The 144,179-nt window shown below is 39.7% G+C and overlaps 6 protein-coding genes and 1 long non-coding RNA gene across 8 annotated transcripts; 4 read left to right on the forward strand and 3 right to left on the reverse strand.

Annotated features, from left to right (window-relative positions):
• Positions 1-227: 227 nt before the first annotated feature.
• On the forward strand, positions 228-31,454 carry LOC143887989 (mediator of RNA polymerase II transcription subunit 15a-like). Its single transcript, XM_077392253.1, has 5 exons — positions 228-390; positions 1,423-1,534; positions 13,800-13,911; positions 29,993-30,116; positions 31,112-31,454. Exons 2-5 carry the CDS (start codon positions 1,434-1,436, stop codon positions 31,234-31,236), a joined length of 462 nt encoding a protein of 153 aa, XP_077248368.1. The 5' UTR covers positions 228-390; positions 1,423-1,433; the 3' UTR covers positions 31,237-31,454.
• A 12,367-nt stretch (positions 31,455-43,821) lies between these two features.
• LOC143887990 (mediator of RNA polymerase II transcription subunit 15a-like) lies at positions 43,822-81,629 on the forward strand. Its single transcript, XM_077392254.1, has 11 exons — positions 43,822-44,235; positions 50,572-50,683; positions 62,078-62,201; positions 63,086-64,192; positions 69,671-69,741; positions 73,235-73,309; positions 73,420-74,712; positions 76,437-76,781; positions 80,311-80,481; positions 80,700-80,788; positions 80,929-81,629. Exons 1-11 carry the CDS (start codon positions 44,108-44,110, stop codon positions 81,131-81,133), a joined length of 3,720 nt encoding a protein of 1,239 aa, XP_077248369.1. The 5' UTR covers positions 43,822-44,107; the 3' UTR covers positions 81,134-81,629.
• A 4,284-nt stretch (positions 81,630-85,913) lies between these two features.
• LOC143887993 (RING-H2 zinc finger protein) lies at positions 85,914-94,883 on the forward strand. Of its 2 annotated transcripts, none has more exons than XM_077392256.1 (2): positions 85,914-86,855; positions 94,614-94,883. In XM_077392256.1, exons 1-2 carry the CDS (start codon positions 86,051-86,053, stop codon positions 94,640-94,642), a joined length of 834 nt encoding a protein of 277 aa, XP_077248371.1. In that variant the 5' UTR covers positions 85,914-86,050; the 3' UTR covers positions 94,643-94,883. The 2 variants fall into 2 exon arrangements, with proteins under 2 accessions (XP_077248371.1, XP_077248372.1); XM_077392257.1 differs by lacking the exon at positions 94,614-94,883 and adding an exon at positions 92,128-92,578.
• Positions 94,884-98,334: 3,451 nt separating this feature from the next.
• On the reverse strand, positions 98,335-99,212 carry LOC143887259 (Late embryogenesis abundant (LEA) hydroxyproline-rich glycoprotein family). The gene has a single exon (XM_077391373.1). It carries the CDS (start codon positions 99,114-99,116, stop codon positions 98,487-98,489), a length of 630 nt encoding a protein of 209 aa, XP_077247488.1. The 5' UTR covers positions 99,117-99,212; the 3' UTR covers positions 98,335-98,486.
• A 7,086-nt stretch (positions 99,213-106,298) lies between these two features.
• Positions 106,299-106,873, forward strand: LOC143887260 (uncharacterized). The gene is made up of 2 exons (XR_013254112.1): positions 106,299-106,547; positions 106,648-106,873. It is a non-coding gene; the product is annotated as an uncharacterized LOC143887260 (long non-coding RNA).
• A 5,539-nt stretch (positions 106,874-112,412) lies between these two features.
• Positions 112,413-113,302, reverse strand: LOC143887995 (NDR1/HIN1-like protein 12). The gene has a single exon (XM_077392260.1). The coding sequence runs from the start codon at positions 113,211-113,213 to the stop codon at positions 112,563-112,565; it is 651 nt and encodes a 216-aa protein (XP_077248375.1). The 5' UTR covers positions 113,214-113,302; the 3' UTR covers positions 112,413-112,562.
• A 998-nt stretch (positions 113,303-114,300) lies between these two features.
• On the reverse strand, positions 114,301-120,455 carry PRR5 (two-component response regulator-like protein). Its single transcript, XM_077392258.1, has 8 exons — positions 120,114-120,455; positions 118,296-118,457; positions 118,065-118,195; positions 117,794-117,949; positions 117,396-117,570; positions 116,821-117,274; positions 114,907-115,630; positions 114,301-114,800 (listed from the first exon to the last, which is right to left on the reverse strand). The coding sequence occupies exons 1-8, from the start codon at positions 120,274-120,276 to the stop codon at positions 114,726-114,728; spliced, it is 2,040 nt and encodes a 679-aa protein (XP_077248373.1). The 5' UTR covers positions 120,277-120,455; the 3' UTR covers positions 114,301-114,725.
• Between the last annotated feature and the right edge of the window lie 23,724 nt (positions 120,456-144,179).

Below are 144,179 nucleotides of genomic sequence, written 5' to 3' on the forward strand. Positions count from 1 at the left end.
GAGATCATCCTATAAAAATGATTTTTTTGGGCTAACCGAGTTGGGAACCGAACAAATAGCGTTCTAACACGTTAGAAATCTTTTCCACTTTTTCCCATGAAAATTGCAAAACTACCCCTTCCATTGATCCATTCCATGGTAAACCGAGTTGGGACCGAGAGTGGAACCGAAGAAATTGCCTCTTAACCGAACATTAGAAATCTCTCACTTGATTTTGCCATGTGGCATGTAGGAATTTGTTAGGTTACAGTCTCGGTTCTACTCTCCGTCTCCATAGCAGCACTCGTTCATATAAATTGGAAACGAGAGACAGCGTGAAATCACTTTTTATCCTTGCACGCTTTCCTCTTGGATTTGGGTCCGAGCGATCTCCGATTCGATTCATCTCAGGTTTGTCCTCACATTTCCTTTTCATGCACAAACCCTAATTCCTCTCTTTCCTCCATTTTTTAATTGTTCATTTGTCTGGTTTTTCTTATGTTAATTGTTGATCGGTGTTGATGATTATTCCTTTGAGAAAAGGATAGAATGTGACGATGATAAAACAGAATTTTTAAACAGGTTTCTGGGATAATTGGGCTAGGGTTCATAAACCCTTTTTTGGGATTCACATATTACAAACTACTTTGAATACGGTTAGTCCCTAAATAGTGGTATCCAAAGAGACATGCAATAATTTTTTATGCAAATAATCTTATGACCAAGGTTTTAAATTTGGGAGGACCGAAACCAAAACGTTCCGAAACTGAAATTGCCGAAAATTTACCAAATTTCGGTCTCGGCGAAATTTTTGATAAAATATTAATTTTTTATTCCTTTACAGAATTTCTGCCGAAATTTCGGTAATTTCAGCCGAAATGCTGGCCCAAAAAAATTACATTTCAAGCGCCTTGACCAAAATTTTGGGATTTAGGCTGAAATTTCGGTTTAGGTGAGGAACGAAATTACCCCCGAAACCAAAATTTAAAACCTTGCTAATGACTATAAAAAGATGCGTGTGTATCGTGAATTACTTAATCTACAAATGATTATATTTAGCTTTAAAACCATTTTTTTAATGGTTTCACTCAATTTAATTTTAAGGCCCTGTTCGTTTGAGATTATGACAACCGATCGTGAGCCTACCAATTATTGGACTCAAATTACTTTAATTTTTGGTCCAATAACAGTTTTTGGCCTCACCATTGGTTATTATAATCTCAAATGAACAGGGCCTAAAAGTATTAGCATATAAGATTGTAGGAAAATAGTTTTTTGTGGTATCCATTGTCATAATCGCATCCATGCTGTGGTTTTTTTATGTCTTTCAAGTTCTTTCCTTCTTCCAGTTTGTATGGAAAAACCTTTTATTTTTATTGAATTTATGAAACCATAAAACAGCTCCCTCCTTTTTTGTACGCCTGATTTCCATGTTGTTTTCAGTATCTGAGGCAATGGGGCTAGTGTTCGATCAGGGTGTCTCTCAATCTTCTCAATCTGTTGACTGGAGAACCCAACTATCTGATGATTCCCGAGAAAGGATCATCAACAAAATGTCAGTTTATTTCAACTCGACAGTGTCAGATCATATTATATTGTAGAATGCTGTTTTCATGTTATTCTTACTTTCATTTCTGTAATTGCATGCGGTTAGCACAGTTATCCATGTCTAGAACTCTAGATGGATGGTACCCATAACTAGCTCCTGATACTAATTGATTTTGTATGTAGACTGCAGTCTAGATTATAAATAGGGACCCAATTCATAACCTCATATGGTTCTTGTTCATAGTGTCGTGCTTATATAGTCTACTGCCACAATTCTTTGGAAAGGCTTTAAGACAAGGTGACCATTGTCTTGAAAGGAAGTGTAGAAAATCCGAGAAATACTTCTCAACACGGATCAAACACGATGTGCAATAATATACCAAAAGAACGATGCAGAGAAACACAATCATACAATCACACAAGATTTTACATGGTTCGGCACTGCCTACCTCCATGGGGGGAATATTTTCACTATTTCGGTCTAGGGTTACAAAGTCTCTTCTTCTTGGCCAAGAAAACACAAAAGAATAAAACCTCATCCGGCAACCCTAACATGTGGCTTATATATCAACGTCACTACATGGAGAAATTTACCGAAATACCCTTAAGAGCAAACCCAAAACTTAAATTTCCCTTCCGGAGTGTAGCTCGACACGCATGTGCGACGTGCACATTAGTCCCTCAGGGTCCTGTATAATGCCAGAATACAAGACATCTGCACAACAGGAAGGATGGGCAGTGGGCATTAGACCTGTCTTAGATCGTCATGTCAATCCCTTCCTCTCTTTTTTTGAATGCCATTGTCAATCCCTTCCTTAGAGATAATTATTTCCAGTGGATTTACTAAGGCACTATTTACTTATTGAAAGATAATCTGTCAAGCAGAATGTTATGTATATCATTTGGAGCCATTAGATGCTTCGGCTGAGTTTAAGCATAAAGTACTCATAAGGTGATACCTTTAACTCCCTATGGTCCTGCCATTCTAAATAATTGTTCATCTTTCTTTCCTTTTTTTCAGAGGCACTCGGGGGTTAGGCGGACTCGACCATATTAATTAAGAAAAAAGAGGGAGGATTACACTCTGATATACATTTCTCCCTTACTATCCTCAAGGATCAAAAGAATTAAATCATTTGCAATAGAGGGGGAATGCCTTTCCCTTTACAGGGACAAGAGGAGGATTTGGAGAGAAATTCAGCTATGGAATTTGCTTCTCGGGCTCTTCCCCACTTCCATTTGACTATGTAGTTGGAAAAGGATCATTTGGGAAAAAAACATAAGCAATCAATTTCCTCCAAGTTGACTGCTCCTCCTCATAATGTAAACAAATTCAATTTTGATAGTAATTCCATAGGAGATCCCATTCCCAGCCCAGCTGGCATTGGAGGTATTCTCAGTAACTAGTTTGGAGTTGTTATCAAATGTTTCTCTGAACCATGTGGATCGGCGGATGCTAACAAGGCGGAAGCAAAGGCATTGTCCATCGGCCTACGGATATTTAAAGAAAACTTTGGTGGTACATGCATTATTGAAGGCAATTCTAGTAACATGATTCCATGGGCCCAACATTCTTCAGCAGGACCTTGTAGGCTTGCATAAACTATTCTAGAAATGAGATTGGAAAAGAGAGAGGTGGATGTATTGACAAAGGAAGGAATTGATCGTTATGTCCTAATTATTAGCGACTGCTTTTCAATCATTTAATCTACCTGCTTTTATGTGGTACTGTTTTTTCTGTTTTGTCTGGACATCTTGTCCATCTTATTGTATGTTTCTTTTATCTTTGAACCAATTTCCTTTTCTCAAAAAAAAAAAAAAAAGTGGGAGATTTATCAGCCAAGCAAAGAATTTGAGCCCTTAAAGGTCTAGCTTTCTAAGTACACAAACCGCTCCTGTTGATGATGTCTATCACTAGAAGGGAATCTGACTCAATTTACACATTGCTGAATTTGTTAGAAGCAGCAATATCAAGGCCTCTGCAGATACCCATGAGCTCAAGCATGGAAATTTCTTCCATGGGACAGTCAAGAGAGAAAGCCGAGCTGACTCTTCTCATGTGGTTCCGTATGGCTTCACCAATGCAACCCGTAACAACAGTAAAAGAGGGATCCACATTAAGTTTTATCTCACCAACGGATGGCTTGCTCTAAGAACAATACTGGGTAAACTTAAGTTTTTGGTATGAGCATGCAATTAAGGCTATACACAATATAAATCTGTTGAGGGGGCTGATCCAAAATTGGAACGGATCGAATCCAATTCGCGATGTGTGGATCTCCGACGGTTGCACCTCGTCCAACACAGCAGCAACTTTGCACAATAAAAAAAAACGTCATCTTTTACTTATATCCTAACTAGAAACTAGAAAACATAGAGCCAGCCATAAAAAAGGCCTAATGGGCATGGGAACTATTGCCCATCTTCCATCAAATTCTAAAAGGAAGAAAAATAGACTTATCTATATCTACATCCTAAACTCTTTCCAAACTCATCCCTTGGACGTCTCCCTGTGGAGTATCCCAAGGAGAAATGAACTACTTATTTCTATTGGCTGCAAACATGCCATTCATCTTGGACTCTTCTAATTGGACTGTTAGAAGTCCTAGCTACACGGTCTTCTATAGACAATTGTCCATCTCAATCCAGAAACTGTTTTGGTTGTCATCCAGCCATCTCCCAACAGTCCAAAGACCCAAACGTATGGAAATGCTATTCCTTCTGGTCAAGTAACCTGCTGAGTCACCCGTCATGTCACTAGCTGCTTAATCAACGTCCAGGGCCAAAACATGCAACATCAGCCGTGGCAAAAAAGACACTTGTCAGCTTTTCGTGGCTTTCCTGCTATGTTTATGCTTCTAATTGGGCCCACTCCTCCCTCGCGCGGCGCGCACGCGCCGCCTTTGAAGGATTTTGCTCCTTCCAAATCAACAATCGAGATTGAGGAAGGCTATCGACCCCTCACCTGTACAAGTCCACCTTGCTTGGCTCGACCTAGGCCCACCTTTCCAGTTGAACGATGTTCAGCCCCACCCACGTTGGATTCTATCACGGTTTGTTCACGGCTTTTGCCTCGTCTCTGTCAAGGAGCCTTCGGGGTACGTCTTCGTTCTCTCTTCTACTTATGACTTGCCGATTGGATGGGCCTGGTCTTTGGTACATCCGTCGTTTGCGAACCACAAATCTTTTGCCTTGTCATGAGCATCACGAATCTGCCTCTGGCGTTCACCAATCATTTAGCCTGAGTGGCGGAGATGAGTGAACATGCACCTTCTGTTGGTTGATTCGCCTTGATGATGTAATCCTTCCCATCTTTGACGAGCTGATACCTTCTCTCTTTATGGTAGAAGATGGCGTCACGGTCCCATAGATACTGACTATCAAGGATTACTTGGCAAACATCTAACGGTAATACCTCGCAAGTAACTTTGTCAATGTACTAGGATTATCTTTGCATGCATTTCGCACCACATCCGCATTTTTAAACATTGCCCTCGGCTTTTACGACATGAAAAGCAGCCTTAGATTCTTCTTCCTTGTCTGTGTTTTGGGCTCTCGTCGGTCGTAGCTTGGGGTGCAGTATCCAACACTCCTCGGTTGTGTGTCCGGGTCGTTTTAGTTGTCACACTACGCCTTACAAACTGTATTGGTGTACTTGCTCGGCTTTGGATCAGAATTGGATTTGTCTCTTATCCAATACTCCTAGGTTGGGTGCCCGGGTCGTTTTAGTTGTCACTCTGCGCCTTACAAACTGTATTGGTGTACTTGCTCGGCTTTGGATCAGACTTGGATTTGTCTCTTTTCCAATTATCTTTCTTCTTAAGCCGTCGATTTCGGTTCTTTTTTTCTTCTTTTTTTTGAAAATTGACATTTTTCATTGATATTGGAATAGCATTGGGGACCATGAGTCCCATCATGCATTACATAATATCAAAGGGAACTGGAACGGGCGTACCCAGAACTAGGAAAAAACCATTAAAGCAAAGCAAAAAACATTAACGTATCTTTTTTTCCCTACTTCATTCCATTAGCAATCTTCCTTTTAAGACTCTAAAAGATTCTTTCTACACCCTTGGACCTCCCTTCAAAGTAAACCCCATTAGATCTTCAACCGCCTCACCTATGCCGAGCACTTCCCCAACTCCTCCATGATATGTTGGATTTGGAAGTCCGGCATGTCAATGAGAAGATGCTTCATAATCCGATTCGAGAATTCAGGGTTTTTTCTGCTGGCGATCCTCTCTTCCACCAGCAGGATACCTACCACCTTGTTAGCTTTCCAATTCAGCCGCCTCTCGGCCATTTCTTTGCTTAACAATAATTGAAGAAGGGGTGTTTGTATAGCGGCGAATGGGTATCTTTGACCAAGTCCATCCCGTAGAGCCTGTACATAGTGAGGGGACGATCTTTAGCCTCTAGTTTGCATAATTTCCACTGCTTTCGGAGAAGATCCCCCGACATCTATGGGTTGGATCTTAGTTGTAAATTCCGTTCCGGTGACCATTCCGTTTTGGCCACCGAAACAGAATTCGGGTGGGATTTCGATCATTCCGGTGCTTTCCGGTCGAAACTTTTCGGTCACACAAATCCTCTTTCTCGAAATTTCGGTGGGATTTATGTCATTCCGGTGCATTCGAATGGCCGTAAAATGGTCATAAACGGTCATAAAATGAGGGTAAAAGGGTCAAAAAGCAATCCCAACGGCTATAATGGCATTGTCGTATTTTTTTCAAAAAATTTGTGCATTTTCAGTCGATTCTGGGCGAAACAGGGCATTCTGCCGGAATGACTGGCCGGAACGGAAAATATGCCCAAACTGTTCCAAATTCCGAGCCGGATCCGGAATTCAGGTCCATTCCGGCCAGAACGGAAAGGAATTGATAACTAAGGGTTGGATCGTTGATGGAAGATTTCGGTTCTTGATCACTATGGCTTTGATGTTGGCTTCCTCAATATTGTTGATGGGGAAGAGATTTAACTCTTCTCTGATATACTCGTGTGGCCCACCTAGGTACTTCATAAAAGTTCCTCGTTCCTTTAGGGAGATCCCAAGCACTATGGCTTGTTTGTGGAACTCTATGGTATACTCTTGCACCCATGGTTTTAAATTTCGACCGAAATCCGAAATTTCCGACCGAAATTTCGGTGAAGACTGAAACGAAATGGTACCGAAACCAAAATTTCCGAAACGTCGCTCGAAATTTCGGAAATTTGGTCGAAATTTATAATTAAATAATAATTTTTTATTCCGTTAACTAATTTCGAACGAAATTACCAAAATTTCGGTAATGTCGATCGAAATTTCGTCCCAAAAATCCGGGATTTCGTGGGCCAATACCAAATTTCGGGATTTCGGCTGAAATCTCGGTTTCGGATAACTCCGAAATTTTAGCCGAAACCGAAATTTTAAACCATGGTTGTACCGCTTGCTCGAATTGTTGTCGTAGATACTGCCCGCTTATCCATCGCTCTTTCTCGTATCCGAGGGGTTAGAATTGCTTCCGAATCATGGCTTGAAATTGCCTCCAGGTCACATTGGTCAATCTCTTGCTCCATGTGTACGAATTCCACCATGTGAGGGCATGACTAGAGAGCTTTAGTGTAGCGAAATTACCTTACGAGTGTGTGAACAGGTAGATTGAGAAGTAGGTTTCGAGTCTGTTGAGCCAATCGTCAAATAATTCTGTCTACTTTTCCATCATACATCAGCATGTCGATTCTTGCCTCCACCTTGAAGGGTTGAGTCACGATGCTCTCTAGTCTCGGATGTCTGCAGCGTTGGATCTCCTTTTTCCTCTTCTCGATCCCTCTCGACCTCCACCTCTTTTACGTGGGCGGCAGGCTATGGATTCATCTGCGATGTTGATGCCTCCTTTATAGACATTAGTTGCGACGTCATTGACATGAGTGTCTCCATTTGGCTATACATCTGTGAAAGTTGTTGATCGACTCCGTTGTTTTCCACCGTATCTCCTTGGTCAATGGGTACATGTACTAGGTCTTTTCTCTGTGTGAGCTTGTTGTCGCAAAACGCAAGCGTTCGCCATTGTTTATGGTCGCAGAGTGGTGGCAGAATCTTACGCCGATACCCACTTGATCTTAAATTTGAACGGATTGAATCCGATTCGCAATGTGTGGAACTCCCCACATCGCACTTTCAAACAAGTCTCGTCCAACACAAAGCAGTAACTTTGCACATAAAAAAACATCAACTAGCCACTAAGAGATTATATATTTGGTTCTCTATTGGAAAAATGGAGACCCCCCCCCCGCCTTTTATTTTTCATTTACTTTTATCCAAACTAGAAATATAAAGCCAATCATAAAAAGGCCTCATTGCAATGGGAGCTAATGCCCAGCTTCCATCAAATTCTAAAAGGAAGAAAAATAGACTTATCTATTTCACCTAAACTCCCTCAAAACTCATCACTTGGACATCTCCATGTGGAGTTTCCCAAGGAGAAATAAACTCCTTATTCTGCAAACATGCCATTCATCTTGGACTCTTCTGGTTAGAATGTTAGAAATCCGAGCTACTTGGTATTCTATGGACAGCTGTCCATCTCAATCCAGACATTGTTGTGCTTGTTATCCAGCCATCTCCCAACAGTCCAAACAAATGGAAATGCTATTTCTTCTGGGCAAGTAACATGCTTAGTCGCTTGCCATGTCATCAGCTGCTTAATCACCGTCCAGTGCCAAAACTCACCACATCAATCATGGGCAAAAAGACACATGTTGGCTTTGCGGTTTTGCCGCTATGTGTATGCTCTTGCAACATGCTATTCTTGGGCCAAACAGAAATGGCTAAGTTAGGAAAGCTTGATGTGAGCTTTCTTCTCTTATATATATGCCTTTGGTCCCTCTTCCTCTCTATTGCTTTCCGTCTCTTGTAAGAGTGTAATCACGTCCAAGGAAGGTTTCCCATTGAACCGAATAGAGAGGAGTAGAGAAGAGCAAAGGGCGTTTTTGGGTGGGTTTCGTGCTCGGGAAAGTGAAGATTCCGTCGGAATCAAAAATTTGGAAAGCGGCAATGGCGCAAGGTATATCTAATGCTTTTGTTTGAATTAAAAGTTTTTCTTTGATTTGAATGCCCAAGATCCAAGGGATCAATCTTAGTGATGTTAGTTTAACATTTGGTATCAGAGCATTAGGTTTTTTAGGCTTTCAAAGCCAAAGAAAAAAAGGTAAAAACCATTATCTTATGCAAAACATGTGTTTTTGGCGCAAGTCAACCGAAAATCTAATTGCCACCGACGACCGGAGCTTTTTACGGCGATCAGCCATCGCTTGAGTTCTCCTCTCATCAACAGATCACCTCATAAAGTTTGGGGGTGGCGGCATAAAGTTTGGGGGTGATCCGCCAGTTGAATCGAGAGATGTGACTGTTCAAAGAAGGTTGTATTTTTTGGAAACAAAAAAAAATTCTGGTTTAAAACCAGTTGGCCGGGCCAGGAAGATGACTGGGAAGTCCGGGTTGGACCCGGACTCCCGGCTCAACTGGGGATCCGCGGCCATAAAAAAAGGATAGTGCGGTGTCCCGGTGATACTGCCGCACATCACGGTGAATATTATTTCAGCCTACAGTCTCTTCTGCGTTGGAGTGTGATGCTCGGCCCTCTATTACACTTCTCCTTTCTCCTTTGATTTATTTCTTCTGCCTTAGTTCTTGAATTCCCAAACTTTAACCTTTGTTTATTGCTCAAGAAAACTTTCCACTACCCCTGCAACATAGCCAACCACAAGCCTTGCTTCCACCCTTCTTTTCCATTCTATTTTCCATCCTTTGCACAGCCTACAACACAACCTTTAATTCTTTTCGTGATTCACTCTATCTGATTACAAATTCAAGAGAACAGTCCTAAACACGTACCCACAACCCCAAGTCTAAATCAACAACCATAAACTTTTTACCGATTCCCAACTGTTCTACATATCCTTGAAGTTGAAACTCTTTCAGACTAGTCACTCTTCTTGGTCTGCCCATAGACTCAAGAACAGTCCTAACTCTGAGACCTACAGTCCCCATCAGTTCCAACAGTCCCATCAGTCGGCCATCGTCCCAATCGTCCCATCAGCCCCAGTTCCAACAATCCTCCATAACCCAGTCCAAATATAACAGTCCCAAAATCTATCATAACAATCCATCCTATCAACGGCATAGAGTCCATCTGATTAATTCCCAGCCCTACTAAAAACCTGTGTTTTATTTATTTTTATCATAACATTCCATTAAACCCCAAACCTTAGCCTTTTATCCATCAACCCTGCTGCCTTGCTGCTATGATTAAAATTTTCTTACTTGAATCAACTTCCCCTAACCAGTCATCATGGTATATGAGATGGGGGGTGAACCAGTGGATGCCGGGCTCTCTGTAAGAGAGACAATGTTAGACACAGTCTACCCCTCACAATGCTCCTGTCATGCCTCATCTCATCTTTCAACAATAAGTTCACTTCAGTTTCTCCTTTCCCTTATGGTCTATTTGGTTGCACCAAAAATAGGGAAAATAAAAGTAAAAAGGACATATTTTCCCTTTCCTAGCATTGTTTGGTTGCCATCTGCTATTGACATGATAACCCTTGTCTGCTGTAAAATTTCCAAATGCAAGCCATTTTATATTGTTTGACTTTCCTCCCAAATCATGAGGAAAAGGAAGTAAAGAAATGGGAATTTGTTTCCCTTTCCTTCTACTTTTATATTACGTACATCCAAACAGACCCTTATTGAATTTGTTTTCTCCTTCATTATCTCTCCTTTGAAATGTAAAGTTAGAGGCAAGAGCTGATTTCTCTAGTATTGGGGCATTATATTGCTGCAATGATGCCATCATACTCCTCACTCTGAACCTTTGTATAGACTTGGTTCAAGGTGGGTAACTCTTATCCAAGTATCTACACTCTAATCAGTTCAAACTAAGGATGAAGGCCTATATGAAATTCAATGATGTGGTTTCTCTCCTTTTTTCTGGCAGTGACAACATCTATAGTACACACTAGCTCATATGAATAATAGTAATCAAGTTCCTCCCAAATGTAGGAGGGTGAAGTAGTGAGCCAAGGACTTCACCCCCTTTCTAAGATGGGCAATGTCTTGTCACAACTGAATATACGAGCCCAATTCTTCACTTGTGAATAGGTTTGGGTGTCACTAGCTGCTTAATCACCGTCCAGGGCCAAAACATGCAACATCAGCCGTGGCAAACAAGACACTTGTCAGCTTTTCGTGGCTTTCCTGCTATGTTTATGCTTCTAATTGGGCCCACTCCTCCGTCTTCACGAACATAAAGCCATTGCTAACATCTGGCTCCATCGAATTAATAAAAATGGCATGATAGAGATTCTTTGCTTTTCACTTGTCATGAGCAGTATTAGTAGAGGTTGGTTCTTTAGTTTTTCCTTTTATATATCCAGGTTTGTCTCTTCCCCCAATAAATATCTTCATGGCCTACGACTATTGAATTCTACTTTCATCATGGACACACCTAGATCCCCCAGGGAAGGTCCCATGGTATTTAAACACCGTGAACCCCTGATATTAATAGTATTCACATTAGTAGTATTTCTATTTGACATTTGCAACAGTACAGAAGCACTTCCAAACAAAACCATCCTCCCACTAAAAAAAAGACTCTTTCGAACATTTCCTAAATTTAGGTTCTCACCAACCATACCCTAAATAATCTTCAAGACATTTTTTAGAGGCTGTTCTCTTCGCCACCAGTCTCAAACAATGTTTATACTCAACTCAACTCAACTAAGCCTTTGTCCCAAACTAGTTGGGGTCAGCTTATGAATCCCTTAGAAAATTTTCATGAAGAAGGTGAAAGGATCTACCCGGCTCAGACTGACCAAGTCTAATCCTTACACTAGTTGGGTTCGTCTCCATGGATCATTTTCTTCCATTCTACCTATCCAAGGTCATGTTCTCTATTATATACCTAGCCCTCAAGTCTTTCCTCACTGTTCCTACCCAAGTTTTTTTTGGTCTGCCCCTACCTCTTTTTATTCCATCAACTTGGCACGAGTCACTTCTTCTCACTGGAGCATCCAAAGGCCTAAGTTGGATATGCCCAAACCATTTTAAGCGGTGCTCTCTCATCTTCTCCTCAATTGGTGCCACCCCCACCCTTTTACGGATGTCTTCATTTTTAATTCGATCTAACCTTGTGTCGCCGCACATCCATCTAAGCATTCGCATCTCCGCTACACTCATCTTATGCATATGCTGCTTCTTGGTGACCCAACATTCTAAGCCTTACAGCATGGCTAGAACCCCACAACTATCTTAAAAAATTTCCCTTCAACTTGTTAGGTATTTTACGATCGCACAGTACTCCTGAAGCATGCTTCCACTTCAACTAACCTGCTCTTATTCTTTAAGAGCAGGTTAACATCCTCTTCAATCTCTCTTTCTTTATGTAGGATTGAACCAAGATAGCGAAAGATATCCCTCTTAGGTACCTTCTGTCCAGTCATATTTACTAGATCCTCGCCCTGCCCTGTAGCCATATAATTTGAAATTCTTTCTTTTTTGAATGAAAGAGAGGTCCAAGCCCTTCCGGAATGATTGAATTAGTCTTGGCTCCTTACGTTACTAAAGTTTCACTCAATATACTTTGTCTTAGTCCTGCTCAGTCTAAAACCTTTGAATTCCAAAGTAGTTCTCCATAACTCTAACTTAGCATTAACTTCTGCTTTGGTTTCGTCAATTAATACTATATCATCTGCAAATAGCATACGCCACGGATCCTCGTCCTGGATATCCTCTGTAAGTTCATCCATAACTAGAGTAAAATGATAAGGAAAAATACTTCATCAAAAAAATGTTAATGAATCATCAAAAAAATACTTCAACAACACTCCAGATTTACACATTTTTTTTTAATGGTACCCCAGATTTACACATTTGGTGCTAAAAATAACATGGAAAAAATACCTTTGGGCCAGCATACCGTGAGCCCTAACATGAGATGTCTATCAAATCCGGTCCAAACTTCATGAGATTATAGCCTATAGATCCCTAACCAAAAAAGGTCATACTAGGCCAATCTATGCAAGAAGTTGTCTATCAAATCCGATCCAAACTTCATGAGATTATAGCCGATAGATCCCTAACCAAAAAAGGTCATACTAGATCCAATCTATGCAAGAAAAACGTCATCAAATCATCCGGCACCTGATTTGTGTTTTGGACACCATAAATCACCTTAAATCAAGGCGAGATGAATGATATAAGCCTCGACCTAACCTGGTAACTTTGTCCTTAAGGTTGTTGATGTCAGCATTACGATTAGGATACGCCAGCAACACCCTGCAGAACTTCTAAGGTTTTCAATTAGTCTCCGGTGATACTCGATGTTGATTAGTGGCTTCGATACCCAGATGAAAACATGGTAGGATGAACCTGTGCATAGACTTGGTTTAAGGTGGGTAACTCTTATCCAAGTATCTACACTCTAATCAGTTCAAACGGAGGATTAAGGCCTACATGAAATTCAATGATGTGGTTTCTCTCTCTTTTTTCAAAGACATATGATGAAAATATTACATTAATGATCCCACGACGCTCCCAACCTTACACTCTTCTAGACCCCCACGCTTCCCCGTCCCCGCTTCGTGCTTCTATGGTTGAGACTCCACTTTTAATGATTTTTGTGACCTCATTTGTCTAAAAAATTACTAAAAATTCAAAAACTACTCCTTTTCTTCTACTACACTGTAGAGTGTAATACATTAAATTGGGGACATCATGCTCACATCCTTCCCCTTTATTTCTCTTTTAATAAAATTTATGCTGCTTCATTGGATAGGTCAGAGATTTTTTTATGTTTTATTAAGCTCATACATTTTTAGTGTATTGTTTCATTTTAATATTTTTGGTTCCTCCAGTTTGTCTCATTGCATCTGTGCAGCACGGCATTGAGTGCCTTCTAATCTATGCTGATATGTTAATGTAGGCCTGAACTGTACTCTCAATTTGATGTACGGGAATTTTGTTTGTAACCTTGTAAATATTCATCAAACGTGTGCTATAACCTTACTTTCTATTATTTAGATATTGATCTACATTGGTATTCAACAAATGCGTGCTTGGACCTTTCTTTCTATTATTTATCTATTTAACTACCGTGGCTGTAAAATTATATTGACATGTCAATTGGGTTTTTGTTTATCGCATGTTAAATGAGTTTATTTCTTTTCCTTATTGATGGTTTCAACGCAAGACCTTGGTCAATTTTCTATTAACAGATGTTGTTTTACATGCATAGAATGGAGACTTTAAAGAGGCACTTACCTATTTCTGGCCTGGAGGGATTAGTTGAACTTAGAAAAATTGCTGTAAGATTCGAGGAAAAGATTTATGCGGCTGCCACAAGCCAGGTACATCTATCACTCAAATGTCCTTATTTCTTGCTAATTTTTTCTTTTCCATTGCTAACTTTTCCTTTTCGTTTTCCTATCAACCTTTTCATACCCTTGATTCCTATAAAAAAAGGGCAGCCCACTGCACGAGGCTCCCCCCCATTGCGGGGTCTGGGGAGGGCTAGATGTACGCAGCCTTACCCCTGCTTTGCAGAGAGGCTGTTTTCGTGGCTCAAACCCCACCAGGTCACAATGGAGCAACCTTACCGTTTCAAATCATACCCTTGATTCTATAGAACACGAAATTGTCACGTACATTATATGTGAAAGTGAGAACCAGATGCCTCTAATTATCTTATGCTGCCAGTTACCATTTTTTATTTTACTGCCATAGACCGTGTTTGCTAGGGAGAAGATTTGAAACTTACAATAACTAGCAGTTTACATTTACTAGATTATGAGCAAAAAAGTTTAGCTATAAATAGCTGGCCACATCTGAAAAATAAGTTGGCAGGGGGTTCGTAAATCAGCAAACTTTTGGTCATTATTAGCATTTAGCACTTCTAGCCTTGCTGGTTTGGTCATTCTCTGGAAGGCACCTAGACATATACTTCAATCATTGGACATAAATAACAATAAAATAACCCAAAACCAAATGCATGGTCTTCACCAAATAGGACTCACTCAGGACCTAAATTTTTGCTGATTACTCCCAACATGGCAAAATAATTGCTTATTAGTCCCTAAGAAAAGCATATTAGCTGAACAGTCCTACTTTTAGAAAATATTTGCTAAAAGGTCCGTAAAACTCACAAACTTCATTTTTCTCCGTTAAAAATTTTAAAATGGCAAATTTAAACACCCCCCCCCCCCCCCCCCCAATTTAATCAATGTTAGCGCCTTTTGATTTCCCTTCCAATATTTTCGGAAAAAAACTAGGAAATAAGCAACAATATTGACTTTCCCTTTGACATTCTCCCTTCTTCTTCTCCTAAGATTAGAAGCCAAACCCTAGTTCTTATTCCCAAAACAAAACTAAAACCCTACTATATTACAAAATGCCTTCTACTTAGGCCCCGTTGGATTGTAGGAATTTTATTGGAAAAGTTTGGAAAGAAAAAAAAATCTAAAATTTCTTATTTCTTACACATAAAAAAAGAGAAGGTAAACCAACCCTACTCAATTTTTCAGTTAGGGACCTTCGGTTTATGATGTTATCCCTCTAAATTAATCAGACATAATTCCTCAATGCAAAAAAAATTTCCATAGAAATAATTTTCCATTAGAGATATTTTCTTGCAATCCAACCAAGATAGGAATTTCTTAGAAAAGTTAGAAACAAAAAATATTCGTATAATTTCTTACTTTATTTATCGATGAAGAAACGATATCTCAAACTGACCCTATTTAATTTATTTTAGAGGAATTTTCAATTTATTTAATTCCTAAAATGATTTTTTTTGTTGAAGTTTTTCTTTGACTAGAATATTGGAAGTGATAATATTGTTGCTTATTTCCTAGTTTTTCTCCAAAAATATTGGAAGGGAAATAAAAAAAATGCTAAAACTGATTAAATGGGTTGGTGGGTAAATTTGCCATTTAAAAATTTTTAACGGAGAAAAATAAAGTTCGTGAGTTGTAGGGGACCATTTAGCAAATATTTTCTAAAAGTAGAACTGTTCAGCTAATATGCTTTTCTTAGGGACTAATAAGCAATTATTTTTTCATGTAGGGACTAATCATCAAAAATCCCTTTAACATATTCTAGAAGAATTAAAAATCTTTATATTATTTTAGTTCAGAACTATCATATTTGGTCGTGCTTTTCATCCGAAACTAGCCTTTGTGTGACCAGTTGCTGATGCCAGCCTAAGTCATGATATCATTGTTTGTATGGTACTATGGCTTACTTGGGCCCCAACTTTCCACTCTTTTGTTGCTCTTCATTATTAGAGTTTGGAAGTAGTGGCCCAGGGAAATGGTATTCCCACTCCCTTGTTTCAATAATGACACTCTACTCATTTCTTTACATTTTTTAGATATTTTGTCAAGAGCATTTTGGGAATCGTAACAACCTTTAAAGTATAAGTAAAGGGTGTAGTGCCATTATTGAATCAAGGGTGTGAGAATATCATGTTCCGCCCTTAAATGCATTATTCCTCGTTCCTTCTTCCCATTTTGGCCATGATTTGTGTAGCCCATGTGTTGCCTTGCTTTTTCATTCTTATATCCAACTCAATAATGTAATCTTTTTGTTTTTTCATTCTAGGGCCTTTACTACGTTTGCTCTATGTTCTTGTTGTTGTGGTACTTGACTAGTACAAGTGATGTGGAAGTTGGATGGACTTGTTTATATTATATTAGCTCCCGTGTTTTCTGCGATACTGTTGAGCGTGGTGTGTTTGACAACTATCGACAAGTGATCTATCATGCGATTCTATTTTGTACTATGGCCAAGGTTTTAAAATTTGGTTTCAGTTTCAGTTTCGGTCACCATGGGAACAGAAATGTTTCGTTTTCTGATGGAAATTTTGAAATTTTGTAAAATCATGGAAATGTATGGAAACCTATGCAAATCATAGAATTTTATTATAAAACTTCAAGAAATGGTAGAATAAATACAAATACACACTTAGAAACCATCACGTAAGTGAGACAATCATCCATAATAGTTTAATGACATTGAACACTTTGTGTCGCTCATGTCCGATAGTTCATCACATACCACATTTCACATGTAATTCATATAAATATTTATACATAGTGCACACACCACATTTCACATGCAATTCATATAATTATAATTATGAAAAATGGACACATTTTTATTTCATCCTTAGGCTTAAGCTTTAGCTTGAGGTAGAGAGGGTATGATAGGTTCCGCCAGAAGAACCCCCTGGTATGATATTTTCCGCCGGAAGAACCCCTTGGTGGAATCAGTTTACGATAATCCATCGGGTAAGAGTACTTTTAGTTGTGGCATTATTCATGATCGATGGGCCGGACTTTTCCTAGAAGCAGTTGAGAGTGGATATTCCACAAAGGAGGCGTTTCAATTGCTCGGGATATCCAACTCCTGTTGTCGAAGGTCATTGATCTTATCGAGTCTAAGGAATTAGCCTTTTTGGATCTTACTGGTCTACTCCTGCCAGACCCCTTTGGAGCCTTGAGGAAAGGATTGCCTCTGTGAGAAGATTTGGAGCTGGAGCTAATCGTGCTCTTTGGTCTATTAATGGCACCAATTGGAGGTGTCCGTACTGTTGTTATAGAAACTTTTGCAAGCGAAATTCTTGCAGAAGATGCTCCGTTCTAAAAGAAAAAATTGCAGCGGCGAAGGTCTGGATCCCAAAGAGTTAGAAATTCCATCGTCCAGAGAATGATCCTCCGGTGATATCGGTGCCATCGAATCTGGTGGAGGACCGCAAGAGGTTCCTTTGTAGCTGTCCTGTCGGCACTTGGAAAACCAGCGTAAGATCATTGGAGGAGGTCTGGAACTGGGAAAATATTGTTGGGACATTCTGCAGTTAAAAAAACCGTACTCCATTAACCCATCGATTATTCTGTTCTGCTTTGAATTTGAATCTCAAGCTGCATCAATCTTGAAGGGTGGAGAAGCTGCCCTGGGTGAGCACCTTTTATCTCTTCACCCCTGGTACCCTGGTCTTATTGTGGGTGCCAGGGCTATAAGATTTAGGTTCTATGATATCCCACTTTATGCCTGGTCTTTTTCAACTGTGGAGGCCTTAGGTCAGCAATTTGGTCAGGTTCTGGAAGTTCAGCTTTCGGGTAACCATGACCAATGTTTGGCTTTTGCCTCCGCTAAGGTTCTTACAATGTCATGGTAGACTCACACATATCTCATGGGGGAGAAGGTGGAAGATGGGGAGTTGGGAATTAGTAGCATCTGCTCACCGGTGGGTTATCCCAAGGCCAAAGATAACCATTTCTCGCAGGAGGGTTCTCTATGTCCTGATCCTGGTGAAAAATCGCCGGAGGAAAGTATCTCCCAGGAGAGAGGAGGAATTCCTAAGGACACTTTCAGTGGTTAAAGGGTAAATAGCAGGTAGCTGTTAGAAGGGCCCTCAAAGATTTTTGAATTTGAAAAACTATCTTGGGGGGTTCTGAGCAAAAAGATTCCTTGAATGGAGAGATGGGTTGGCGTGGAAAAGGAACAAATCAAGCATTGAAGGGCAAGGTGATCGGCTTTAAGGGGAAGCCCTTTGCAAAAGATTTCGCTAACAACACTGAGCGGCAGCCGGTGGAAGTCAGAAGGATTCTCAGCTTAAAAAATTTGCTAGCTAATGGGAGCAAAAAGAATAAAGGAAAAGGGGGGAAACCGAAGAGTTTGATGGTATAAAATCGAGGAAATAGCTGTAATCTTCCTGGCAGAGAAAGCGTACATGTGATTTCTAAGAAAAAGAGGAATGTGGTTGGTGGACCACTGCCCTTTATGTTTGCAGGATGATGAATCCATTGACCATTTGTTTATGCATTGTAGGTTTGCCAGAGAGATATGGGGTTTGATCTTGTTGAGATTTGGAATCCAATGGGTCTTTCCAAGATCTATACCCCAGTTGCTTAATTGTTGGGACTTTGTCCCTTGGAAGAAGAAAGGGAAGGTTTTATGGAGGATATGTCTTTTGGCCACGTGGTGGTCGATTTGAAAGGAAAGAAATGGAAGAGTTTTTGAAGGGAAGGGTAAATCAGCTTATGGGGTTTATTTGAGAATATTTGCAATCTCCATCCATTGGACGAGGAGCATCCCTATGTTTCGCTGTGTCTCGGCCTTCGATCTGTGGGAGGGATGGCAAATAGTCTGTAATGAGGCAACAATAAAAACCAAGGTAATTCAAAAATGGAATCCCCCTCCGAATGGATACTTCAAACTTAACTTTGACGGAGCTAGTTTCAGGAATCCTGGCCCGTCGGGTATTGGTGGCCTTCTTAGGAGTGATGTCGGTGGCATGGCATGGGCTTTCTCTGGCCCATGTGGTATTTAGATTCGAATGAGGTAGAAGTAAGAGCGGCCTATTACAAAATTTTACACTTGGGCAAAGAACTTTTGGACAAAGTGATCGTTGAAGGAGATTCCTCCAATGTCGTGAGATGGATCTCAGGTTCAGCACCCCCTCCGTCGCGATTTCTTAGCTTGGTTGAGGAGATGTCAGATTGGTTGCTTGGATCGTCTGCTTCTCTTGTGCATATTAGGAGATCTGCTAATGGCGAAGCAGATTTTTTGGCCAAAGCTGGCATTAATAGATTGGGCTTGGAATGGTTTGATTATATGCCGCCATAATTGTATCTTTGTATTTTCTTTTAGTGGACCATCTCGGTTCCTTTTTAATATATTGCCATTTCAAAAAAAGAAAGAAAGCGTAAAGGTGACGGAAAGAAGGATCCTTTGAATCGAGTCTCGCAGCTCGAGGCAAAAGTTCTGGCCACCCGAGGCACTCTCTCCCTCTTTAAAAGAAAACTCCAACGTATCTTCTGTAAAGAAACTAGCAGGAAGAGAAATCCTGCTTCTCAGATATTCACCTCAAACGTAGACTTTGACATCCCACCTAGTCATGCCATGTCTGAGGAAGGAGGGTGCTCACATTCAAAATGGAAGGGTGAGCAGGACTTTTTGACCATAGAAGATGACCTAAAATTGTTGAAGGAATTGGAGTATGATGAGCGATTGGCGTCCGAAGAGTTCCTAACGCCGAGAGAGATTTCAATGGGCTTTTGGAAAAGACAATGGAAGCAATTTAAAAGGGATGCTAGTGAGAATGCAGAAGAGTTTTTTAGGAACACGGGGAAAAGAACTGCCAAAGAATTATTCTTTCCTCTCTATAAGCTCCCACATTTCAAGGAAGGTTTGGCTGAGGAAAGGGGGGCTCGGCGTTCCTGCTGGGAATAGGAGAAAGTGGCAGAGATTGAGAGGTTGGAGTAGTTGGTGATGAGTCGGAATAAGGGCTCTGGGAACCCTCTAGACTTGAAGGATCTGGAAAATAACTGTTTGATTGCGGATTTCTTTGGAAAGGAAGAAGGAAACAACGATAAATGCAAGGCGTGGAAGAATTTTCAGGGGTAACTTTGGAAGAAGGGACTGCCCTAAAGAGTCCGATGAACTGATGTCTGTTGGAGATGTTTTTGGGGTAGGCTTCGAGAATGGCAATGGGAACAAGAACTTGTTTGTAGTATTGGCAGAAAGAGACTTAAAGGAAAAAAGGGAGAAAGAGAAGGAAAAAGGTAAAGGGGGAGCAGGAGTTTCTGCTTTTTGAAAATTAGAGCGTAGTTTCTTAGTGTTATTAGTTGTAGTATAGGCTTTTGGCGTTTGACCCTGCTTTTGATTCTAGCCTTCCCCTATAGTAGCTGTGTTAGTAGTGGTTAATCCGCTCTTGCGGTGCTTGGATTTGGAAAAGTTTTTTGGGTAATTAGGAATCATCTTGGAGATGGGGAGTAGCCTTCTGAAGCTAGGTATTGGTTCAGTGCATTTATAAGGCCTGTTGTGGCTGGTGATTTTAATATTCTATTGTCTGCTCTCTTAAGGTTGGGCTTTGGTGGTTAGATTCAACATGGTATGCTATTGGGAGAACTCTAATGCTATATCCGAGCATGCTTGAGGAATTTCGTTCTTCGCTGCTTAGGGAACTTTCCCTGGATTCTTTCTCCTATGAGTTTGTAAAAAGAAAAGGTGTGCAAATGTTTCGACCTAGTCGCCTGATTAAATTCAGATCATCTTTATCCTTTTCCCAGCTGGTTTCTGCTGGGCAGTTGGTTGTCCTGTATTAAGCTGGTGGGTTGGCTGCAGTTTTCTCTCTAGCAGATTTGGCCTGGAAGAATTCTAAGTGCTTAGTGGGAGGAACTCTATCAATCAAATGCTGAGAGTGACAACTTTGGGTGTCTCATGGATGTTTTTGGGCTTTGAAGGGATTAGTCTTCTTTGGAAGGAGGATCATTGTAATGCTTAAAGGAAATTATCTCGGGTTGTAGTTCTTTTGACTGCCCTTTCAGTTTTATTTTCATTTCTTATGTCCTGTATTTGAAAGCTGGGATCCCTTGTTCCCAATGTATCTGGTTGATATGAATACAATTGTCATTTTTCAAAAAAAAAAAAATGTGCACACCATATTTCACATGCAATTCATATAAATAAAATTTTGAAAAATGTACTGATGTAGGGAAAACTAATGCACTCACGATTTTTGTTTTGATATGCAATTCGGTTTTGGTATCATTTCAGTGGGTATGGAAATGAAAACATTCGCTTGTTTCATGTTGGTTTCGATGAAAATTTTAAACCATGGCTGCTTCTAGCTGATAGGCATGCATGAATCTGTTACCATGGATCCATGCGGGGAACTCTTTACACTCACATCACATGTGGGGCTAATAAATGCCCGGTTTACAACTTGTGGTGATATGAGTTTTCTTGAAGTGCTTCTTGGAAATGTACAAGGTACAAATGTATTGTTATCCGTTTAGGAGGATATGTACGTTAGCTATAGTTTTATGACTCTAGGTAAGCGATATGATTTCTCTTGAAGTGCTTCATGGAATTGTACAAGGTACAAATGATCTTTATCTATTTAGGAGGATATGTGCATTTGCTATAGTTTTATGACACTAGGTCTCTGGGCCAGCCAAGATGGATGCATTACTCCTTTAATCCATAGTGGCACATGTGATGTAGATTGTCCCACAAGGCACTTGTTTTGGTTAGTTGAGGCTAGAGGGTATACTATGAGATTTATTGGATAGTGACTTGGGAAATTCACAATCCACTTGCTCAAAATAGATTTTCTATTTATTTTTTTAAAGGGGAAATTATATGGTGGACTGCCGTGCATGCACGGGCAGCCCCAAAAAAAGTTGGGCCCACATTTTTTGGGTGATCCAATTCATTCATTTGTTGGGCCCTGATGTAGATAGGGTGTGCCCATAAAATCTTCTCCATAGGATGATCCTAACACTCCGATCCGTGAAGGTTGATTAGAATTTCTCATTGGGGGTTTCATTAAATGGAGATAATTGAGGCGGTGGAGCCCACTATGTGGTTGTTAGGAATTTTGTTAAGGACAATAGTTTCAATTAGGATTGTTTTAAAGGCTGATCCCCACATATGTGGGCACTTGATTTTGATTGAATAAAGAATTTTTTTCGAAGTTTGTTTCTCTTGTTTTTTGCCTGCTTCCGGTGCAGGTTGCACGGGAAGGAGGGTGATTTATACAGCAGAAACCTCTAATCCCAAAGATTCCAAGGTTCTTTTGGTTGTTCCATTTTTTTTTAAAAAAAGATAACAGTTCCATTCCATAATCAGAAGCTTACAAGAGAAGGGGACAAGATGTCCCCATAAAGAGAAACTGACTATTGGAATACAACCCAAAACAACCCGGAGGGGGAATGCTCATGCTGCCCCCACCATAGGGTCATCAAAATGCACAAGTGTGGTAGCCAGTTGGGCCTCGTCTTTTGCCAACCCGTCCATCACCGCGTTAGCGGATCTCCTCATATGCACCAATTTGTGATGAATAGTACGGACCAAGTCCCTGATCTCGTCCAAGGTATAAGAGAGCCGCCAAGGTCCCAAACTTCAATTCAATGCCCATGCGATGGCTTTAGCTGAATCACCTTCGACGATGGGAGGACCCAAATTATGCTTTTCATACTCACTTCAATCCGAATAATAAAGCCCCGCCTTAGCTTTATTAGCATCACAGAATCCCGTCGGGCCCGCCCCAGTAGGACATGATCGTAACACCATATTTGCATCCCGGATTACACCACCTATTTCGGCCATGCTCGGATTGCCCAGGGAGCTGATGTCGAAGTTCAATTTAAACCACCCCTGCGGCGGGGGTTTCCACCTCGGAATAATTTCCACACTAGCTTTCTTCTCCGATATAACCGAGCTCCAATTTCACAAGATTTCTCCAACAAAGTAAGGGAGGCACACCTTAGCTTTGGACCAAGCAATTATAGTGAGTTTAATGTCAAGGGCGATGTGATTCCAACTCTTTTCCTTTTCATGGAAAATTCTATTGTTCCTCTCATTCCAGATATGCCAAATGATGGCATATGGAATCGACATCCACATCGTTTTTCCGAAGTATCCATGAAAAGCACCTCCCCAATAAATGAGAACCTTGGTAATACTGTTTTGTAGAACCGTCAACATGCCGAAAAACTTGATAATACACATCCACACGATATAAGAAAAAGGGCAAAGTAGAAGTAAGTGGTCAAGAGATTCCTCCTCCCTGCGACATAATACACACAAACTGGCAAGCTAAAACTTCTCTTCTTTAGGCGTTCGCTGGTATTAAATATTAATGCATCTATGAGATACCGTCCAAACAAAAGCCATGATACGAGGAGGGATAAATGGTCGCCAAAAACGAGCACGACATGAAGAGGGTGTGATACCATCGTTCAATGTGTGAAAAAAGGATTTGATGAAAAAATTGCTCTGTGGAGTCCAGATCTAGCGAACCGGTTCGTGTGGGGACAAGTAGGAAAATGATAGTATCACAGAAGAGAGGTGAAATTTGTTATTTCACCATCCTTTAGGTCCCTCCGAAGCCTTATATCCCAGAAATAGTTCTCAAAACCATCTCCCCTCATCAAATAGTCAGAAATAGTGGATAGAGGGTTTGTTTTAATTCGGTATAGATCCGGAAGAGAATTGCATAAACACGATTCCCCCACCCAGAGATCCACCCAGTAACACACATCTTCCCCCCTTCCTGCTTTAAATCTTACTAGGGGCTGGAATTGCTTGCGAGCATTGCAAACAGATCGCCATGCGCCCGAGCCCTTTCCAACCGGCGGGTTCCTGCATTCCCAATCCCCCTCATCTCCTCCCGTACTTATCTCCAATAATGTTGTGCCATAATGCTCCTTTTCGACACAAAATCTTCATAGCCACTTCCCAAGCAAGGCCTTATTGCGCAGACAAATCTTGCCGATGCCAAGTCCTCCATGCTTCTTAAATTTGCATACCTTGCTCCATTTTAACAAATACTTTAGTCTTTTTTCCCCCCCATCCACACACTCCCATAAAAAATCCATTTGAACCTTTTTCAGTGCGTTTGGCGACCTTTGCCGGTGCTTTATATAGCGACATAAAGTAGATCGGCATGTTGGATAGCGCAGCCTTGATTGGTATGATTCTACCAAGTAGCCGATTTCCTTTCGATTCTTTCGACAGCCGGGTCCAATTGAGCGGAATTGGGGATGTCGTACCCCAACAAAAGACCGAGGTAATTAATAGGTAAGTTAGCCTCCTTGCATCCCAGAATATCCGCATGTAATTTCACAACATGAGAGTGAAGATTAATTCCAGCAATTGCGCTTTTAGAGAAATTAATTTTCAATTTGGAAGCCATCTCAAACCACCAGAATACACGCTTCATATTGGCCATTTGCATAGCCCCTTCTTTCACAAAAACCAAGGTACATCCGCGAATTGGAGGTGGGAGACCGTCGTAGAGCTTTGGCTTGGCTTGAGACCGATGATGCAACCTTTCAGTTTGGCTTTAAATAAGAGAAGACTAAGGGCCTCTGCCACCATAATGAATAAATAGGGTGAGAGAGGGTCACCTTGCCTTAGACCTCTGGTACTACCGAAGAATCCTTCACGGGAACCATTTATCAGTATAGAAAAAGATGCGGAAGATATGCAAGACATTATCCACCTTCTCCATTTAACACCGGAGCCCATCCGTTCCAAGATGTAATCCAACACCTTCCAATCAACGTGATCGTAAGCCTTCTCCGAGTCCACTCTGGCAATAATACCGCAATCACCCTCCCTTTTTAAAGAGTCGAGTTCCTCTTAAGCAATGAGTACTCCGTCAAGTATTGCCATTCATTTACAAAAGCCCCTTGAAATTTGGAAATAATTTCACCCATGACGACGCTTAATCTTTGAGCCAATACTTTGGCAAGTAATTTGTATAGACTGTGCACAAGGCTTATTGGCCGAAAGTCCTTGAGTTCAATAGCACCCTCTTTCTTAGAAATCAATGTTATGAATGTTGTATTAGCCTCCTTGTTTATGATACCCCTTTCATGAAATTCATTCATAACAGCCACTTGATGGCCTCCCAATATCTGTGGTAGAAAGCCATAGGGAACCCATCGGGTCCGGGAGCCTTATCTTTCTTTTATGTGTTCAAAGCATTTTCAATCTCTTTTATAGAGAAATCTCTTTCAAGCCACTCCAATTTGTCATGGGAAATCTTTTTGAAGTCCAACCCCGCAAGTTTGGGTTGCCAATCACGTTGCCCGAATAAAGTTTGGTATAAAAGTTGACAATAGGGTTCTTGATGCATTCCTTATCCTCAACCAAACTCCCATCCTCCATTAAGCATTGCATTAATTCTTCTGCGAGCGTTTGCCATTTTGTGAAAGAACTTCGTGTTCTTATCACCTTCGTTAAGCCATATTGTCATGATTTTTGCCTCCAGCTAATTTCTTCTCGTAGAGTTATCTCTTCGTATTCCATTTTTAGTTCCATTCTTTTTTGTTGATCCTCCTCCAGTGGAATATCTTCTTATTTGTTCTCCAAAGAGACCCGTTCCCCCAATATTTCCACTTTCCGATGATCCTTCATGATATTATCCCGCTTCGCCATTCTTTAATCTTCAACTTTAGGCCTTTTAATTTTCGACAGAAAGCGTAACGCTTCCTTCCTTCACCATGTTGATCATTCCACCATTCCTTTATCTTCGTATCGAGTTCCTGTTTTTCACATAGAGCCATATCCAATTTAAAGGCCTAGGACCATTCGAGGACTCCGATAAATCTAGTAGAACCGGATTGTGGTCGGAGGTAGGCTTGGGTAGAGCCCGCTGACAAATGCTTTGAAAATACTCATCCCACTCCTTTGATACGAGTACCCGATCCAGTCTACATAGTACCAATCTTTCCCTATTGTTTGACCCATTCTTTTTGGTTGATCCTCCTCCTCCAGTGGAATATCTTCTTCTTTGTTCTCCAAAGAGACCCAGTTCCCCAATATTTCCACTTTCCGATGATCCTTCATGATATTATCCCGCTTCGCCATTCTTTAATCTTCAACATTAGGCCTTTTAATTTTCGACAAAAAGCGTAACGCTTCTATCCTTCACCATGTTGATCATTCCACCATTCCTTTATCTTCGTATCGAGCTCCTGTTTTTCACATAGAGCCATATCCAATTTAAAGGCCAAGTACCATTTGAGGATTCCGATAAATCTATTTGAACCGGATTGTGGTTGGAGGTAGGCTTGGGTAGAGCCCGCTGACGAATGCTTTGAAAATACTCATCCCACTCCTTTGATATGAATACCCGATCCAGTCTACATAGTGCCAATCTTTCCTATTGTTTGACCAAGTATATCTGGCGCACTCCAGTGTTAGATCGATTAACTCACAATCTTGAATAAGGCTGGAGATATTACGCATGCTTGTAGTGATCTTCCCATAACATTTTTCTCATGAGGGAATCGGATGGTGTTGAAGTCCCCATCGAGGATCCATGGTCCCTGCCACCCATCCCTTATTCCTTTAATTTCTGTCCATTGCGCAGACTGTTCACGAGCCCTCACCGGTCTGTATACGACTGTTAATAACCTTTGACGGTTGAGATTGCGAAACATGAATCGGATGGAAACAGTATGATCTCGAATGGCATACTCCATAGCGAATAGATTCTCCTTCTAGATTACGATTATACCGCCACCCGTGCCCCTGGCATCTTTCGCGACCTATTGCCGATTAGTGCCTCCCTATACTTCATTAATAGTGGCCTCCACGACACCCATAAGCTTTGTATTTGTCCATTCGCACAACGCATCACCCTCGCGTGACACGTCTCGTACTCTGGTAGACCTTCTCGAGTTTTCCGTCATGTCCCTCTTTTTGAAAAACTTTGAATATGTGGTGGTCATTTCAACACAGGGGCGAAACATGCAATTAACCATTGGATCTTTCCTTTCTTCTCTTTCTCCGCCACCAATGAGTGTCGTTGGATGTAGGACTGTTAGATGACTTCGAAAAATCCAATGGTGTCGGTATTGTCTTCTTTGCTGCACCCACCGCCGAGTTAGGGCATCGACTTTTTCCCCCTTTCGTCTTCCCCTTTTCATCCTCTTTAAGTTTCAACTCTTCTCCAAATTCCTTGCAACCCCGATTGCGTAAGTACTGTTTCCGACTTTAAGCCTCACCATAGATCTCAGAAAGGCCCATTTTGAGGTGAAGATTTTTGCCTTTGCGTATTCGAAGCTCTTTGGATTCTCTCCCTCCATTTTGACTTCCAGCACCGCCTTAAGCATGCTGCCCAAGGCTTCCGTCGTTGGGGTGGCCCACGCATGCAAGGGTATACTAAAAGAATGGATCCAGATTGCCTTAGCCCTCATCTTGAAGGAGGGGTGCCAAGGGCTCAGTGATAAAGGAATTCCCCAAATGCATTAGCACCTTTAGCAAAAATTCAGTTGGCTTGGTCTTCAGACTCGTACCCAAACAATATCTCATTCTTGCTAACAATGAAAGGCTCCGGCAGTTATGGTAAATCCCAAAACCAGTGAGCCCAACTCCAGATCTCGGCGAGCTTCCATTCAGGTTTTTTATTTTTTATGATCAAGCAAGTTCTCAGCAATTTGGTTCTAGCTTCAACTTGTTTTCCAGTGATTTCTACAGTCTTGGAATCACCATCTTCCACTACCTCTATGACTCCGTCCTCAGGCCAAACCTAGCGCACAGTTTCCTCAGGGCGAATGTTATGCTCGCCATTATTTGTCTTCGTTTCTTTTTTAGACCTAGGGAGGGGCGTTTTTTGCTTTTTGAAACATCTGCTTTCAATCCTTCTGTTGAAGTTGTGGTATTCGCATCTGTTGCAGATCCAGTCGCCCGGAAGGAAGCTTTCGCTTAGTTTCTCACCATTGTAGACCTCTCGAGTTCCGGAATCCTTCGCTCGCCATTCTCTGTCCATGGCCCAGGGTTTTATAATTTCTCTTTGTAAACAAACCAAAATAAAGTCATTCTACAGTATCAAATACAAGAAAAATTGACATTAGCATTTCACTTTCATGCACAAAAAAACAGTGAAAGTTGAACCTCCAACATTGAGTGGGTGGAAGTAGACTGACATCTCCTGTATGTGATTGGATTTTTCTTTCTATGTGATTTGTTTGTTCCATGATCGTAAGCAACTTGGAAAATTCTTTTTTGGGCTGCAATATATGATCGAAACTCTCCGTTGACAGCAAGCCACTATGGTTATCCATTGGAGTCCTAATCATGGGAGATTTGAGGACTTATCCTATTCTTCAAGACATTGTATTACATCAGTAGTTATGTGATCCAACCGTTGGATCTTTACTTTTCTAGTTGATATATTGTTTATATTTGATTACATTGATGACTTGTGGTTATTTTTACATCATTTTGAGCATAGATGTGCGGGATGTCCACATCATCATAGGATCCACGTGCAAACTTACTATTTATAGTAATCGTGAACGTACTATTTTTTTAAAGTACGAAACCCTAGGAGGGTGGTGGAGAAGAAATCCTAATTTTTGGTTGAAGAAAAGAAAACGTGAACTCCTAAAAGGAACTGCGCCCCCCCCCCCCCCCCCCCCTCTCTTCTTCTTCTCCCTTCTTCGCCTTCCTTTTGTCTTCTCATTCTCTCTCTCTCTCTCTCTCTCTCCCTCTCTCGGATTCCCTTCTCCCCCTTCTTCTTAGTTTCTCCTTCCTCATATTCTTCGTCTATTTCTCTATTTCTCCTTTTCCCTGCCTTATTTGTTCTTCTTCTTACCCTTCTTTTCTCCATATATCTCGCATATTCTCTTGGGGTTACTGTTGTCCGCATATGGATCGTGCCGACGTACGTCACCACACCCTTGGAGACTCTTTCTCTCATATTTGAGCTGTGGGGATGGTTGCGCTATCGAGTGAGATCGTTCCTGTAATTTTCAGCTGTATTTAATGTTTCTAGACTCCCATCTACCATAGGATTGATTCCCATATTTTCCCCAATTCTTTTGGAGTTATTTGACTATTTCCCTTAACATCAGTTTTAGGTTTTTGGGCCCTAGATTTTTTCTGTCATTGTGGACAGATTTATGCAGATTTTTATTTCATTATTTTGGGGAAAGTGATATATCCGCCCCTTTTGATTACTTGGGACACCCAGCAGCAATGTATCAATGACTGCAGAGGGGCTGATGTACTTCATGTCAGAAGGATTCAATGGGACTGATTGCCACGTAAACTGCTGCTGGGTGTCCCAAGTAATCAAAAGGGGTGGATATATCACTTCCCTATTTTGGACCTATTAGTTGCCTTCTTGTAATCTATTAGTGATGGATGCATGTGATAGTTTCTTTATATAGAATCGCTCATTGATGGTCTATCTTTAAAGCCTACACTCATAAATCTTCTATGCTGCAATTTATTTAAATCTGGTTTGTTTTCTGTTTTGGGGCATGGTTGGCTACTTTAATTGTAAGAATATTGCCCATTGAACTCCTAAAGTCTCCGTAGCTATCCGCAAGCCCCCGGTTTGCACCTAGTAACCCCACCACATGATGTTAGGCTAGTCCCATTGATTGTCCACTGAGAAGAATGAACAATGCCTTCCTGATGAGCATGGTTTTAAATTCCTACCAAAATTTCGGATTTTGGTCCAGACCGAAACCGAAATCCACTATACCCGAAAAGTTACAGGATTCCGCCGAAACTTAGGTAATTTCGCCCGAAATTTCGGATTTCAGCTGAAATGGGCGAAATCTCAAATTTTCAAACTCAAAAATCTAAATTTTTTTAATAATATAAAGTATCAGTCCGAAATTTCGATAATTTCGGCCGAAATTCTGTAATAAATAATATATTGTTTTTTAATAGTGAGAGTATTTCGGCCGAAATTTTGAAAGTTCAGTTTCGGTGAGGGCCGAAACGCTTACGGAAACCGAAATTTAAAACCATGCTGATGAGGACACTGCTTTGTCCCTTAAATGTCTTTTTTAATTATCATCAGTACTCGGTGTTTTCCTTGTAACTTCTGTATCTTTGACTGAATTTATTGATATTCACTTGATATAATGGCTTTAAATCTTCTTGTTTCAGACTGATTATCTGCGAAAAATATCTCTGAAGATGCTAACAATGGAGACAAAACCTCAGTCTAACAGAGGAAGTAATTCCTTACCATCAAACGCTGCTGGTGGGAACCAAAATCCCCCAGATCTAGGTAACAGCCTAATATAATAAATGAAAGGATAAGTATGAGCATTGCATTACTTTTTTCAGAATTTCAGCTTGATATGTCGAATAAACATGCATGTTAACAGTGCAATAAGAAAAATATTTCTACGTCTCAGATATTATTTGTTTATTTTTATTGTCTCAGTATAATCTGGATTCTTTTTTATTTTTGTTAAACCTTATAAATGTTTTATTAGAAATGTGAGGTGATTCTATTTGACCAGCCAAAATATGTTTGATCTGCCGAATTGGTAGGCAACATCCCCTCTCGTATGTCATATGTCCCATCAGTCACCAATATGAATGGTGCGTACTGGTACTCATTTATATGCTTTTATATGAGGAGCTGATATTATCAGCTACTTGTTTTTATATTTGCAACTGTTATCTTAATTATTTTTTCATTGGTATCCTCACCAATGAGACTAGTTTGAATTTTGTAATAAAGAGGGGTTCCAAATACTAAAATTCTAAAACACAGGATGCAATTATCACCTTTCTTATGGTGATTATTATTATATACATTGCCTCTTTACTGTAATACTTGGTACAATGGAATGTCTGCCCCTTTCCATTGGTAGAATGTTTGCCTCTTTACTGTAATACTTGGAAGGATGCTCTTTTGTATTTATTTTTGTGCATATTCCATTGTATAGACCTTCTCCGTCTTTTTATGGGAATGATATTCTCCGTCTTTTTATTGGAATGATATTTATTCTGACCATTAAAAAAATGTTCGCCCCTTTCCATTTCACAAGATTTCCATGTCTGACATCCATCCTTGCTTGTCATAGGCAAATGAATCTGTACAAGTTACATTAGCAAAAACTGAAATTCCTTATAGAAGAGCAAGTCTTTTTTACCTATCATTAAAAAAAAAAAGCGAGTCTTTTTTATACCTTTCCTATGACATGTTACAAAAGAATACATGTTTACTTATATTTTGTAGAGTTTCAGTGAACTGAAGTATGATCGGTGCAGAACAGAGAAAGAGAGCACGCACCTTACTTGAAGAAGAACTCAAGGCTGTGAAGAAGCAGGTGGTAGAACTGGAAGCGAAGGTGGTAGCACTGGAAGAGAAGATTCAAACGTTGGAAGACGCTTGACTGATACAACATGCTAAGATTAGTAGTTTGTGTTTTCTTTTGAAATTTCTTGTTCACTTTGCTTAATATCAGTAGTCTGTTATGATTGGTACTTTTTATGAACGGGGTCTGGCTCCAAATGTTGGAAATGTGGAAGTATTGCATCCGTTACTGTTTGTATACTTGATAAAGTTCTTCGTTCGGCTGAATAAAAAATACCAGAGGAATATGATGAACCATCTGAAACACATGTCCCCGTAAGTGACCCAGGAGGACTCCCCACATAAGCTGCGCACCTTCAGTGGATATTGTCATGCAATCAATATATGCTCAAGAATAATTTGTAGGATTAAAATGAATTGCATTCTTAAATAAATCGAAACCATCAATAGTCATGATCATATTCATGGTTTTAAATTTCGGCCGAAATTTACCGCCAAAACCACCAAAATCCGAAATTTTGGCCAATGCCAAATTTTGGCCTAAAATTTCAAGAAATGTAATTTTTAAAGTTTTTTTTCCAAAATTTTGGCCGAAATTACCGAAATCTCGGTACGTTAATGAAATTTGCTTTTTTTTACCGAATTTCGGACAAATTCGGCTATGTCCGAAACCAAAACCGGAATTTAAATCCTTGGTCATGATGCATTTTCATTATCCTAGTGAAAATATAGGCTCCTTTTGTAACTAAAGCATCAAAAGAGTTACTTTAGCCATGAAGCACGAATAGTCTCGTGAAAACCTTCCAGACTTAAAAACGGAAAGTGTCTTTTTCTTTAGGAAAAATATGTTAGTAAGTATGGTTTCTCAACCTGAGAAAATTTTGCAGAATCCTCCAGAAATCCTATGTTATGCTTCCCGGGTATGACCAACTGGGCTATTGGCACAGGTATGTGCCCCTTGGCCGTTTCTCAGAGTAGCTAAATGTCTGGTTTGATGAGCTCTAGACACCAAGGTGGTCAACCCGACAAACCAAGATTCGGCCTGGTCCTTGTCCTTGCATATCTAAACAAAAGAAAGCATGGATATCAAATTACAACAAATGCAATTCCTATCTGCACCGTGTCTATCCATTTTTGCCCTCCACTTTTGGATGGGTTATGATGATCCTATGGACCTGATTTTTGGTACACACCATATCCATGTAAGGGCCTTTCAAACGAATGCTTTGGATCACCCCCAAAATGTGGGCCCACATGAGTTTTTAACGCTCGAGCTCATAAACAATTCTCTCTCTCTCTCTCTCTCTCTCTCTCTCTCTCTCTCTCTCTCTATATATATATATATATATATATATATATATATATATATATATATATATGTGTGTGTGTGTGTGTGTGTGTGTTACAAAAAGGAAAATGATTGTGCGCTCGAGCGCATATAACTTATAAGCACTCGAGGGCACAAAACTCATGTGGGCCCACATTGTTAGGATGATCCAAAGCATTCCTATGAAAGGCCCTTACATAGATAGGGTGTGTACAAAAAATTAGCTCCACAGGATTATCCTAACCCATCCAAAAGTGGAGGGCAAAATGGACAAATATTGTTTGTCCACAAATCTGCCCATTTTGCCCTCCACTTTTGAATGAGTTAGGATGATCCTATGGAGCTGATTTTTTTGTACACACCCTATCTATGTAGGGGCCTTGCAAATGAATGGTTTGAATCACCACAAAAGATGTGGGAGCAATGTGTTTGGGCCCTCGAGCACATATAAGCTTATATGCGCTCAAGCGCACAATCATTTTCATATATATATATATATATATATAATCATTATGGTGAGCTAGCTTGCCCAATTACATGGGTCCCACATTTTGGGGAGTGATCCAAACCATTCATTTGCAAGGCCTTATCATAGATAGGGGGTGTACCAAAAATCAGCTCCATAGGATCATCATAACCCCTCCATTTGTGGAGGACACAAATGGGGCAGATTTGTGTCTGTCCATTTTTGTCCTCCACAAATGGAGGGGTTAGGATGATCCTATGGAGCTGATTTTTGGTACACCCCCCATCTATGTAAGGGACTTTCAAATGAATGGTCTGGATCATCCTAACAAAGTGGGCCCCCATGTGATTGGGCAAGCTAGCTCATCATAAGTTTGGTGAGCTTAAGCTCACCAACAGTTTCCTCTATATATATATATATATATATATATATATATATATATATATATATATATAGAGAGAGAGAGAGAGAGAGAGAGAGAGAGAGAACAGTGTTCCTACGCAGCTGCTCAGATAAGCCCTTCCATGGATAGGGTATGTACCAAAAATCAGCCCTATAGGATCATCCTAACCCAATCAAAGGTGGAGGGGAAAATGGACAGACATTGTTTTCTGACCATTTTGTCCCTCCACAAATTGCAGGGTTAGGATGATCCTAAATAACTCATTTTTGGTACACACCATATCCATGGAAGGGCCTTCCAAATGAACGCTTTGGATCACCCCAAAAATGTGGGGCCAAATGAGTTTTTGAAGCAGCTGCTCAGATAAGTTATCTGAGCAGCTGTGCAGGAACACTTTACTCGTATATATATATATATATATATATATATATATGATAAGTATAGTGTCTAGTGTATTCATTGTTATTTCTCATATGTTAAGTATACTTTTTAGCCAGTGTTAACATTTATCATAAGCACTGTTCCATGGATTCAGATTTGCGTGTAGAAATCCGACACGGATTCGAGCTGTCGGATTCAACAAACCCCCAAAAGCAGGATTCAGATTCGGTAATTTTTAAATAAAATAAATTTTCAAAATTTAAATTTAAATATGCGCTCGAGTGCAGATAACCTTATCTGCGCTCAAGTGCAAAATCATGGGTGGGGCCACATTGTTGGGGGAGATCCAAAGCATTCACTTGTGGGGCCCTTTCATGGATAGGATGTCCATTTGTGGGGTGAAAAAAATGGGCAGATTAGTGGACAAACAAAATCTGTCCATTTTCACCCCCACAAATGGACACCCTATGGTGATCCAATGAAGCTGATTTTTGGTACACACCCCATCCATGATGGGGGCTTTCAAATGAATGCTTAGGATCCCCCCAACAATGTGGTCCCACCCATATTTCCAGCACTCGAGCGCAGATAAGCTATCTGCGCTCAAGCGCAGGAGCCCTTTTCTCATCCAATCGCTTATCTGCGCTCGAGCGCAGGAGCCCTTTTCTCATCCAATTCACTACTAGAATCTAATTTCCAAACACTCCTGCCCATTGAGCATTCCCTTCCCTAGGTATGTTATGCCACTTAATCAAATGACAGTCGTAACTCTATTGAGTGTCCTCTATTTTTTATAGTGTCCATTCTACATAAGATGTCTACTGAGATGACTGAGATAAGTCACCCTTTCATATGGCAGCAAGATATGTGTCAGCTATAAATTAGAGAGATATGCAGTCATCATCGGGAGCCGAGAACTATTTTAGGAAGAGAGACTCCATATTTTCTGCTAATGATTCTCTAATAGCAGGCACAATGTCTCTACAATAATGTTACCTAAGAGACCTATGCCACTAACATATACGATAATTACCCATAAATAATCTTGATATTGCAAACTATATAATAAATTATCATTTATTCAAATAAAACATCCAAACAAAAATTTATTTTGATGGCATACACTAAAAATTCTATCGGACTGTAATTTGAGGGCATCACCAATGATAGGCCATAGCCCCAAATTTGCATTATTTAGACTTAAAACACATTGTCACGGGAGTGAATTAAGGTTGGTGAACTAGGACAAACCAAAGTAACAAATCAGACGACACTACCCTTGCAAACTGGGTTCATTTTATAATATTGAACCATGAACTATGAAACCATACATCTAGCAAGTGTACCAATCGACCAAGTAACTATGATCTTGTGGGTCTGGTCTTAGGGGAGTGAATTTCACTATTAACTTATGAATTAACTTTGGAGAGCATTACACTAGGTAGATACATGGATTCTCTTGTAGTTAGCTGCTTGGGTTATGATGAATTTTGGTTTCAAAATGAGATGGAAAACATAATTAGCATCCGGGGATGTGAATGTCTCATATATGGTCGTTTCCTAGTTAGAGGGTTGGACCTCCTGTGATCTTATTGGTTCTTTCTTTCTTTTTTTTCTTTTTTTCCGTCAAAAGCTTAAATGAAAACCTATGAATTACCAACATGCAGATCCACTCATGGCATCTTGGTGATGACTTTCTGTATAAGCTTGTGTTAAGGTGATGGGTTCAAGTTTTCTCGCCAAGCGTCATGGATTTCCGGTACTGTGTTATTTATAATGCTAGGATGCAAGCCGACTACTGGAAAATTGTAAAGGTAATCAAAGTATGTCGTAAGGGCTTCATGCTAATTTTAGTTCTTTCTTTAGAAAAATTGAAAATTGTAAGATTTCATCTTTCTTGTTCTTGTACAATCGGGATGATGTTAAATAACCTTATGATTGGGGTTCCACACATAAGCAAAGATCCCACATCGAAAAAGTGAATAGATGTGGATGGGCTTATAACAAATTAGGCATCCTCCCGTTAATAGCTATAGCTTTTAAGGGTGAGTTATACCAGGGTCCCAACAAGTAGTATCAGAGCCGGGGGCGTGGTAACCCTGGTATACCTTTGAGGATGGTGACATTCTCTCGGAGAAGATCTCTTAGTTCTCACATTGCTCCCATGTGGAGGGGCAACATTGTCCACGTTACTTCTGCATGGAAGAGGAGATTGATGCGGGGTTCCACGTAAAAGCAAAGATCAAACATCGGAAAAGTGCATAGATGTGAAGGGCTTATAAGGAATTGGGCACCCTCCCCTTAACAGCTAGCTTTTAAGGGTGAGTTCTACCCAAGTCCCATCAACTTAATTAAACCCACCATTGTGGTGTCTGTGTTGTGGGCATGGATACGAGTTTTGGAATCTAACACGGGTATCGAGTGTAGGATCCGGCTAACCTCAGGGGAAAAAAAAGATCCATGGATTCGGCTAATTTTTACTCTTTAACATGATAATATGGGTACAGATTGGAAATTTTGGTAGGTTGAGTAAATGTAATATATTTCTATATAAAAAAAGGGCACCCGGCATATGCATTCGCACCTCTTTTAACGTGATTTGACGTCAAAAAGCATTAAAGTCGCCCATTGTTCACTCTATAAAGGGGCGAATGCATACCGCACATCTCCCAAAAAATATTATTAGGACAGACAAATTCAAAACATGTAATAATTGTAAATCTGTTGTTGTATAGATTGAAGAGGCCTTGAAGTACTGTAGTGAAACCTCAAAAGAATCCATGTAACATAGTGTGGCGTCAATGTATCTGCAAACTGCAGACGCTGCCAAGTCCCATGCCTCTTATTTCCTTAAGCTACTAATCTAGCCTGATATCCTTCCTTATGTGTAGCACATGTTGTGAACGTGAGGTGTAAGGATAGTAAATGGCAAAATAGAGCTTCTAATTATTTTCTGTATTTATAAACGGGACAGCATTGCAAATTTGTAATCTAATGAATAGAACATTTTTGGAGTTGAAATGCTAAAAAGAAAGAGATTATCATACTCATTCCCATGGTTTAGTCGGGCGAACATGAAGGTCTTGCTGACTCGATTCTTGGGGATTTGCAATTCAAAAGCATGGGTACCTAGGACTCGGCATGGATTTTTTGGGGACTTCGGGGGACTTTAAAGTGATGCAGGTGTTGAAGACGCTTGTTGTTGACGCATGTTAGTCATCAACAACATGTGACTCTGAAGTCTTCTCTTTTTTTATACAATTTTCCTATTAAGGGAGGTAAATGTGAAATTAAGCAAAAACTAAGCTACTATGAGTTGGCATATTCACTAGTGACTAATTAAGCAAAGATAGGCGGACTTTGAAAATGGCAGAGTCAAGCAGAATTACTTCTGATTCATGAAAAATAAGATATTAAACAAAATCAAGTTGTTATAATGAAAATATCGCTGTTATAATGAACTCTTTAGTCCCATAACTAAACAAACACATGAAAAAGAAAAAAAGATTATAAAGTTTAATTTAATAGCACTAAAAATGTAATGCAAGGCCCATATGGTAGGGCCACCATTTTATATTTATTTTGATAGGGTGGTTAATTTGAGCCGGGTAGACTTGATGGCTAGGAACATAACAGAGAACATGACCTTGGATAGGAGAGAATGGAAGAAAATGATCCATATAGATGAACCCAACTAGTGTCGGGATTAGACTTAGTCAATTTAAGCCGGGTAGACTCTTTCACCTTCTTCAATAAAATTTTTTAAAGGATTCATTAGCCGGCCCTAACTAGTTTGGGACAAAGGTTTAGTTGAGTCGAGTTTGATACGGTGGTTCCTTCCCAACATCTCAACCCAAACCCATGTATAGGGCGGGGCACAACATTTTACACTATGCATAATGCTAGTGTTTTATATAACTAAGAGTAAGCTCAAAATTAGAGTACGAATGGTAGTAACATTTTGGTCATGGATTTAGCTGCACGCAATACTCTAAAAATTAATTCAATATAAACGTAGTACTATTCGGGTTGGCTTTCTTCGGTGAATAATTGGGGACCCATATTGGAACCGATCAAATAGCATCTCTAGCGAACAAAACTGGAAGGCCAATGATTTTTTCGCCCCACTATAGGATAATGCGCTCCCGTTTTAACGGGATTCGACGTCAAAAAGCGTTAAAGTCAAAAGTGGGGCGCATTATCCTACAGAGGGGGCGAAAAAATCATCTCCCATCTGGAAATAAAGAATCAGAGAGTGGAAATGACACTAGGATGGAATTAAAGGGGGAAATGTCAGAAATTTGTTTTCCTCCCCCAAGACATGGTATTCTGATTTTTCCTAGTAAGAATTGGATATTGAAGGAGGTGGTATTGGCGGTGCAATTAGGGAAAACAATGGTTTCCTTGTTTCCATGTTCTCTGTGAACGTGGAGGGGGAGGATATTCTTGCTCTGGAAATTCGTGCTATCCTCGAAGGTTTGCAGCTGGCCGCATCTTTAGGCATCGATAAAATCTGGGTGGAAGTTGACTCTAAAACCGCTGCTGATGTGATCAACGGGAACTCGAAAAATCCTTGGAGGTGCTTCCATCGTATTAAGGCCATTCATCAGCTCTTATCTCTTTTTCTCCAATGGAAAATCTCTCACATATTGAGGGAAGGAAACAGTGTTGCTGATTTTCTATCCAAACGGAAATGCCCATGCAAAGGGATCGATATCCCTCCTTTCCTGTCTCCCCCGGCTCTCCTTCAGCTCCTGGATTCGGATAGGAGTGGCACTGAGTTCTGTAGAATGTAATTCCTCCATGTCTTGTAATTTTGTATTTTGGATTCTCTGTTGTTGGGAGCTTGTTCCCTTCTTGTTGGCTTTTCAGCCCCCTTAGTTGTTCCTCTTTTTTTTCCTAATGCAGGTTGGGGTCTTGCCTAACCCCTGCTTACTCATAAAAAAAAAAAGAATGAATTTTTTATTGATTTTCTATTAAAATATTTATTTATTTTTCCATTCCGTTCAAAGGGGAATCGGAATAGGATGCCAATTCCCATTCCTAATTCTAACAATAAAAAATTGATTCTTAATTCAGACAATCCCAACACATCCTGAAAGTAACTCGAGGAATGGTTACATTGAAAGTCCAGCCACAAGAGCACCTGACGTTAAATAGAACTATTTCGGGTCATAATGCCAGTCTCCTAGATCCTAGGTTGGGATCTTGGGGCCCTCTTTCTTCCAATTCAAGCTTGTCTAGCTGGAAGTCCCCTCTCTAGAAGAGAAACTAAGGTCTTGGTGGGTCAAAGTAGAGGTTCCGGCCCAACCAACGTGAAATTATGGTTGAAACTGAGAGATGTAAAAGTGAACATTGAATTGTGGGCCAAAGAAAGTTTTGGTAAATGTGGTTCCAAGAAAGCTGAACATTCTCTGAAGACTTGAGGTCCAAGATGGTTTGATTGAAGCTAGCCTTCTTAGCTTTAAACAAGCGTGTGAAAGATGCTAACTTTTTAGATGATTATAACATGATCATTTTATATGAGGAATTAAAGTAGAAATAGAGGTCCACATTTAAATGGATGAAAGAAGTGAATAAGAACACCTCACACTTCCATAAATTTACTAGCGTACTTGTGAGGGTCTTTCAGAAAAAAAATATGATTTCTGAGAAGATTGTCTCTTATTTTGATGCTTTATACTCCTATGAAGATCGAGCCCTTGTTAGGATAGAGAATGTTATGTTTGATTAGTTGGATATGGAGCCCAGTGAGATGATGGAAAGATCTCTTTTTTTTTTCTGAGGAATATAATAGATTTGTCTCTTTTCTCCTCACAAATAGACAAAGCTCCTAGGACGGATGGTTTCTGTCTAGCCTTCTCCAAAGAATTCTTGGAGTTGACCAAAGGAGGTACCATGAAGATGTTCAAAGAGTTTTTTTTAGCGCATGAGCTTGAGAAAAGGTACAAGAGCCACTTGTATGACTTTGAACTCCAAGAAGGATGGTGTGAAAGCCTCTTTGATCTTCCATCAATTATCTTAGTGGGATGTATTTATAAAATTGAGTCAAAGTGTTAGTAGATAAAGGCTTTGAGAGGCATATCTGTAGAAATAAGAGTACCTTCATAAAATGAGAAGCGAATCCTACGAGTGTTACAGGCTAACGAATGCATAAAACTTTATTACTAGAATGGAAATAGGGGAATTCTGTGTAAAATTAACATGGAAAAAAATGCATGACAGGGTAGAATGTGAATACTTAGATCACATGATGAGTAGAATGGGGTTTGACTTGAGATGGCAAGGTTGGATAAGATCCTGGCTATCCTCAGTATAGAGCTCGATCCTCGTGAACAGCTAGCCTAAAGGTTTCTTGAAGACTCTAGCGGCTTAAGTCAGGGGCACGCCTTCTCATTTCTATTCATGAACGATGTCGACGCTTTTAAGAAGGATGATGTATAAAGTTCACTCTTGTGACCCGATTGAAGGTTTTTGCATTGAGGGTGACAATGTCTTCATTTTTTGTCTCTAGAAAGTGGGTGATATTTTACTCTTTAAATTCCCTGTGATGTGTACGATTAAAAATCTTAATGTGGTTCTTAGATGCTATGAAGCAGTTGCGGGGCAATGTATGAATTTCAACAAGTATGACGCTATGGGAGTTGAGAAAAGGGATTATGAGGTTCCGGAAACTGTGAGGTTGTTGGGATGTAGAGCTGGGTCCATCCCCAACTCATACTAAGGATTACCACCGCACGTCGGCAAACACTCCAAGAATCTATGGGATCCAGTCATTGAAAGAGTGGAGAAAAGACAATCTCCTTGGAAGAAGAGTCTTGTCTCAATATGATTATGAAAAATATCCCCGTGTACTATGTCTCTTTTTCATTATCCTGTCTCATTGAAAGGAAAAATTGAGCAATTTCAAAGGAACTTCATTCGGAATGATGGCAACATCAAAAGGAAGTATCATTTGGTCACGTGAGAGAAATTGTACAAATCTACAAATCTAAAGAGGAAGGAGATCCTTGTATCCTGCAATTAAAATTGATGAGCGAGGCCTCATTAGAAAATGGCTCTACAGGTTTGGAGAGGACTATGATTAAAAAAAATAAAAAATAATGGGCGTGATCACTCTTCTATTGCTTGGGGAGCTTCTAATTCTCTGGCTATCAGAGTCAATGCCTTCCGCTGGATAGCCTACCTTGATAAGATCCTTTCTACATATCAACTCCATTATTGATAAAGGATTCTAGTGAATCATTGTGCATTATGTCTCGAGGATGCTGAGTCGATTAATAACTTGCAAATTCATTATAGCTTCTCTAATGCATTCTAGTCATTCGTTCTTAGAATGTTCGAACTTAGTGGGGTTCGCTTTGGCCACAAAGTAGAGATGTTTGAGGCTTAGGTCTTTGCCCTTAGCACTCTAGAGGCGGATTTTTGTAGATTTTTTTTATTTGCTGCATTAGTGTGTTCAGTTTAGGAGGATTTTCTCTATGGTTTCCATTGGGCAACTACTCTCCCTGTGGAACTTCCATTTATTCGTTTTAAAGGTTCATTGATGAAATTTTCTAAGCAGCTGGAGCAATAATCACACTTGTCATAGATAGTGTAGGGGAGTAAGAACAAGCACCCAATCGGAGACGGACACGTAGCACCCGCGGCCCCAAATGCGCCAGGGTAAATGGGTAATTTTCCAGCTCATGTGGAGCCGTAGCGAAACCCTAAAAGCAACGAATTCATAAGGCAGCCGCCAAAGATAATATTGGAAACCCGATATTCAAGGAAACTTATTCCCAAAAATCGACCAATAAGGAAAGAGTCCTCTAAAGGCAGTTTTCCCTATTGCTCATGGACCCCCTTCCTGTAAAAAGGACCCTAAGGCTCAAAGGTACGAGTTCTGCAACCATCATCTAGTTTTCATTACGTGTCGGTTGCTACTACTGACTTAAGCATCAGAGGGCCTTCCCAGAGTCCAAATTCTGGGTGGTTTCATGGATGAAATTTTCTAAGCAGCTGTAGTAATAATCACACTTGTCATAGATAGTGTAGGGGAGTAAGAACAAGAACCCAATTGGAGACGAACACGTAGCACACGCGGCCCCAAATGCACCAGGCGTAAAAGGGTAATTTTCCAGCTCATGTGGAGTCGTAGAGAAACCCTAAAGCAATTAATTCATGAGGTAGCCACCAAAGATAATATTGGAAACCTGATATTCCAGGAAACTTATCCCAAAAAATCGACTAATAAGGAAAGAGTCCTCTAAAGGCAATTTTCCCAACAGCTCAAAGGTACGTGTTCTGCAACCATCATCTAGTTTTCATTATGTACCGGTTGCTACTACTGACTTAAGCATCAGAGAGCTTTCCCAGAGTCCAAATTCCAGGTAGTTTCATTGATGAAATTTTCTAAGCAACTATAGCAATAATCACACTTGTCATAGATAGTGTAGGGGAGTAAGAACAAGCACCCAATTGGAGACGGACACGTAGCACACACGGCCCCAAATGCGCAAGGGGTAAAAGGGTAATTTTCCAGCTCATGTGGAGCCGTAGAGAAACCCTAAAGCAACGAATTCATGAGGTAGCCGCCAAAGATAATATTGGAAATCTGATATTCCAGGAAACTTATCCCGAAAAATCGACTAATAAGGAAAGAGTCCTCTAAAGGCAATTTTCCCAACAGCTCATGGACCCCCTTCCTGTAAAAAGGACGCTAAGGCTCAAAGGTACGTGTTCTACAACCATCATCTAGTTTTCATTACGTATCGGTTGCTACTACTGACTTAAGCATCAGAGGGTCTTCCCGGAGTCCAAATTCCGGGTGGTTTTCTGACCGTTGTTCGTGCGTGCAGGCTATGTCTCTTCGCCTTCAAAGCTATCTTAGCTTCCATCCAGAGTTTGGCTGCAACAGATGAGATCCTCCTCATGGATTTCTGAAGTTGAGCTTTGATAGTTTGAGTAAAAAATTTTGGGATTTACTAGCATTGAAGGTATAATCAGAAGCGTTTCGAGTGAGTTCAGATGGTTTTCTCATACTCCATTAGCATGAAAGATTCCAATGAGGTAGGTGTCCAAGTTTTTCTTACCAGTTTTATACTAGTAGTTTAGAATATGCTAGATCGACTCATTATAGAGGGTGATTCCTTATAGGTGGGATAATTATTGCTATCTTTGAAAATTTTGTTGTTTCAATTCAAAAAATTTGAATATGATTGAGGGCCAGAATGCCGATATCCATCATATTTGGCATTCGACTAACAATGAGGCCGTTTTGGAATCAATAGAGATGAAATTAGGCCACGTTTGGATACCTACAAGATTTAGATTTGGATTTCTCACATTTGCAATTGAGATTTGGAACTGGATCGGATCCTTCGATTTCCAAATCAGCTACAATAGTGGGAAAAAAATATCTGATTTTCAATTCTTTTCTACTAGACATTATTTGGAAATCCATATTTGTGGCAATTACTTTCACCCTCGCTGCTCCTCAACCTTGCTACAGCAACAACAAGACGTCCCTCCCTCTCTCGTACAACACTAGCATGAGGATGATTGATTTGCGTTGTATCCAAAACTCAAATCCAAATCTAAATACAAAAACATGAGGTATCCAAACATGGCCTTACTGATTTTGATTTACTACTCCTTGAGACTTTGTAGTTTTAATAGCTCTAATATTCTCGTAGGAATCGGTATCCTATTTTGATTCCTATTCTGATTACTTTGGAAATGGAATGAAAATAAAATAAAATAATAAATAAACTAAAAATTTCATTCCAAGGCAGAATCAGAATACCACCAGTCTTGGTGCCGGGAACAGATTACATCGTTTCCCCGCTTCTTTTTAATAATATCTCACGAGGCCGTTTCACTTCCGTCGCCCATTCCATAGTCGTCAGATATACCTTATGCGGTCCACATTTCATCACCTGAAAATCGATTGTAACAAGGGCCATGATCTTTCCGCTCCTCTGTAAGATAATGCGCCCACTCTAAAACGTGATCTGGCGGGCGCATTATCCTACAGTGGGGGCGAAAACATCATCTCCCTTGTAACAAATCCCCCTTTTAGCATTTTTATGGCCAAAAGCAGAGCCATTTGTGGGAAGAAACAAAAGAGAAGATACGAATCCTTCGTCCCGCTATCCTTTTCAAACAAATTTGGCAATGGAGTAATTACAATTGAAAAAGTTATTTACCATAAAAAGGTTTTTTTCTGGTTTTAGAAGAAATAATGTCATCACCTGCATTTTCTCTTCCATTCCCTTCTCCTTCTAGGGTTAGGGTTTCCTTCATTTCATCTATCGGTCTCCCTTCAACCTCTAGCTCTATTCTACGGTTTCATCTGATATTTGATATTAGTAGTTTGGTATTGGAGTTAGATGATGGATGTGAATAATTGGAGACCTGCTCAAGGGGAACAAAACCCTAGTTCCAATTCCAACATGGATGGTGTTGATTGGAGAGCACAACTAACTCATGAGTCTCGAGAAAGGATCGTCAACAAGATGTTAGTTTATTTCTAATTGATAATATATGAGCATATTATATTGAAGATACTAGTTTCATTTTGTTTTTAATTTGAATTCTTAGACATATGTGGTGAAAATACTGTTTTTTATTTTGTTCTTAATTTCAGTTCTGCCATTGTATGTGGTTAGCACTGTTATCTATGTCTAGATGAATGGTAGTCCTCAACTAGTTTCTGATATTAATGGTGGAATGCGTTATAGAATACAAATAGGGACCCGATTCATCAGCTCATGATGATTTTTGTTCCGAGTTTCGTGCTTATATAGTCTACTGCCACACTTTTTTGGAAAGGCTTTGGGGTTTACCATTGTCATGAAAGTATGGGAGGAAGGCATTAGACATACCTTAAGTCGTCCTATCCATAGTAGCCGGAAACTCCATGGGTGGGTGGGAAACTCGTTTCCCCTAAAACGCTTTTCGGAAACGTTTATGAAACGTCATGAAAAAAAATAGGGGAAACGTTTCCGAAATGTTTCTGAAACGCATGGAAAATGAAACATATGAGAAACTGATGTAAAACATGTGAGAAACGTATGGAAAACTCGTAGAAAGCGTATTGAAATGTGTGGGAAATATGTGTGAAACTTATGAAAATCATTTTGAAAAATGCATACTAAAAAAAGATATTAAAAAGGAAAGCAATAGCATATATTGTAATAAAAAATAAAAATAAGAAATATTCAATTAGAAACTTGAAATAACAAATTTTAAATCTGCAAAACCATATATTTCATGTTTTCCTTGTCTTTCTTATGTTTTCATTGAAGTCCCTTTATCGTTTCCGAAATGTTTCCCAATGCGTTTCCTACGATGTTTCCCAATGCGTTTCCTAAGATGTTTCTAATGCGTTTCCTAAGATGTTTCCCAAAAGTAATAGAGCATACGTTTCCCAAGGGCTTCTCCCCTTTTCAGAGATGGGCAATGTCTTATCACAACCATAGTTAGCACAACTCCGTTTTTTTGAAAAAAAAATATTTTATTGGTGTGCCGTTTAATACTCCGTTTAAAACTTTTAACGTGAAAAAAATTCAGTTTTTTTTTGTGGAAAACGTTTTAAACACGTTTTAGACATATTAAATGTGTTTTTTGGCTAACTTTCCAACTTTACCCCCACTTTATTTTGTAAATCCCAAATTTTTTTTTTTTTTGAAATGATAATATATTAAAAAAGGGGATCCGAGATGGACCACCAGAGATACAGAGAGAAAGCCAAAATATTAATACAGCAAAAACAGGGAAATAAACATAAAAAACAACCCTCACTTCTCACGGAGGAAGGAAGTCGAACCACTCCAGCCCCTCTCTTAAAACGCCAGATTTAGCGAGGGAATCCGCTTCCCCATTTGCTTCGCGCCTAACATGCTTACAAACCAAAGATGACTCTGAGATAAGATCGTGAATTTCCTCAAAAAACTTAAAAATCTCCACGGAGGAGCCACTTTCCCCGATAACCATCCGATAACATTTGAAGAGTCTCCTTCCACAATTGTCCTGTCATAAGAATCAACACTTAGACGCTTTATCCCCTGATATGCAGCCGTTACTTCCGCTTCAGACGAATCAATTATTCCAAGTGGCCCTGCAAAAGCCCACGGTATTCCCCCTCGGGAATCCCTAGAAAGGCCTCCAATCCCAGCTGGACCCGGATTCCCCAAACATGACCCATCAAAATTTAATTTAATAAAGCCTTCCGGGGGAGCTTCCCAACTCAGTTTTCTCTTTTCTCTTCTCATATCTTCAGAGCACACCGTGCGCCAACCCTCCCAAAGATCGAAAGCTGAGACGAACTTAAACAAAGGAATGTTTTTTACCCAAAAAATAACCAGCGCTATGATTTTATTATATAACCAATATGCAGACTTTGCCGATCCTTCGAAAACTCTCGAGTTTCGTTCCTTCCAAATGACCCACCATAGTGCTAACAAACATAACCTCCAAAGCATCTTACGTTTTTTCTTCCAGGCACAAAATCCCAACTTGAGAAGAGATCAGCTAAAGACTTGGGGAAGACCCAACAAATACCAAACCTGCCCAGAATTAAAGCCCAAATCGCCCTTGATATCTTGCAATGGATAAAAAGGTGGTCGATTGATTCCCCATCCTCCAGACAAAGCGAGCAATGATCCACTAGGCACATACCCCGTTTTCTTAGAAAATCAATTGTCTGAATCCTCCCATGACACACTGCCCAACTAAAGAAAGAGACCGATGGGGGGCCCATAAACTTCCAAACAGCAGCAAAACTAGGGGATCCAGAAACAGGCAGAAGCTGATAGTAAAAAGATTTTACGGAAAAAACGCCAGACGGATTCCAAATCCAGATCCTTTGTCCACCCCCACTTTTTTTAATATAACACCCCTCAATGATATGAAGCATCTGAGAGATATCCGCTAATGCTCGCTCAAAAAAATTTCTTCTAAAATGAGGGAACCATATTACCCGATTGTGAATTCTTTCAAAGCACTCAGCTACCTTCACGTCTTTGTCCAAGGCCATTGAGAACAATCTAGGAAAAAGCACCGCCAAAGGTTCGGTGGAACACCATGAGTCCAACCAAAATTTGATGCGATCTCCTGTGTATACTTTAAACCGGATTCCCGCCTCAAAATTTTGCTTGAGCCTCAAAATATTACGCTAAATGGTCCTTCCTTTCTTACCATACTTATCATCCGAACACCAGTTACCTTGTATTAACCCATACTTGCTCCCAACAACTTTCACCCATAGCGAAGATTGTTCCACACCAAAGCGCCATAGCCATTTGCCCAAAAGAGCACTAAATCCCAAAAATTTTAAACCCATTTTTTTGTGTTCCTGTTTTTTTTAGTACGTTTTATTTTTGAACCAATACCGTATTAAACTCGATTTTTTCCTGTCCTGTTTTTTTTGCCGAATCACGTTTTGCTAACTATGGTTACAACTCACAACTAATATATACGAGCTCAATTCTTCACCTGTGAATAGGTTTGGGTATAACATCCCAAATATCTAGGCTATCTTCACGAACATAAAGCCATTGCTAACATCTGGCTCCATTACATTACTAAAAAAATGGCATGATACCATTAAAAAAAAATGGCATGATAGAGAGATTATTTGCTTTCCACTTGTCATGAGCCGGATTAGTAAAGGCTGGTTCTTTTGTCTTTCCTTTTATATATCCTGGTTTGTCTCTTCCCCAATAAACATCTTCACGGCCTATGACTATTGAATCTTACTGTCATCACGAACACTCCTAGATTCCCCAGGAAAGGTCCCATGGTATTTAAACTCCTTGAGCCCTTGATATTAATATTATTCACATCAGTAGTATTGCTGTTTGACATCTTCAACAATAAAAAAGCACTTCCAAACAAAACCATCGTCCCACAATGAAAAACAACTCTTTTGAAGCTTTCCCAATTTTAGGTTCCCACTAACCAGACCCTAAACAACCTCCAGGAAGGTTTTTAGAGGCTGTTCTCTTTTCCAACGGTCTCAAACAATGTTAATGAATCATAAAAAAAATACCGCAACAACACTCCGGGTTTACACAGTGAGGTGCTAAAAAAACATGAAAAATGCCTTTGGGCTAGCACATGATAAGCCCAAAAGTGAGATGTCTATCAAATCCGATCCAAACTTCATGAGATTAGAGCCAATAGATCCCTTACCAAAAAGGTCCTACTAGGTCCAATCTATGCAAGGAAAACATCATCAAATCATCCGGGACATGATTTGTGTTTCAGACATGTTTTTCCATGCTTCAAACTACCAGCTTAAACACCCATTTGATGACTTCAATTTTTTTTGGAAAACAACATAAATCACTTTAAATCAAGGCGAGATGAATGGTGTAAGCCTCGATCTAACCTGATAACTTTGACCGTAAGGTCGCCGATGTCAGCATTTGATGTGATCCTTGGGAGGAGAAATAGAAGATAGAGAAGAAAAGAGAAGAAGAAGGGTTAGATAAGAAGAATCTGCATCAGCAACACCCTGCAGATCTTCTAAGTTTTCAATCAGCCTCCAGTCAAGGTTTTAAATTTTGGTTTCAGTTTCGGTCCGCATGGAAATGGAAACATTTTGTTTTCAGTGAAAATTTCGGTGGAAATCTTGTAAAATCATGGAAACGTATGGAAACATATGCAAATGATGAAATTTTAAATGTATTAAAAAATCATGTGCAAGTGTTGGAAATTTTAAGATGAAACTTTAGGAAATGCTAGAATAAGCACAAATACATACTTAGAAACCATCACATGAGCAACATAACCATCCATAATGGCATAATCACATCAAACACCTAGTGACATGCTGTGTCGCGCATGTCTAGAAGAATAGTCAATAAAGAAGTACGAAGTAAAGAAGTATAAGATAGTACAATGACTAGTCTCCCCTCTAAGGACCCAACTCTATGCCAATGCCATATAGAGTTACGAGGTATTATTGGTGCCATGCCGATCTGACATCCCATGCATAAGATATAGTTACTTTACTGTGCAATTCAATTATGTTGCCTACCAAATGTCATTCTCTACATTAATGAAATGAAATGCAAATAATTACATCTTTCCATTTTTTTGTCGTTTCGACCATTTCAGTTGAATTTTAGGAATTTCGGTCAAATTTCTAGAATTTTGGTCAAAATTTGGAGGAAATAATGACGTGAAAGGAAATGCAGGTTTCGTTTCGACGGGGATGGAAACAAAAACATTTTGGTCATTTCGGGAAAATCTTGGAGAAATTCAAAACGATGCCTACAGTGATGCTCGATGTTGATTAGTGGCTTTGATGCCCAGATGAAAACATGGTAGGATGAATCTAGGAATTTTAAGAACAGAAAAAAGTAGAAGACGAGATAAATAAAGAAAAGAAGGGGAAAAATGTGAACGTTCTCCCACATTTTACTCTTGTTTATTAATATAATAAACTATGATTTAAAGACTAAACTGTCTTCAACTACATACATAATGTCATACACATAACCCACACTTAATGGATGAATCTAGGAATTTTAAGAAGAGAAAAAAGTAGAAGACGAGATAAATAAAGAAAAGAAGGGGAAAAATGTGAACGTTCTCCCACATCTCAATATTAAAAATTTTCATGTTTTTTTTTTTTGTATAAGTAAAAAACCTTATTAAAAGAAAAGTTTACGATAGTACCTAAGTTTGCTCATCGCATAAAATGGTTGAGACCTTAGAAGCAGGAATCTTTCCTCAGGGTGTCGTTCCCGACTCGGAACCGTGATTCGGCGCTCCTTAGGAAGAAGCTTCCAGGGAGCGCGATCCTGAAGGGATGGAAATCGCTCCCAACCTGCTCCTATTACTCCATTAGTTCCCCCATCACTAACTTACTTGTATCAAGCTCCTCCAACTATTCTAAGTACTTCATTGGAGCAAACAGATAGGCAAATCTTCAGAAGGCGTGAGGAAAGAGGGCTAGAACATGAAGACGGTTAGAAATTACTACTTTCTGCTGTACTTAAATTTTGAAAGATTTATATGAAGATAGTTAGAAATTACTATTTTTTGATGTACTTGAATTTTCAAGACATATGATGACAATATTACATTAACGCTTCCACGACGCTCCCAACTTTAGATTCTTCTAGACCCCTACGCTTCTCCGCCCTCGCTTCGTGCTTCTATGGTTGAGACTCCACTTTTAATGGTTTTTGCGACCTCATTTGTCGCAAAAATTCCTTAAAATTCAAAAAACTACTCTAATTCTTTTACTACACTAGTGCAATGCATTAAATTGGGGACAACATGCTCACATCCATTCTCCTTTATCTCTCTTTTAATACAATTTATGCTGCTTCATTGGATAGGACAGAATTTTGTTTATGTTTTATTAAGCTCATTGCTCATACATTTTTAGTGTATTGTTTCATTTTAATATTTTTTTTTGTAGCAGCGATCTGAGTCTGGATTTTTGGTTCCTCCAGTTTGTCTCATTGCTTCTGTGCGGCACGACATTGAGTGCCTTCTAATCTATGCTGATATGTTAATGTAGGCCTGAACTGTACTCTCAATCTGATGTACAGGAATTTTGTTTGTAACCTTCTAAATATTCATCAAACGCGTGCTATAACCTTACTTTCTATTATTTAGATATTGATCTACATTGGTATTCAACAAATGCGTGCTTGAGCCTTGCTTTCTATTATTTACCTATTTAACTACCGTGGCTGTAAAATTATATTGACATGTCAATTGGGTTTTTGTTTATCGCATGTTAAATGAGTTTATTTCTTTTCCTTATTGATGGTTTCAACGCAAGACCTTGGTCAATTTTCTATTAACAGATGTTGTTTTACATGCATAGAATGGAGACTTTAAAGAGGCACTTACCTATTTCTGGCCCGGAGGGATTAGTTGAACTTAGGAAAATTGCTGTAAGATTCGAGGAAAAGATTTATACGGCTGCCACAAACCAGGTACATACATCACTCAAATGTCCTTATTTCTTGCTATTTTTTTCTTTTCCATTGCTAACCTTTTCTTTTCCTAACAACCTTTTCATATCCTTGATTCCTATAGAACACGAAATTGTCACATACATTATATGTCAAACAGTGAGAACCGGATGCCTCTGATTATCTTATGCTGCCAGTTACCATTTTTATTTTACTGCCATAGACCGTGTTCGCTAGGGAGATGATTTGAAACTTACAATAACTAGCAGTCTATATTACCTGGATAAGGAGCAAAAAAATTTAGCTATAAATAGCTGTCCACATCTGAAAAATATGTTGGCATGGTGTTCGCAAATCAGCAAACTTTTGGTCATTATTAACACTTCTAGCTTTGCTGGTTTGGTCATTCTCTAGAAGGCACTTATACATATACTTCAATCATTGAACATAAATAACAATAAAATAACACAATAATTTGCATGGTCTTCACCAAATAGGACCCACTCAAGATGTAAATAAACATATTCTAGAATAATTAAAAATCTTGATATTTTTTTTGTTCAGAACTGTCGTATCTGGTGCTTTTCATCCCAAACCAGCCTTTGTGTGACCGGTTGCTGATGCCAGCCTAAGTCATGATATCATTGTTTGTATGGCACTATGGCTTACTTGGGCCCCAATTGTCCACTCTTTTGTTGCTCTTCATATATTAGAGTTTGGAAATAGTGGCCCAGGGAAATGATATTCCCACTCCCTTTGTTTCAATAATGGCACTCTATTCTTTACTTTACGCAATTTAGATTGGTTGTGAGAGCATTTTGGGAATTATTACAGCCTTTAAAAGCTAATTAGAGAAGTGTAAGTAAAGGGTGTAGTGCCATTATTGAATCGAGGGTGTGAGAATATCATTTCCACCCTTAAATGCATTATTCCTCATCTTTTTTCCCATTTTGGCCATGAATTGTGTAGCCCATGTGCAGCCATGCATTTTCATTCTGATATGTAATTTAATGATTGTTTTTTCATTTTACGGCCTTTACTATGTTTGGTTTTTGTTCTTGTTGTTGTGGTACCTGACTAGTACAAATGATGGGGAATTGGTATCGACTTGTTTATATTATATTAGTTGTGTTTTTCGCGACGCTATTGAAGGTTGTGTGTTCCATAACTATCGACACGAGATCCATCAGGTGATTCTATTTTGTGCTACTACCAGGGTTTTAAATTTCAGTCTCGGTTGGAAATTTTAAAATCTTGTAAAATCATGGAAACCTATGGAAAAATATGCAAATTATAAAATTTTAAGATGAAACTTCAAGAAATGGTAGAATAAATACAAATACACATTTAGAAACCATCACATAAATAAGACAGTCATCCACAAAAGTTTAATTACATTGAACACCTAGTGTCCCAAATGTCTGATAATTCATTACAAACTCACATGTAATTCATATAAATATTCATACATAGCACACACCCATCTTCACATGCATTTCATATAAATATAATTATCTAACACGTACTGATAGAATATAAAACTAATGCACTTATGATTTTTGTTTTGATATGCATTTCGGTTTTGGTATAGTTTCAGTGGGTATGGAAATGAAAACATTTTGGTTGTTTCATGTTGGTTTTGATGAAAATTTAAAACCATGGTTACTTCAAGCTAATTGGCATACATGAATCTCTTATCATTGATCCACGTGGAGAACTCTTTACACTCGCATCACATGTGGTGCTAAACAAATCACGGCTTACAACTTGTGGTAAGCGATATGGTTTTTCTTGAAGTGCTTCTTGGAAATGTTCGAGGTACAATTGATCTTTATCTGTTTAGGAGGATCTGTACATTTGCTATAGTTTATGACTCTAGGTAAGCGATGTGATTTTTCTTGAAGGGCTTCTTTGAAATGTACAAGATACAAATGATCTTTACCTGTTTGGGAGGATATGTACATTTCCTATAGTTTTGTGACTCTAGGCCTATGGGCCAACCAAGATTGATGCACTACTCCTTTAATCCATAGTGTCATGTGTGATGTAGATTGTCCCACTAGGGACTTGTTTTGGTTATTAGAGACTGGAGAGTTGGTACTGTGAGATTTGTTAGACCGTAACTTGAGAAATTCGCAATCCCTTTGCCCAAAATGGGTTTTATATGTATTTTTTTTCTTATTGAACATTTTTGTGTTTTCAAAATGAATATAGCGTCCCCCTTGAAATATTACAGGATTTCTCAAATAGTTTTTGAAAATTTTAAAGTGTGAACATTATTATTTTGATGTCTAGGGGCATCAGAGTAATGCTACACATGATACCTCATGTTTCCTTTTTTCCAAATTGATTTCTAAATATTTTCCTAGCCTTTTTGTGGGTTCTAAACTATTTTTCTATGTTGCTTTGGAGGAGTTGGGGTATTTTTAAAATTATAAGAAATAATTAATTACAAATTTTCATAATTGATTTTTGGGGATTTTTTGGGAAATATTTTATGCCCTCAAATGTAAAATTTAGTACTGCAATTTTGCTTTTTTTGGTAATATGCGATGTGAGAAGCCCGTTAGTCATTATGACACATGAGTAAGCCTCATGCCATTGGGTTTTCGCATTGAGAGCAGGTAGTGGGGTGGGATCCATCATGATGCATTGTCGACAATACTTGTTTTGAGTTCTCTAATAACAAAATATAACAGCAAGCAAGGCTGAGTTTGTAAATGGGTTGTTTAATGGGTGTTTGAGGCAATAGTTTACTTGTCTTCTGTCTTAGAAGATGTTTGACACCACTTATTGATTAATCTACTTCTGCTTGCCCTTTTTCAGGCCCCTCTGTGCTTTTACTGGCATTAAATAGTCTCTTACTTGTCTTGATGATAAACCCCTTCTTGCTTAACCCAATATAAGACATGGTCTTGCTTAGCATCGGTTCCGTCCAGCTTTCCCTGGTGTTACACCCTTTCTTGCATAGCTTGGCATAATTCACTTTCATGCACCTGGTTATTGTATGCTCACACCCTACCATATGATTCGGTTGCCTGTTACATGAGTTGGCTACGACTTCCTAGTTGGAACCAACATTTCATGAGTTGACCACCTTTCATCTACCCCAAAGTGTCTCAAAAAACCAATGTAAGGGTCCTTTCCTAGAGAAAAAGACTCTTCCAACATTTGCTTCCAACGCACCAAACTTTTATCGAGTCAAGGCTGATTAAACTTCTGTTCTCTTCCTCTCTGCATCCTATTCCTTTTATCCATTCTCTAAACCACCATCACCTTTTATTTTCGTACAATGTCATCTTTGCAAGTTTATGTACTTTTCTTCTTGCTTTGCCCATAACTCGTTTTGCATTGCACTTACATGCAATCTTAGCAACACACCGACCGTATCTCAGAAGATTGGTTTAGATGGATAATATTGATTCCGGTTATTTTTTCTTTCTCCTCCATGGTGAAAATAGGGGCACTTTATTACTATTACTTAAGGGAAGGAGCTCAGGAATCCCGTTTTAATATCAACGAAGTTTCTTTGGAACGTTCATTCGAGCAAAGCATGTTAGATCTCATATCTCGACGCTAGTGACTTATAGCATAGGAAAGAAACAGGCCAACCAAGAGAGATATAAGGAGGAAGGACAGTGTAGTTTCTTGGTTAAACATGAATTCTTTTGAAAATAAATCCATTAAGAACATATTATAATTAGGGAAATGTTATCAGCACTACTGTATTTTGATGAGGGCGCTCCTCACTTTATTAAAAGTACGGTATGGCCCCTACCATAGGATGATCCAAACCCTCCCTTAGATGGGCCACAGCCTAAATAGGTTGTGCCTCAAAAATCATTTCCAAAGGTTGATCCTAACCCTCCGATCTATAGAGGGTTAGGATCAACCTTCTAACATTCAGATCGGAGGGTTAGGGTCAACCTATGGAAATGATTTTTGGGGCACAACCTATTTAGGCTGTGGCCCATCTAATGGACGGTTTGGATCTTCCTATGGTGCGGGCCATACCGTACTTTTAATAAAGTGAGGAGTGCCCTCATCAAAATACAGTAGTGCTGATAACATTTCCCTATAATTAATCCTTAATGCATTGAAAGAGAGGGAGGATGACGCCCCAACTAGGAGCTGACCCCGGGGGCGGGGAATGAATCAAATCCTGATACCTTGTGGTACTTTGTAATGCCCGACCCCGCCAAGGGTCGGAGTAGTATTTTATCTTAATTAAATTTTGGCCGTAGATCCCCTGATCAATAGATCAGATCGCAACGGTCTCCTAAATCGGGGATCAACGGTCTAGATAATCAATCGGATGAACCAAGTTTGTGGTCAATCTACTCGAATTTGTCATAGGATTTCTTCGATCCCCTTGATTGGTGGCCACATGAGTTCGATCTAAAATCGGACCATCGGATCACTCGGACCGTCGATCAAGCTCGAGTAGATGACATATCACGTCACTCGAGTATTGATCTCCCTTGATCTTTAAGAGATCAAGAGATTGGAGGAACTAGACGGCTCATAGTGTATTTTCATCATCCTATTTATAGCTTGATTTTGGGATACCAAATCTTGTTGTTTGACTTGATTTTAGTCTCGTTAGATGGGTTTTTGATTCCCTATCCAACGGGCCCAAGATCACGCAATTTGGACGTGATTTGATGAAGTTTTGGCCCATTTACCATTATGGTATGGGTTCAATATGGGATTTGTCTTTTTAAGCAGGTTTCAAAGTTTCTTTATGTTATTAAGATTGTGTATATCTTCTTAATCGTATATAGTTGACTTTGCTTTTCTCCTAAAGTTAAAGGGGCTTCCAAGGTGTTGGATTTTAAGCCGACCAGTCTGATTGGATGCCTTTAGAAAGTGTTGGCAAAGGTTCTGGCTGAGCATTTATCATCTCTGATTCACAATCTGTCTTTGTGAGTCAAAGGCAAATCCTGGACTGCTCTTTGGTTGCTAATGAACTCGTAGACTTCATGTCAAAATTCGGAGTTGGGGGCATTGTTTGCAAATTGGACATGGAGCAGTCTTATGACAAGGTGGAGTGGCAGTCCTTAGACTATCTTCTAGGGAGGATGGGTTTTGGTTGTAAGTGGAGAGGATGGACCCGAAGTTGTCTCTCCTCCGCATGGTTCTCTAGTTTGATTAACGGCTCCCCAAAAGGTTTCTTTAAATCCTCTAGGGGTTGTGTCAAGGAGACCCACTCTCCCCCTTTTTTGTTTGTGATTGTAGCAGAATCTTTGAGCCGCCTTATGGGTAAGGGTAAGTCCCGGGGTCTGATCGAGGGTTGCAGAGTCGATGAAGGTAGAGTTGAGGTATCTGATCTTCAGTTTGTTGACGTCACTCTGCTTTTTTGCTCCCCTTGCTTGGTAAAGATAATGAATCTGAAGGCCATTCTCAGGTGTTATGAGATGATCTCTTATCAAAGGACTAATTTTAGCAAATCAATTATGTTTGCCGTAAACTTGGATCGATCCTCTGCGCTTGGCTTTGCTCAAATCCTGGGTTGCAAATTGGACAAGGTCCCTTCAATTTATTTAGGCCTCCCTCTTGGAGTAGGTAGGGCTAAGTTATCGGCTTGGGACCCTATAGTGGAAAGGATTGAGAGAAGACTAGACACTTGGAAGAGAAATCCTGTATCTCGGGATGGCAGGGTTACTTTAATCAAGGCAGTTCTAGCAAATATCCCTATTTATCAATTGCCCATCTTCAAATTCCCTATGAGCGCTGTAAATCGCATTGAAAAGATTCAAAGAAGATTTTTGCGGGGAGGTTATGGGGAAAAAAAGGGATTCCCTTTAGTTCGTTGGGAGGACGTTTGCAAACCTTTAAAAAGTGAAGGGCTGGGTATAAGGAGAATTTAGGAGGTAAACCAATTTTTATTGGGCAAATGGTTGTGGAGATTTAGAGAGGAACCTTCACAGTTATGGGCTAAGGTGATTGAGAGTAAATACGGGGCGGAGCCATGCCACTGGGAATCAAAGAATGTATTTAGAAAACCTGGGATGACGGTTTGGCGTTACAACATTTGTTTAATCAGGGTACTCGGTTCAGAGTTTATTTTGGAGACAGAATCAGCTTTTGGAATGACTTTTGGTGTTCCCATTCTCCTCTTAAGAATATGTCTCCAGGCTCATCATTTCTGATTTGAAATTGCTTTTTCTGAATCATCTGAGTACTCTGAAATGGATAGATTCCAATTGCATCCCACTGATATTGAAAAAACTTTCAAAGACGTTCCAAATGTCACGAGCCAGATTGCTCTCCACAAAAGGGTGATTGAAGCTTGCACTTTTTTTTATTAATGCTGTATTGTTTGCAGTTGCTTCTCAAAAGAACTCCATGGTGATAGACTGCTATGAAAGGAATGGTGACAGGATGATTTGGGGGCCTTCTTTTAGGAGAATTGTTTTCGACAGGGTGCTTCCTAATGTAGCCATATTCTTTGAACTGCTAGAAGGTTGTTATATTAGTCATGCTGAGGAGGACAAACGGGTGTGAATCTGCGATTCTTCTTGGGTATTCTTTGTCAAGTCTTTCTATAGTTCTTTGTTGCCTAGTCCTGTGTCTCCAATTGAAGCAAAAGTGCGGAAAATCCATGCACCACCCTCAGTGCGTACTTTCAGCTGGGAGGCCGTTAAAGGTCAAATATAGAGGATGGACTTCCTCAGACAGCGAGAGATGCTATTAGTCAACCATTGTGCTTTATGTATAGCTGCAGGAGAATCAGTGGATCACATAGTCATACACTGTAGAGTAGCAACTAGCAAGGGAGGTATGGAGCAGTATTCTTCAAAGGTTCTGTATCTCTTGGGTTTTCCCCTCTACCCTCCAAGAATGGCTACAAGGATGGTAGATGGTGCCTTGGAAGCGGAAAGGGAAGATTCTTTGGGACGTGTGTCTGGTAGCTACCTTGTGGGTTCTATGGAGAGAAAGAAATTCTAGGGTGTTTGACGGAGTCTCAAAATCTCTACCCTTCCTTTTATTTAAAGTAATAGCTTTATCTATTGCGTGGGTAAGGTGCCTTCCTTGTTTTCGGTTTGTATCATCGTTTGATCTTTGGGCGGTGGAAGGAGATTTGTTTGAGTGTGGAAAGGCGGGATACGATCGTACAGGATTGGCAGCCACCAACTGAGGACCTGTTAAAATTAAATTTTGATGGATCTAGTTTGGGTAACCCAAGACCGATGGGTATAGGTGGAGTTCTAAAAATTCAAGGGGCGAAGTCGTGTGGGCTTTCTCAGGGCCAATTGGAATTGCAGACTCGAGTGAGCGGAGGTCTGAGCTATACATCAGGGGATAAAGAGCTTGGCAAGGGAAGATTTGAATAGGATTCTGGTAGAGGGAGATTATCTTAATACTATTAAGTGGCTAAGAGGTTCTCTCGTCCCGCCTTGGAGATTCGCTCATTTTTTTATGAGATCCAGGATAAAATAGAAGGCTCGTCGATCATTTTCTTGCATGTGAGAAGGTCTGCAAATAGTGTCGCAGATCGCCTGACAAAGGAAGGTGTAACAAAACAGGGTCTCATGTTTTTCGATTTCTTGCCTCCTTGATCCTTGCCCCTTGTTGTATTTTTTCCTATTTTCTCATTTAGCTTATCCCTTGTATTCTTCTGGTTGACTTTCTTGGTCATCGCTTTTGAAATGAAATCTGCTACGATTCAAAAAAATATATCTTTGGAGGGAAAACAAGGAGGGAATGTTTGCCGATTTATGGGATTTGCCTTTAAGGCAAATCTCCCATGGTTGACTTTCCTCCCCTCCTTTTAGTAATAATCATAGATGGCACAAGAAGACATGGGGAAAGATAAATCAACTCTAAAATTTGAATAATATGGGAGGGAAGCCGAATAGGCAACCCCTCTTTTGTCAACCTAATCTAAGTAATCACATTAATTAATTAATTAGGGAAGAAATAGTAAAGCCGTCTAAACCCGGATCTCGTCAAAGAACTCCGTGAACCTCCACGACGGGAGGTGCAATCTGCTGTCTATCCACTCACCTAATAATGTTGAGAGAGTCTCTCTACCATGAGGTGGCCCAACTTAGACCTATCAATGATCAAGATCCCTTGGAAGGTCCTCTGACTTCCACTCGTTGAAGTCCTTAAACTCAATAGGACGGGAGGCGGAAAAAGCCCATCTTGTTCCCCTACCTCATCTCTAAGCAGGCCTCCAATACCAGTTGGGCTGGGATTTCCAATGCTGGAACCATCAAAATTAAGCTTGAGCCAGCCTGGATCATGAGGGTTCCATCTAGTGACAATTGGCCCCACCCTTTCTGAGCTAGACCATATCTCCTTCCAGCACAGTATGAGGTTTGGACCATAATATAACCTGAAACAAGGAATGGTCCTCACCCAAGAGGTGATAAGTGGAGTGATCTTCATCTAAATGAAGTAGGAGCTTTTAGTTGCACTCTTGAAAAGCTGAGCATTCCTCTCCTTCCATAGAACCCATATACAAGCTAACAACGCAGCTCTCCTTCAGATTCTTCCTTCCCTGGGTTAAGGCACAACATACCGGGCCTCCAAGAGATCAGAAAGTTGACGCGGGAAAACCCATGACATGCCTAATCTCTTAAGGATCCTTCTCTATCTGTCACTGTTGTACGCTCTAACCAGATGTCTTCCTAGAATGAGAGCTTTTGCTTCAAAATGCCCCTCCACACCATCAAGCTATTGCTTCTTTAATTTCCCTCAAAACGCCAATTTTCCTAGATTGGCCTCATATTTGCTTTCAATAATGCTAGTCCACAACAATTGTCTTTCCTCCCCAAGCTTCCAAAGTCACTTACCAGGAAATGCTTCATTAATGTTTCTAGTCTACACACGTCCTTCCAGCTAATAAGATGAAATTTTCTCTTATCATCTTCTCCACCCCATAAAAAATTTCTTGGGATCTGCTCAATGCGCTTGATCACCCCAATCGGACATCTGAAAATAGAGAAATGGTATATGGGAACAAGGTTCTGAAATCGGAATCGAATCGTAAATCTTAACAGGGGTCGAATCGTAAATCGTAAGATTTTTTCAGATTTACATATATAAATGAGAAAAAATATAAAATAATAAAAAAATAAGAACAAAATGAGTAATTATTGAGTTTTCATTCAAAAATTCCTTGATTAGTAATCCAATTTAACATAAAATTTACACCGTAGAGGAGAAACCTCTCTCAGATAAACATACACCGAGTATTGCTGCAAGATATACCCGAATGAAATCGTAAATTTGGGGTAATAAAGTTCTCCATATTCACTTTCCAGTAGAAACAGCAAATTATAGTAAGTGTGTGAAGATGGATAAACTGAAACTCCATGGGAAAGAGAAATTGTAGTAGAACAACATCTAAGCCATATCACTTTGCAATAAGAAATATTCTATGTACCCAAGCAAAGCCAATAAATACCAAGTTAAAATATTAGAATGCAGTCCAGAAAGGAAACAAGAAACAAATGGACTATAATATATTAAACTTGTCAGGTGCAAATATGGAACACGTAAATATGAATTGATGTAGTGGATACTCGAAAGGTCAATTACAATAAACTATGAAAAGTATGCTTTGAAAGAGAGTTGTAATCAATATTTAGATCAGATGAATCCATTTACAATAAACTATGAAAAGTATGCTTTGAAAGTCATCTTAAAGAGAGCTGTAACTTGTAAGTAAATATTTAGATAAAATGAATCCATTTAAACTGATTATTAATCAGACCATTTATCCAGTCATCACAGCACATATAAGGACTAACCTGAAGGACTCTTCTCTTAAAAGCCTGATCTGAACAGAAAAATATTTATTGTTAACCTAGGTTTCGCTCAAGAATGGCCCGAATCAACTTGACATACTCAGAACCAGACCAAAAGAAAAAACAGAGCAGCACTTAAAAAAGCCTTGTTTATATGGATTCTGCACAGACCCTGTTTGTTTTGGATTTGGAGAAATGATTGTGAGTCCCAAATCCAAAGGATAGCAACTTACTGATTTGGACTCACAATAAGTTCTAAAAATGCAAAACAATCAGGACCTAAATCATTGAAAGAGAAAAAAACCCCCTATTATAGGAAAAAAGAAAAGAAGAACCAGCGACTGATAATGAGAAGAAGTAGGAAGTTTTTTTTTAAATGGTGAGGAGGAGAAGGAAGAGGAGAGAAAATGAGAGAAAAAAGTAGGAGAAGAATAGATAAAAAGAACTTTCCTATCTGTGGTGAGAAACCACAAGAGAAGAAATCCGGGAGCAGGCATGTCGATTTGTCCTCCTCCTCCTCCTCCTATTCTTCCGCCTGGAAGAACAAACAACGAGCAGAAAACCTCCAATGGGCAGAAAACACGATTTAAGTTTTCGTTTTTAGGTTAAAAGTTATACACGGTGGAGGGGTGGTGGTGGTGGTTATAATATGATTTATACTATTAAAGTGGGGCCAGCATTAAAAAACAACCTAAATACTCAGAATCGTCTGATTCTATGCAAAACGATTCTTATTCACGATTTGAATCGTTGCATGCACGATTCGATTCGAATCGTGCATTTTTTCGAACAGATTATATGAGGATATTAGCGAGAATAGCCTTTATCATAATTCACGCGAGACTAGATTTCACTTCTAGGTGGATAATCTTCGTTCCACCCTTTCCACAATCGGGTGACAAGCCCTCTTCTTTGGTCTCCTCTCGGGCCTCACATAAAGGAAGGCCCAAGTAAGTTGACAAGAAGGGTTCTACTAAGCACCCAAGAAGACCACCCATCTTATATCACTGCTCATCAGCTAGGTGGATATCCATCAGCTTTGATTTCCTTAAATTAGTCCTTTTCCATGTAACTTCTTTGAGTTTCAGAACTTTATCATCGGTAGCCTCGCAAAAAATTAGTGTCATTTGCAAACTGAAGGTGAGATTTTATAAAACCAATGTAAGCCCTTGATTTTGACTGAACGAAGATTTTTTTTTCTCCTGTTTCTTGCGTATTTCACATGCAGGTTGAACTGGAAGGAGGTGATTTCTCTGGTAGAAATCTCTACTCCCTAAGTTTGCAAGGTTCTTTTGGGTATTCCATGATTGTAAGCTACTTGGAAAATATTTTTTTGGGCCGAAATATATGCATAAAACTCGCCGTGGACAGCAAACCATTATGGTTATCCATTGAGTCTTAATCATAGATGAGTTGAGGACTTATTCTATTCTTCAAGAAACTGTATTACATCAATAGCCCCCCATCATGTTAGGCAGGTCCCATTGATTGTCCCCTATGAACAATGCCCTTTTGAGGAGGACACTGCTTTTGCCCTTTCTTAATGTCCTTTTTTTAGTTATCAGTATTCGGTGCTTTCCTTGTAACTTCTATATCTTTACCTGAAGCTATTGATATTCACTTGATGTAATGATTTTAAATCTCTTTGTTTCAGAATGATTATCTAAGGAAAATATCTATGAAGATGCTAACGATGGAGACAAAATCTCAGCCTAACGGAGGAAGTAATTCCCTACCATCAAACTCTTCTGGTGGGAACCAAAATCCCCAAGATCCAGGTAACAGCATGAAATACTGAGTAAATTTTACCCAATATAATAAATGGAAGGATAAGTAACATGAGCATTGCATTACTTTTTTCGGAATTTCGGCTTGACATGTGTAACAAACAAGTGTGTTAATGGTGAAATAGGAGAAAATTTCTACTTCTTTCAGATGCGATTGGCCTGCCAAATTGATAGGAAACCTCCCCTTTTTTTATGTCTTATCCCATCAGTCACCAATAGGAAGAGTGGATACGAAGTTTTTCTGGCATGAAGATCAGCATACTGGTACTTGTTTGTATGCTTTTATGTGAGGAGCTGATATTATCATTTTATTTTTTTTATATTTGCACCCTCCAATCTTAAGATTCTCTCATCTGTGGCCTCACCAATAAGAGAGTAGTTTGAATTTTGAAATGAGGAGGGGTGCCAAATGCTAAACCAAAGGATGCAAGCATCGCCTTTCTTATTGTAATTGTATTATACGCATTGCTTCAATACTGTATTATCTTCTTTTTTTTTTTTTTTGGAAAAAAAATGTAATTCAAACGAAGAAAGAATTCAATACTGTAATATCTGGTAGAACGTTCACTTTTTTTTCCGTTTCCCGTGCTTTCCATGCCTGACATACATATTTGTTCGCATAGACAAGTGAATCTGTTCAAGTTACATAGGTGAAAATTTACATTTCTTATAGAAGAACAAGTCCTTACCTTTTCAATGACATGTTTTGCTCACTCTTAAAGAATTATTAAATTTGTTAGTCTATTTTTTGTATTTGAAGACTTAGCGCTAACTTTTATTAGTAGAATTACACCAGAATACATGTTCAATTCTGTTTTGTAAATTGTCATTCAACGGACTAATCATCCCTCTTGGTCTTCTTGTCCTGACATAAGCATCACATGGTATACAATCACAAGTACGCAACCAAGGTCTTTCGTCATCGACCCCCCCTCAAGCACGACAACAACAGCTTTTATCCCAGAGCCTTCAAAACACCATCGGATCATCCGGAATACAAGGTTCTCCCAGTTTGCCTCCTGCAATACCATCAATGACCGGACTACCTCAGACCAGCATGTCCAGTGTGGTTGGCCAGAGCAACAACTTGCAAAATATGTCTGGAATTTCACAGAGCTCCATAAGTAATTCTGTTGGACAAGGATTACCATCAAATATGTTTCCCAATTCACAAAGGCAAATGCAAGGAAGACAACAACAGTCGCAGAATCCTCAACAAATTCTTTATCAGCACCAATTTCAACAGCAACTTTTGAAGCAGAAACTCCAGCAGGGAAATATGCAGTCTCTTATGCAAATGTCGTCTGGTCAGTCAAGCCAGCCCATTCTTCAGCAAACACAGCCTTCTATGATGCAGGCGGCCCCACAATCTGTCCTTCAATCAAATCAACAATCATTCGTGCAACAATCTGCACCATCCGTTCTTCAGCAACATCAACAATCAGTCCTCAGGCAACAACAGCAGTCACAACAACTTATGGGGCAGCAAACAAATGGGGCTAACATCCAGCAAAATCCGTTACTTGGGCAGCAAAAGAGTGTTCCCGACATTCAGCAACAGAGATTAATTGGCCAACAGAATAATATTTCGAACATGCAACAACACCAACAATTACTCGGTCCACAAAACATCTCAAATTTGCATCAACAACAACACTCAATGCATTTGCTCCAACAGCAACAACAAGCCAAGGTTGCGGCACAGCAACATCAAACCCAGCAAGGATCATCGGCCTTGTTGCCGTCTCAAGGGCCGCAGTCTCAAGCACAGCCGCCGCCACAACAACTCGTGTCTCAGCTTCAATCACAGCCGACACAGTTACAACAGCAATTAGCAATGCAACAACAGCCCAGTTCACTACAACGAGAAATGCAGCAAAGGGTTCAAACATCAAGTGCCGCCTTGCTCCAGACTCAGAATGCAATTGATCAGCAGAAGCAACTATTTCAATCACAATGTGGGCTTCCAGAGGCCTCATCAAGTAAGTCATGAAGATAGACCTCTTTGTTTTTAGTCTATATTGCTCTTTTTGTGTATAGTACATGCTCTTTACTCTTGGTTTTGACTCATAGAAACCTAGTTGGCTTTGTTTGTTTTTGTGAAACAAACAATTACTTCCAAAGCTTAAGCTGTTGGAATTGGCGTTATTTAATCTTTTATACTTTACCACTCCCCCTCACGTGTGACTCCTCATTTTAGGGTTGGCCTACACGGGGCACATGTGGCCCCTCTTTTGGGTTGGCCATTACATGTGGATTTTTAATATCAAGGAGTTTTGAACCCAGGACCTTTGCTGTGATACCATGTGAAATGACCAATTACTCCAAAAGCTTAAGCTGTTGGAGATGGCGTTATTTAATCTTTTATACTTTAACAGTTTCATACTATTTCAAGTATCACTATCTTGAATGTCAAAATTGGCGATTCATTACAAGTGACTTCAATAAATTATGTTATATAGCTACATCAATTTCTCAATGGTTCTGTTGGACACATACCAACTTGCATTGGTACATCTATTCTGGTTCTCCAAGGGAATTTTCATGTGGCTTGTATATAGTGGGAGTGTTACTAGGAAATAAACTTCCCAATTTTAAGGGACCTGGGTAGATGTTTCTTGGTTTCTTACATGAAATATGCACACAAGTTTGTAGGCCATTTATTTGAGGCTATGCACATGTATGCTAATTCCTGGCGAATTGTAGCAACAACATGTCTGATGTAGTTCGGAAACCTGGAGGCTTCCCGTTTCCTAGCAGCTAAGACATAGATAAAATAAAGAAGAAAAGGACCCTTTGATCATTCTCGTAGGGACTAGAACGCTTCGATCACCGTCGAAGGCGATGGGATTTACTTCGATCCCGTTGAAGTCTGAGAAACTGGAAAATACTCCTGCAGGGGCTAATCCTAGCAACCTAAAAGTTTTCAAAGAACTAAAAAACGTAAAGGCTAATTTTCATTCAATAATTCAAAGAAATGTAAAATATAAATTCTTAAAATTTGTAGTTCTAATCAGCCATGTACATGTAATCCTAGCCTACATTAACGCTTCTTCTGTAACCTACTATAGCTCTATCTCATTCTATACACTTTTTTGTTCACTTCCATTGAGGCTTGTTGCATACTTTTTGTGGTAGGCAAGCTGTGATTAAACCTCCGACCTCTGGGTTGGAGAACAAAGACTTGACCATTGAGCTAGAGGCTCAATCCCCGCTTATTGCATACTTCATTGTAACTTTCCATTCCGCTTTTCATGTTTTTCTTCTTTACTATCGTTAGAGCTTTTGGCATCCCGTATTTTCTCGTTTTGTACTTTTCTAAAGCACTCGCTTCCCGCTTCAGCTTTCTGTTTCGCTTCTTACACTTCCCACTCTGGCAACTATGGGTCATACACTTTGTTCTTTAGCACCTTTTAATCTTTGAGCTTAGACTGCATGTGTCAATCTCATAGTTCAAAATATCAGTCGTTATCCATCTCATCTGCCAATAAGTGTCTGACTTTGATGGTCTGATACAATTTTTTTGAACCTATTTATTGGTACCAGTGAGTAACCTAGGTGTATCAGGGTTATGGGCGTATCAGTGACTAACCCAGGTAAATCAGGGTTATGGCCTTACCATTCAAAATTAAGAAATAAAAAAACAAAAAAAACAGTGTTATGGCCTTATGGGCGTATCAACCGTAATCGGCCGAGATGACTCTTTATCAATGTCTCTTGAGGTTCCCGGGGTTGTAAAAATGCCACACCGATCCATTCCTTTTCATTTTCTTCACCATTTCTCCAGGATTAAGCATTGGATGACAGAACCTCACTAAGATTTGCTTGAATTAATCCTAAAATAACATGAATCCGTGCGGTTTCTTTTAAGTCCTCTAGGGGTTTAAGGCAAGGGGACCCCTCTCTCCCTTCCGCTTTGTAATCATCGTGGAAACTTTGAGCAGGCTCATTGAAAAAGGAAAAAATCTTGGCTTAATAGAAGGCTTTAAGGTTGGGGAGGAAGGATTAGAAGTATCCCAGCTTGAATTTGCTGATGACATGCTATTATTTAGTTCCCCGGATATGTTGAAAGTGTTAAATTTGAAAGCAATTCTGCAGTGTTACGAGGCAATAATGGGCCAAAGATCTAACTTCCATAAATCCAGAGTTTTTGGGATCCATTTGGAGGACAGAGTGATTCAGGGTTGGCATGCATTGTAGGGTGCACGGTGGACTCTCTCCCCACTTCTTACCAGTTACCTCGGTATGCCACCGCTTGGGGTTGGTATAGCCAAAAAGATGTTTTGCGATCATGTTGTGCAAAGATTGGAAAATAGACTGGATACTTGGAAGAGGAATCTAGTATCTAAGGGAGGCAGAATCACTTTGATCAAAGAAGTGTTAGCTAGTTTCTCAATTTACTTCTCAATTTACCAGATGTCAATTTTCATGTGTCCTGGACGATTCATTTGGGGTGGTTCCGATGATCAGTAGGGTATTCCTTTGGTCAAGTGGGAAAAAGTATGCTTGCCTATCAGAGGTGGAGGTCTTTGAATCAGAAGGATCAAGGAAACTAACATAGCTCTCCTGAGCAAATGGTTATGGAGGTTTGGTAATGAGAAGTCTCATTTGTGGGTTAAAGTTATCAAAGTGAAATATGGTGCTCTCCCTGGCAACGGGGCCCCCTCAGATAAGTTTAGATACCAAGGGTTAACTGTTTGGAGAGAGAGATATTATAAGATTCAACCACCTCTTTGAAGCCGGTATTAGATACAAGGTATAATCAGGTGAGAGAATCCGGTTCTGGTTAGACATTTGGTGTGGTGATCGATCACTTAAAGAAAGGTTTCCGGATTTGTACATTATTGCAATGGAAAAGGAAAGCTTTGTCAAGAGACAATATGGAGAGAAGAAACAGAAGTATAGTTTCGAGGTCACAATTCAGAAGGAATTTTTTTTTATCGTGAGTTTACTCCCATTGGTAATCTGTTGGAATTGTTGGAAGGGAATGACATAAAATTGGACGAGGAAGACAAACGGGTTTGGATCTGTAACGCATCTGGTAGACCTGGCAAAAAGTGACCCAGAACCGCGGGTCCACCCGGGCCGTCCGTAAATTACGGGTCCGGGTCACCAATCAGTGACCCGTTTGAAATTGACCCGCGGGTCCACCCGGCCCGTCAAAACTGGGCCGGGCCGGGTGGACCCGCGGGTGCCCGTAGAGAAGAGCATAAGTTTTATTTTGGCCTTTTTTTCGTTAATTGTCATAAGTTTTGAATTTTCTTTGTTGTTTTTTTGGTAATTGTCGTATTTTAGTACATTCTTTTGGTATTTGTTTTCGTAATTTTTCTACTTTGCTTCCATTTTCCCGTAATTTTTCATTTAAAACTTAGTACCAGCATGATTATTATTTATTGCTAGCCACCTTTGCATAAATCGTACTTCTGCCGATCTTTGCAGCAAAGGATGGGCGACAAGTAGCATCGGCGAAGGTGGCTAGCAAATCCCTATACAAAAAAAAAAATCTTAAAAAATACGTCAAAAATCCGGATGACCCGCGGGTCTGGTGCGGGTCCAAGGTCAATGACCCGTAAAATTTTCCGGGTCATTTTGACCCGGACCGGTACGGGCCGGGTCAAACCCGGCCCGGCCTGCCCGTTTGCCAGGTCTAACATCTGGGGATTTCTCTGTAAAATCATTCTATCATTCCATAGTGACTAGCCCGTTGTCCTCCAAGGTAGCAAGAGTGTGGGCCGTCCAAGCCCCTCCTTCTGTGTGCACTTTCAGGTGGGCTGTATTAAGAATGAGGATTCAGAAGGTGGATTTCCTTCTCAAAAGGAAGATTCTTATCATTGATCATTGTGCTTCTGTTTCGAGGTGGGGGAATCAGTGGACCATCTTCTCATTCATTGTAAATTGGCTAGAGAGATTTGGGGCAAAGTTCTAAGTAGATTTGGCATTAGTTGGGTTTTTTCCGGCGGCCACTCTAATGGACCTATTCCTTTGTTGGCCTGCGGCGCCTTGGAACAGAAAAGGTAAAATCCTTTGGAATGTTTGCTTTCTAGCTACTATATGAGTGATACGGAAGGAAAGAAATGCTAGAATATTTAAAGGGATTTCTAAAAGTCCAGCTTTCCTCTCTATTACGGTGGTTGCATTGGCCATCTTATGGGTGAAATCCCTCAAGTTTCAAATTTGTTTCAGCCTATGATCTTTGGGAAAGGTGGGGAGAAGTCTGTGGTAGTGTGGAAATCAAGCAAAAGATTGTTCAAGCTTGGGTTCCTCTTGTGCTTGCCTTTGTGAAGCTCAATTTTGATGGTTCTAGCTTGGGGACTCCATGCCCAGCTGGGATTGGGGGCGTTCTGAGAAATGAGAAAAGGGAAATAAAATGGGCTTTTGTGGGTCCAATAGGAGAAGCAGATGCCACGGAAGCGGAGGTACATGCAGTGCACCAAGGCTTGAGGCTTCTAGTAAGAGAGGGCCTTGATAACGTGGTGGTGGAATGGGACTCTTTGAATGTGATTCGCTGGCTGAACGGCCTTCAAAAACCGCCATGGAGAGTTGACAACTTGTTTGATGAGATGTTTGACTGGGTGAGATCAGCTTCAATCGTCTTCCAGCATGTTCACCGTTCAGCCAATGAGGTGGCGGATAGCCTTGCTAAAATTTTAGTCTCCAAGGAATCTCTGGCGTTGTTTGATTCTCTTCCCCCTGATTAGTCCTCTCTTTGTATCTATCTTTAGTGTATATTTTCCCCCATGTATTGGCCATCTCGGTCTCTTTTCTTTCTTTAATAATATAAGCTACCCTTTTCAAAAAAAAAGAAAGAAACATGAATCCAAACACTAATAGATGGATCCAGGGCAGATCCATGGATTAGGAGATTTTCTCCAATTTTTGTTTGGGATTCCCTGGTTTGTAGGGACGCCACACTATCCAATTTTTTTAATGACTACTGCTATCAGAAAAATGAAAAACTGTCCACTGCAGAAATTCAATCAAAAGGCTAGCAGGGTGGCAAGCAACTTGATTTGCCTCCCTAAACAGGTTGAAATCCATCTCCACTGCTCAAATGAGAAGTCTTTTCGAGAGTATTGTATTGTATTTATTGAGTGTCTTTATACCCAAATGCGGCCCATATTGCTAAGCCATTCCTACTTTATTCCTTGCCCCTAGTCATATTGTCTGTCATTCTTCCTTTCATTTCTATAGATAAGCTGGGGTGGAACACCTGATCTCACAGTTCATGGTATTCTTTCATTTTTTTACTGTTTCAGAAAAAAAAAATGGTATTCAAAATGTGATTTCTATGGGTGTGTATGCCTCCCTTTCTTATGCACACATTTCATTGTTATGTTTGTATAAGCAATCTACAGTTTTGGTTTCATCCCGTGAAATTTCTTACATTTCCTTCATGAAATAAGATATTTGTTTGATGCATTTTTCTATTTGCTTACTAACACTTTCTGGCCTCTTTGTAGCAACAATAGATTCCACAACGCAGACAGGACTCATTGGTGTAGTTGATTGGCAAGAGGAGGTCTATCAGAAGGTAACCTCTCAGCATTTACTGTTTGTAAAATATTCTATCCAAAATATTATCTTATTTTTTCTTAGCCCTTTTGATGTTATTGTTATGTCATTACCATACTGCTTACATAGTTAGGTGTTGAACTAAATTTGAGCACATTTGTAATTGTTAATACTTTATAGGATTAGATATTCGTATATAGGTAATTCACAGGCACCTTAGTTCATTTCAGAGAGTTTTATTAACATTTGTTTTATTGTCTCTGTATGAGTGTCATTGTTTCCTTTGGAGTTATCCAAATGCAAGGTGTTTCTTTTGAACCTAGGCTGCTTCTTTTTTTCCTGAATCTCAGCTGCTTTATGACTTGTTTAGCTTTTCCAATTTTTTATTTAAGCAATCATTCTAAGGGTTCCTTATATTCTGATGTGATTTGGACCAGAATAGATATTGGTGTTTTTCAACTGCATTTGGTGGGGACTTCAGCAATATTTATTGTCTTTGGCTATGATATGCTATGCTATATTTTTTTTAAAGGTTTTTAAATAGTTTTTCTTTTGAACTTTCAGATTATTATGTAAATTGCTTTCATACATGCCCATTCAGAAATAATCTATGGTTAGGATAACTGATAATGAAGATGTGTTGGTTTGGACTCCAAATAAATTGGACAACTTCACTACTAATTCAACATGGAATATGGTACGAACTACGACCTAAATTTCCTAAGAGAAGTGGCCTACATTCATTTGGAAGAATCTTTGACTGAAAATTGAATGCTTCATTAGCAAAAATTTTATGTATGCAGTCCCTGTTGATAGAGGATTGAAGGATATATTCATCCCTCTTCCATCCTAGTATATATGTTGCGCCAAGCGTAAAGAAGAGGACCTGAATCATGTATTCATTGACAATGATGTGTTGCAAGCCGTATGGTATCACTTTTCTATCTATCTTGGGGTGCCTTTTCTTGAGAACCAATCCATTATCGCTAGGTGCCTTTTCTTGGACCCGCACCCTGCCCGTACGTTTGCCAGGTCTAGCAATAGGCTTATCGATGGTTCCTTCAAGTCAATCAGTTTGTAATTAAAGTTGTGACTACCTAGGGAAAAATGCTTGCCAATCCATTCTATCCATCTCCGGATTGCTCTTCTTCATAAGAGATGACTCTTGACAACTTTGAGATATTTCCTAAACTATCAAAAATCCTTAAATTTACTCTGTATGTGCCGGGAAAGACCCAAACTAGGTGTGCTAAAATTGATTATTGACGGGTCGTCAAAGGATCTTCATGTAGTGGCATTGATATATAAGCCACATGTTAGGGTTATGTGATTGTGAGATTTCCTTTGTGTTTTCTTAGTAAAGAAGAAGAGTTTGTAACCATAAGACCGAAATAGTGAAAACTCTTTTCCCATGGACGTAGGCACACTACTGAACCATGTAAATCTTGTGTGTTTCTTGTGTGATTGTGTTTCTTTGCATCGTTTCTTGACGTTTGCTGCAAATCGTGTTCGATCCTTATTCGAGAAGGTATTTCTCTGTTTTTCTACACTGGCAAGATTATCTTTGCGTTCTCTAATTATTATGGCCTTAGATATTGCAAAGCCCTTGGATTCTTGAAAATTTGGGTGGAATCAGACAAGTTGTTCTTAATTGATATTATCGTTTCTAACAAGGATCCCCTTTGGTTGATTAAATACTATTGGCATGAGCTTCAATCTTCTGTTCTTGATTTGAAGCTTAAAATGACACTTAGTTAAGAGAGGGTAACTAGGTTGCAGATCACCTTGCTAACTATGCTTGTAAGTGTAAGGAAAATAGTATGTTTTGGCATTGGAGATCTTCCTACATTGTCTAAAGACGCTGTGAGATGTGATTTCTTTCGGAATCCCTAGCATTTGTAGTAGGTAAGATTTTTGGGTATTTGTTTTTTTTTTCGTTTCCTGAAGTAAGGTGGTATGTTCTCATGTACTTTTTGTGACTCCTTGAACATTCCTAATATTTGTAGCAGATTACCCATAAATTTTTTTTTTTGTAGCAGATAAGTTTTTTTGTATTAGTTTTGTGGATATGGAGGTAAAGTGGTATATCCCCCTCTTTGTACTCTTTTATCATACCAATAAAATTTAGGGTGACAGTCCAAGTTTCTAGATATATTCCAGGTTATTAAAAAATGCTAGCATATAAAAAAGATCTCATCAGATTCATGAGCCAGTATAGGAGCATCATCTTAAGAATATTGCAGATATCGGCATTGCCTAACTTCTCAAACATCCCATATGAAACCTGCCTGTGAGCGATATTTTTGACAGCCTCTATTCCGTGCATGAGGTATGCATGATCATTTTTGTTAAATGTGTTATTAACAATTGCATTTTTAAGAGGTATGATAGTCCGGGTCTGTTTTGTTTGTTTTTGCTGATCTGAATATGGATGATTCTTCAGTAATAAAGACGCTTTGATGGTATGAGGAAATCAGAAGTTTTGGTGCAGAAATTCCCCACAACAGAGATGATAGAAAATCAAACTTCATGTTCTTAAAAATAAAATCAGTAATAAGAACCCTTGATGGTACAAGGAAAGCACAAGTTTTGGTGCTGAATGTCCCCACAACTCGGGTGATAGAAAATTAAACTTACTGTTCTTTAAAAAAATGGCCCCTCTTCAATAGATACTCAAATGCACTTAAAAAGTAAGAAAACTAAGCTTTACTTTCGAGAATATAGTGGACGTGTCTGGTCCGTGTCTAACATGTCCACAGCCATGTCCATGTCGACATGCATCAACACGTGTCTAGCCTTTGTGCGGAGTGTGCCCAAATTTTTAGTTATTTGTAGTACGGCCAGATATACTTCAGGAGTGCTGATTTATTGGTAAAAATATGAGATGTGAACATGTAATTAAAGTGTGAGAGGTGTTCAGCCCAAACTAGTAGCGGAGAAATTAATGGATGACAATAAGTAGGATTTTGTAGTATGGTCTACTATTGGAGTATATTAATGATGATGCTCTTTCTTGCACAGAATGCAGGTTAAATATGATTAAAGAGAAAAATAAATTGTGGTTGGAATATGGTTTATTTGCATTATCTTCCTTGGTGATTAACATTTTTTTGCTGCGGGAAGTTGGAAGGTCGCATGGCTTTCTTTGTCATTGTTTGGTTCTACCGGTTATTTCTCTCTAGAAACAAGTGTCTACTTTTTTTTTCCAGTATTCATAGAGATCTCCTTTTGTTATGACAGTGTTAGCTAGTTGTTTATGGTCCCATCATAACGGCACCTCTCTTGTTTGACAGTATGCAAATTGGTAGCCTTTAGTTCAATATTGTCTGAATCATAACTTTTCAAAGTAATGTTTCTTTAATGACTTTGTTGTCATGGACTCATGGTACTGTTAACCATGGAATGTATGTCGATAAAAGCATGATCACATGCTTGTAGACTATAAAGCTTACATCGTTTTGTTTTAATTAATGCCATTACCTGACATTTAAAAAAAAAAAAATTCATTGCAGATTAAATCCATGAAGGAAATGTACTTTCCAGAACTTAATGAACTGTTCCAGAAGTTTGATCTGAAATGCAAGCAGGTACTTGTCTTTTATATTTTCGGTTCCACTCCTTTTTCAGCTTTGAATTATTTGACTGACAAATCGATACTCCACGGTGTATTAGTGATTGGGTAATCTTCTATCCGCAGCTTGATTCTGTCGCACAGCGACTAAAGCAGTCACTTCAAGTGGAGAGGCTTAAACTTTATAGAAACACGTTAGAACACTTTATAGCGTTTTTGCAACTGCCCAAAAGTAATATATTACCTGCTCACAAGGAGAAGCTGGCGCTGTACGAGGAAAAGATCATTCATATGGTTAATTCAAATAGGCCGAAAAAACCGGCTTCCTCACACCAGCAAGGACAGCAACATGGAGGTCAAATGCACTTGATGCCCCAACAACCCCCATCTCAAATCCCCCGCCCGCATCAGATTGAAAATCACGTGAACCAGATGCAACATGGGCCCATGCCTTTACCTACACATTTGGGGGTTACAACTACCCAACAGAACATGATGAATTCCCTTCAGTCTGGTTCCAATTTGGAGTCGTCGGCACAAGGAAATGCATTGCAGCAGGGTGTGATTGGCTCCTTTCAGCAAAACGCCATGGGCCCGCTACAGCAGAGTGCTGTCAATGCACCCCCCCAACAGGCTAGCATTAACACATTGTCACAAAACAGTGTGAATCAGTTGCAGTCTAATATTAATCTCCTTCAACCAAATTCTAATATGCTCCAACACCAACATCTGAAGCAAGAGATGCAAACCCAACAACTGAAACAACAATTCCAACAGCTCCATATGCAACAACAATTGGTTCAGCAACAACAGAAACAATTACACCAGCAACAGAAATCCACCCAGTTACCGGCACACCAAATGCCACAGCTTAATCAGCTGAATGACGCCAATGAGTTGAAGGTGAGACAGGGGACAAGCATTAAACCTGGATTATTTCAGCAGAACCACCCGGCAAGTCAACACCCAACTTACCATCAACAGCTAAAGATGCCGGGTGCTCCCTTTCCTATACCTTCTCCTCAACTTGTTCAGGGGGGCCCATCTCCTCAAATTTCTCAGAATTCATCTCCGCAGATTGACCAGCAAAGTTTGCTAGCATCTCTGCCAAAAGCTGGAACGCCTTTGTCATCTGCTAACTCCCCATTCATTGTTCCTTCTCCTTCCACTCCCTTGGCTCCATCCCCCATGCCAGGGGATCCTGAAAAGCCACAGCCTTCTGGTATTTCATCAGCCTCATATGCTGGAACCATTGGGCTAACCCAACCTCAGTCTCTTGCCATTGGTACACCTGGAATGTCTGCCTCCCCCTTGCTCGCAGAGTTTACTGCTGTGGATGGACATCGGAGTACTGCACCAACAGTGTTTTCTGCAACGTCTAGTGTAACGGAACAGCCTCTAGAGCGCTTAATTAAAGCGGTTAGTGATTTTTCTTTTTTAATTAAGAATAAAATTGTTGGCTCTGTATGGTAGTGTCGCCATGCATAATCCAGTTGAGGCTTTGCATTAAATTCTCTGTAGCTAATTTAGTGTTTTTCTTTTCTGTTTGACGATCTACGGGTAACTATTGTTTCGCTTATTGATGTTTCTCTCTTCTTTGTGCACTTATCAAATATACATGACTCTAGTTTTATCATGTGTCTGACTCTATTAAAGTTCATCCTGCAAAATACAATTACTAAAGTTTCACACACACAAAAAAGAAGAAGGTGCGCAGGTTACTTTGAGGTTTACAATTCCTTACTTTCTTTTATAATGGGAGATAAAAGATGCATAAATTGCAGCAAAGTTTGATTGGAAAGCAAATAATTGTTAAGGGAACATTCTGTTGCTCTTCCAATACATCTAAATGTGGAAGGGGAGACATAACTAATTTTTGCTTGATAGAATGAGCTCAGTAGGCAACCAATCTGATAATTATCCATTCATTTCCTAGACCAAAACCATGGATAAAATAACCTCCAAGGAGAGCATTTCCATTTAGACAGCTTTAATAGGCAACCAATCTGATAATTATCCATTCATTTCTTAGTCCAAAATCACAGATAAAATAACCAACAGTAGAACATTTCTATTTAGACAAGTAACTTTCTCGCTGCAGATTCTATGATGGCGAGTTTACGACTTACTAATTGGTTTGAGCTGATTCTCTTAACTATTTTATACCCTACCATAGGGTAGAATATAAATGGTATCAGAGAAGGTTCTTATCCAGAACTAGATCAGGTTTGAGCAGATTCTCTTAACTATTTTATACCCCACCATAGGGTAGAATATAAATGGTATCAGAGAAGGTTCTTATCCAGATCTAGATCAGAAAGCTAAACTTCCAGATTTGTTTTTTCCTTTCCTCTTGGGGTAGTTGTTAAAAATACACAAAATACCCTTCAAATAGATCTAAAACAGTAAACAAGGTTAAAAAAATAAAAGTACAAAATAGCCATTGGCGTAAAATTTGTAATTTCTTCCCTAAACAGCGACTCTTCACCCTGTTTCGTCGGACGTAACAGGACGAAACAGTACAAAATAGACCGGATTAGGAAGAAACTCTTCATTAAAAATAGCACAACTTTAATGATTTATATCTTGCTGCAGCAATATTCACTGTTAGATTTTGCCTCTAGCCATGACAACAAAAGTTGTTTGGTCTCCCTTCCTTTCCTCTTACCCTTGATATCCTCTCATAGATGACACGTATGCATGTCTCAGACTCACGAGCAGACATTTTCCAGTGTAGCCCCCAAAAGTGGGTTGACCTTGGAATCTTTTCGTTCATGGCGTTGCTAGAACTTTATTTCTTGTGGGACAACTTGGTGGGGATAAATCTCTCATTCTTCTCCGATAGGTTTTTCTGAATATATTTTGGCACATTACCTTTACTTATCAGCATTTGTGAGCTGTAGTTTGAATTAACAAGAAATGCTAAATGACTGTACAATTTGTGTTCTAGATAATTTATTTCTGTTGAACCTTTCCTGTCTTTCATTATGTGTTCTAGATAAAATTTACTCAATTCTGTTCAAACTTACCCAGTGTTGATGTGAAGACGGTCATAATTTTTCTTTATGTAAATAATCAAACCATTGTTACAATTTAGCACAAGGATTCATATGAAAATCCTAACTATGTTTCGGCTTTTTCAGGTAAAGTCATTGTCACCTAAAGCATTCAGTTCATCTGTATGTGATATGGGTTCTGTCGTTAGTATGATGGATGGGATAGCCAGGTCAGCTCCCGGAAATGGATCTAGGGCTGCTGTCGGTGAAGATTTGGTGGCTATGACAAAGTGTCGTTTGCAAGCAAATAACTTCATATCACAAGATGGAAGTTCTGCAACAAAAAAAATGAGGCTGCTCACAAGTGCCATGCCATTGAATGCTGTGTCATCAGCTGGTAGTGTGAATGACAGTTTTAAGCAATTATATAGCCTTGAAACCTCTGATTTAGAGTCAACGGCGACATCTAGGATCAAAAGGCACAGAGTTCAGGTATGATATATATTGCTAAATCTTAATTTTTTTTCTTTACGAGAGCATTCATTTGGTAAGTCTTAAACAAGCACATGATGGCCCATAGGTTAGGGAACAATTCTCTCGTATATACAATTTAGTGTTTTTCAGAGGCAAAGGTGTTCGGAGAGGTGTTCAACCCTATTGTGAGGTGAGGCATAAGACTCACGAGCTTTCTAATTTTTAAAATTAAAAGTAAAAACAAGAAAAATTACAAAAAATCCAAAAAATAACTAAGATCTAGAAAAATATATGCTTCATTTCCAATCAAATATCATCATCACTAACAAAATAAAGTATCAACTCATCATCCAACTATCGTTCTCAAGTTACCAACCAAATAGTACAAACTAGGGATTAAACAAGTTAACATTACATTCCTAATTTCCCAATAAAAAATATAAATACAAAAAGTCACAAGTCACAAACCACACAAGACCCAAATGAAAATGTGTGTAGAAAAGGACTCAGATTCATCAACAATCTACTTCTTGTCTTAATCTCATTGATATCCTCTTTATCCTTGTGAGTTGTGGACGCCCACATGACGCATCATATCCACAATCATTATCACTCTCATCTCCATACTTAATACTCATCTATTAGCGTATGATGAGGATGCGCATCAACTTTACCTTGAGCTTTACCTGCAGCAATGTGCAAAATGTTTGTATATATAAATTTAAGCTGAAGTAGGCTATATCTTTAGGGAAACGTTATCAGCGCTACTGTATTTTGATGAGGGCATTCCTCACTTTATTAAAAGTACGGTATGGCCCGCACTATAGGATGATCCAAACCATCCATTAGATGGGCCACAGCCTAAATAGGTTGTGCCCCAACAAATATTTCCATAGGTTGATTCTAACCCTCTGATCTATAGAGGGTTAGGATCAACCCTCTGACATTCAGATCGGAGGGTTAGGATCAGCCTATGGAAATGATTTTTGGGGCACAGCCTATTTAGGCTGTAGCCCATCGAATGGACGGTTTGGATCATCCTATGGTGCGGGCCATACCGTACTTTTAATAAAGTGAGGAGTGCCCTCATCAAAATATAGTAGTGCTGATAACATTTCCCCAATCTTTAATATTTTTTTAATTGTAACGAGAGATTTGTTAAAAAGAGAGAAATGGCTGGGTTCTGCAACCGAGATCGGCAGTATAAGAAGATAGCAAACAGAGAAGAAAAAGAAAAAGAAAAAGCTAGAAATAACAAAGGCCCCCATGGGGGAGGAAATAAATAAAAATCTCTCTAGAGCCTCTCTGCCCATATCCACCCGGGCTAGTATGTCCGCATCACTATTCACCATTCTCTTCACATGTTGAAAACGGACATGGAAATCTCCCACTCGCTCCTGGATCTCGTCTACCATATCAGCAACTCTCCGCAGTTGGGGATGGCTACCATGCATCCATCTGATAACATTAAGGGAGTCTCGCTCTGCAATCAACCTGTTTAAATCTCTCTCCTTAGTGATTCTAATGCCCTGCAGGAACTAGGGAATCGTGTTTCCCTGTTCATTGGATTTTTGTTTCCCTAGTATGAGAAGCACATTTCTTTTTTAGGGGAATCGCATTTTGGAAAAAAAAATGAAAAACATTATTTTAATGTATTTAGGGAATTTGACGAAAACCCTAATTCTATCCCTTAAAATCATGTTTTTTGTCATTTTCATTTCCCCCTTTCCTCATTTATCTTGCGCGATTCTCCCCTCTCTCGATCTCTCCTCTCTGATGGTCTCCCTCCCTCCCACTAATGACGGTTCATTGTCATGTTCCGGTCCAAGAAGAAGAAGAAGAAGAAGAAGAAGAAGAAAGAGGAAAGAAGAAGACGATGAAGAAGAGAAAAGTTTTGTTGTTTTTTTTTAAAGTTTTTTCTATTTTTCTTTTTTCCCTGCATTTTTTTTTTCTGTATCTGAAATTCTTTTGAACCTTTTCGTAGCTCTTTTTGGTGACTTTATGTTTTTTTTTTTTTTTGAAAATTCGACTTTTTTTTCTTTTCTTTTTTTGCATTTTCTGAATCATTCAGTTCCCTTTTCTTCTTCTTTCTTTCCTTTTTTTAAAAAATTTATTTATTTTGTTGTTGTTAACTTACCAACTTCTCCAAAAGCTTAAGCTTGTTGGAGAAAGGCATTATATATCTTTTATACTTTAACACTCCCCCGCACTTGTGGCCCACTTGGGAAACACGTGGCACATGTGGTCCCACTTTGGCCCATTATTCCATGTGGTTTTTTGCTATCCGGGAGGTTTGAACTCGAGACCTTTGGCTCTGATACCATGTTAACTTACCAACTTCTCCAAAAGCTTAAGCTTGTTGGAGAAAGGCGTTATTTATCTTTTATACTTCAACAGTTGTTAAGAATTTCCTGTGTGCAAATGCATGCTCATCAAGGACCCTGGAGTATGCAGGTGGAGTTGTAGTGTTCCATTCAGCTGGAGAATTTTACTACTGGCAACCATTCATTGTAGTGATAAGGGTTGGTGAAGATTTTGTCTATTTCCAATTAGCGGTTATTTAGGGCTTCTTTGGTAAAATGTCTTGCATGATGGCTGTATGTTTTTTTTTTTCGATTTTTTACTACAACTGCTCTTAAAATTTAAGTATTGCTAATATCAGTAATTTGATCCGCATGATATGAGTTCTTATTGACTTGCATTTAGTGATTGGACTGTCATTTTAGGCAAAATTAGCAAGGGTCAGCTTTCTGGTTAGCCTTTCTAAATTGGGGAGACTATCTCGACTGTAGCTCTGAAATAAGAGATGGAAGTTCCTACAATAGTATTTAATAGACCGGGTGTGGAGAGAGAGAGAGAGAGAGAGAGAGAGAGAGAGAGAGAGAGAGAGAGAGAGAGAGAGAGAAGGGGGGGTCCTTATCTATCATTAGTGAGGGAAAGTAATCAGATTGTGGCTCAGGACAAGAAAGGATAAGTGCATAACTTTCTGACACCCATATATTTGGCTGCTACAAATATGAACAAGTTTTTTTTTTGTTTTTAAAGTAAGTTAAGGAGATGATTTCAGCACTCCAATGTTTTGATATGTTGTGAAAGTAGCATGTCTTTTTCTTTTTAATTGGCGTTGTCAGATTTTTTTTGGGAACTATAATAACGTTTTGACAGTCCTTTAAACACCAAAAGCCAGGAAGCTTGCGTGGACATATCAAAACATTGCAGTGTTGATATCATTTCCCAAAAATTAGGGCAGTGATAAATCGACCCCCATATAGGGCAGTGCTGAGAGAGAGAGAGAGAGATGGGGGTCGGTTTAAGATATTAGGGGGTCGATTTATCACTGCCCAAAAATTGTTGTTTGTTGTTTTCTAAAACAGGTTTGGACCATGGTAATGGCTTTAGACTGGCAGGGAGAAAACCATTGAACCATTTTATTTTGTCGACTATTGAGAATGGTCTTTCACTGCCATATTATAGGAAATTATTGGTTATGCGCCACCAATTACTGCATCTCTCTGCACCGACTAATAGTATTTGTCTCTTGCTGCAGGCCAATGATGCACTTCTGGAAGAGATCAGCCAAATAAACCAGCGACTAATCGATACTGTTGTGGAGATCTGTGAAGAGGATATTGATTCAATTGCCGCCGTAGGTGAAGGGTCTGTTGTGAAGTGTTCCTTTACTGCCGTTACTATCAGTCACAACTTGAAGTCACAAATGGTGAGCTCAGCTACTATCATTGTTTTATGTTTTGGCCGAATAGGATTTAGGACGAAATGTGAAATTTTCGAATTTCAGCCGAGATGACCGAATTTTGAAAAAAAAAAAAATTTGGTTACGGTAGGGGCCGAAACCGAAATTTAGATCCATGGCTACTATATACAAAATACTCACATTCATACCCATCTGTTGCTGATTCTATATCTTGGTTTGTGCAGGCTCCGATCTTGCCCTTACGGTTACTTGTTCCCCCAAATTATCCAAATTGTTCTCCTATTCTCTTAGACAAGTTGCCGGTCGAATCAAGGTGAGAGTGCCCTACCACTTTGCATTCTCCATTTACTCATTTAGTAATTTGTTTCTCGCCCTACCACTTTGCATTCTCCATTTACTCATTTAGTAATTTGTTTCTCTTCCAACATCCATTTTGATCACATACAATGACAGTAAGGACTTCGAAGATCTTTCGGTGAAGGCAAAGTCAAGGTTCAGTATATCACTCCGCAGCCTTTCTCAGCCAATGTCTTTGGGAGATATGGTAAGGACTTGGGACGTTTGTACCCGCAAGGTCATCACTGAATATGCGCAACAGAGTGGCGGAGGCAGCTTTAGCTCAAGATATGGCACTTGGGAAAGCTGTTTTACTTCCTGAGTACCCCATTACCGTATATGAAATCACTCTTGCTGAGATTTTCATAAGCACTTCCCTGCCAAAAGAGAGATTTATTTATGGTTACTCCGAGTTGGAACTGCGTGCAGAGGGGGTTCCAAATTTTTTTGGGTTCAAACCAGCCCTTGTCCATAGAAGCTGCTGAGTTTCTATTTTATCTGTGAACCTGTTTTATTTATGTTGCATTTATGTTTGTTTGGTTTTGTATTTGAGGGAGTGTGAAGCAGTATATATTTTAGGGAAAGAACAAAAAAAAGTCTGTCATGGGCCCTACCTTAATTTGATGATCCTTACCCTTCATCTAATTGGCCTCGTTTTAAGGTTAAGAGTTACTTTTTCTAGTGTGGAACCCATTGTTGACCTTGAGAGTCCTATATTTATGAGAATAACTCTGGTCGTGTGTGTTTGTTTTAATTGGAGAACAGACAACAGTTTCCTAATTTGGCTTTTCAGTTCAAATTATTTAGCTACTTTTCTATATACACCGTCTGAATTTCCAATTTTTTTCTGGAAATATTTTTACCTTGTATAACAAAATAAGACGACGGAATTAAGCATATTCGGAGGAATACAATTCTATTTTGAGTTCACGGCCATACTTGGATTTGGGAACTAAGTATATTCTGGAATAATTCTGTCTAGGCAAATTATTTGAAAAAATCTGATAATATTTGGGAAGAGTTGGGGAAATTTTTGTAAATGAAGCACTTAATTTTTTTTTTCTTTACACAACATATATAGGTTATTTTATGGGTGCAACCTGATTTCGGCTCGAGTTGGTGTGGCATTTTGTTAGGTACCTAACCTATACGCCAAAAGCTCCATAGCTAATGGAACGTGTTAGGCTAGGACCTTTAAACTTGTCACATGCCAGGCTGGGTCCCACTCAGTCCCATACCTAGGTGGGCCCTCACTCAGGACTCTAACATACCACCATGTTTCCACATTTGCCGTCCTCGGCCACCGACTCTGTGACGGCTTTTACTTTGGCATTTTTCATGGTAGCCTTATCCACAGATCGCCTCTTCCGTGACTCGAACACGGGATGCGGTGGCTGCTTTGATACCAAATGTTAGGTACCTAACAAATACACAAAAAGCTCCGAGCTGATAGAACACATTAGGCTAAACCTATGCCATACCAGGCTGGGTCCCACCCAGTCCCATGCTAGGCGGGCCCCCACTTAGGACCGTAAGATATTTTGTTGGGTTGGGTTGGGAAAAACCAACGGGTTGGGTTAGGGTTGAGACCTTGGTCAATCCGATCTATCCCCACCGGTGCTCCCCTAACACGGTCATGATTTTTAAAATCTTAGGATTATGCTTTCTTTTTGTATCTATCTGTTTTTGCTCGGAGCCAACGCGAACCAGCACGAACCGATTTGGAGAATTTAGTCAGCCATATTGGGTTAGGGTTGAGAGATTTAGAGGCAGGTTGGGCTAAGCTTTGACCCGAAGTTTAGGTTGGGTTGAGTTAGGGTTGAGGTTACGCTACCTTAGGTTGAGGTAGGTTTGACCTCAACCCAACCCAACACAACCCAACACGGCCTGAGTTGCACCCCTAAGTTACTGTTACCCACACGACCATTTTTTATAATGGGGCGAACTTACCTTGTTTGACATTATTTAACCAACTGTCAAAGGCAATTAAAATTCCCCAAAAGCTCTTAGCAAACTATTTAAACTCTTAGGTTGTGACTTTAGTTCTTACTAAAATATCTTTTCCAATAATTTGGAATTTCTCATAATATTTACAAATAAATGGAAATTAATAAGGGGCAATGAGTCGTTAGTAGTGTTTGTTCTTTCTTGAGATCATGTTCCTTTTGTTGTATTGAAAAGAGAGAAATTATTAAGTTATTCATAAAATTGTTCAATTAAAAAGGGAAATGATTTCGGTGCTCCAATGTTTTGATAAAAATGCGCTCCAACTTTTATCGGTCCTTTTTTTGCCCCAATTATGATGATATGCCACTCCGGGGTTGGGCCTGTAGCTCAATGGTTGAGACTCTGTTTATCAACCCTGAGGTCACAGGTTCGATCTCAGCTTACCTGCAAAAACTAAAGATATGCCACTTCTTTCAGGCCAAATCCTATCTCTTTTGTTTCATTAAATGACTATTTTGATTTTTGAATACGATAGATTGTGTACCTTAACCGTATTCCTAGTTTGAATTTAAAATTTTTATCGTGTGAGATTAGTGCATGCAAATTCCTGAGAAAAAGACATTTTGATATGGACTGCATGACTAGGGGTGTAAACGGATCGAATTCGAATCGGATATGGCTATATCCGAATTCGATTATAGCATAGAATATCCGAATTCGGATACGGATTCGGATTTGACAAATATTTAATATCTGTTACCGAATTCGTATCCGTCGGATATTGTTCGAATTCGGATATTATCCGTATCCATTTATCCGGTAAATTTGAACATTTTATTCCAGCACTTTATCTTTCTTCTCCTTCTTACTCATCGAATGAATTTTCCCAACTCTAAAACCAGATCTCTACCTTCTCTTCACAAAATTAACTCTCAAACCCTAAAATATATGAGATCCTCTTCTTCCTTTTAAAACAAAGGTAGAGAGAGAGGCAGTGGGGATGGATGATGGTGTTGGTAGTGGTCTTTGGGTTTTTTTTTTTGTTTTTTGTATATGATGGAATGGGTTTGGGCTATTTTGAACAAGGGAAGTGGAAGTGCTGATTGTGGAAGGTGAAGAGAATTGGGGATGGAGATGGTGATTGGGTTAGAGATGGAGGTGACTGGCGGTGATGGAGGTGGCTGTGAGAAGGTGGAGAGGGGCGGCGGCGGATTTTGGTGGGGTTGGAGGCACTAAGGAATGCCGAAGATGGTGTCTCAGCCTCCTCCTTCATCCTCTCTTGCTTCTCCTTGCAAACTTTAGAAGTCCTCTCTTTTAATTGCATTTTGGGTTTTCATATAATCCTAAGTTAGAAAATTGATCTGAGCTGTCCATTTACCATCAATGACCTCGATGGCCTTGTTACTTTAGAATTCTCTAGAAACTATGACATCTCCTTCCTATCACCATCATCCATTTGTTTCTTTCATCCTACAGCCCACATTTGTTGCTTCATAAAGAAGCCATGTCAAACTCCAAGAATGTCTTTAAAATGAGAGATTACTTCATTTCCTACCCAAAACACTTTTTGTTTTTTTCTAAAAAGAAAGTTCACTTTTCTTTTAGAAACAAAAGATAGCGTGTAATTACTAAAAATAAATATTAATGATATTATTAATAATAAATAAAAAGGATTTACTTCTCGGATTCGGATGTTAAACGAATCGGATATACCATTTACCAGATTCGCATCCGCTAAGAGCCGGATATCTCATAAACGGATTCGGATATTATCCGCTTGAAACGAATCCGGATAATATTCGCTTTAAACGGATTCGGATGCGGGCGATAATCGAATTTTCGAATATCCATTTACACCCCTAGATGAACCCTTAATATTCAAACTAGAGAGATACGGGTCATGCTGCATGACCCCTATCTCTCTAGTTTGAATATTAAGGGTTCATCCTTTAAGATAAGAGAGTGCAACTTTTGGAGAAACAAACATTTTTCATGTGAAAATTTCCATGATGCTTTACGTCCAATCATTCTAGATAACGCTTGCATTCTTTGTCTTACCGCATGTTGTGTGGCTAATAGGTAGCGAAGCAATACGCTACAAATTTGTTGTTTGAGTTGGAGTTTATCTCCGGTGCAAAGAGTCTATTCTATTGTTAGGCGTGTCTCCAAAGAATCTGACTCCCAAATGCAGTCGAACAAAGTCCCAGTCAATAAAACTTCTTCTCTTAACAAATCAGAATACATCAATATCACAATGGAGGAGCATCATAGATCCGCTAACACGTGTGTGGCGATCATGTTCATGAATATTGCTGGCCATCACAAGTTCGACATATTGCCTTTTATCTCACCCTCATCGGATAATTTTAGACCGTTGATCGAGTATGATGAAACAGATGGCCACTGATATTGGCACTATCATGTTTTGATAATTACGCTAACGCACTTAGTTTTTACTATTTAAACAGCTTCAAAGGTGATAACAATTTCCAAAAAAAGGCTATCGATTAAATTAAGAAAGGAATGACTAAGTTAGTTAGTTCAATTATAAAAACTGGTAGTGCTAACCATGGTTTTAAATTTCGGTTTCGGTATGTATTTTGGCCCTCGCCGAAACTGAAATTTTCCCCGAGATTCGGTACACAAAAAAAAAAAACACAATATTTTATTCATTACAAAATTTTGGCAGAAATTTCGGAAAAATACCATATTTTCTTTTAAAAATTTTGAATCTTTGAAATTTGCTAAAACCTGAAATTTTGGATTTTTCCAGATTTCGGTGTCGGTCTCAACCGAAATTTCGGATTTTGGCTGAAATTTAAAACCATGGTGCTAACATCAGTACTCATATCCTAGATGTTGGCACTGCTGTTGCCAGATTTCGGTGTCGGTCTCAACGGAGCTGGCCATCCGGCTTGGCTCAGCTCGTTAAGGATTCAAGCTGAGCTTTTTCTGAGCCGAGCTCGAGCGAGTTTCCGAGCCCGAGCCAAAATTGACACCCTTAGTGCCACCTCGAGCCAAAATTGACACCCTTAGTGCCACCTAAGTCATTGCTTTTTGTACGTTTCAATTTGGCGATAAGACGATCTCAGTTTGGCGTCAAACTTAGACCCGCCAGTGCTTGTTGATCAATATAAAAGTAAGGGTTATGTCATCCTTCCAAGCCAAGACACCTCCAAAGAAGAATATAATCTCCAACATTATTCCCCTTCATATTTTCATTACAAGGTGGAAACAAAACAAACAAAAACAAAGACAGAGAAAAATAAATCCCACCACGTTTCATAATATAATGTCTCCTGCAACCTCTTCCTCTGCATTTCCCGATCTCCCCTCAATCTTCCTCTTTGCCGCTCTCTCAACCCATTTCCTCTTCTCAAAACCCCTCAAAATCTACCCCCCCTCTCTTCTCCCATTCGCCCCCCAAAACCCTCGTCGCCTCATTTTAAAAAAAAACCCCACAACCATGTCCGAAAACGGCCCACCCACAATCCGATTCTCCTCCCCACAATCCTTATCGGACTGGCTCAAACCCCGTCTCCCCTCCGAATCTTTCTCCTCATGGGGCCTCAAATCCGGCACCAAAAACGTCCACAATCTCTATCTCGAGCTCTCCCAAGGCGAGACCTCCTTAGCTGATTCCACCCCTCCAATCCGCACCGTCCACGTGGCAACAATCCGAATCCGAACCCTTGACAACTCCAAAACCCTCATTGAATCCCACCAGGAGCTCTCTAATGGGTCCGTCCGGCCCCGCCTCCGTCCTCTCTCTGAGAAGATGAAGCCCGGCGAGACGGTCGATGAGGCCGTCTTGCGGGCCGTCCGGGAAGAACTCGGATCTTTAATTCCGGACTCTATAAGCAGTGTGAGAATTGTGCCGGGTTCTTATCGGACTAAGGTGGAGGAGAGGGTTTCGGTATCTTATCCGGGGCTTCCTGCTTGTTATGTTCTTCATTCGGTTGATGCGTGGGTGCATGGATTGCCTGATGGGGAGTTTTGGACTGAGGAAGAGGAGTATGGGGAGTGTAGTGATGCTAGGGTTGCAGAAAAGGCGGTGTTTGTGAAGAAGCATTTTTGGAAATGGGTTAGCGTGGAAGGTGAGTTTGAGGCTGTTGTTTGATTGATTCATTTTTTAGCCCTTTTTAGTGGGTTATGTTTTTTTGTAGAATTTATGGGGATTATTGTTTGTTTTGATGGGTGTTTAATAATTTGAGTATTTGGGTGGTTATCTAAGTTGTTACATTATTTTTAGAAGATTATATTGCAATTGAATTGAAAGCTAATGTGGATGAGACACTACTTATGTGTATTTTTTTTTGCTCTTGTTTTGATTTTATTTGATTTTAAGAGGAAATTCTAAGCAATGATGTGGATTTAATAGTTAAATGTGATCAAAATGAGGCTGTCTGGCATTTTGAAAAATCAGCTGCAGATATACTGATAAATACTTGATTCCCAAAAAGTGTTGCTTCAAATTTTGTTTGAATGAGAAGGAAATCTATTTTTGTTACTAAATAGAGAATCAATTGCTGATAACAAGATTCAGGGTATAATTCTTAGCAAAGTTGTGTGGATTCCATTCCCAAGAGATACAGGGATGGAAGGGGACTCATAGCTTGGGTGAAAATATTCCCAAACGCCTATCTGAATTTATATTTTTGGGATGTTTCATGGTGCGCTTTAGGCATGCTTTTGGATCTAAACAGGAATATAAGACACAATTGCCAGCAATTTCTATGGATCCCAAGGGATACAGGATAGAGAGGACTGGTGGCTTGCATAAAAATGGTCCCAAACACTTATTTAGAACATTTTGGAACGTTTCATGGTGCATATTAGGCATGCTTTATATGCCCTTGGCAGAGATTAGGGTGCCTTAAATACTGCTTCAGCATTTCTTTTTTTTTTTGAATGGTAAAACTGCTTCAGCATTCCTGGATACCTATTTAGAACATTTTGTATGTGCTGAGTGGATTTTTGTTGTTTCTATGGTTGCTTTCTGTCAATAACTAAGCACAATCTATGACATATCTCAAATATTAAAAGCATTAAAAATCAACATACAGAAGTTTTAAGAAGCAAAATTACAGAAGCATTACTAGGGTGGGATTCATGAAGATAAAAGGCATTAAGAACCAACATACAGGATTTTTAAGAAACAAATTCATAGAACCGTTACTATGGGAAGTTTCATGAATGCATCACCTTATATAGAGAAATTATTCGCATACTGGATGTTATATAATGCTTTTTTGAAATAATAATAATAAGTAAAGCAATATTCTTCTTATTCTTGAAACCCATTCATGAAAGCCAGTCCAATCATAGTTGGAACACCGTCGAAAACGGCACAAGGCATACGCAGAAAGGTGAGGCATAGAAACAGCGTAGATGGGGCTTATGCGTTATCTTGATGCTCATGATGTGTATACCTCATTTGTTGAATAGCATGTGAACCGTACCCCTCACAAGGGAGGAACATGCTTTGCCCCGTCAAGCCCTAGTAAGCCTTATTTTGGGGTCAAACAGGGTAGCATAAAAGCTTCTGAGGGGGTTATTCAAGCTCATTTGAGAGTTTTCCCAATTTCCACGTCTATAGCTCATAGTTTGCATGAGTCTTTTGTGATTTCCTTGATGCTCAGTGAAATTGAAAACTGTGAGTTGCTATAGGTTTCTCTCATCAAGAAGTTGCTGCTATTTGTATTATCTCAATGACCAGCTGTATCAAGTTTCATGCTGATGAAATCCTATTTTTTACACACCTTCCCCTTTTTTTCTCTTTTAAACTTATGTTGCTAGTATTACACCTCACTTCAAAGCATACCTCTCCCTTCTGCAACATTGGTTATAACCCTAGTTGTAAATTTTGTTTCGTTTCAGCCGAAATGGCCGAAATATTCCGGTTTTATTCGAAAACCGGAAAAAAACGACCAAAATATCGTTTCGTTCTGGATTTCGTTCGATTTCGGTAATTTCGGACAAAATTCACCGAAATCTGAGATTTCATCCGAAATTCCTGAAATCTAGGATTTCGCCCGAAATCTGTGTAGTTGTTTTTGTCCCAGTCTCCTTGTCTCTTCTTGGTTCTCTTCCCTTCATCATTTCTCCTCTTAGTATTCACATGTAAAGTCCTTAAGATTTACATGTAAATAACGGAATACCCCTCATTTGAAAAAAATGGGTCAGGTCAAAATCTTAACTTCCAAACGGTGGGGTATTTTTAAAATTTTTAAAATTTATAAATTCTATCATGTCCAAATATTATTAAATCCCAAAAGTCCGGTAAAAAAAATCACATAATTTGGTCTCCAAAATTTTCTCGTATTGTCAGGCACGGGTCAACATGGTCAACAGTCAACACAAGCATTTCAGCTGACTGATAGTGATTTTCCTTTAAGTAAATATTGGATCTTTTACATATTTGGTTCATTTAGTTGTTTCTTATATTTTTCTAGCAATTTCTGATTTTTTGGGAATTTTTTGTATTTTTTTCCGGAACGAAAAGTTTCGAATGAAATTTGACCAAAATGATTGAAAAATTTCGTTCCGGCGGCCATTTCGAAATGGCCACCGAAACGAAATTTGCAGCTTAGGTTATAACTGAAACACATTTAGTTAGGGAGCGCTGGAGCACACACGAACTTATTTGTAATTGGCATGACCGGTTTTTATTGTTTGACGATTTTATTGTCATTTTTCTTAAATGATCAAAACACATTTCATCAAATTAGAGAAAAAAGACACTCGACTTGTGGAATTCCAAACACTTCCTATCTGATTTACCTTTGTCAAATCCCTTAAGATATTCAACTCGTATAAATCCAATCATTGGAATGAGGTGAGCTTCCACGTCATGAAATCATTTTTTGTATCAGTGCCGTTATCAGATACTATGAGGGTCAGGTACGGAGATCCTCCAAGTTTCAAAATATTAGGATACGTATATGCAAGGATTTGATAGGTAAGTGTGGGATACGGGTGAGAATCATTTTATAAAATGTTAAAATAGTTTATAAGCCAAAAGTGGTTTGAATTTTGGAAATCAGAGACATCTCTCTTGTGCCGCAAATCAACACCATCTTTCCTAGAGGCTTCTCTCACCCTAGCTTAGGATTCTCATTTCCTTTATGATGACTAAGGAATAAAAATAATAAAGGGGCATTTACTACTTATGATGCTTAGGATTCTTATTTCCTTTATGATGAGGAGTATAAAAAGAATAAAGAAGATTTATGCTCAAGCTTTTATCTTTCATTTATCTATATATTGAAGACCAATACCTACACAATAGCAGTGAAAGAAAAAAGCCAAAAATAAGGATACAAATCAGGGGTGTCCCATACAGTAGTAAAATAAAGCAGATGCGGGCCAAAACACGGCCAAAGCAAATCCTAGTTGACTTGAATTGGCGTGATTGATTTGAGTACTTGGTTGACACCACCAAGTACTCGGTTGACAAGGTCATAACTCGGGAGTGAATGGAGTTTTGAGTTTTGATTGGCTCCAAACTCGTTCAAGAACTCGGCTAAGGTAAAAGAGAGTCAACTCGGGTGAGTCGATGATGATGATGATGTGGGGGAGTTTTGAAACAATGATCCCTCACCCTTATTCTTATTGTATCTTGTTGTCGGGTTCTTCACCCATTTTGAAGGTTCCTGGTTTCATAGGTTCTTATTACAAACAATGAGAGTTCAAGGATGACAAGAGAAATGGAGAGGACAAGAATCAAGACAAGAGAAATCTCTATGTTTGAAAATGTAGGGGTTGACATTTAGGAAGGGTTTTGCTTTTGAGAAATTTCTCCGATCGGATTTCTACCTATCTATATTTTTTCGAAATTTCTCTGATTTGATTTCTAGCTATCTTTAATTTTTCCTTTCTTTGCCTTAAAATGTAAAAATTCTACGAACAAAGGCCTTCAAATGACATCGAAAATCCAGCCTAGCAGCCCTAGCCAGTATCCCTTACAATGCTGGGGAAGATTCAAGTCACCACGACATCTCTGGAAAGTCAGATACAACCCAAAATAGGGATAACCAAACATACCTCTGAAAATGTATGACCCTTCTTCGCTGTTCTCTTCCTCCTCACAAATTCCTAAATCTATCTGGTCATGGCTTAGGATCTCTTCCCTAAATTCCATATTTGATCAAATTTGACATTCTCCATGGAATATGTAAGATATAACCATGTTTCTTTTTTTTTTTCCTTGGGACTAGAGAAGGTGGAAAGCAGGTTGAGTTTGTCATCCATGGGCTTCTAGAACATGGCCGAGATTGGTTTGGGACTCACGAGATTCCAGCCCATATGATGATAGGGGCAGGGGAGTATTGTTATTATTACCTTGTTATCGTCGACGAACTATATTTCTTTCTCAAAAAAATATTTCTTGCAGTTCTTCCTGGCCAGAGGTCTTGGATGGCTGGGTTTGTGTCCTTGGCAGTATTGACCTCTTCGAGGATGTCTAGAAGATCTCATCTGGAGGCATTTTCTTTTGGATGATTCATTTAAGTCGTCTCGTCTCTGAATATTTGAATCCGACAAACACAAATAAAGCTGCTGGAATATGTCAATATCCAGCTGATATTTCACAGGTATATTTTGCTATGGTTTGTCCCATTCAAGCAATTATCTTCCCCTCTTCTTTTATTCCTCTTTTCTTCTCTCTTCCTCTCCTCTTATCCCTCTTGTTCTTCCTCTTTTCCCTTTCTTTGGCCTGCAATCTGCGTTACTCTCTTGGTTGGTGTACGACTGTAAGCAAACTGAGGTCAAGGCTGTTTTGGTCATTTTAAAAAAAAGAAATAAGAAACCATTAAATTTCATAAAACAACACACTCCAGGCATGTCATTACAACAAGAGGGGGAGTGCAGATATCCGTTCTCATCAGAGATGATACAATTCAAACATGCTTCAGCTCTGCATATTTTACATGCAAATAGCATTATATGCCAGTTCCTGAGACTAGGACAATTTTTCCATGGTTACACTTCCTAAGATGCTTTGTAACAATTTTTCCATGGTTACACTTCCTAAGATGCTTTGTAGTATCTATAATATCTAAGTGTATTGCCATTCAAGACACACACACACACACACACACACATATTACAATAACGATGCCAGTAGCTGAAGAAAAAAACAGACTACCTACTTGCAGTGTCTTACTTTAACGATGGTAAAGTAAGACACAACCTACTTTAGGCAGTGATGATCACTAACTGATTTTTTTATCTTATTATCAATTTTATATATTTTTCAAAATGATGAAAGCTTTGGTATGTGGAAATTGAAATTTGAGAAGACATTGCAGATCATGTCTTTCATATCATGATACATTAGCATGTGACCAACATATTTTTGAATGGCAGGGAGTAGTTAAGAAAAAATGGGCAAAGCTCGGGGACCAATCTGGTCAATACCAACAACAACAACAACAACAACAACAACAACAACAAAGCCTTTGTCCCAAAAATCTGGTCAATACCATGGTTTTAAATTTCCACTGAAACCAACACAAGGACCGAACTATTTCCATTTCATCCACATCGAAACGCTCACTGAAACCGAATTTCATCTTGGAACAAAAATTGTAACTGTATCAGTTGTGTACTTTACTAACATGTGTTACATAATTATGTAATACGAATCACATGTGAAATGTGTTGTATGCATTTTGGATAAATACATGTACGAATTACATGTGAAATGTGGTATATAGTGAATTATCAGAGAGCGCATGTCACTAGGTGCTCAATGTTGCTAACCCATTATGGGTGTAATTGATGGTTTTTTAAGTGTGTATTTGTACTTTTTCTAGTATTTCTTGAATTTTTATCCCAAATGTTCATCATTTGCATGTTTCTATACATTTCCATGATTTTATTAGGATTTCTGCCAAAATTTTCATCCGAAACTGACATGTTTTCATTTTGTCACTACTGAAACACATACTGAACATGAAACCTTGGTCGATACAATCCAAACCAAAAAAGTAAAGAGAAGATACACCTTGGAAAATTAAGGAGAATGAAAATCAAACCACTCTAGGTTTGGTCTAGTAACTCCAACACGTAACTTTAAAACGGGCTAGACATTTCGCCTCACCATTGGCGGACCTCCAAACATGCTGGAATATAACATGATGACCCTGTATATGCTCATTTCTTTCACCCCATCAGTGAACCTCCACAGGTCTCTCTCTCTCTCTCTCTCTCTCTCTCTCTCTCTCTCTCTCTCTCTCTCAACGAATAACATTTAGTGAGTCGTATACTATTCGAATGTCCAATCAGATAGACGATTCAAAAACCTCTCTGAAAATCAGGAAAGACACTAAACAATCATGGAAAAAAAATCTGTTGCTAGATGCCATAGCTACTCCCAGCCTCTCCTTCAAAGATCTGGTTATTCTTTCCTTCCAAATAGCCCAAATCAGGGCTAACAAAGCCAATCTCTAGATTCCCTACAAAGCCAATGGAAGGTTTGCCAGCACCGCTTTCATAACACAACCTCGCTATTTAAGCAAGCACGTTATCAACATTTATTGGCCATATGTTTTGGTGGAAGCTGTAGCAGTCATTGACTTCTCTGTGGATCTATTAACAAGCTAGATTATTCTGGGCATTTTATTTCATATGGAAACCATTATGTCTTTCAATTACACTATTTTTGTTCTGCAATGGCAATCCATTCTTATCGATGTCTGATGTAAAAATCTGTACCTGTATAGGAAGTAGTCTAATTTCAGTTAATAATGTTTTTGGAGTAAAAATCAGAACAATAGGTGTAGCAACAAAATAGTTAAAATAATATTGCAAATGTTTTGCTGGATAGAGATAATCAGACATGCCGGTGTTTACCCATGTTTCTTCCTAAAGTATCTCCATAGAAATATCTCCCATGAATGCGGTGGTTAGATGCTGCTTAGAAAGGAAAATCATCCACTTTGCAGGGGTTACCTTTGCTTTCTCCAATAGGGCATGTTTTGATTGCAGGAATTTTCTGGAAAAGTTTCAAAAGGAAAAATATTTCTAAATTTTCTTACTTTTTTAACCCACGAAAAAAGATAACCTGAACCAACCCTATTCAGTTTTTACTTGGAGGGATAATATATGATAATATCCCTCAAAATTAACCACAATCATATCATTTCCCTCTAAATCGTGAGAAGAAAAAATATCCCCAAGAAAAAAATTTCGTTAGAAATGTTTTTCTTGCAATTCAAACAGAGTGCCCTGATTTGGGAGCATTGCACCTTGAAGATTTTAGAAGTCTTTAGTGGGATTATCTCATCAGCAACCATAAGAAATTGATTTCTGGGTATGGGGTCAACTAACCCGATCCACTGTTGGGTTTTCTTTCCAAGTGAAGGTACCGTGATTTGGCTTGTGCTACCTGTAAATTCTTGGTGGTTGTTATTCATGTGTCCGGTAATTTTGTTGATTGCACATTGATTAGAAAGCTTCTGCATGTTACTTTCCATATAGAGTCTCATAGTCCCAAGGAGTGAAATGAAATGCATCCCATGATCCTTTGTTGGGATTCATAAATTGTAACAATTACTTGTTTAACTTTAATTAGTTTCTTTGTCTTGGTACTATTAAGTATTAACTAATTACAACCAACAAAATATGAGGTTAATGCATTTCTATTTATTTTGAATGCAAGAATAATCAGATTCTCAGATATCATGCTCTAACATGGTTCCCATTTCACAAGGAGTTCCCTGGTTAAATTCTTAGGATTATGCTTTGAAGTAGCTTTGAAGTAGTTTTATCACATGAAAACATATATATTATGGTTCCTAATCACCATACTTAAAGTTCCTAACTAGACATCGTATGGTTTGGGTTGCAAGTCGATATGGTTTATGCCTTGGATGGATAGGTTGAGCATGACTCATGTGGGACGTGATGTTCTCAAACTGGAGGGACCAAGACTTCAGATTTCAGTAATTCAACCTTGCATTGAAAGAAGCTATGACTTGAAGCGGCAATAACTTCGAACAACAAAGTCTGAAATTTTTAATTTTGAAAGAAAGAGCGAAAAGAAGAGCATCTTGAAGAAAACATCCTAAGCATAAAAAGTCAAACGAGTACATTAGTCATCTCAGTCTCTATTATATATTTGTTACACCTGCAATAAAGGCCTACACTTATACTCTTTAACAAAAGTCTTTTTTCACATCTAAATTTTATCATTTTGAAAAATTGAACCTTCAAACCTTGGATTTTAAATCTAAAAGAGAAAGAGTTCTTGAATCCAAGGAAGCTCTCTCTTCCTAGCATCTCTCTAAAAGCTACAAGAGACCCTCTATTTACGACTGAAAAGGAAAAAAAATCCATAACTAATTAGAAGTGAGAGAGATAGGTGGTGAGGTCAATACAAAATGAAAATTAAAAATGGGTCTACATGTAATTTGCGTAGGGAATTTTAGAAGGGAGATGATACTTTCAACCCACAACCGCCGCTGCCGCCCCCCCCGCCCCCTATTACGTGTGCACTCCTCATGTAAGGTGATTTGATGTCAAAAAGTGTTAGAGTTGCACACTGTTCACGTCATAATCACCTTATAAGGGGGGGTTGTTGAAAATATTATCGCCTTTTTTTCCTCCCTACTATATCATTTGCCAAAGATGGGACTGGATCAACAACAAATTGCCATCGTAGTCTCACTCTCATCAGATGATTCTAGACCCTTGAACAACCAAGATGAAAAATGTGTCCTTTAAGATGTCTTCACGCTGTTGATTTTTGCATGCCTTATCTTGTAAATGAGATCTCCGTTAGGGGTTAGAATTGGACCCATTGGGTCACCCTCTGATGCCTCATCTAATCAACCGTCCCTATTACCATGAACATTTGCCACATGCCATGTTCTACATAGTCTTGGCCCCATCTCAAATTGGCACCTATGCGCGCATTGTGTCATCCTAGCAAGGTGTTCTGAATGGCATTTGGCTAGACTTGTCATATGTTCTAGGTAATAAGGGGTGATTAATCTCAAGGGACATCATAAGTGACCCAATCAGTCTAGGTACGTTGATGAACAGAGATCCCATTCTCAAGATTTAGATATTGATGGGTTTGGGCCTGTAGCTCGATGGTTGAGGCTTTGTATTTCAACTTGAGTCACAGGTTCGATCCCAGCTTGCCTACCAAAATAAGGATTAAGATATTGATAAATGTGTGTTACAGACATCTTAAAGCACATCTTTTTCATCTTGCTTGAGCAGATGAAGTGGCACTAAGGGTAATGGGCCAGATTAGTAATGACCAATAACATTGACGACAGACCCTATCATTGTAAACGTGGCAGTGGCTCTATGTTGTACAAACAATCCTCTTCTCACAAGATATCTCGTTTCTAATTATTTGCCTTTCGCTTTGTGTTTTTATTTTTAATGGTTATCTGTCTTATCTTTGGCACTAGGGTGGGAAAAGATTAAAAGTAAATTTAGGGTGATTTTAGTAATTAAACAAGTCGTGGAGGGGGTTTCTAAGCAAGTTTTAGTGGAGAAACTTCAGTCAAGGAGGTTTCTAGTAGCTTCCTCATAATTTTATTACTTAGGCCCTTTTTGGATTAGAGGAATTTTCTGAAAAGTTCGGAAAAGGGAAAACTTTTCCAAAATTTCTTGCTTTTCCATTGTTTGATTACCAATGAAAAAAGAAGAAGTTAACTTGAACCGCCAATGTTCATCTTCTTGGAAATCCAACGAGGGCCTTACCGTGTGCCGTTTTCTGGTGTTTTTTGTAGTCTTACTTGAAAGGTTGAAAGGTTTTTTCTTAAGCAGCAAGTAAAGCAGTCATGTGCCTCCATTGATTAGGGAGCCTAACCTTGACAATTGAAGTCTACAACACTGTAAAGTGGTCGTCCATTATAGACCTTTATTTCTAACCAAATGCTTTTGCCTCTTTTGTGACCAACAACTCTTGGGTCACCTGATTCATCAAAGGGTTAGTTCCCGTCCAAACTTTCACATAAAATGGGTGTAAAACAAATTTTTACACCCATTTTTCCACTTGAAATGGGTGTAAGAATTATTTTATGCCCATTTTAAGTCGAAAGACAGGCCTTATGACTTTTGTAAATTATCTATTACTATGTATCTTAGTTAATAACTTCCAAAGTGGTCTTAGTCTCAGTTTAATCGAGGGTTTTAGATCATCCACTTGATGTGGGACTAACAATGGTAGAGCTATTTGGGGGTGCCCTAATAGAATTTAACAGGTTGGGGGTGGGTAGGTGCCATCCGGGGAGGAGAAAAGATGCTAAAACCGTGAAGCCGCGTCCCGTTGGGTCTCAACCTTTTTAGAAGGTTCAATACTTTCCTGAAAATGATATTAGCACTTGGTTATTTTGATACTGTCACTCCTCACTTTATCAATTAGCACTTTTCTAATTTGCTTTCCATAGTTGCTTGTAGAGGTGTTGATGGACCCAGACGGTCCGATGAATTCAAAGGATCCGAATGTTAATAGACATGATTTAGGCGCAACAGTTAGATACGAATCCTGAATCCAATGGTCTCAAATTATTTTGGGTCGTGACCCAGATGTAGCCACAAAATCTGATACAGCATCCTTTAGCTCCAAAGGGAAGGCGACAAACTACGAAATCCAACTTGGCAGCATGATTGCTGATTTGACTCATGCAAGTCATGGCTCTAAAAATCAATTACTAGGTGTTGGATATATAGGGAAAAAAAAGGTTTGCAAGAGGTTGATCTTATCTCTGTCCAAAATCAAGATCAATGTTGATTGGGTTGAGCCCTATGTCTTGGTCACGATTCACTCAGATCCCTTATCGTTGTAGGAGTACTTTTCGGATCCTATTTTATGGGTTGTGATTCATTTTGAATAGGACCGTCTATCGGAGCGTCCGAGGTCCTACTTATGCTGAACACAGTTGGGCTTAAGGTTAAGGGCGGGTGGGAAGAAGAGAGAGAGAGCAAATAAAAGGCAGAAAAATAAAATATTATTTGTCATTTTGAGTAGGGTTTCTAAATGTTTTGAAAATAATCCCTCATGAAAAGACATAAATGAAGGAGAATTATGAAGGACATTCGGATCTAAAGACTGGCCACATCAAGGTCATGAACTGAAATACCTTCAGATTGTATGATCTTGGTTCCAGACGAGACGGTTCGGATCCAGCTAGTGTGCCCAGATCTTGTCCATTAACATTCGGACCTTCTTGAGCCATGACTTTGCATGAGTCCATTGCCACTCCTAGAGAGTGATATTGGAAAAAGTAATAAAAGTACAAAATCCACAGGCAAATGGACTCAGATAGTGGCCACAAATATTTCCACTGTCACAATAAAATAAAGATAAAGGCAAAGGTAAAGTGGAGTTAAACATCAACAAGATTCCTTGGAAACTCATCAACTCCCCATGTCTTCCACCACAGATCCTAAAGTAGCAAATATATCACCCTCATCTCCAACCCCCATAAACTAATAACTGTGTCTAAATATAGATCAATCTTCTGCTTTTCTTCACGTCTCTTCCAACATCCAACTAACAAAAAAGATAAAGAGTGCACCCCAAAACCTTTTCTTTCAAAAACTAAAAAGTATTACTTAGTTATCTATCTTTATTTCCATTAGGAAAATATTACATACAAAACAAAACTAGTATAAGCAACTTCAAGCAACAAAGCTTAGCTACAAATGATCATAGACAAAACCCAAACCAAACTTACTAGAAAATAACCACCTTCTATTATTTACACATTGGTTGAACACTGAGTCCCCTGTTTCGAGCTCACCGGACCCGCGCCTGCGTTTGAGCCTAGAACCATGACCGCAACGCAATCGACATTGATAGAGTAATGGCCAGAGACCCAAGTGCCCACCTTCCATCGGAGCTTGCCGTTCAACTTCAGACCCAGAAGAAGTTTTCCGGCAACCTGGTCTCGTCCGATTTCGTAACCAAAGGACGAAGAGACTGGGACCCCGTTCCCTAACAAAGAAGCACTCAAAAGGTTACTATCTTGGTGACCCTGGTAGAAAGGAGGGAGAGAAGAATCTACTGTAATTTGTTGGCCTTTGTAATAAGCATAAACTCGGAGCTGATCATAGTAAATACCAACTCTCTGGTTTGGGTTTTTAGAAACCAAGGTGATTTGTATGGAGGAGTTGAGTTTTGTTCCTGAGAGATTGAGTTGGTAGAGGTCTGTTTCTTTCAAGTAGAATTCAGGTTTGGAAGGGTGTAAGATAAGCCAGATGAGGAAGATTAGGGAAAGGAGTGAGAGAAGGATAGTTGAGAAGAGGTAGAAGATTTTTTTGTAGAGTTTCTCTACGTTTATTCCTTGATTGGCACAGTGTTTTGGAGAGCTTACGCGGACTATAGACATTTGCAGTAAGGAAGGTTGAGAGAGAAGGGAAGACAGAGCAAAGGATGCAAGGAAGTTTGGGTTGATGGGGTTAAAAAGAGGTCAGGTGTAAGGCGGCAATTATTTTGCCCACTTGCCTTTGCCCTTTGACTAGTAGTTTCGTGTGGGAGAGTCTAGTCTCATTTTTACACTAGAGGGGGCTGTGCCATGTAAAAAAGGGGTTAGAATATATCATTTCCCTTAAATTTTGGGTGATGGTTTTTTCACCCCTCCAGGATTATACGCTCCACTGTTAAAGTGAATTGTGGCAGACTTTAACGCTTTTGGATGTCAAAATCACGTTAAAACGGGGCGTATAATCCTACAAGGGGGTGAAAAAATCATCTCCCTAAATTTTTAGAGAAAAAGGTAAATAGAATCTAGGGACGCGGCTGGCCCCACTCCTTGTGGTAGTTAGGGAAGATTGTAATGGGAGTACAACTCGGGCGGGTTGGGTTGCATTGAGGCTAACCCCAGCCCAATCCGAGATACCATTCCGTCAACCCTGGCTTCAGGTCAAGGATGGTCAACCCTAATACAAACCTGCCTCTAAATCACTCAACACTAAACAACCCCTCTAACCTGATTTTTCTAAATCAGGTCAGGTTGAGTCGGGTTGGGTTCGAGTTAGCCTAGAGCAAAATCAATAGAGAAGGACAAAAAAGGAAATATATAATCCTAAGATTTTGAAATTCACGAGGACCTAGGTTAGATTTGGGGTCAGGTCAGGTTGCCCAAGGCTTCAACCTAACTCAACCCAAACTAAAATCAGGTTGGCTTTTCTCAACCCAACGCAAGCAAATTGGATTGAGCGCATCGGTTTCGGGTTGAATCCTAACCAAGTTTCATCCATAGGTTGTAATGTAATCTTGAAGTTGGTAGAAATTTTCACATCTCCTCTATGAGCGGACACAGACACCATTGAACCATTGTTACTTTCACTATCTCTGTTTTATTATTTTAACCGTGTTTTTGTTTGATTTGGGTTTGAAAGTCCCCAACATGTCCACTGATCAAGAATATAATAGAAGTGACTTGTAATAATGTGTGTTTTTGTCGTTAAACATGGATGACAAAACACTACATACAGGCATGGGTTCACATCCAATGACAAAACAATTCACATTATTTAATGTTATAACCGCATGATTACCTTAATTTTTGGGCCATAGAAGATACAAAGTGAGGCCTCTGTGATGAATGGCTTGGATCAATCAAAGATGGACCCACTATGTGGTAACGTGCACTACATACAATGAGGTCACCATTCCTCTTCAAATGGAAGTTATTGATAACATGGTTACAAACATTTGATCGGTGTAATTATGTGCTATGGCCTACCAAGGGGAATGCCAAACTGAAGGGCGCCCTTTCAAAAAACCAGCTAGAAGGTGCTACCTCCCCATTGGACCATCTCACCAAAGTGCATTTATTATTCCTTTAATTTTAGTTTTGTCAGCTTAATATAAAACAATATTATGAAAAGGTTATTGATATTAGCACTACCATGTTTTGATAATTGTGCTAGCTCAACTTCTCTTTTATTATTTAAACAGCTATGAAAGGTTATTACAGTTCTCAAAAAGGCTCCCAGAAGCTAATTAAAACAGAAAAGACAAGCTGGGTTTGTGCAATTATTAAAACATGGTAGTGCCGATATCAGTAGTATTATTATAAAAAGTGGTCTCGCCTACTCTTATACTCATGTCATTTGCCTTATCTGAATTGCAAAAGTTTTTTGGACACAGGACAAACTGACTTATAATTTTAACTGTAGTTCATTTGCATACGAAATATATTTTCCTAGGGAGAAGTTAAAAATGCTAAACTTCAAAGCAAAGATAAAAAGGGTGTGTCAGTATCAGTTTGCCTTCTCAGGATTCTAAATCTTTAGACCTTTTGAGGGATGAGATGGGATAAGGTTCGCTCTGATGTGATGATAGATATCCTTGATTCTAACAAGGTCTGGTACCAGGAGTTTATGAGATGGATGAGATACAGGGATATCTGAGCCAGTAATAGAAATGGGATCACTTTTTGAATAATTGAGCGGAAAGTAAAGCAATAGTATGAGTAGCCTTTATAGAGATTGGAGATATGGAGGAAAAAAGATGAGAAAAAGAGGGGGTTGTGTAGCTTGCAATTGGTTCTCTTAACCCAGTTGGTTCAAGAGATTCTTCTTAATGTAGATTTTCAAGTAACAATATAAAAAAAAGAGAAAGATACTTGATGGGAAGGAAGGGGAAGGACGCAATGATATGTGTTGATCAAGTTGGTGGGCTTTGTGTTTGTCTGTCTGTGTGCACAAGAGTCCAAAGAAGCACTGAGAATCACTAGAAAAGTGACTTTATAAAGGTAGAACTCCTTACGATGATTTTGGGCCCAGAATAATTGCTTTTCCTATAAATATAATCTAGGGGTGCAACTCGGGCCCGGTTGGTTGGGTTGCGGCCAACCCTGGCCCAACCCGAGATAGCATTCCCTCAAACCTAACCTGACCCAAACCGAGCATCGGGCCGTGGATGGTCGACCCTAACCTAACCCTGACATGTTTTTTCCAATATAGTCGGTTGGTTTGCCTAAGACCTCAACCCTAACCCTACCCAAAATTAAATCGAGTTAGCTTTTCCCAACCCAATCCGAGGAAAATTGGGTCGAAGACAACGACCCAAGTTGCAAATCTCCAAAAAAGTTTTGAATGAAGAGTGCCATTATCAAAACAAGGGAGTCTAGATGTCATTTCCTATTCCTATAATATATATGTTAAGGGTGACAAATAGGAGGCTATGACATGGTTATGTGTGGAGGAGAGACTTCAAAGTCGTGTGCTCTTTTGCTTCCCGTGTGGCTCGTGGTGCCTTGTTTACAACAAAGTTATGAACCCTTTTAGGATCTTAAGGGAATATTACAGTCTGGGAAGTAGTGATGTTTGAAATTAGGTTTTTTTTTTCTTTGTAGGCTTTTGATTAGTTGAGCCCCTCAATCAGGAAAAGCTAGTAGACCGTACCCAACTTTGTTTCGGTGATTTCTGATCTCATCGATGACTCCACTCTTCATCTTTTTCATCTACCTCCACTTCTGTTTCTGTTTGATTTCTACATGGGGAGAGCTCTCTGCTTCTTTGGTCATTTTCACCCTTCTTTGCCTTTTCATTTGATTGATTTCAAAGGCATGATATTTTTAATGCATTGGAGGAAACTATAACCGTCAGATGGTGACTGGATGTGGGTATCATTTGTTTTTAATTCTTAAGAGGTGCAGAGATTAAAATGAACTGTTATGATCTTTTAAGAGTTGAGATTAAAAAGAAAGAGGTGCCGAGAAACCAAAACTGCCTTTACAATCCCGTCCCATTTTACCTGGTCCCACTCTCATGGGAAAATCTCTTTGCTTTGCATGGCCATTTTCACTCTTTTTGCCTTTTCATATGATTGATTTCCAAGGCATGATGTTTTTAATGCAGCTAGCCCACCTTCACTCCCCACATATTCAAGTGCCGTTCTACTCTTCTCATGTTGCATGAGGTATAACAATACCTTAGCCCTTTGGTAATTTAGGTTTCCTAAACCCAACTCAACCCCATCTCTCTCTCTCTCTCTCTCTCTCTCTCTCTCTCTCTCTCTCTCTCTCTCTCTCTCTCTCTCTCTCTCTCTCTCTCTCCCCCACAAACCAGCCGAATATCTACAAACCTAAGAATCTAACTGGACATGAGATATAAATTATTTCCCTACCTAGAACATAAACACACCACCCAAAGTGAGCATCACTCTATTATAGTCCTAAACTGATGGAACGAATCAAAATATATTTTTATGTTGGGCAGTGACAAATCCACCCACAAATATCTTAAATCGACCCCTTGTCTCCTTCTCTCTCCTCTGTGTTAGAGATAGAGGAGAGAGAAAGACACATAGGGGTCGATTTATCACTCCCCTTTATGTTTTGAGCATATATACATGAACAGAGCTACTAGAATCTATAATCCAATCATCTCGAAAAATAAATATATCTCTAGAGATCGTGAGGAAATCTCCAACCATCCCGTTCTTCATATCCATTACTAACAACATTGTATTCCTACATCTAGCAAAAGGGGGGCAGCTGCCCCTGTTGAGTTGGGCCAAACTCCTTAATAGGCCCAACTCAATTGGGCCCAGCCCCCTTTAAAATTTGAAGCCTGCCCCCCTTATGTATAAATCTTGGCTCCGCCACTGAACCCAAGAGCACCTAGAACCTGTGTTTACTTTCCACATGTTCATGCTCTCTTCTACTCCTCTACTATTGCATAAGGTATAGCAATTTCTCATACAACTTAGGTTTTCTAAAGTTGTCCTCTCTTGCTCTCCTTGTCAACTTAAAAAGCTACTAGGGACAACTTCCACAAATTTTCAAATCATACATATTAGAGAATAAAATCAAATTGTAGATTGATTGGGGTGGATTTTAGATTGTTTGGGTTGGATTTTAGATTGATTTGATTAGGTGGTAGTTTAAGCAAGAAGGCTAGATTAAGTAACAAGATTAGATTAGGATTGTCCCCCCAAATCATGTCATATCTCTTTCTATGTTTATCTTCTTGAGTGTTCTCTATATAAACACTCATTGAGCTTGATTGTAATGCATCCAAGAATAATAGAAATTTTCTATTCTCTAAATTTAACATAATATCAAAGCCAACGACCTTGGCTTGACCTCTCCACAAGTGCTTCCGTTCTCCGGCGGCCGACCGATCGGCCGTCCGTCCGGACCAATATTGATCCCCTTAGCCTAGATCTTGCTCCTCTTTCTTCTTCTTTTTCCTCATCTTGCCTTCATCCAACGTATCCCTCTTTCCTTATTCTCTACCATTTTATTTTTGCTTCCTCCACTCACGCATAAACAGCAAGAAGATCCAAAGTTGAAGAAAGTTTATCTTTTGATGCTGCCCAACTCATCTTATGCAGAAAAAAGAAAAAAAAAGGTGTATCCCCAATGTGATATTTGCACACCCCTTCCTCTTATTCAAAGTGAAATCACCCCCAATATTTGATATCCGCCTCATCATTTTCCTTCCATTGGAACAATTGTCAATGTCATGTTTGTTTTACAATTGTTATTTTCTATCAAAAGCCGCTAGTTGTCGCTTCTCTTTATCTTCTCTTCATTTTCATTCTCTTTATCTTTCGACTTCTATTTCAATCTTTGATTTTCTATTTCAGTTGAGGTGCCTTTCTTCGAGGTGTGTGCCTAAAATAGTCGCTCTACTCAGTTGAGGGGCCTCGATTCCTTGAGGTTCGTGCCTGAGAAAGTCAATTTCCATAAGCATCGGTACTTGCCGACCCATGATGTCTTGCCCATCGAGGCCCATTCTCGCCCATCGAGGCATCATTTTGCCTATCAAGGCTTTGGTCCATTGTGACCCATTTCCAGAAGGTTCGGTATTCAAAACCGGCCTAAAGACTCGCCCATTCCGGCTTGAGTCCAATTTAGTTCTTTAAGGCTCTGTGCCCTCATCTTTCATGTGACACATTATTCAACAACAGGCGACAATTCATCTTCAGCAATATCAACAATAGGCGGACATCAATCGTAACAGTGTGCATAAAAAAAAATTTACATTTCTTTTTGGGGATATCTATTGTAATCAAACGTGTATCGATTTCCAATTCATATACGTTTGAGGGGGCATATTAGAGAATAAAATCAAATTGTAGATTGATTGGGGTGGATTTTATATTGTTTGGGTTGGATTTTAGATTGATTTGATTATGTGGTAGATTAAGCAAGAAGGCTAGATTAAGTAACAAGATTAGATTAGGATTATCCCCCCAAATCATGTCATATCTCTTTCTATGTTTGTCTTCTTGAGTGTTCTCTATATAAACACTCATTGGGCTTGATTGTAATGCATGCAAGAATAATAGAAAATTTCTATTCTCTAAATTTAACAATACAAGTTCTCGTGTTGTTTCCGATTCAAACAAACCTCTAGAGAATCACAACCCTTGTCAAACTAAGATGGCCTAACTCATCTCCCGTGGCAAATGAAACACAATCCAGAAAATGAAACACAATCCTAACACCTTCTAGATGCCGAAGTTATTTTTAGGTGTGGCCTGTGACATAAGAAAACCACATCTGATTTCATGAATTTGACAGAGATGTTTCAAGGTTATCATAGAGCTAGAGAGAGAGGTTGCTCATGTTAGATCCCCAACCTATTCCCCTTGAAGAGAGAGAGAGGTTGTTCATATTAGATCCCCAACCTATTCTCCTTTATGTGTGTGTGAGAGAGAGAGAGGTTGTTCATATTAGATCCCCTACCTATTCTCCTTTATTAGTTTTTTGAAGAAAACAAAATCTATTTGGTGGCTCACCCCAACTCCACAGTACATAGTCATGTGTTTGGTGATCATAATAAATGGCGATATGGTGCATGCTGTGGATTTGTCGGGGGGGCCTCCATGCCTGCACATAACCGCTTACCAAATAAGTAAAAGTCCATCCATATTCTTCCCCGCCCCACCCCCTATAGATTTTCTTGTCCATACTATAGAAAATTCCTCCAACTCAAAGAGGGCCTAAATGAAAATTGATTGTTCAAGAGCTTAGACCATCCGATCAAAGTATTCTCAACGGCTTAGCTTTCCAGGCCCTCTTTGGGTTGGAGGAATTTACACGATGTGTAATAGTTATAGAGAAATTTACATTTATAAAGTATTAAATGTTAAAAAAAACTTACATTTATAAGGTTCCAAATGACCTCGGAGCCACCCAAGTTTTCCCATAATAAATAATATAGGAGGAATGCTAAACTGAAGGGCACCCTTGCAAAAATCAGCTGCAAGGGAGGACGCACCCATTGGATCCATTTCCTGGATATGTGTATTATCCAAGCCGTTGATCTTTTATGACATTATAAAAGGAGCCACATTGTACTAGTCTCATGCGGAACACACATTCCATTCGTAACTTTCACACTTACATAAATCAACGGCTTAGCTTTCCAGGTAAGATCAACGAACCAGATCACATTTACGTGGCAAATATGGACACAAAAGTAGTTGTGAGGACAGAGACAAAAAGCGACTGCAATTCTAACGTTTTTCATGCTGCGATTGAAACAGCACCACTCCCTTTGCAAAGCTTTTGTCCTTGTAAGGAGGTTATGTGGGTATGTGGCAGACTATAAGTATAACGTCAATTCACGTTACAGGGGTGCGAATCATCGTACAGTGGGTGATAATTTATCATTGGCTGAGATTTTTATATATTATTATTGTCGTATAAGAAGAAGAAAAAACTTAGAAAAGAGACATAGAAGAGAAGAAAGAAAGATGGAGGAGAATATGAAACAAGAGCGGCTCAAATGTGGTGGGAAGGAAGCTTTGGATGCCTGTCTAGAGAGGGCCCAACTCATCAATGACACTATTGGTAATGCCACACCCTCTCCCTCTCTCCCTCTCTCTTTCTCTCTTTCTCTCTCTCATTTTCTGTCTCTTAACTATTTTAGATGTTGTGATGGTTCCAATAGATGGAGCTTTGAGAGTCTCTCTAGTGGGCTGAGGCTTGTTTAGAGGAAGAACGTTGTGGTTTCGCCGTTGCCCCTTGGCCTTCTCCAACTCAAAAGCATCAAGATATATAGATTGAGATGCATAGTGTTATTCAGAGAATAAAACTGTAGACATAGATATAGTAAGCCTTAATAAAGGATCTATTACAAGATTTTCTTTTATGAATGGTAGGATTTATTACATGCATATGAAAACCCTTATCGTCTTTTTTCCTTTTTCATCTCATCTCAGAGGAATGCTAGACTCACAGGAGCCCTTGCAAGGGCTCTCCCATTGGTCAATTTCCATTTATGACTTTTCTGTGCCATCATAAATGGAAATTGGGAAAAGGCTCCTGTGAGTTTAGGAGTATTATTTCAGATAGTGCAGTGGCACTCACTGCTTAGGTTGATCCAAACTGTTCATCTGATGGGCCACAACGTAAATAGTCTGTATCTCAGAAATCACAACCATGGGATGATTCTAACCCTCCGATCTGTAGTGGTTTCTACATTGTGCAGTCCTTAAAGCGTGCCTACTGTGTCATTCTAGGTCCCACTTTTGATTGATCTGAACCGTCTACTTGATCGACCTCGCCTTGGATCTTCTCTACGCCAAAAATAATGCCAATCGTCAGCATCCAATAATTTGTGTTTTTTGTCGTTGAATGTGAACCGCCCACTTGTTTTTGTAGCGGGCTATAGAAGATCCAAAGCAAGGTCTATCAAATGGACAGTTTTAATCGAACGAACGTAGCTAGGACAATACAGGGTGGCACGGAGAATATTGGGTCCCATTCCAACATTTCTGTGGTGAATGTACACTATTTTCATAGATTGATCAAAATTATTTGCAGGGACCACTCAGTTCAATGATCCAAACCATTCATTTGCTAGGCCCTGCTTGGGATGAGCCGTTCCCTAAATCAAAAGTGCAAAAAATCCACTTGCATCCGGCAATCCTAACTCTTCAATTCGTCGCTGGAAATACAGCACCGTCCACCACAAATTGGAGAGTTAAAATCATCTTGTGGGAGTTGATTTTGATACATGACCTTCTGTAGCAAGGCCTAACAGATAAATGGTTTGGTTATTGAACAAATGTACCCTGGTAATGCTCAGGACACTGGGGCGAAATTAAAGAGGAAATATGGAGGAATTTGCTTCGGTATTCCACCCCAGTGACAATGAACTTTTTATTGACTTATTTTTTAATTTAATTATTTCCAATTTATCATAATAGAAATTGGAATGATGTCGATTTTGATTCCTGATTCCGGCAATCCAAACGAAGAATGCTTTGGATGCTAGGTAAAAGAGATCCTCAAGCAATCCCTAAGAAAAAAAATGCACGTTTTGCTTTACTTGTGGTGTTTGTTTGCCAAAGTAATACTCAAATCTTAAGAGAATACCAAACACAAGAAAAAGGTACAGTAATTGCATGTTTAGTAACGTTATGGCATTTCTTTTTCCATATGAAATATCTAAAAAATGAAGGGAATTTAGTCTCTCTCATTCAATGATGATAAAGCTCATGGCTCTCCCTTCCTCTCTCTAACTCTTGACATGTTTCAGTCTACTTGAAGTGACAGGCTGTAGTCTTGTTGTTGGGTTTTGGCCTGTTTGAACAGGTTTTTTTTTAGTATTGAACGAGCATGCATTATTTTCTTTAATACGAGAAGAATGGATTAGTGGTTAAAATTACAAGTAGCAGTCATTAATTTGTTTAATAATCCAAATGATTAGGCCTTGCAATGGACCACACATGAACCAAAATTCACCCCATTGTTAGATCAAGCAATGGTTGCTTGAAGCATTACACCCTAGGTATCTAGTTTGGAATACCAAGTTTGTTGCCTCCAGCCCCTATATATAGAGATACACTAGGGTTGTTGACTGGTTAATGGACTCCAACCCATGTAGGCCCACTACACCGGTCCATTATGCTTATACCCATTGGATGATCCTAGCCTCCAAATTTGTGGTTGCTAAATAGATGGTAAAAATGTATATCAACAATCGTCTACATTCATCAAGAAAGCCTCCTCGTATTGGGAGTCTTGGTATGACCCAACCGTGATACTAAGGCTTAGATCATTGAACAAGGCCCAATAGACAAATGGCTTAGATCATTGAACAAGTAGGCCTTACTTATACTCTAGCCTGCTCATATTTTTCCAAGAAAAACATATGAGGAGGCATAGCATAAAATATATTTGTCTTGCATCGAAGTGAAACATTATTTGTTAGTGAATTTTGCGGGAAGGCATTTCACGGCTGACTTTTGCATGAGAGAACAGTCACCCAGTCCAATTAAATAAATAAGAACAATCATCATAGCCGCTGAAAAAGTGCGGCGGTGGGGCCATTAATGGAGCACAGTACATAATGGCGGTAGATGAAAAATTACTGTGCTCCTATACATTTTTCTATAAGAAATTATATGATGCCCGACTGTCAAAATAAAGGGCGGAGAGAGACAAACCCTCTCGCCCTTGATTTACGATCCAGCAAAAAGTCAAAAAAGACGGCTTTTGTTGGATTGCAAATCAAGGGTGGAGGGGTTCTCTCTCTCCGCCCTTTATGTTTTGATGGTCGGGCACCATATAAGTTCTCTTTTTCTATATAGGAAAAATAACCAAAGTTGTTGGAGTTCGCAAAGTGATGGAGAAAGCCAGAAAGGGGCATGTATTTGGCCACCCAACTCCACCAGATCACAAAAATAATAATAAAATACTCCATCCAAATCACAAAATGATTATGTTACCGTGAAAAATGGAAAACTAATGAGACTATGATTCTTGTTATGCGCATATTATCATCAATGAAACTGGGAAAACTCTCTCCCTCACTAGTAAGAATTCATAATAGAGCATTAGCAACAACCATGGTTATAGGCAAAAGGCTCCCATATTAGAATTTTAATCAAACTTAAGTGATTGGTACCTCCAGCCATGATGATCAGATGGAAACAATTAAGAATGAGTATAATCCGACCGTTGAAGATGCTCCCAACGAACACAAGGAGCCGAATATGAAGTATTTTTCAGATCTATCCAAGCCTTTATGATTAAATCAATCGCCGGGTTGTTCTTGATAGATCAATGACCACCCAAAGAGAAAACCCTAAAAGCCTTGCTTTAATGTGTTGCTCCCATATGCAGCCATAGAATATAATGTTAGGGATTAGGGCTAGTTTTTCTTGCATTAAACTCTTGCTGATTTGGGACTCTTAATGAGATTTATCTTTAGCTAAGCCAAGCCACAGAATAACTGAATTTCCATCCACTTTTCTACCATATATGTTACCCTTGCAGCCCATATGATTTCAGCCGTTAAACTCCCTAATAGTTAGCCACATATCACCATCCGAGATTCGCAATTTCAGTCTTCAATCCTCGGTACTCGCCAACCATTCTAAATTGATTGAGCAGAGAGGTCCTTTTTCGAAATTGAAGATAACAAAAGAGAAGATAAGATATCGAAAACTAAAACATAGTGACAGTCAAGTCAAAAATCTCAGCAGAAGAGAGCAGCGCGTAGAAGATGTTCCTGATTTCCAGTACAAAGAAAAGAAAGTTCGCCTTCTTTCTTGGCAGGGCTTAACAACGCTTTCCCATGCGAAATACAAAATCGAGCGACCGGCATTCAATGTTGACGGTCGTCATAATAAGAAGGCTCCAGGCCTAACCAAGCAGTGAGCAGCATGAACTTTCTACGTATTCAATCCACCCAATCCATACTTTCTTTGTTTGAGAATGATGTTGGGAGAAAAGCGACTCTTGTGATCCTTCGCATTACTGAAGGGAGGGGGCTCGCGTTGACCCGATCCATCTTTGACATACGGAAAATATCTTCTCATCTGTAGGTCACACAGTCCACTTTATCTTGAGAGTTGATCCCTTGAAGTACATCATCTCAAGGCCGGTACTATTAGGGAGAGTAGCTAAATGTGCGTTGCTTTTCTCGGAGATCAACGTCATTTACATTCCACAAAAGGCCATAAAGGACAAGCAGTGGCTGACTTCTTAGCCCCTCCAGCTTGGTCCCATCGACAATTGGGACCAACTCGAGCATGAGTTTCTCAATAGCTTCTCCAGCACTCGAAGGACTGTGAGTATTGTGGAGCTTGCCGCCACTCGGCAGAGGAAAGATGAGAATGTCGTCGAGTACATCATGTTATAAAATTGTATATATCAGTTTATTTTTACATTTTTTTGAAATGATTTTCTTGAACATCTTTGTTTTGAAACATTTGATCTCACATATTTGAACCAGCCGGTTAAGGTTGATGATTACTTAGTAAATTGTCTCTCTAGCTATGCATTTATCATATTTCAGACAATCAGTCGGGTTATAGTCGCTCGGAGGCAGACGGAAATACTTCGAATAGATTTTAAAAGATGATAAAAACTCAATTTATTTTTGTTTTTAAGTATTAATTAATTGAGATCTTGTTTAGGATTGTATACCCCTAATTTTATTTGTATGAGGAATAGTTGGAGATTCATGGATTTATTGAGAACTTTGATCAAATTATGAAAAGATTAAGTTAATTTAATTAGGATCGTCCTCTTATGAAATTTGAGACAGATCCCTATGTTATGCGTTCGTTGCCACGTCTCTGGCTTGTGCTGCGATTTTGGGGGGCTTGACAGAGAAAATGTCTAAGACATTCCCTAATTGACTAGTAAAAGTCAATGTGGATCAACCTATGGAGATGATTTTCATGGTACGACGTATTTACATTAGGTCCTAACAGGCATTTCTCCAATATGTGTCATATGGAGTTGTAAGTAGGCCATATTTTTTTTTAAAATAGAGTGAGACCCAATTGTTCAATGATCTAAACTATTCATTTGTTGGAACCAATGTAAATGTCGTACCACGAAAATAATCTCGTAGGGTGATCCTAACTCTCCGATCTGTAGAGCTGATTGGAGAGTTTGGATCATCCTACGGAAATGATTTTATGGGCAAAGGCCAATTAACGTTGGGCCCAACAAATGAACAATGTGGATCTTCAAACCAGCTCTGCCCAAGTGTGATTTTAACAACAACAAAAAAAACACTTTTTATGGTGTCCACCTTCTTTTCAGATTTAAGCCACACATTGGGCCTCACCAAGGTTTAGTGCTCATGGAGAGAAGAGAAGGTACTTGTGAGAATAAGTACGGGTTGGGCCTAGCTAGTTCAAAGATCTAAACATTTCAGCATTTAGCCTAGGGTTTGGATCTTTGAACAAGGTGGGCCCAAGTGATTTTAAAAAAAAATAATACACTTATTTACTGTATCCACCTTCCTCAAAGATCTAAATCATTCATCGCTGGGCCTCGTAGAAGTTTCTAGAAAGAAGGGGGATAGAGAGAGCTGTTGATGTAGGAACCGGTTGTGGCAGGTAAGGGGGCCGAATTAATCCTCAAAGGGGGTGAGTTTATCAGACCCCTCCCCGTAAAGGGATTCATCTCATGAGCTATGCCTAGCCTATGACCTTTTTTTTGTCGAGGAGACTAAAAGTCAAAAAAATTAGGTGTGACCCGCTTAACTCGTCGTCTATCTTAACCGCCTTTGTACACACATCCAAAGTGTATGGCCATATTTCTGCTCTTCCTCAATGTAACAGACGTCACTAAAGAATAAATGAGAAACCAAATAGAATACCAAGAGGGGTATTTGTGTCATCTTAAGAGTTCTTCCACAGGTGAGAGAGATGAGGACGACGAACAAGAACAAGAACAAGAACAACAAAGGAAAAAGAGAGACCATCTTCTTTGATATCCATACATGTAGTCCATATACTCTACCACAGATTTATCTCCTTTTTTTTCCTCCCTTGGAGCAACATAACCCATTTACATAGACCGATACATATAAAAGAAAAGAAAACTTGAAAAAACTCAGATATCAACGGTGCAATGTGGAGATCCGATCAAAGGCACTTGCCCCACAACCCCATCCTTCAACCCTACCAACATGTCACATTTCATATACATCTCATATCTCCTACTCCTAAAAGCTCCAGCTTTCCATCTCAACCTCCCTAATAACACCAAACTCAACCTCACAACCCCATAGTTTTGCTCCATCAAAAGCCCACTCGCCACCTCCGGCGGCACCGGCATGCACCCACCTCCCAACACCGGCGACATCACCACCGTAATGTCGCTCCCTTGAGACAACGGCGGGAGTGGAATCTCCGGCGTGATTGCATGATTCCGGTAAGAAACGAAGGATGATAAATGATCGTAGTGCACCGAGACTCTCTTGTTAGGGTTTCGAGTGATAATGGTGAATTGCATGGTGGTGGAGATAACATTTTGGGAGGTGGTGTTCATCTTGTAGATTGCTGCGCCGACTACGTTGAAGTGAGGCTTGGAGGGCTTATAGAGAAGCCACAGGACTAGAGCTGTTATGGCGACTAGGAGGAGAAAGATGAAAATGCAGGTGCAGAAGAAGCGAAGGATGTGGTGTGGCTTGTAGCGAGAAGCCATGGGTTTGTTTTGGGTCATTTCTTTTTTATCAGCTTGGGGTTGGTTTTCTTCGGCCATGGGAAGGGAAGGAGAGAGGAGGTGAGTCTTATCTGAAGAGAGAAAGGAAAGGAAAAGAAGAATGCGGGTGGTAGGATGGAAGGATTTTTGCGACAGTTGGATGAGGAGGGTCTCGTTAGGTAGTCTTTTTATGACACATGAAGGTTCCATTTGGATTGCTGGAATAAGGGACAGGAATCGGCATCCTATTCTGATTCCATATAAAAGAATGAAAAATAACTTAAAGTAAAATATTTAATTTAAAAAATAATAATAAAAACTTCACTCCTACTTGGGCAGTATCAGAATACCATCTCTTGGGATGAGAAACAGATTTTCGACATTTTTTCCCTTTAATTCCACCCCGAGTGTTATCTCTATCTTACTGATTCTGTTCATTTTTTAACCAAACCCTGAATTGGGCAGAATAGGAGAAGGATGCCAATTCCGACACATTATTTCGACAATCCAAATGCACAAGCACAATTCATAAGCCGTGTTGCATGGGATTCAGAATAGGAATTGAAATAGAATGTCAATTCTAATTGCTGATTCCAGCAATCTGAACGCAGCCTACTGCATGGCTATCTAATGCAATGAAAAAATGCAGAATCTGCTTATTTGGGTAGAATCAGAATCAAGAAAAACAATTATATGCATTGACAATAGAAAAAGAATAGGACTGAACTGATGGGCAGCAGAAGTTGTTAAATGCGAAGATTAATGAAGCAGAGGCGTTGTTGTGGGCAACGGGTTGCCCAAGTTAACTGTTAAAATGTATTAACGCCCAAGCAAGGGCATCTTGGTCTTTTACATATACATATTAATATAATATGCGTATTGGGGCGATAGAGCTTTTAGAACGCATTATATCTCTCTCTCTCATACTTCTTCTCCCCTCTTTCTATCTCTCAACCATCATCATGCAGATCTCTAACATTAACGTTGTTTTTCTCTGTTCATATGCTACCTTTAATCTCTAGGGTCGGAAGTATATTTCTAGCCATCTTCATTGAGCCTATGTAGTACTTGATGGGACTTCTGTTCCCCAGTGTATAACTTACAAGTATCAACAAAATTTCAGTCATCTTTCTAAAAAAAAACAATAGAAAAAGAATAACTCTCTAGGTGTCACTACATTTTAGTAGAAGACATAAATCAGATCTTTTGGTTCAAATTACAAAACATACCCCTATTTACAACAGATAGAAGCAGATTTCATAATTAAAAAGCAGTAGTCAAGAACCTGTTAATGGTGCCTGCCACTTATTCCTCTAAAACTTTTTGATAACTCCTTCCTCACTCTAAGCCTTCTAGTTATAGCATAAAGCACAAAACAATTTCTCAAGCCTTTACTTGGATCCTAAACTCAGCACGTAGTCTAGAGGTCTTCTATTAGTCAGTCCAGCTCCATAGGCGAGGTCGAAGTCCACCCCTTTTTTGATCAATTGAGCCTTTTTGGGGTTGGGACCAAGAGAAAGAATCATAGCAATAATAATCTGTCTCTATGGTTGGAGGAAGAGAATCCAACTACTACACTTGACGAACGAACTGCCCCTTCACTCGAGGACGCTGCTCTGCAAGTCTTTTCCTGCTCTGGTACCGAACCTGTAACGAAAATCCTCATTAGAGATTTGCATTGCAATGACCACAGTGCAAACTATAGATAAGAGGCTGAGAGATGAACCATAATTATTTTCATACTGTTAAGTACCTTCTTCTCAAAGCATCGGTCTTTCCTCTTCAATCGGAATTTGTTTAACGCTGCTTCTCTTTGGGAAGACCGCTGGTAATCGAGTACCCTGATTCCATCTTGAGGGAAGAGGCCCTCATTGTTCCCACTCTCTGCCGTGGCCCCAGAAACAGCGGCTGCAGTGACATTTCTGTTACTGCCATTGCAAACACTCCCACCACCACTGCTATTAGGATCCTCTTTAGATTCAAGACCATGCTCCTGCCTGGGCATATATGGGTAATTGGGCTTACTGGCAGTTTGATCATTTGGATGGTGATTTTGCTCAGAGTTATGAACTTCGGGATTAGATTGATGCGATGAAGTTGCATGGATTGGCTCCTGCTGGATGGTTGCATTAGCACCCCACAGAAAAGGGCCTGATTGCGCATAAAACATGGGTTGTAGTAAAGTACCATATCCAGCACATAAACCATCAAAGGGCATGCCTCCAATAGTACCGGGGACAGGGATAATCCCAACTGGAGGGCATGGGGATTCTGTTTTGTCTTGACCAAGAGGACCACCAGCCAGAGAGTTAGTGTCTTCATTACAATGGTTCACTTCATCGCATTGAGGAGCGTCATTGGCATGATCAGGGCCATTTTTTGACTGATATTCGTTGAAGCCACTGGTGTGTTCCCTGAGTTCGGTTCTAAAGCTTGTTGATGATAGAAAAGTGGGTTGCACTGTCCTCTTATTGTACCTGCAGATGTGAACTTAGAGTTGAGTATAACTTCAGTTACGAATTCAATTCAGTTATATAATGAATGATGGCCAAGATGCAAAGAAAATGGATGAAAAATATTTTTAAATGGGGCAGTAAAAGAAAATGTACTGTTGCAGTTTCTCTCTTGCGAAAGAATGGATAAACTATTGGATGCTTAGGCATCAGATATGGAAGTAGTTTCTTCCTTTGAGAGAACACAAATGTGCATGCCGGAATGTTGAGGTGGTCGTTCCAGAGATGGAACAAATAAAGTAATATATTGACTCGAGTGAAGTTGATGTCTCCAATTTACTTTCCCAACGGGAAGCTTTATGGTACTGGCTACATAGAGTGATGCAAATTTTGATGACCTGGTTTTTTGTTGAGGCAAATATTGCTTGTCACCTCCATTGGAATTGATGAATGAGTGCTTAATCCCAAGACTCTACTAGCAAAATACGAACTTTATTCAAATAGTTTGGTGGGAGACAAAATTCATACCACATGCACAGACAGGGAAGAGACAAAGCAACTAGTCACCTAGTAATTTGAATAAAAAAATGCACCCCAACACTACTAGTAGATGACATGGCACAACAAAACCAGTCAAAACACCTAGTAAACCATAGACATTGTGCAACAAAACACACCCACAGGGAAGCTTTATGAAACTAGCGGTATAGAAAAAGTGATAATCTGGTTCTTAAGGCAAAACAAGTGACATCATTCAATTCCATCAATAGTATCTCTATAACATCTAACATTAGAACAAAGCATGCCTCAAGAGATACATTAAATATATGTTACACAGTAAGCACTATGTCCAATTGTGTCCTTGCTTACATGCACAATGCTTCCTTTAGCCAAAAAAGAAAATTTCTACCCAAATACAATGCCTGTTTCCAGTCTTTGTGAATACAAAAAGGCACAAAAATCAAAGCAGATATAAGAATGAAAAACAACACAGTGAGAATTAGTAACATAAACTCTTGAGTGTCATGTTGCACTTTGTCCGCTGTCAAAAAACTTACTAGTTCCTATCTAATAATTTTCAGCTGTAGACTCTGAAGATATATATTATCATATGCTAACCAGTATATTTACCAGTTAATATCCAACACTTGAAAATTGGGAGAAAAAAAAAAAATGAAAAAAAAAAACTGAAGCTCAGGGAATTAAGTAGTCACCGTGAAAAGGCTGAGGCATTCGAATGGTTCAAGATATGCCTTTCCTCAATCTCTTGGTTTTCATCTCTAGTAGGCTGTGATCTTCTCAAGGAAAGTTCCAAAAACGGGGAAGAACTTAACTTGCATATCCCATTCTTTGCATTAGAGAGATTTTCTAGATCATTGGGGATATCACCTCGAACAGAACTTTGGTCTGCGTGATGATAACTCCATTGTGGTTTATCATCAATTGCTCCAATGAAGTTAATGGCTTCTCTAGAAGGTTTGACATGTTTATCACTGTATCCATCAGGCTTATTGACAAAACTTGCATCCTCCCTATAGTTAGCTGGAGTCACATCCTCATCCCTAGTCATTAACCTAGCATGAGTATGTTTTTCTGCCAGGATTGTCTCATTTGAACCAATTGCTTGATTGCAAGGAGTTGCTTCTGCTTCCAATCCGTTTGATTTACCTGCAATATGTAATGTGTCATGTGCCATGGTCTCTATATTTTCTATAGTTTTTGCATTCTCTGTAAAAAAATTTATTATTAACAGGAAGACGTAAAACAGAAAACAAGAAACATGGCATACCTTTAGCTAAACTCTCTTGCATCGGCAATGTCCCATCTGATTTAACAAGTTCCCCGTGCCTCTGTACTCCTGTGTCAACTGCAAGGGAGGCACTCCAACAATTTGGCTGCAAAAGATCCCGCCTGTTATGCATGCATGCACTCTCAGCTTCCGTGTCCAGTTTCGTACTAGAGCTCTGCAAAACAAGGAAAAATATGTGGTGAGTGCATATAAATATGTAACTTCGCGGCATTATAAACATAATTCATCAATATCATGTGACCCAATGTGCCAGGCAGAGTATGCTATATATTTTTTATAATGATAAAACATGCCCAGCTCAGAGATAATCAATCGAATAAACAAGAGCAATGTCATAGATTCAAATACAAATGACTCAATGATGAGAAAACACTAACCTGGGCATCACTTCCTTTCTCACTGCATTCCCTATTTTGCAGCATACAAGCCACAAAATCGCTTGAGTGGTTACTCGCAGCATTATTCTCAGAAATAGCATCAAATTTTCTCTTTGAAAGGTTCCCATCTCGGCCAGCATGTCCACCGCCACTCGACTGGTGGAGAAGAATGAATAATTGGAATTCAGTTAAGTAAAAGACATAATAACCAAGGTTAATTGAGCAATAAAAACATGATAATACAAAGGCTAAGTGTAGGGATGGGGCATACAGAATGTCGTCTCCAAACATGCTGCCACAAATTCCTCAGCTCATTCTTTCTAATAGGCTTGACAAGAAAGTCTGCAGCCCCTCTTAACATGCATTTGAAAACCACGCTTATAGAATCATGTGAGGACATCACTGCATGAACACCAAAGGATCAATAACGTGATTAAACAAAATTCTGACATAAATCAAAATATTTCAGGTCAGCAAAAATTTTCTATTCAATGCAACATACTTATAACAGGAATGTTTTTGCAGGTCTCGTGCGCCATTATCATGTTAAGGAGACTAAAGCCAGACATTGAAGGCAATTCTACTTCTGTCAAGATGAGGTCAATATTATGTGGTTTCTCCTTGAGTGCTTCCCATGCCTTTAAGCCGTCAGCTACTGCAGCAACTGCTCAAACATTAAAAATGTAAGTATTGAGATTATGACTCAAGATATTACTCTTAAGACATTTCACAACTACCAATTAAAGGGTTTTTGTGACAAAGTATAGCATTCAAGCTAGCATTATATGAAGACACAGAAATTGAAAGAAAAGCAGAGAACTCCCTGGCCAGTACCATCACATTAATAATTGTGTAACGAGCAAAGAATGTGATATAATTAATAAAACCAGTTTAAGTGAACATAAGTTGAACTATTAGATGTATCCACGTCTATATAAGAAGTAAGAGTTTATTTACATTTTCGGATAGGTATATATCTTCAATTCATACATGTCTATTAGTCTTCTTCCCAGATTTTGTGTGAATATCAAAGGATGCGATTTTTTTATTACAGGAAGCCTATATATTATGAAAAAAAATCTTCCCATGAAGCTTTAAATACCTAAGCCATCATTTCATAAAATCATTTTGAAGTCTCATTTTCCACCAATTCTTCTCAAGTTTCACCTTTCTTTTTCCACCAATTCTTTTCCGCCATTTTTCCTATTATCTACATAAAGCAGATCTAATGGAATTTGAAGATATATTTCCTGCCACCTGTTACTCTTACCCATAGGAATATCAGCCAATTCTAAAATTGGGGTAAATTCCTAGGTTTGGAAGAGAATAGGGATCTCATATCCCAATGCACCAAGTATAATGCTTCTGGGTATGGAGCATCATTTAAGGAGAAATCACTGTTACTCCACCCACCAGTAGAGATTAAGCAGGCCTAAAATCATCCAAATTAATATCAGATTTACTAATATTGGGAGCTCGTATTCAAAATGCTCCATGATGGTCTCTGCTTCAAAATCACATACATTTAACCAAAAAAAAAAACTCAAAACACTTATAAGGTTAACATACTAGGGAACCTTCCCTCGAAGAATATATATATATATAAGGGATCTGATGCCTAAGGATAAGATGACTGTTCAAATGATAAGAAAAAGTTGAAGAAGAAACCATTACCAAAGATTTTCCTAAACCATAATAAAAGAAGGAAAAACATACAAATTAACTAGGTAAGAAAAAACAAATTATGCGACATCAAGCAAATGTAAATGATGATTATCCTGATCATATTGATACAAAAGTTTTACAGGAACTCTATAACAGAGGAATCAATTAAAAATCCACAGAGGAATCAATTAAAAAACTGCATGAGGAAATTAGTCCTTCAATCCTCAGAGTTAGAATCGGATCTATGCAATCATGACTACATCCATAAGCACAAAACATGGCAACAAGATCCATCCCCTGTTCCCCTTCAAAATTAACAAAGAAAAAGAAAGCATTGATGACTGAAAAAAAAGAAGGAAAAAGACACAAATACTCAAGAATCGCAGATGGATCAAGGCTCTTCCATCTGATTTTGAACTTTAAAAACACTGATAAAAAAAACCAGTTTTTTATACTAATTCTCCAACCACAAATCGCACTAAAACAGTTCAAATCAGAAATTATCCCAAACTCGAGAATTGCAAGAAACAAATAACACGATCTCATCAACAAACAATTGAAATTTCCTAACCAAAACCCCGAGATCTGATCTAATCATAAAAAATAAAAAAAAAGCTATAAAAATAAAAGAAAACCAGAGAAAATCGAAACACACCTTTGTAATTACATTTACGCAAGAGCGCAGAGATGATCTGGCGAGTAGAATCATCAGACTCAACAAGAAGAACTCGAAGAAACATCCGAGGAAGAAAACAATTTCCCCCAATTTCCCCTGAAACGAAATCCACGTCACCAATTTCACCATCAATTTCCCCCATTTTTCCTTGTAAAATCCTTCCAAAGAAAAATCAGTTTAAGTGGCACTATCTCTTCAGAACCCTAATCTCTCTCTCTCTCTCTCTTTCTCTCTATTCTGCTAAACATATTAAGAAGAGATGGAAAGGTAAACCTGTTCTAGTGGTAACTGACTCAACCGAGAAAGTCGCAAAAATATCTGCCACGTCATTCTCCCACAACCTGATATCAAGATATAGCCCGCTATTGGCCCGAGAACCGCTCTTGCTGACGTGGCGCTCTTTCTATCACTTGTTTCTGATATTTTTCGCGCATCTGATTCAGCTCAGATCTAATCCTTTGTGGGGCCCTTGTAGACACGTGTCAGATGGGTGCTCATTCTGGAGGGAGATATTTTTAGCGGAGGACTCCTAGCAAAACGGGTTTTCGTTTGGAAAACAAAGATGAATTCTTATGAAGTGACACATGCGCTGGAAGACAAGAAAGTGAGCTCCAATGCCGAAATGCAAAGAACGCTTTTGTTAATTCCACTTCCGTCTTTATTTTCCAAACGAAATCCCGTTTCGGAAGTGTTTTCATTTTCGATATCTTCAAGGTGGGTGATTTGCCACGTGGCAATTTTGAGAATACGGTTGTGGAGCGGATATTTTCTTCATCGTTTTTGGGCTATTTTCGGGATACGAGGTTTGGATATTTAGTTTTCTATGGCTGACGTGGCAAAAAAGGAGAGGATTAGAGAATGCGGCCCCAGCTCGATTGATCCACGCCATCCATCTGATGGGCCCCATTTTTTATTTTCAAAAATCACACCAATCTGACAATTCTAGTTACGGATGCTACACTTCAGATCGGGTTCACCTATGTTAGGATCCGTTCGGATCTCCTCTTTGGTCCCACTTTGGATCTTATTGAGCCTGGGTCAGGGTCAATTTCAAATCTGACCGTCCATTGGAGTGTCCTAAGTTCTACCTAAGTTATACATAGTTAGGCGTCTAGTGCTTAGGATTAGAGAGAGAGAGAGAGAGAGAGAGAGAGAGAGAGAGAGAGAGAGGTCACGTTTGGACTATTAAACCAAGCATCGAAGACAACAATATCTCTCTCCAGAAGACAGCTAAAGAAGGGAAATGATACGGTGAGACCCACTGAGGAAATAAGAAATTAAAAAGTGATATACCTCTCCTCATTGATGCAGACACCCTCTCATTAATGAGGTGGAAAAGTGCCACCCACAAAGAAGAAGAAGAAAGGACAGAGGCTAATGTGGAAGGGAATATGGGTGGGGTCCTCTTTTCATTTCGAACACACCACCAAAATCGCATCTCACTAGTCTCATCACAACTTTGAAAAGAGGTATTTCATTGTCAAACTCTCCACCTCTCCTTTTCTTAGTTCAGATCTTTCTCTCTCTCTCTCTCTCTCTCTCTCCCTGTTAAGATATTTGAGATCATCTGTGGTGGATCTTATCATTGGATGAGATTAAGAAGATATGTGAGATCATCTGTGATGTAACTCATTAATCAGTAAAGGTGTGGTTAAATAAGCACTTACAGATAAATATAAAAGGAGACAGAGATAAGATTTAACCTAGATTCTCCTAATCCAATCTACTTCCCTAATCCAACCCAACTTCCTAATCAAGCTAGATAGTCAAACTAATTCTCTTTCCTGATGATCTCAAATTCATCGCCACAGAGAGCACTTTGATAGGATGATCCTAAGTCTCTAATCCATCTGTTGGGAAAGTATCTTGTTTCCCACGAAACTGAGTCCCTATTTTGGTGTGAGAACAATATAGGAAACATTGGATTTTTAGGTTTTGCAAAAATCTACGATATGAAGGCTCTCTTGAATGTGAAGGGTGCAGTTTTTCTCATGTTACTCTCTAAATTAGGTCTTGGTTGAAAAGGAAGGGAAATGATTACGGGTTTGTAAGTTTTGTAGTGTTAATCCATTGTAATCCTTTTTAATTTTGCACTCTCACAGTGAAGATTGTGTTGTCACCTGTGAACGTAGGCATCTTGACCGAACCACGTAAAACGTTGGTGTGCATCTCGTGGTTTGCTAGTTGTTTTTACTTTTATGTTGATTTGTGCACAATCAGATCGATGGATTTATCAACACCATCAAGCCTTGTTTAGGATTCCCACCAAGGAAAGTGGAATGGGAAAGTAAGAACTACTTTGTGAAATACCCAAACGCCCAAACGTGTAAACGTTTTGGGAGAGAGGGTATTTTTGTCCCGAAATATCAAATATTATAAATTATTAAATATTAATTAGAAACAGTCAGTTTCCCAATTAGAGAAGGTTAGGGTTTCCAGAAGCATGTTAAGGTAGGACTCTTAAAGGCAAGAGTCTATAAAATCACACTCAGGCTACAGATTTTGAAACTCTAAACCCTAAGAAAAATTGTGTGGGAACTATTAGGAGAGAAGAACGAAAAAAAGTTCAGGGAATTCATCTTCCAAGAGGTATGGTTTATTTTACTCCCTAAAGAGATTAAAACATCTTAAGAATAAAGATTTTGGTGTAATTATAATGATTAGATCAAGCCTTATGTTCTTCGATGGAAGAACCATTGATTAGGGTTGAGGAAATTGATTTTTCTCCGAAGATCTTCGAACTCTTTCCCGTTAGATGCCCTAATCAAGTGGGGGAGATTAATAAATAAGCTATTAAGATGTTTAGTATGTTTAAAGGATGAAGAAAGATGGGTTTTCGGGTAGAAATCAGGAAGAAACTAGTGTTCTTTCGGGTTTTGATCGAAAAACCAGTTTTCTTAGGGGGCAATCCAGTTGACTGGTGCGCCAAAACTGTGTTTTAGCCGAGAAACTGTAGTTGAGGGGCAGTCAATACTGTATTTTATGTTTTAAACAGTAGTCAATGGCCAGTCGACTGGTGGGTCCCAGTCGACTGCCAATGACCTGAAAATTTTAAATTGATTTTGGGGTCTCTCAATTCATTTTGGAGGGCACGGACCTGCCTCGGGGGACTTAGATATTAATCCAAAGTATTGAGCAAAGATTAATAAATATGGACTATAAGGGATACTACACAGTAATTGTGGACCCCGATTCGAGGACGGTTAGGGAACGAGTCCCTACATCCTCTAGATCTCCACAACGTGAAGGAGAGCTCTATCAAGGAACACACGAAACTGTTGCCACCTTCACAGCATAGCATGAGTGGCGATATAAAAAGAAAGAGATACATCCTGATCCGGAGCCCGGTGTCACGGGAAAACAGTTCAGGACACAACCGGTATTAAAATCCATCACATCTTGTCTCGTTGCGTCTTAGAAATGCGTTGTTTATAGCACCTTTGGTCGCCACTCGCCGCTAAGCTGGTTGGTTGGCCAAACTCTATAGGAGGAGTTGACCCCGTGACTTGCTGACTCCTCCCCCGTTTGGCCCAGCAGGTGTGGGTAGGAGCCTTGGTGGCTTGCTCATGGATTGCAAGAGGACTTACTTGTGCATCTGTTGCACACAGTAGGAAATCATACTTCAACTCGTAGGCGTGCCCTAAGGGAGCTTTGGGTGCGGACTGCGAGCTATCCATAGGGATGCTCCAGTTTCTTTGGTTGAGGATGGGGGCCAAAGACAGTGCATGTTGGGTTGGGTTCCCACATGCATTGCGCGATGGACCGGTGCAGGGGGCTACCTATACTGTTTGCCCCTCTGCACCGCGGTACGTCTCGTGGGTAGGCCATTCTCTAGGTCTTCCATGGGTTCGTGCCGAGGCGACTTCGGTTGCCCTCGCGAGGTGTACACCTTGCGGATCAGTCCATGGGGCATCTTGCTCCTTGGATGACCAAGCCCCAACGCTTGGCGGATTAGTGCGTGGCATCGTCATGCCTCGTACTCGATGGACTTTGCATTAGGCCCCAAGGCCTTATGTTTGATGTACTCGTGATGCAGGCTAATCATGAGTGTGGGTATCTAGAAGCGCATGTCAAGATCTGAGCCAAGTAGCCTGTTGAACAGCTTAGAGTTTGTGTGCACATTCGAAGCATCAAGGGGTGGTGGCGTGTAGGGCCTTTAAAGCCTTGTACGATTGAAGGCTTGCCCTAGCATTTGTGCATGTTGGGGCCCCGCACGGGTTATTCCGTTGCTCAAATATTTGGCCCGTGACAGTTGGTATCAGAGCAGAATGTCCAAGCTATGTATTCAAAGTGTGCTTTGAGAATTGGTGCCAGATTGTATCTAGTGCCAGATCAGAGCAGGTTGTGAATCAAGAGTTTTCAAGGAGCTGATACAATTGGTGTCTGTGCTGGCATAGTTGCAATGTCTGCGGCTATGATTAGTGCATCTCTAGTGCATGTTGCTTCGCACAAAGGAACGGGAAATGCTTTATGTTGTGGCGGAGTTGGAAAGAGCTTGAATGTTAGCACACCAAGTTGGAAGTGCTAAGTTGCGGATGTCTTTGAATCTAACACTTTGAAAGTCCATTAGTCAGCTGAAGAAGAGCTGAAATTGCGTGGGTATGTTCCTTTCGATGGACTCTCCCTTATTCTACTTGAGTCGCGCAACAGAGGCGCGATGGCCTGCAAAGATTAGTACCATCAGTGTTTGTTCAAGCATTGCTCAATGGATTTGCTCGAAGCTTGATACAGTGTTAGAGCTACAACCGTCAGCGAACAGATTGGCATCTTTCAGTGACCCACCGATGTGTGAGATCGGAAGTGGCAGTTGGGGAGTTGTGAATGCTCTGTTGCAGTGTTGGCTAACATTGATGTGTTAGCATATGGCCTTAAGGGCTTGGTATGAAAAAAGGGTTGGTTGCTGGCATAAGCCTTCCCCTATCAGATGAGGTGTTGAACGTGTCGGCACCAAAGCGCTCATCGAAGTGAATTTGCTTGCTCAGTGTGATGGCATAACCAGTTTGACGAACTAGCAGACATGCTCAGGATGAAGAGCTGGTCAATGACTGAAGTACTTTTATGGCAGTTCACAATTACAATCGAGCATGCGTGATGCTCTTCTCAGAAAGACCTTGGAACGAACGCCAAGGCCGCTTAGATTTGATAATGGGTTTGCTGTGCTGATATGGGACAGTGTGGTGAGCTCAGATGGCATATGGGCAGACTGTGTTGGTATGGGACGACATGGTATGTTTGTGTATTGCTTGCTACTTTAGAATCTCGTTGTTTGTCAAAACTGAAAGGACAGCTCAATCTGAATGATGGAATATTTGGGTGGTTAGTAGTGTGAGTACTAGCCGCAAGTGCCCAAGGAGACCATTTGTGGCATAAGGGTTGATTGTTCAAATCAAGTACTATGGTGTTGAACCGAAGCAGGCAAGACTAAACGTCGTAGTTGAGTGATCCCAACAGGGGATTCTTGGCCTCAGGAGGAGGCGAGACTGATGTGGTGGTCTCTTTTCTTGGGAGTGCTTGTGGACTCCGTGGTTGGTTTGCACTTTGCGGGTGGCAAGTGCTGCACTTGGCCGAAAGTGAGGCAGGTGCTGTGCCAGATGTGGTGGCACATTCAGGGAGAGACGAAGCGGTGCAAGTTGGCCATTTCGGAAGACCACTCCAGAGGAAGCTCGAGTGTAGCTATGGAGGAACTTGAGAGTTGCTTGAGGGAAGGATTCAAGTTTGGTCGCTCTGCCCTTATGGAGTTTGGTGGAGTGCTCAGAACCATCATCACCGGTTGTAGGTGAGCCAAAACCTTCCGTGCCGAAAGTGATGGCACGTTATCTGGTTGTAGGTGAGCCAAAACCTTCCATGCCGAAAGTGATGGCGTGTTATCCGGTTGTAGGTGAGCCAAAACCTTCCGTGCTGAAAGTGATGGCACGTTATCCGGTTGTAGGTGAGCCAAAACCTTCCGTGCCGAAAGTGATGGCACGTTGTAGACACCTCATTTTGACCGTGCCCTTCACCTTCCAATTTTATGCAAAACCCCATCAAATGAATGAATTAGGGTCCCAAACTTCACCCTAAGCTAGGTTAGGGTCTCATCTAGATCCCTGCAAAATTTTGTCAGAATCCGAGCACGTTTGCCTAGCGATCGAGCTGAGGCGGTGTCGTAGTGTAAACCAGAAAGGGGGGTGAATTTATCCTGAAGGGGGGCGAATTTATCCTGGAAAAGACGCGGCCTGGGACAGAAAAGACACGATTTCTTCGTGCGCCCATCAAATTTTTGCGCGAACCACGCGCCTATCAAAATGGTAGTGCCAATATCAGTACCCCCATCTTACCTATAAAAATAAATAAAAATTCATTTAGAAGGGATTCTCCATTTTTTTTCTAAACTCTAGCAGAGAGAGAGGGAGAGAAAGCAAGAGAGGGAGAAAATCCTTGTTGAAACCCTAACACTTCGTGCTTCTTCTCCGACAGAAATCCGCCGGAATCCGGTCAAGCTCCGATTGTTCAAGATATTGTCATTTCCTCCATATTCTCTACACTCCTAATAGTCCTTAAACCCTAACCTTAAAATTCTAGTTCTTTTCAAGCCCTAAATCTGTCATAGAAAACCTTAGATCCATATTTAAAACAGCAGATCTAAAAATCTTTGATTCGAAACCCTACATTCGCCTTCTTCTTCGTCAAAACCTCTAAGATCCAATCAAAACTCTATTATTTTTAGTCTAGATCTCTGTAAATCTGAGAGAATAAGAGGAATTACAGAAATAGAGAGATCTATGAGAATGAGGGTTTCAGAGAGGAAAGAATTCCAAAGAGATAGAGGGAACTTGTGTTAAAGGAGATCGAACGACCTAATAAAAATCAGTGAAGAAAGAAAGAGAAGCTGAGGAGAGGGATTGAAGAAGATCAATAGGTTTTAGGAGATCTGAAAGAAATCCGAAGGAGAAGAAAGAAAAATCAGGTTTGCTCTGTTGGAATTTCGATTGAGCATCGATTTATGTGGATTTCGTCTTTAATAGAAAGGAAAATCGTTGAATTGAGGTAATATCCTTTATTCTCTTTGTTGAATTTTTGAGAAGGTATTTTATTTCATATTTGATGAATATCTGCCTGGATTTGTTTAATTCATGCTCAGATTTATTGAACATAAGCTCTGATTTGTTAAATATACTCGGCTCTGTTGAATGCATGCTTAAATTTGTTAAATGTTTGTATAGTTTTGTTGAATACAAACTCAGAACTGCTGATTATGTGTTGAAAGAGTATTTAGAACTATTGAATGTATAATGAAGCCTGATGAGATTGGATGAATGCATAAGTAGGTCACTTAAATACGTGATTGTTACACGTTAGCTCATGAGTTTTGATTTTGATTGGTATTTGTGTTTGAAGTTTAATGGAAAGCAAAGAAATTGAAATATGATGGAGAACGGGTTCAAGAAAAATATAAGAAATCAGAGCTACATGTTATACACCTACTGTTTTGTGAAGTGGATGTAATGAATTCTTAATGAAGCTTTCATAGGGGAGGGTTTCCATTTTGTCTTAGGTTTGAATTGTGAGAATCAAAGTGAGGTAATCTCTTTATGGAATTTTAGATATATCATATGGCTGGTTGAAGTGTGTTATAAGGTGTATAAATGATCGTGGGATATTGGATTAGCAAGAATCATTTCATCAAATGATTTCCATTGAAAAATTTTGAGTTTGTCCATGTAGAAAAATCACATAGTATGTTCTGTTGAGTTAATATTGCAAGGGGTTCTCATGTCTGTTAAAACCCATCATAATTCAAGTCATTGCAGCTCCTACACACCTTTGATTGCAGCAGCCTTTTTTTTTTTTTTTTTTTACTTTAATATTCGCAGCCCACTCATTTCACTTTAATATTTGCAGCTCTACACTTGTAAATCAATCCCTGCTTTTAGCATTTCAGCCCATGGTTGTACTCCCTGTTTTAGTACATTTCAACCCATGAATTAGCTTATGTTTCAACCCTTGTTTTGATACAGTTCAACCCCCGAATCAACCCTGTTTTTATCACAATACAGTCCATGGCGATACTCCTTGTTTTCATGTAAACTCAGTCCATGTTTGGCCCCAGTTTTGGCACAATTCTGTTCATCATTTAGCCTCAGTTTTTGCGCAAATCTGTCCCTGTTTAGCACAATTTCTATCCACCAAATCTGCCCCCTGTTTGGCACAAGTTCTGTCCACCAATTCAGCCCTCATTTTGTTGGCTGAGCATGATGATATCCATGGCAGCCACATCTTCATTTTGGTAATGACAGCACTTACACTCTTGGTGCTAACAGCCCATGGCCCTTTACAATGGCAGCCCCACCTTGTTTTGGCATGCGCAGCCCCACATTGTTTTAATATGTGCTGCCCCGCCTTGTTTAGCATGTGCAGCCCCCACCTTGTTTTGGCATGCGCAGCCCTGCCTTGTTTTAACATGTGCAGCCCCCGCCTTGTTGTAACAAGTTTAGCCCTCATTTCAGCCCTGTTTTACATAGGTTCAGCCCCCTTTTTAGCCCCTACTTTGGAATATCTGTATAACCACATTTTGATGATTCTTGCGCTCCTCTTTCCCTTCCATCCTTTTGATTGACATGTGAGAATGATAGAGATGTTGGAGTTTCAACTAATGGAAGCCCTTGCACACCTTGATGTTGTTTCTCATCATTATGTTTTAAATACAATTTGATCAATATTTTCCACTCAAATATATGTTTACTATTTCATTTTTATGGAATCAGTAGCTCATGGAAGCTTTGGATGATACGTATTAAAAAAAAAAAAAAAAACTGTATATGCTTGCTGTCCGGTTTTGAGTTTGCTCATTTTCGACCTCAAACGCTGAAAACTTTTAAAAATAAACATCATCAATCTTGTAGATCTCGTCAAGCCGGTCAGTTCGACATATGGCGGCCCAAATTTAGCCAAAAGACGAGAGAGTTATACCCGTTTAAAGTTTTCAGCCCATAACGTTGGTCAGTTTTTTTTAGAAATTTTCGTGTCGAGTAACTTTTGGGCTGCTTCTGATCGGAATTGTTCAAAACTATCAACTGGAAAAGTGTTCGTTATAATATCTCCTAAAACTGTCTTATTGAGCAAATTTTTCCATAAATGCTTTTTAATATGTCAAAAACGACTTGCAAGCTTCAGTTTTTCTGAAACAACAGTCATTTATGCAACAGCAGCTTGTTGGCCATTTTTAGGCTATTCCAGGTCTGTTTCGTCCAAAGCCATACAAAGAAAAAATGTTCTTCAAAAGATTTTCTAATACTTTGTGCTTGAGTGAATTTTTTCAGAAGTGATGTTTTTAGTGTCAAAACTAAGCCTGAACTTTCAGTAAAAACACTAATATGTCTTTTAATGGCGATGGATCGGAAGAGGCCATTTTCCGGCCACTTCTGGCTAGATCCAAACGAAATGGTCAACTGAAAGAATGTCTCTTATGCTGAGATCTACAATTTTGATTATTAGAGTTTTTTATGGTTTTGATGTTTGAGGGGTCCAAAAGTCAGTGCAAGGTTGCATTTTTTTACACTATATGTCATAATTGTGCTATTTCTTGAAAATCATGGACAACTTGAGCTCTATTCAATTTTAATGATTGTTTTGGATGTTTTGAGCTTGGTAGCAAGTTTTAAATCATATATTGAATCATTCCCATTATTTGTTTGGCATTTTTGACCGTTTTTGGTGAAAATTACATGTTGGGTGGAAATTTCACCTTTTCTTTTTTTTTAGATTGTTTTGAGCCTATATTGATTCTAATGCTTGTATTGGGATATGATGAGCATGCTAGCAAGTCACAAATCATATATTGATCAATTTTCATGATTTACTTTATATTTTAGAGCCTTATTTGCGAAAATTGCATGTTGTGCAGAGTGCTTTCAAATTTTATTTTTTTTTAATCCTAAATGAGTGGAACCCGTGCTATATGTCAACCTAGACATCTAAACTTCTAGAATCACTTCCAAATCATGTCCAGACCTTCCAAATTCCATGAGTCTCATTATAGGGGACACACTTTGTCTCATTAGAATGTTTTCTTTTTTTTGGAGACAAGTCTTGTCTCATTTAGAGAGTTTTCCCTTTAGAAGGCTTACCTAGCCTCATGTTAGAGCCCTCCTTTCTAGAGCGAGCCTTTGACTCATTTGACCTCCTTTATAGAGCAATAGCGAGTCTTGGACTCATTTGCTTCCCATTTAGAGTTGGTTATCCTATATGTTAGGAGTTTGCCCCGTAGCCTTTTGGTTCGTCTGTTAGATAGGAGTTTATCCTTTAAGATGCTTTTACCTGCTAGGGATCTTAGATCATTTTCATTGTTCTTGGGACACCAGTTACTTGTTGTGGATCGTCTCTTTGAGACACTAGTTGCTTGTTCGGGGTTTCCCCTTTGGATTTAGGGCTTTGCCCTAGTTTGTGGTGTTACTTGCGTGTTCCCTTTAAAAGTGAAAACATTTAAAGGTCCGAAGCATTGGAAAAGCTTTAAAATCCAAAAAACATTAGAAATTTGAAACTCAAAAATATTTGAAAAACATTAAAACCGTTAAATCATTTGAAGTGTTAGGAGAGTTCGTTCCGAACTACGTTGGCTTGATCCTCTTTCACGAGGTACGTAGTGCAGCTTGGGATCCATATCCCAAGCCCAGCCAAACTCTTTGTAAATAAATGCTTTAACCCTTCTTCTTCAAAGCCTTGTTTCCAACAAGATCTTCCTCTAGAGTTAGGAGTTTCTTTTTTATAGGGTGTTTGATTGTTTGTTTGTTGTGTGCTTGTTTTAAAGTTAGGGGTCTGTCCTAGAGTTATAGGAGCGCCTCCGTCCGGTCAGTTGGCGATTCACATCGCCGACTGATGACTAGGTCTTGGATACGTTAGTGATCCCATTGTTTTCCTTAGGAAACACAGCCTAGTTACACATAGGTTGTAGGAACCACCTGCATTAGCTTAGGGCTGATCTGCATTTAGTTAGGGCATATAGGGTGTCCTAAAATCTACAATTCATTGGAATCTAAATGATCGCTTAAGAAGCTTTAATAACTAGTCCGGTCTTTTAGGTCGTGTCTAGGATAGAGATTTAGATGTCCTAGGCATCATAGCTTAGAATAGGCGCGAAGAACTACGTTGCCTTGATTCTCGTGGAGGCGGGGATACGTAGGCTTCTTTGGATGAACATCAGATCATCTAAGGACTCGGGCTTAAACATTAGAGTATTAGGGTCTGTTGTTAGCTCTTACGGCTTGTGTTTGTATATCGATTCTTACATAGGATCATGATAGTTTGTGTTCATCTCCTTGCTTACTTACGTATTTAGCTATAACATTTACCTGCTTATGTGTTTTACCTAGTTGCTTAGTTGTAGCTCTTACTTGCTTAGTTGTAGCTCTACCTGCTTAGCTGTAGTTCTCACATGCTTAGCTGCAATTCTCTATCGCTATTAGGTTATTGATTATTATTTCTTTACTATCATCTACTGACGTTTGCTCATTGCGCAGGTTTATCTTCTTAGCTGTAATACTTTACGGTATTACTGCATTTTTTATCTGTTATTTACTGCTTTCTAGATGAGATGTGTTAGGATTTTATATTAGGCGCTATGTATTCGCCACATTGTAGATAGGCGCTATGTGCACGCCATAGGTTTTTATTACTGCATTTCCTATCTGTCATTTACCGCTTTCTAGATGGGATGTGTTAGGATTTTATATTAGGCGCTATGTATTCGCCCCATTGTAGATAGGCGCTATGTGCACGCCATAGGTTTTTATTACTGCAATTGCTATCTGTCATTTACTGCTTTCTAGATGAGATGTGTTAGGATTTTATATTAGGCGCTATGTATTCGTCACATTGTATATAGGCGCTATGTGCACGCCATAGGTTTTTATTATTGCAATTGCTATCTATCATTTACTACTTTTAAGATGAGATGTGTTAGGATTTTATATTAGGCGCTATGTATTCGCCCCATTGTAGATAGGCGCTATGTGCACGCCGTAGGTTTTTATTTCATTATTCTGTTATTTGCCTGGCATTTTGTTTATTCCTTATTTCATTTACTATTCATGATTAACTGTTAATTTTAGATTTACTTTCATGTACAGATCCTATACCTTTAGCTGTAGCTTGCATGTGTATGTCCACCAAAACTTAGACACCCATTAGGCATGTCACTCATAACCTAGCTTTGCTTAGGTGACACATCTCTCATTTCATTTTGTGCATGCTTATTTCTTTATCCTCAGGAAATGCATGAGTAGACGACTCTTGAGGATTGTTCCCATTTCATATGATTCTCGCCCGAAACTCTTCGAAGTTAATAATAAATGGCATAAGAGACCAAGTGCTTCCACTCGGACGAATTGGGGGTGCTCTCAGACCTTCTCCATTCGTAATCAGGCATGAACCCATATATATTTCTGGCTATCCATGGTATACAGAGCATATTTTTGTTTAAAGGATCCATGGCCGTATACCGTGGATGGCGACTCTGAGTTTGTTTAGATACGTTTCGAATCCGGACTTGTTCCCGAATCGAGAGGTATCTCTTTTATATCGCCACTCGTGCTATGCTATGAGGGTGGCAACCGTTTCGAGAGTTCCTTGGTAGAGCTCTCCTTCACACGTGGATGATCCAAGAGGCCGCTGGGGGCTCGTCCCCCACCTCTCTCCCGGATCGGGTCCACACACGTTATCCGGTTGTAGGTGAGCCAAAACCTTCCGTGCTGAAAGTGATGGCACGTTACCCGGTTGTAGGTGAGCCAAAACCTTCCGTGCCGAAAGTGGTGGCACGTCATCCGGTTGTAGGTGAGCCAAAACCTTCCGTGCTAAAGTGATGGCACGCTACCCGGTTGTAGGTGAGCCGAAACCTTCCGTGCCGAAAGTGATGGCACGTCATCCGGTTGTAGGTGAGCCAAAACCTTCCGTGCCGAAAGTGATGGCACGTCATCCACAGCGTTTGTAGGCACCGTCAGAAAACCTTCGCCTAGTTTGATGGAGTCCGGGAAAACCATCGTTGTTGAAGATAACTCCAGCAGAGCTATAGAGCAGTGATTGGTAGAACTTGAGGCAGTGTGGTATGCAGTAGAAGTCAGAATGTGCTATTGTCGAAGTACCAGTGGTAGCTGTTTTCAAGATTGAGAAGTCATTGTTATTGTGGAACTGAGCTTCACAGAGTGTTCAGTGTCGACGAGGGCGTCGACGTTATCAGGTGGGGGAGTGTCACGGGGAAACAGTTCAGGACACAACCGGTATTAAAATCCATCCCGTCTTGTCTCGTTGCGTCTTAGAAATGCGTTGTTTATAGCACATTTGGTCGCCACTCGCCGCTAAGCTGGTTGGTTGGCCAAACTCTATAGGAGGAGTTGACCCCGTGACTTGCTGACTCCTCCCCTGTTTGGCCCAGCAGGTGTGGGCAGGAGCCTTGGTGGCTTGCTCATGGGTTGCAAGAGGACTTACTTGTGCATCTGTTGCACACAGTAGGAAATCATACTTCAACTCATAGGCGTGCCCTAAGGGAGCTTTGGGTGCAGACTGCGAGCTATCCATAGGGATGCTCCAGTTTCTTTGGTTGAGGATGGGGGGCCAAAGACAGTGCATGTTGGGTTGGGTCCCCACATGCATTGCGCGACGGACCGGTGCAGGGGGCTACCTATACTGTTTGCCCCTCTGCACCGCGGTACGTCTCGTGGGTAGGCCATTCTCTAGGTCTTCCATGGGTTCGTGCCGGGGCGACTTCGGTTGCCCTCGCGAGGTGTACACCTTGCGGATCAGTCCATGGAGCATCTTGCTCCTTGGATGACCAAGCCCCAGCGCTTGGCGGATTGGTGCGTGGCATCGTCATGCCTCGTACTCGATGGACTTTGCATTAGGCCCCAAGGCCTTATGTTTGATGTACTCGTGATGCAGGCTGATCATGAGTGTGAGTATCTAGAAGCGCATGTCAAGATCTGAGCCAAGTAGCCTATTGAACAGCTTAGAGTTTGTGTGCACATTCGAAGCATCAAGGGGTGGTGGCGTGTAGGGCCTTTAAAGCCTTGCACGATTGAAGGCTTGCCCTAGCATTTGTGCATGTTGGGGCGCCGCACGGGTTATTCCGTTGCTCAAATATTTGGCCCGTGACACAGGGCTCGAAACCAAGATATATCTAAAAACAACTCAGAGTCGCCATCCATGGATACGCCATGGAACCAAAACAAATGCTCTATTTGCAATGGATAACCAGAGATACAAAAGGTCCGTGCCTGATGACGAATGGAGAAGGTCCGAAGAGCACCCCCAATTCGCACGAGTGCGAACACTTGGTCTCTTATGCTATTTATTTATTAACTTCGAAGAATTTTTTGGGCAAGATCATGTGAAATGGGAACAAAATATCCCCGGGAAGACGTCTACCTAATCATGCATGACCAGGGGATAAAATAATAAGCACACACAAAATAAAATAAAAGATGTGTCACCTAATGACAGCTAGGTTACTAGTGACATGCCTAATAGGTGTCTAAGTTCTGGTGGACGAACAAATGCATGTTACCGCTAAAAGTATAAGGTCTGCACAAGATGAAAAATCTAAAATTAGCAGTTAATCATGAAAAAGAATTAAGATACAATAAATGAAATAAAGAATAAATAGAAATACAGGTAGATAAAAGAATAAGCATGTGAGTAAGCCAAGAAATGAACACACTATCATGATCCTATGTAAAAATCGATATACAAACAAAAGCCCTAAGTGCTAACAACAGACCCTAAGACTCTAATGTTTAAGCCCGAGTCTTTAGATGATCTGATGTTCATCCAAAGAAGCCTACGTATCCCCGCCTCCACGAGAATCAAGGCAACGTAGTTCTTCGCGCCTATTCTAAGCTATGATGCCTAAGACACCTAGACCTCTATCATAGACTCGATCTAAAACACCGGACCAGTTATTAAAGTTTCTTGTATGATTATTTAAATTCCAGTGAATTGTGGATTTTAGGACACCCTATATGCCCTAACTAAATGCAGATTAGTCCTAAGCTAATGCAGGTGGTTCCTACAACCTACGTGTAACTAGGCTGTATGCCCTAAGGAAAACAATAGGATTGCTAACGTATCCAAGACCTAGTCATCAGTCGGCGATGTGAATTGCCAACTGACCGGACGGAGGCGCTCCTAGGTAAGACAAACTCCTAACTCTAACACAAACACACAACAAGCACACAACAAAAGACAAACTCCTAACTCTAAAACTCTCTAACTAGGACAAACTCCTAACTCTAGAGGAAGAGCTTTTGAAAACAAGGTTTTAAAGTTGTTTATTCAAAAAGGTTTAAAATACTATTTACAAAAGTTTGGCTGGACTTGGGATAAAGATCCCAAGCTGTACTACGTACCTCGTGAGAGAGGATCAAGCCAACGTAGTTCGAAACGAACTCTCCTAATACGCTATAAAACTCAACACTTTAGATTTTTTTTAAAAGGTTTTTGATGTTTTCAAATATTTTTGAAGTGCTTTTATATTTTTGACGTTTAAAAAGCGTGTTAACACCCTTCGGCTAAAGGGGATCCGATAGAAGAGCCTCCTTACCCACCATATCGCGGTTGAGTAATTTAGAGGGAAACGGGATCGCTAAAGCCTAAGGGGGAAGAAACCAAAACAGGGAGGACTAAAATCCCAAAGAAAAGAACAATCTTGAAGAGACGAAAACAAAACTAACGAGCCCTAATCAATCTCCAAAGGAGACGATATCTAACCCGCGAGAGAAAACCCTAAACCAACGATAGATGAAAAGCTTCTAACCCTAAGGGTAAACTTCTAAACAAAAGGGGACCGACAAAAACTCTATAAGAAGATCTACTAAACGATCACTCACTTAGGAACAGTCCTAACTAGTTAAAACACTCTAAGAGGAGGGAATCGCTTAACCTACGAAAACTCTAAGGCAGGAAGGGAAGAGACTGGCTCAAGAAAACATTCCATCGTCGCCAGACCCGACAAAGTGTTCCCAAAATCGAGAGAATCCTGAAAGTCAAAAAGGATCCCAAGGAACGCACAAAGAATGATCTCGAAAGTAGAGGAACTCCTAAACCCTATAAGAAGTAATGATCTCGAAGAAGGAGAAACCTCTAAACCCTGTAGAAAATGATGAGATAGGAAAATGGACACGAAGGGCAAAGGGGTAAATACTTGACAATATTCAAATGAAGAGGATCTGGGCCATATCACATTGACACTGTAAGAAGTCAATAGAGTGGGATGGAGTTTGGGTTAGTCACTTAAGATCCAAACTGAATTCTCACCTGAAGACCAAGGTCGAATCAAGAATAATTCTAATTTATTTTTTAGCACTAGCTTAAATATGCTCAACCCAAATTACACCCTTACCACCAAAACTCATTTTCAAAGCTGATGCTAAGCCAAGAGGAAATGTAAAACATACCGCCATTAGAAGAACTTGGCCAAAAACAATTATTAGCATCATGGAAAAAACATATCACCTGACATTCCCAAATCAAAACCCATCCAATTCTCCTTTTAAAATTCATAAGCCTAATACCCACAATCTTAAACAATTTAAATCCTCTTTCAAAAGAAATCAAATCCAATCCTCCAGGTAATAGAAAAGCTAGAATTCAACTTTTATTGCTCAATAAAAGAAAATCTCAGCAAAGCACCTCATAAAAATCGATCTATACGACTTATGCTTTCAACTCAAGATTTTTATCATAAGCATTTTCTAATGAGCAAAACGAATGAGGGAAAGAAGTGATAACCAAGAAGCACTCCATGAACAAACCATCCAATCCACTAGAAAATAACAGAGAGAGAAACAAAAATAATGAAAAAAAGGAAAAAATACCTTAGGGTAATAACTGCAATTGATGGAGCCAATAAATGGGTGAGCGATCCGTGATGCTAGCGGCCGAGATTGATGGTGAACAAGCTACCAGATGTTGATCATACAGTGAAGTCTGATGGGGCTTGCGATGACGACCGGAGTGTCGTGATCGGATTTGAGTTGGCGTAGCCGGAGAAGATCAAATGGAGCTCGGATATGGCATATAGCCAGAAAATTTCGCTGGACTACAGAATTTACAGAAATTGATGGTTCTTGGAGCGAAGTTGACGGCCAAGGAGCTGATTGTGGGAGTAATGGAGCAATGGAGGGCAATTAAAGATAATTGCCAGAGATGGGAAAAGTGGCCGGAGCAACAGATCTAATCAAAGAAAATGGCTGCAAATCATTCTCCTCCTTTCCTCCCAGCTTCCAAAACCCAAAATAGATGAACCCCTAGAAGTCCTTTTCACTTTTTCTCCTTCCCTTTTTATGACAATCTTAGGATCTCAGCCCCAAACTCTCTTTCTCTTCCTCTCTGCTCTTGCACAAAATTGGGGGTGCGAGGCCGGAGCTCCGATGAGGCTGCCGGAGAAGACAAGGTTGGGGGTCAATGAAAATGGTAGTGGATTTGGGTTTTGAAAGGTAGTGGCAGATCTAGGGTTACCCAAAATGAAGGAGGGTTTGGTGGGTTTTGAAGTGGGTTTTGACGTTGAAGATGGTCGTGGGATGGTGGCTGAGAAGGTGGGGAAGAAAAGAAAAAAAAGAAAAAGAAGGGTTTGAGAAGAGGGTTTTGAAGTGGGGTTTGGGAAGGGAGATGGTGGTCGGAGAGGAGAGGGGATGGGTGATGACCTTGGGCTTGCCGGATTAAATGGAGGAGGCCGGATTCCGGCGGATTTGCCGGAGAAGATGAATAGCTAGTGGATGTGGTGGTGGGACGAAGGTGGAGGTGCTGTGAAGAAGGTGGGGATGGAAGATGGTGGCGGTAATGGTGGGTGTGGGTTTTTGAGAAAAAAATAAAAAGAAGAAGAAAAAGGAGATGGAGCGGGAGAAGAGGGTTTATAGGGAAATGAGAATGGGGGTTGCAGATGGTGGGAGATGATGGTGGCTCCAATGGCTTTGCCGGATTCCGACAAGCCCACCGGAGAAGATAGGTGGTGGCTGGGAGAAGAACGAAGAAGAAAATGGGGTTTTGATAAGGGAGGTGGCTGCTATGGTGGTGGAATTGGGTTTGGGTGCTGCAGGTAGTGGGATAGAGGTGGAGGTGGCGCGGCTGAGATGGAGCCGGAGGGGAGAAGATGGTGGGGCCGGAGGAGATGGCCGGAGTTCTCTTCCTCTCTGTTTTTCTCCTCCACCCAAATGAGGCTCCCCTCAAACCCTAATTCGTTTCCCTTTTAAGGGAAATGATATATTTGACCCCCATTTCCTTGCTCTGGACAACCCTCCCTAATCCATTTACAAACATCTTTTTATATTAGCAGGGGGGTGGTCCCAAGCAGAAAACAGGGGAAAATATTTTTAAGAAAATATCTTCTCCTCCCTTTTGATCCTAGCCCTTCAAATCAGCTTTTTGTTTAAGGACTAGGATCAAAGGAAGCCTAACCACCCAGGAAGCTTCCAAAGATTCTCCCCTAACTAACTTTGTTACACATTAATCCGTATACCCCCTATATCTCCCTGGACAACCTATTACGGAAAATTTGGACTGGTTTTCGAGATTTCAGCACAAGCCCTTTTCTGGCTAAATCGCCACCTTTCTGAACTTGTACCACGACACTTTCTGAGGTTTGATCGCTGGGCAAATTAGCTCGGATTTTGACAAAATTTTGGTGGGACCCTAACCTATTCTATAAACAAATTTGGGACATTAAAACACTAGTTTGGTAGGGTTTCCATCATAACGACTCTATTAGGGTTCGGTCAAAATGGGGTGTCTACAGTAATCGAAGAAGCTACTCCGTGGGAGACAAATCAGACAAGTACCACAGGTGAGTAGACTTGTTCTACCACAGTTATTCTATATAATGAATATAATTTCTTATGCAAAATTATGCATGTTTATGATTGTTATTGACTGTGTTGGTGTACACGAGAGTCGATAGTCATGGTGTGGTATTGAATCTTGGTGCGGATCTACCATAGGCACTTGGGTGCCGGACAAACTTATTAGTCATGGTATGGTATTGACTCCTGGTGCGGATCTACCATATGCTAGTATGGTATTGACTCCTGGTGCGGATCTACCATATGGTGGTATGGTATTGACTCCTGGTGCGGATCTGCCATACGCACGCGTATGCCAATTTGAACTTGATAGTCATGGTGTGGTATTGAATCCTGGTGAGGATCTACCATATGCACGAGTGTGCTAGTTAGACTTTTATAGTCACCGTTCTTGTATCATGACATGGTGTTGTCCAAGTAAGGATGTAACAGTTAATGTCGTGAGACAAAGTGTTTTGTATGGTTATGCCAGTTATACAGTTGATAGCTAGATTGCTATGCCAGTTACAATTTTTCATATAGTACCAATTATCCTGTTATATTTAATTGGTATTATATTGTTCAGTGTAGACATGTTTATTTCACTTGGCATTAGCTCATTCCACGCATTCTATGTTATAGGTGATAGACAGTAGGATGCTTGATTTCGCGGGCTTGGGAGTGAGCAAGGGTGACAGATTAGGAAATTTATTAATTTCAGTTATTCAGATAGTAGTTTTAGTTGCAATGAGCATCGAGACATTTAATTCGGTTTATTGATGTAGTCCGTTGGACAATATTAGTTTCCACATTGATAACTCTGATGATGAATTAATAATTAGTTTTGCTTTAGTAGCTCTTTTTATTGTATGGTTCCAGTGTGAATGCCTTACATATTCGTGGTTTGATGAATATGTGGCATTGTTGTGTGCCTAGACCGAAAATTCAGTTTGGGGCGTGACACTTTGGGAAAAGAATAGAAAAACTACTTCGGGAATTCAATTTGTGTACAGCACTAGCATTCTTAGCCCATGCCATGCGTTAGTGTAAATTAATGGCCCCAACCCATCAAAACATGTGGTGTAAATGGTGGCCGCACCTTATGTATGGGCTTGGGTGGAGCTTATGGGGCCCACCCCATCAAAACATGGAGTAAAATGGTGGGCGGCATTCTATGCATGGGTTTAAATTGAGTTCGTGGGACCCACCCTATCAAAACATGAGGCATAAATTTTGGACCCTACAGTGTGCATGAATTTGGGTGGAGATTGTGGGCCTAGTCATGACTGTAAAAGGGTTGGCCTCACCACAAGCATGGTCCATATCAAAATATGAGGTGCAAAATACGGGCCCCACCCAAGCTATACATGCGTGAAAAATGATAACCTTGCCTTCTCAAAACATGCGTTGTTAAGTGACGGGCCTAGCCCATGCTACGCATGAAAAAACAAGTTTTCCAAAAAACCTTTCTATGAAAAGAAAATTACTGAAAATGGAAAGAAAAAGATTTTTTTTTTATGGGCGAAAGAAACAGATTTAGCATGCATTATAAGTGAGGGTTCCGCATAACAAAGCTTTCCATTTTGATTAGTGCGTGAGGGTCCGCCTAATTAAAATTCCCCCTTTTGTTACTGTGTGAGGGTTCCACATAACAAATTTCCATCGCTTGTTACTGCGTGAGGGTTCCGTATAACAAAGCTTTCCCTTTTGATTAGTGCGTGAGGGTTCCACCTAATTAAAATTCCCCCTTTTGTTACTGTGTGAGGGTTCCACATAACAAATTTTCATTGCTTGTTACTGCGTGAGGGTTCCGCATAACAAAACTTTCCCTTTTGATTAGTGCGTGAGGGTTCCGCCTAATTAAAACTCCCCCTTTTGTTACTGTGTGAGGGTTCCACATAACAAATTTTCATTGCTTGTTACTGCATGAGGGTTCCGCATAACAAAGCTTTCCCTTTTAATTAGTGCGCGAGGGTTCCGCCTAATTAAAATTCCCCCTTTTGTTACTGTGTGAAGGTTCCACATAACAAATATTCTTTGCTTGTTAATGTATGAATGTTCCGCATAACAAAGCTTCCATGTGGTTAGCGTGTGAAGGTTCCACCTAACCAAATCTCCAGTTAGTGCGCGAAGGTCCCGCCTAACTAAAAATTCTATTTTCAGGGTGTGAAGGTTCTGCCTGATTATTCCAGCCTCATTTTCAGTGCGTGTGGGTTCCGCCTGATTGTTCAAAGTCCAAATTGTCATTTAATAAAAATCCAATCCCTTTTGTATCTTTTCATTTGAAATTTCGGGCCGATCAAAATGTATTGTCTCTTCAACTTTGGCATTCGTGCGACAAGCGCCCTCTGCCAAAGAGGGGCATCTGTAGACACCCCATTTTGACCTGACCCTTTTCCCCAAAATCGAATAAAGTTCTGAGGTCGAATAAGATCCCGAGATCGAGCAAATTCCCAAAATTGAGCAAAATCTCGAAATTTCCGAGGAGCCGAGTCCCGAGTGATAGATAGACCTGAAGAGTCCATTTGTAGTTAGTCTTGTGAAACTTTTCAAGGCCTCAATCCCCATACTCATCTTCCCAAAGTTCGCAAAAAAAAAATTGCAAAAAGACCCCTGGTTTTTGTATTGGCACTCCATTTGGTTTCCTGAGTTTTAGTGTTTGTTCGCGCACAATATTTTGATTTTTACGCTAACTCGCATTGTCGTAGTGTTTAAGGAGCTATTAAGGGGTTATCACATTTCCCAAGATAGCCCTCGCAAGCTAATTAAGGAAGAAAGACAGACGAGTTAGTGCAATTATTAAAATATAATTCTGCTTAAATCATTGCAAAGGATAAGTAATGATATATTTTGTCCCTTCCCCTTTGCCCAAACCCCCCCTTTAGTTGCAAAAATAATAAAATAGAATACATTAGATGGGGGTTGCCCATGAGAGAGAAGGGGGGCAGAATATATTATTTCCTATTTACAAGAGGGTTTTTTTGGAACATTTATTGCTTCCTCTACAAGCAACAAGCAAGGGCCATAGGATCAAAAGGGGACTAGATGTAGGGTAGTGATTGAGGAGCATGCCTAAGGTTCTAGGTTTTTCTACAAGGGTGGAGGTGATCCAATTCATCAAAAAAGGGAATTGATGGCTAAGATTAGATGAGGGTTTCAACCCTAGCTATAAAAAAAAAAAAGAGTCTCGTGGGAAAGAGAGAGGGGAGCACAGTAGTAGAGAGGAGAGAAAAGAGGCAAATAGAGAAAGGGGAGGGCAGCCATCATCGTCATCCTCCACCTTCATCTCCACTACCACCATAACCATCTCCATTTCAGCCACCATTTCCTAAACACAACTCCATCTCCTCTGCAAATTCCGGCGATTCTTCATCTTCTCCAACCCCACTCCGCCAGAGCTCCGGCCAAACCACCATCTTCAACTCCCCCAAGATTTAAACCCGATTCCATTAAAAACCCATCACAGACATCATCCCTACCACTCCATTTCAGCCACTCACGCCATCAACCTCCATCCTCTCTAACCCTCCTTCTCCAGCAAGCCTATGACCACGAAATCCGGCTCCATCTCTAGTTAACCTATCTCATCATCATCATCTTCCTCCCTACTAACTTCATCCAAACCCATCACTATCAAACCCTCTTCTATCTAATTCGAGACCTTGCTTTGCAAACCCCATTAAACCCAAATCAGCCATTAAAACCCACATCTACCTTCCCCATTCCATCATCTCTACAGATCTGAAACCCACACCCCCATACCCGATGACCACCACCATCAATGATTGTTTCCAACCTCCATCTTCCTTTTAAACCCCCTTCTATTTTACTTCACTACCCCATTTACCTCTAACCTCCATTGACTCCGGTGGTCCGTCGGAATCCGGCCATTTCTTTTTCCTCTTGAAACCCATCTCACACCCTCATATTCTCCAACAGATCTTGGAAACCCATTTCAAAACCTCTACCAACATCATCTCTCTTTCCCAATATTTTCCCCATTTGCAGCTATCCCCATAATTATAAACCTTCTTCTTCAATAGATCTGTCCATCATCTTCACTCCCCTATCACTATTGAAACTCTCTTCACCTCCTTAAGCTACCCCCATCGTTCCCAACTCCACCACCTTCATTTGCAAGAGAAATCAGAGGAGATCGAAAAAAAGTCAATAAAAAATAAAGGCGAAGAAAGATTGAGAGAGAAATTGAAGAAAGCTATAGAGAGTTGAGAAATCGAAGGAGAGCGAGGGTGGAGGAAAACCCAATCTTCACATCTATCTTCATTTGAACCTAAATCCAGCAGGTTCTTCTTGGATCCATTGGATCCCCTCGGATTCCGATATCTTCCACCTCCGACAACCTTCATCGGATTCACGCTATCATCGTCAACAATCCACGGCAGAGACGAATCCGAAGTGCAGAGAGGAGAAGCAAAAGAGAAGGTAATAAATGCTTTATTCTTTTCCTTGAATTTTTTCAAATTCTGTTATCTTTTATTCATCTGGTTTGTGGTGAATCTCTTGTGACGCTTATTCAATGATGTATGTTCACTTGTCCCAGTTCAGAATGCTTGTTTTGCTCTCTAGTTGGAAATAGAGTATCTCTTTAGAAGCTAAAAGAACTAGTATTAAAACTCTCTCGGGCATAATCTTGATTTTGTTTTAGGCATTAAAATTTTCTTGTTTGGTCCTTGAGGTTTTCTTCTTGGTTTATGTAATTCGAGCTTTCAATTTTGGGTTTGTAGAAAATATTTCCAGAATTTATGTTGGGATTCGATTTTAGCTCAAATTTCTTCAAAATTAATAAAAAATGGCATTTTAACAGAGTTAGGTAATGTCCCAAGAAAATCAGTTTCCCCAGTAGAGTCACCAGCCTGTGGGCCCCGATCCGAGAGAGGCGGGGGGACGAGCCCTACACGAGTCTCAGGATCATCCACGTGAATGGAGAGCTCTACCAAGGAACTCTCGAAAGAAGAATGCCTCTCACAGCATGAGTGGCGATAAAAGGTGAGATACCTCTCGATTCGGGGACTAGCCCAAATTCGAGGCGTACCTAAACAAAGAAGATTCGCCATCCAAGGAAGTGGGCCCTGGATCTCATACTATGCTCTGTTGCAACGGATAACCAGAGATATAAAAGAAGGTTCGTGCCTGGTTACGAATTTGGAAGGTCCGAAGAGCACCTCGTCCGCCCAAGTGCAAGCACCTGGTCTCTTATGCCATTTATTTATTAATTTCGAAGAGT

This window comes from Tasmannia lanceolata, unplaced genomic scaffold, assembly GCF_043159265.1.
Source record: "Tasmannia lanceolata isolate RefF3 unplaced genomic scaffold, GAP_Taslan_0.1 ptg000012l, whole genome shotgun sequence".
NCBI classification, from domain to species: Eukaryota; Viridiplantae; Streptophyta; class Magnoliopsida; order Canellales; family Winteraceae; genus Tasmannia; species Tasmannia lanceolata.

Coding starts and splice junctions, on each gene's coding strand:
- LOC143887995 (XM_077392260.1), bottom strand. CDS start 113,213: ATGGCCGAAGAAAACCAACCCCAAGCTGATAAAAAAGAAATGACCCAA.
- LOC143887259 (XM_077391373.1), bottom strand. CDS start 99,116: ATGTCTATAGTCCGCGTAAGCTCTCCAAAACACTGTGCCAATCAAGGA.
- LOC143887990 (XM_077392254.1), top strand. CDS start 44,108: ATGATGGATGTGAATAATTGGAGACCTGCTCAAGGGGAACAAAACCCT. Junction 50,684..62,077: donor ATACGGCTGCCACAAACCAG/GTACATACATCA, acceptor TCTTTGTTTCAG/AATGATTATCTAAGGAAAAT. Junction 80,482..80,699: donor ACAACTTGAAGTCACAAATG/GTGAGCTCAGCT, acceptor TGGTTTGTGCAG/GCTCCGATCTTGCCCTTACG.
- LOC143887989 (XM_077392253.1), top strand. CDS start 1,434: ATGGGGCTAGTGTTCGATCAGGGTGTCTCTCAATCTTCTCAATCTGTT. Junction 1,535..13,799: donor GAAAGGATCATCAACAAAAT/GTCAGTTTATTT, acceptor TTACATGCATAG/AATGGAGACTTTAAAGAGGC. Junction 30,117..31,111: donor CCAAAATCCCCCAGATCTAG/GTAACAGCCTAA, acceptor TGATCGGTGCAG/AACAGAGAAAGAGAGCACGC.
- PRR5 (XM_077392258.1), bottom strand. CDS start 120,276: ATGGGGGAAATTGATGGTGAAATTGGTGACGTGGATTTCGTTTCAGGG. Junction 118,458..120,113: donor GCGTAAATGTAATTACAAAG/GTGTGTTTCGAT, acceptor ATGTTTGAGCAG/TTGCTGCAGTAGCTGACGGC. Junction 118,196..118,295: donor CAAAAACATTCCTGTTATAA/GTATGTTGCATT, acceptor GTGTTCATGCAG/TGATGTCCTCACATGATTCT.
- LOC143887993 (XM_077392256.1), top strand. CDS start 86,051: ATGTCTCCTGCAACCTCTTCCTCTGCATTTCCCGATCTCCCCTCAATC. Junction 86,856..94,613: donor GAAATGGGTTAGCGTGGAAG/GTGAGTTTGAGG, acceptor TTGGGTTGCAAG/TCGATATGGTTTATGCCTTG.